Source organism: Trichomycterus rosablanca, chromosome 13 (genome assembly GCF_030014385.1).
Source record: "Trichomycterus rosablanca isolate fTriRos1 chromosome 13, fTriRos1.hap1, whole genome shotgun sequence".
Lineage (NCBI taxonomy): Eukaryota > Metazoa > Chordata > Actinopteri > Siluriformes > Trichomycteridae > Trichomycterus > Trichomycterus rosablanca.
The window spans coordinates 1,590,735-1,732,489 of record NC_086000.1 but is presented as its reverse complement, the minus strand read 5'-3'; the positions used below and the strand labels follow the sequence as shown (position 1 = coordinate 1,732,489).

The 141,755-nt window shown below is 42.5% G+C and overlaps 13 protein-coding genes across 17 annotated transcripts; 7 read left to right on the top strand and 6 right to left on the bottom strand.

Moving 5' to 3' along the window:
• Positions 1 to 48: 48 nt before the first annotated feature.
• Positions 49 to 4,079, bottom strand: trmt61b (tRNA methyltransferase 61B). 2 transcript variants are annotated; one of them, XM_063007759.1, is made up of 7 exons: positions 3,082 to 4,073; positions 2,889 to 2,991; positions 2,606 to 2,796; positions 2,181 to 2,272; positions 1,628 to 1,830; positions 1,189 to 1,272; positions 49 to 137 (listed from the first exon to the last, which is right to left on the bottom strand). In XM_063007759.1, the coding sequence occupies exons 1-7, from the start codon at positions 3,862 to 3,864 to the stop codon at positions 103 to 105; spliced, it is 1,491 nt and encodes a 496-aa protein (XP_062863829.1). In that variant the 5' UTR covers positions 3,865 to 4,073; the 3' UTR covers positions 49 to 102. The 2 variants fall into 2 exon arrangements, with proteins under 2 accessions (XP_062863829.1, XP_062863830.1); XM_063007760.1 differs by lacking the exon at positions 1,628 to 1,830 and having other exon boundaries at positions 3,082 to 4,079.
• Positions 4,080 to 5,348: 1,269 nt separating this feature from the next.
• Positions 5,349 to 17,303, top strand: wdr43 (WD repeat domain 43). Its single transcript, XM_063007583.1, has 18 exons — positions 5,349 to 5,569; positions 8,368 to 8,505; positions 9,362 to 9,483; positions 9,701 to 9,821; positions 10,283 to 10,401; positions 10,488 to 10,590; positions 11,269 to 11,333; positions 11,836 to 12,007; positions 12,140 to 12,226; positions 12,317 to 12,445; positions 12,538 to 12,687; positions 14,061 to 14,147; positions 14,256 to 14,287; positions 14,395 to 14,458; positions 14,539 to 14,652; positions 15,423 to 15,492; positions 15,663 to 15,721; positions 15,848 to 17,303. The coding sequence occupies exons 1-18, from the start codon at positions 5,366 to 5,368 to the stop codon at positions 16,004 to 16,006; spliced, it is 1,995 nt and encodes a 664-aa protein (XP_062863653.1). The 5' UTR covers positions 5,349 to 5,365; the 3' UTR covers positions 16,007 to 17,303.
• A 3,210-nt stretch (positions 17,304 to 20,513) lies between these two features.
• gjb10 (gap junction protein beta 10) lies at positions 20,514 to 21,392 on the top strand. The gene has a single exon (XM_063007168.1). The coding sequence runs from the start codon at positions 20,514 to 20,516 to the stop codon at positions 21,360 to 21,362; it is 849 nt and encodes a 282-aa protein (XP_062863238.1). The 3' UTR covers positions 21,363 to 21,392.
• Positions 21,393 to 34,282: 12,890 nt separating this feature from the next.
• gjb3 (gap junction protein beta 3) lies at positions 34,283 to 41,525 on the top strand. The gene is made up of 2 exons (XM_063006965.1): positions 34,283 to 34,352; positions 39,429 to 41,525. Exon 2 carries the CDS (start codon positions 39,554 to 39,556, stop codon positions 40,397 to 40,399), a length of 846 nt encoding a protein of 281 aa, XP_062863035.1. The 5' UTR covers positions 34,283 to 34,352; positions 39,429 to 39,553; the 3' UTR covers positions 40,400 to 41,525.
• A 5,303-nt stretch (positions 41,526 to 46,828) lies between these two features.
• hmgcl (3-hydroxy-3-methylglutaryl-CoA lyase) lies at positions 46,829 to 56,593 on the bottom strand. Its single transcript, XM_063007730.1, has 8 exons — positions 56,485 to 56,593; positions 53,348 to 53,428; positions 52,616 to 52,723; positions 52,120 to 52,215; positions 51,155 to 51,303; positions 50,543 to 50,795; positions 49,484 to 49,609; positions 46,829 to 48,676 (listed from the first exon to the last, which is right to left on the bottom strand). The coding sequence occupies exons 1-8, from the start codon at positions 56,569 to 56,571 to the stop codon at positions 48,575 to 48,577; spliced, it is 1,002 nt and encodes a 333-aa protein (XP_062863800.1). The 5' UTR covers positions 56,572 to 56,593; the 3' UTR covers positions 46,829 to 48,574.
• A 3,273-nt stretch (positions 56,594 to 59,866) lies between these two features.
• zbtb8a (zinc finger and BTB domain containing 8A) lies at positions 59,867 to 64,398 on the bottom strand. Its single transcript, XM_063007751.1, has 4 exons — positions 64,284 to 64,398; positions 61,163 to 61,908; positions 60,634 to 60,803; positions 59,867 to 60,385 (listed from the first exon to the last, which is right to left on the bottom strand). The coding sequence occupies exons 1-4, from the start codon at positions 64,346 to 64,348 to the stop codon at positions 60,047 to 60,049; spliced, it is 1,320 nt and encodes a 439-aa protein (XP_062863821.1). The 5' UTR covers positions 64,349 to 64,398; the 3' UTR covers positions 59,867 to 60,046.
• A 1,008-nt stretch (positions 64,399 to 65,406) lies between these two features.
• gale (UDP-galactose-4-epimerase) lies at positions 65,407 to 72,290 on the bottom strand. Of its 3 annotated transcripts, none has more exons than XM_063007393.1 (11): positions 72,203 to 72,290; positions 70,421 to 70,556; positions 70,201 to 70,316; positions 69,480 to 69,593; positions 68,831 to 69,007; positions 68,254 to 68,367; positions 68,096 to 68,162; positions 67,284 to 67,369; positions 67,120 to 67,197; positions 66,913 to 67,027; positions 65,407 to 66,146 (listed from the first exon to the last, which is right to left on the bottom strand). In XM_063007393.1, exons 2-11 carry the CDS (start codon positions 70,539 to 70,541, stop codon positions 66,082 to 66,084), a joined length of 1,053 nt encoding a protein of 350 aa, XP_062863463.1. In that variant the 5' UTR covers positions 70,542 to 70,556; positions 72,203 to 72,290; the 3' UTR covers positions 65,407 to 66,081. The 3 variants fall into 3 exon arrangements, with proteins under 3 accessions (XP_062863463.1, XP_062863465.1, XP_062863464.1); XM_063007395.1 differs by having other exon boundaries at positions 70,201 to 70,313; XM_063007394.1 differs by lacking the exon at positions 72,203 to 72,290 and having other exon boundaries at positions 70,421 to 70,604.
• Positions 72,291 to 75,498: 3,208 nt separating this feature from the next.
• On the bottom strand, positions 75,499 to 87,951 carry si:ch211-195o20.7 (cytospin-A). Its single transcript, XM_063007867.1, has 12 exons — positions 87,879 to 87,951; positions 84,632 to 84,695; positions 84,130 to 84,534; positions 83,656 to 83,729; positions 79,695 to 80,044; positions 79,509 to 79,584; positions 79,353 to 79,419; positions 78,738 to 78,801; positions 78,414 to 78,510; positions 78,098 to 78,214; positions 77,327 to 77,386; positions 75,499 to 76,385 (listed from the first exon to the last, which is right to left on the bottom strand). Exons 2-12 carry the CDS (start codon positions 84,669 to 84,671, stop codon positions 76,290 to 76,292), a joined length of 1,446 nt encoding a protein of 481 aa, XP_062863937.1. The 5' UTR covers positions 84,672 to 84,695; positions 87,879 to 87,951; the 3' UTR covers positions 75,499 to 76,289.
• A 1,085-nt stretch (positions 87,952 to 89,036) lies between these two features.
• Positions 89,037 to 94,750, bottom strand: rragd (ras-related GTP binding D). The gene is made up of 7 exons (XM_063007628.1): positions 94,473 to 94,750; positions 92,506 to 92,801; positions 92,229 to 92,428; positions 91,855 to 91,969; positions 90,974 to 91,116; positions 90,411 to 90,556; positions 89,037 to 90,118 (listed from the first exon to the last, which is right to left on the bottom strand). The coding sequence occupies exons 1-7, from the start codon at positions 94,645 to 94,647 to the stop codon at positions 89,967 to 89,969; spliced, it is 1,227 nt and encodes a 408-aa protein (XP_062863698.1). The 5' UTR covers positions 94,648 to 94,750; the 3' UTR covers positions 89,037 to 89,966.
• Positions 94,751 to 99,802: 5,052 nt separating this feature from the next.
• gja10a (gap junction protein alpha 10 a) lies at positions 99,803 to 101,143 on the top strand. Its single transcript, XM_063006851.1, has one exon. It carries the CDS (start codon positions 99,803 to 99,805, stop codon positions 101,141 to 101,143), a length of 1,341 nt encoding a protein of 446 aa, XP_062862921.1.
• A 3,539-nt stretch (positions 101,144 to 104,682) lies between these two features.
• On the top strand, positions 104,683 to 109,559 carry manea (mannosidase, endo-alpha). Its single transcript, XM_063006852.1, has 5 exons — positions 104,683 to 104,769; positions 105,545 to 106,150; positions 107,039 to 107,148; positions 107,475 to 107,551; positions 108,440 to 109,559. Exons 2-5 carry the CDS (start codon positions 105,637 to 105,639, stop codon positions 109,074 to 109,076), a joined length of 1,338 nt encoding a protein of 445 aa, XP_062862922.1. The 5' UTR covers positions 104,683 to 104,769; positions 105,545 to 105,636; the 3' UTR covers positions 109,077 to 109,559.
• Positions 109,560 to 119,194: 9,635 nt separating this feature from the next.
• Positions 119,195 to 121,488, top strand: fut9a (fucosyltransferase 9a). The gene is made up of 2 exons (XM_063007321.1): positions 119,195 to 119,271; positions 120,184 to 121,488. The coding sequence occupies exons 1-2, from the start codon at positions 119,253 to 119,255 to the stop codon at positions 121,269 to 121,271; spliced, it is 1,107 nt and encodes a 368-aa protein (XP_062863391.1). The 5' UTR covers positions 119,195 to 119,252; the 3' UTR covers positions 121,272 to 121,488.
• A 9,843-nt stretch (positions 121,489 to 131,331) lies between these two features.
• fhl5 (four and a half LIM domains 5) lies at positions 131,332 to 138,378 on the top strand. Of its 2 annotated transcripts, XM_063006970.1 has the most exons (5): positions 131,332 to 131,490; positions 132,912 to 133,086; positions 134,236 to 134,405; positions 136,994 to 137,180; positions 137,974 to 138,378. In XM_063006970.1, the coding sequence occupies exons 1-5, from the start codon at positions 131,332 to 131,334 to the stop codon at positions 138,123 to 138,125; spliced, it is 843 nt and encodes a 280-aa protein (XP_062863040.1). In that variant the 3' UTR covers positions 138,126 to 138,378. The 2 variants fall into 2 exon arrangements, with proteins under 2 accessions (XP_062863040.1, XP_062863041.1); XM_063006971.1 differs by lacking the exons at positions 131,332 to 131,490; positions 132,912 to 133,086 and adding an exon at positions 133,672 to 133,693.
• The last annotated feature ends 3,377 nt before the right edge of the window (positions 138,379 to 141,755 follow it).

Here is a 141,755-nt window from a genome sequence, read left to right as displayed (position 1 = left end):
TTTCCTGTCAAACGACAAAAAGAAAACGATAATTTCACACACGTAAGCCTTTCACCCGCCTTCATATCGGGTCTGCATGCTATGGACGGGATGAAGCCGAAGCTACCTGGAGATCTTCCGTAACTTCACGAGGAATGCTGAAAATAAAAATAAACAAATAAAAACAGTGTTAACATTGGTGTAATGCTAGGATATTAGGGTTTATCCACCAAAACATCAAAACCTAATGTAAGCAGCATTTAAATAGCCTGATCAACACTCCCTGGGAATCTCGGGCAGGTCGAAGACGAGCAATTCCAGCTGTGATGACGCAGGCTTGAGTGTTTTCTTGCTTTTATAGTGGATAAAACAGCTGCATTTAGTCGTGATTCCCTCCAGCGGGGGCTGTTCTTTACAGAACATGGATCGGGGAAACAATTCTGGCTGTACTTTAGCATTTCTGATTAAATTAATTAATAGTATAGTCATTTATGGTGCTCAGTTCAGGCACTGAGATCCAGGGTTCAAATTCTAGCTGTGCTATCAGCCGGCCTGTACATACACACTGATGCCCTGCAACAGATAGGCAACCAGACTTATGCAGTGACAGTTCCAGGAAAACAGGACTTGACCATCATTATCCCTTGGACAGTGGCCAGTTATGTCTGTGTAGATGCCCGGCTGGCCAATAGCACAGGTCAGATGTCTAAGGATTCATACCCAGATCTTAGTGGTGGTGAGCTAGTGTAATAGACCTCCCAAGATGGATTTTTAGTGTTGGTCATGTCGATCTCTGGTCTAATACTGCCCCCTGGTGGAAACCTTCCAGATTCGAACCTTTCAAAGTTTAACTGTAAATGTCACAATCCGGGAATTGGAAACGACTACATTGGATGGAAAATATAAGGGAAATGTGGACGCTGGGTTGATCATATTTGCTGCATGACACTGGATTCAATAAAAAACACTTGGACGCAGATTATGTTGGAGCGCTTCAACCTGGTCAAGGACGTGTGGGCTGCAAGACCTTAAACAGAGTGCTGAAATGTACAAACGACAGCAGCCAGTCCACCTTCTGCACTCTTTCGGATGCCTCTCGTGAGTGGTGCCTTTCTGCCGTTCAGGATCAGGATCGATCTGAAACTCGGACTGGAGGGTTCCAAAATTCCTCGAATGGAGTGGAAGCTCTGGGTTCGTGTAGCGACTCACCTGTGTGGCCGGTCTGTACCGGATGAGGGCGAGCGATGTACGGGACGCTTCCGAACGGGAAAGTCTTCGGATTGGCAGCTTCCTCTAAACAGGGGGGGACAAGAAGTAATTTTTGGGTTCATGGTTCTATTTGAACTGCAAGTTTCTATTTATTAAGGAACATATCAGCCAAAAATCCTTTCGACACTTAGGAATTGGATATGACTAGACTCGGACATAAAGGGGGAAATCCTGAAAAATGTATTCCAATTCTGTATACCCCCGGTCTGACCAAAGAGAGCCGGATCACCACACGCCCCCTCCGACACGTCTAATCTGCAGCCTCTTCTTTTTACCTGGCAGTGTTGGGTTCCCACAGAGAGCCGTATCACGTACTGAGAGCCACACCCACCCAGACCCACATGAATCTGACCTTGTTTATAAATAAAATCACTTTTACCGGCTGCTTCCGCTCTCGAGTCGTCGTCGTCCTCGCTCTCCTTGTTCCCGTCTCCCGGAGCTTTGCGCTGGTTGAAGGTTCCGTCCTTTCTGAGCGACGGCGCCAGCAGCCAGTCCCGGTACTGAACCTCCATGATGCGCTCACACACCAGAGGGAGATCAGAGCAGCGCAGCCCTTCCATCAGGTCAATGATCTGTGTGATACTAACACACATCGTACATTTCAATAACGCTGATTCTTTTACCCCCCCCCTACGTTACCCTGTGCACACTGGTGACCCCTGCTGGTTGCATGACACCCACGCGGGTCCAGGAGGGCCACAAACTAGCACACGCTTCCTTCAGCACATGTTTTATGAACTTAAATGTAAGTTATTTTATAAATAAAGGACTGTGAGAAAGTAAGCACCCCCTGTGCATTCATATATACAGTATTCTTAATACTTTTTAAGGAGAACCTGGGACCCTGGACACACAAGCTGTTTGTTAAAATGTGTATATATGTGTGTGTGTGTGTGTGTGTGTGTGTGTGTGTGTGTGTGTGAGTGACTTACTTGGCCTGATATACTGCACACACCCCACCGGTATGTAGGTGAGGGACCGCCGTGGGCAGCGCCAACTGGGGGTTGACCATATCCAGAGCAATCTGAAAGACACCAGTATCACTGTTACATACACTCATGAGCGCTTTATTACTATTATCTTATGAATTACACCTACCATCTGGATATACAACAACTGACTGTAGATATTTATTGCTCTGAATTTTGATGGAAAGGTTCAGCCGATCAACAGAAATGATTTGGGTGGCGGGTCATTGTCAGTACTGCGTCGACTGCATTGGATGGTAATAACAGTGTAGTTAGTGTTGGATGAGTGTAGCAGGTGCAGCAGTGTTGTTGGTATAATAATGGTATATGGTAGGCGTAGCTCATAAAATGGCCACAAGTCTATAGATCCTAAAACAGGTGCTTTTTACCGAATTGAATCCACGTCCAGCGAGCAGCGGGGCGGAGGTTATCAGATCTGCGTGGTGAAACTTCACGTTATCGGGCCACTCGCCGCCCGTGCGCAGCCTCCACGCGGAACGCCAGCGCTCGTAATTCAGCACGGCCCGTCTGTGGTGGTCCTGTCTTACTTCTGCGCTCAACACGCTCCCCTTAGAGCCCACTGAAGGAAAACAAAGGACACGCGTGTACAGGGTGTGGACAAAATACTGGAAACCTTGGAGACAGTCATCATATGGATCAAATTTCGTCCACCTGCTCTGGACAGAAAGAGACTCATGGCTCCTGATCCGGAGCCCGACTCCAGCACACTGTCTCCTTCGTTTACGTCCATCATCATCAGCATGGCACTGGCATCCTGCGGAAACGGGTACAATAGTGCAGGTGACCGGAGGGTTGTGAAATCAAACCCTATCAGCTGTACGATGAGACAATATGATGAGCTTACTTTCGGGTATGCGATAGCAGGCCCTCTCTTCATAAACAGCGTGAACTCTTCCAGACTTGGTCTGCGGATCAGTATGGGAAGCCCTAGGCTGGTACGGAGGACGGTCCCGGCGTGGCACCCTTCCACCGCCTCGTGACGGATAACGCCCCAGTTACTCATCAGCTTTGCTCCTTCCTCCAGCCGGAACATCTTCTGAAACTCCAGTCTGCGTTTGCGCCGATACTCGGCCAGCAGGATCTCTCCGAAACGCAGCGTCCGCTCCGTCGGTAGGGTGCGACTTGAGTGCATTCCTTCTTCTGCCCTACTTTGATGTCTGGACCCAGTGTCTACAAGATTCTGAGAGTCCAGGTCATCTGTAGAAGTCTGGTTTTGATATCTGGACCCGTCTACAACATCTCCATTCAGTTTTTGAGGGTCCAGGTCTTCCACATCATCTACAGAAGTCTGGTTCTGTGTTTCTCCACCGTCCCCTCTGAGATCCCAGATCTCCTTACTCAGAGATTCCTGGGGTAACATTTGACTCACCCTTTCCAAAGGAGACAAGGGTCGCCTGGCAAATCCAGGTGCCCGACTCGAGAATGAAGGAAGCCCTGGACCAGGTGCCGTCTGTGCTCCCGAACCCTCATCATCTCCATTTGGATTTGACCCAAATGTTCTTGATGGGACAACTCTCAGGTAATGATGTTTTCTTGAGGTGGGATGTGCCAGCCTTGCCAGTCTTGGGGTTATTACCATGTATGGCATTACAGAACCCAAACTGAAGCACAGCCCAAATGCTGACATTGTTTAATCCTCACCAGAGACACAGTAATATCTACCTGTTGTCAATAAAAACTATTTAATTATAAATATTTACTGTAATTATTCCATTTTGTTTCAAAACTATGAAGTCTAACAAGATGCCATGTCAATTTACCCCCAGATCTCTTCATTCCCACCAGATAAATGTTATAACCTGCACAAAAATAAACAAAACCTAAACGCAACGTGACTCCATAAGGGCAGCGCCATGTTTAACTTATGTACGTCACAAAGTTGTGTAGGTGCAATACCATTATTAACCACTAGATTTTGCCAAGTTACTTAAACCTGCTCATGCAATAAAAAGTATGTGAACCCTTCAGAATCGCATGGATAAATAATTCATTAAATGTATTAAACACACAGATTATCATTCACAATGTGGGCTGGACATCATGCCAGTAATACTGGTATCATACCAGTAATAATGTTTCCCGTAGCTCTTAATCAGACTTGCATTATTTTTAATAGAACAGCGTCTTCAGCATCTCATAGTTTATCTGGGTTCAGGTCTAGACTCTAAATATTTAGAGAAGAAGATCTTTCTTTGCATATCCCAGCTTGTTTGGAAGCTGGGGTCAGAGCGCAGGGTCAGCCATCGTATGGCGTCCCTGGAGCAGAGAGGGTTAAGGGCCTTGCTCAAGGACCCAACAGTGGCTGCATATCAGAGTCTGGATTTAAACCGCTAATCTCCCGGTTGATAGCCCAAAGCTCTACCCACTAGGCTACCACTGTGTTTTTTCGGACTTAGGATTATGGTTCTCATGGCTGTGCAACCACACACACACACACACACACACACACACACACACTCACTATGAACGATGCCAATCTTTGGCTGAAGTGGTATAAAGCACACCACTATTGGACATTTAAACAAGTAGTTTATGGTGGATGGTTACTCCACCTTGGACAGAGGGCTCATTTCTGACAGACACACACACTTTCCTTATTCAACGTGGTCATGCCCACATCCACAAAGTGAGCTATATGGAGTGGATGCTGTACAGCAACACCCATCCTGTGGACCACCATCCAAAAAGCCAATAAGTACCAGGTAAATGGGTGAGTACTGGATGCCCTACAATGTGTTGGCACCATGAAACGGGTGTGTTTCTGCCCTGTGCATGTTTCTAGTTTGCACCATGCCCATTGGCATGAAGTAAATAGTGAAAATGTTTAGTTTACTAGTTTATTATGATTTAAGGTGATGCTTTACACTTAACTGTATGTGGGACTGTGGAGGAAACCGGAGCTCCCGGAGGAAACCAGCACAGACACGTGGAGAACATGCAAACTCCACAAAGGTTTTGGATGTGGGGTACAAACGTGCCCCCCCCCAAAAAATGAGCATTATACAAAAAGGCTGCACGATGACGACTTCCTCCGTGTGGTGTGCGCATGCGCGGTCGTGCAGGAGGCGAACACGTGTTTGTCCCTCCTCTGGGTCTCAGTGAGCGGATCGCACAGCGCTGCGAGAATCATGGCGACCAGCGGAGGAGCTTCGTGTTCATCCTCGGTCCTACCGTGCGCGTTTTCCCGACACTACCTGGCCGTGTGTGCGCAGGACGGCCGCCTCCGCGTGTGGAACACCGACACACAGTCCCTGCACCGGGAATTTGTGCCCTCTGCCCATCTGAGTGCCACCTGTACGTGCATTGCCTGGGGACCATGCCGAGCCAGCAAGGTAAACGGGACAGGCTGTATCTCAAATTGCTCCTTATGCGCTGCACGTGCGCACTTTGTGTGCACTGACACAATGCCGCCTCACGCACCCTAAGTAGTATGACTTGTTGCTAATTGAGATACGACCCGTGTCTGCCTTCGTTTTCTCACTTACGGGCCTACTTTTATCCGCTTAACTTTTAACTTTGCGCGTTTTAATTGCTATACAGCATTCACGAAAGTGTTTTATTATCGACAGGAATGTCTAAAGTCTATTATTTAATCTTGTTCAGGTGTTAACAGTGCGTGTTTCTTCTTGAAATGTAGTCGAATAGCATGTTAGCTGTTAGCATCCCGCACATGTGTTTCTGGCGCACATGTTCAGCACCAGCACGGCACTAGTTTATTCCACGTTTAAATTCACACTTAACGTTAATGTAACTGTAAACATTTACTCCAGACTTGTTCTAATGGGCAGATCTGTGGTTGTTTTTGTATGCAAACTTGTTTTGGGATCAGAGTCGGTTGGTGACCGCAACTGAATATCCAACATTGTCCACATAATTATGCCACTTTTAAGCCTGGCATTTATGCATCACCACTTTATAAGGCATATTCATCATCAATAAGTTGCAATCAAGTGTTATTAAGATAATCAGATAGATCGGACTTGTTAAAAGTTATTAAAATGTGTATTTTGGGTGCTGTTGTTATTTAATGTAGAATTAATTACATTAGATTGTTGTGATGTACTTTATTCTCAGCTGGTGACATGGCTTCATAAAACAGTTCTAGCATGTAATAAATGCTTTGATCTGAACAGTGAAAAGTCCTTCAGCTTTGTTACAGAAAAACTGGGCTCTCCTGGTTCCTCTTTAATTTCAGAGTTAAAATACTTTTTAGCCTTAGAACCTGAAGTCTATATGTTTTTTTACTTACCAAAAAAAATAGCATCCAAAATGACCAGTGAAGCTGCTGTCTGTATGATCTGAAGCATGAGAAGAACCCACAAGAATTAATGTGGTGGCAAAATACTAGTGAAATTCTTCTGTTTAACACGACTCAGTGATTTCATTCTGCTCTGCGATTAAAACAGTCAAATGTGACACCATCCGAGCCACCAGAAGCAATAAACTATGTTAAATCTACACAATTCTGCTCTGCTTCTGTCTGAACAGTAGGTGTAGTTATGTTAGGTGTGTTTTTACTGATCATTATAAAAAGTGCTGCATGTTTCCAGTAAAAGTTTAATCAAATTTAAACCACCAAGGTCTCCTGTGTTAAACCTAAAATATAAACAAAGCAGGTATGAAAAGAGGCGATTCAGGAGCAGCTTACCTGTTATTGTTTAAACATCCAGTCAATTAATCTTATTGATGATGATATCTGGCACTTGGGTGTTGCAGCAGCCCCCTGCACCCAGTTTTTCCTGTGAGACCTGGTTGACAAAAATAAGATTTATTGAAAAAAATATATATTTATTGGTCTTAAGGATTTTGTTTTTATCATCTGAGAAATCACATGAAACCATCAAAAACAAACTGTGATGCTGCGAACATGGCAAATTCCTCCGATACACATGCAGTGTTTAATCAGAGCCGAGGCTTTACACACACACACACACACACACTGTTTAAATGTCCAGTTTTTATTTCTAAATAAACGTAAAGACACGTTCCTTACGGGGACCAAACTTCTTCCACTACTTTTAGAGCTTCCAGAATAAAATATCACAGCAATTTCGACTTTTGTATTCTACATATAGAATTGCTAAAACTTAACTGTGTGATTATAATTTTTTTATTTTAAAGTTTGTAACCCCCATCTTATAACAAAATACAAAAAAAAATCCTCATCAGCCACACAAAACACTGAAACTCGTTCTTTAAAAACAGTTTTAGAAATGTAAATTGTGAATATAATTATCTAAGTTTTACTGTGTGTTTTATGTATTTAGCTGCTTTATTTTTTCATACAGTATCATTATATTGTAAATATATTTCTTACAGGTGGTGTAGAGAGTTCTAAACAGTCTATAGTCAGACTCAGACTCAGACTCAGCTTTATTGTCATTCAAAACCATGTACATGATTAGAACGAAATGCAGTTACTCAGGTCTCGGTGTGTGTAAACATAATAAAATATAAAATATAAATAGCAAGAGAAACTATGTTTAGTAAAAATAAAACTTAAGACTTAAAAACTAGAAGAAATAACTAAGATATGAATTTTAAATATTTACATTTACATTCAAGTATTGCACAGGAACTACAGCAGCTTTATGCAGATCTAAAGTGCACGATTCAGTATAGCAGCAGATAAAAGGGCAGCACCAGTTCACAGGTGTTTAAGGTAACTGGTGAATAGACAGTACATGAGGGGTGGAGCAATTTAGCAGTCTGACTGCATCCGGAAAGAAGCTGTTTTTCAGTCTTGTTGTTTTTGCTCGGATGCAGCGCAGCCTCCTACCAGAGGGAAGGGGGGTGAAAAGTCCGTGTGCAGGGTTTGTCATTAGTCTGAATTAGGGATGTAAATGCCGATTTTTTTAAACCGATAACCGACTTTCTGACTTGCGTCGTATTCCAAACATATAGGGGTGATTAAATGATCTAGACAAGACAATTTGTGTTTTACGATTTTAAAACTGTCAGACACATTTACAAAACTAAATTTGATCAAACAGCATCAGAAGAGCGTCTCAGCTGCTCACTAGGTGTTTAATTCCCGTAACAGTATTATATGTGTTTGTGCTAATTATATGTATAAAATTCTAGGATTAATTACGTCCTGTCAGTATAATTAGTGTGTGTGTGTGTGTAGGAGGGCCCTCAGAGAAAGAAGAGGAAGTCAGAAGCGGGTCCGGCTCCGGATCAACAGCCGGATCTGTTGGCGTTGGGTACAGCGGCGGGCACCGTCCTCATCTACAGCACGGTGAAGGGAGATCTGCACTGCATACTGGTACGATCAGCTCCACCCGCTCACGTCCACAAATTTAACAACAGGAGGCGCAAACGTCAAATTCTGTTGGTCCTGTAATTAAATTTAAGCTGGATAATGATGCGTGATAGTTCTGAAATTGCCTGGAACCCGTTCCAGAAACCAGTCAGGGCCTGAACTGGTCCTGGTTTATGTACATGGTTGGTGTAGTCATACTCTGGTGTAAAACAATCCTCCAGAATGGACCCGGTTCTTTATTAGCTTGGACAGATCGAGGCGAGGCTCAGTACTTTATTGAATAATTCAGCTCTTTAATATTAATATTCCTCCATGACCCGATAATTTACCCTCTACTGTGCATGTCATTATTGAAAGATTTGGATTTTGAGAGATGTAAACAATTACTGCATGCATGTGACCTTTAATCTGTCAGACAGGACTATCTTGCAACATCGTCAGTTAGCGCTGTTCACACAGCGAAAAACAAACGTCGACAACGTCCATAAATGGCGCCAAAGTCCCTGGGCTCGAGCTTGGACTGAGACCCACTTGGTCCGGCAAGTCCATAGTTCAGATCACCCAAATAAAAATGGACTTAAAGCCAAAGAAAGGCGCCATCCAGGTCGTTAGCTGTGTGAACAGCATGTCTGTCGGCTGCTAGGCTGGCCTGCCTGCAGTCTTGACCTATTTCCTTTGAACTGTGAAAATATGACAGTAAAGTGTTTAAACAACCTACAGACCTCGGATCTAGATTATGTGTAAACATATACACAGTTCATACTGGCACCTCTTTTAACCCCTTTATTCAATATTTATATGTTTTATCTTGGCATAGCCGCTACTGCATGCTTTGATGGTTCTTGAATGTGTTTGGTAGGATGGAGGGCATAACGGCGGAGTCAACAGCGTCCAGTGGCACCCGGAACAATCTCTTCTGTACAGCGGCTCAGACGACACACACATCGTAGAGTGGGACTTACAGACGGGCAAAACACGCTGGTGAGTGACTTATTCAACCCTCGATTCTTCTCGACGGGTAGCGGGCGTGACCCGTTGATGACTGGTGTAGAGAGGGGTGATCGTGTACCCACACGGTCCATCTATAAGCTCGGTCTAGCTCATAAAACGTTTGCCAGATATGTGAGCCTAATATGGTACGTTTGATGCAGTTTAGCATATGGACTGACTTTTATTCCTGTGTGTGTGTTTCCGTTAGTAAATGGAAGGCCGACAGATCGGCCGTGACGAGTCTGTGTGTGAGTCCGGACGGGAAGCTCCTGCTTTCTGCTGGAATGACCATCAAAATGTGGGACCTGGAGACCAAGGAGGTGTACAGAGTAAGTGTGTTCCACTCCATCTGGTAATCGTGGTAAAGGTGTCGGAATGATGAAGCAGTTTGACCATTCATCTAATTCCTTTCAATCTAGTCATATCCAATTCCCTGAGTTCATTTTTCACCTCTTTATTACTGCTGCAGACCTCCAGTCCGACACGTGCACAGTACCGACCGCTTCATATAGAAGCAGGTGGGTTTGTATAGAGATCCGTATCGTGCACGGAGAGCCCGATCAACCAGCGGTCATGAGGAAACCCTGCGCCCCTCCCTCCCTCAGACAAGCCAGTCATTGTCCCGAACTCATAAACTCATGAAATCAGCACCAGTGGGCTAGTGTGCGGTCCACTGTCGGCCGGAATCACCACAGCTGGCCGTGAGCCGCCTGTGCTGATTGGTGCTGGTGGACGTTTTGGTTCATCTGTGGGTTGTGTTTAATTCCTCCTTTCTTTCCTCCGTCTGTAGAAGTTCACAGGTCACTCGACCACGGTGACGACCCTGTGCTTCGCCACCTCTCGTCCACCGGACAGCGACGGGCTGTACTTCCTGTCGGGAGCGGTGCACGACAGACTGCTCAGCGTCTGGTACGGAATCAGATCCTGTTTCCGCGTGTCGTCTCGCCGTTTTTGTGGCACGCTGTTTGAACGCTGAACATTTTTTGTGTTCGCAGGCAGGTGCGCTCGGATGGCAAAGACAAGAACTCGGTGGTGTCGTTCACGCTGACGGACGAACCCCAGTACATCGACCTCCAGACAGCCGACAGTAAAGACAAGGTGAGCGACAATAACCAAAGTATTTTAGTTATGCCATCAGAAACAAACGCCAAACCACCTGTGCCATATTCACACCCTTGGTTAGCTGGTAAATTGGAATGACTGGTTTATATCTGCTATACTGCTAAGTCAGTAATAGCCAGTGTTCCAGTGGTACCCTGTGGTATGGTGCAATTTGGAAATCGTGGTCCCACATTTAGTGAATGTACCATTGTCAGGTGACCCGTACTGTACCTAAGCTTCACAGGGAGTCGAACAGCAGCATGTTGTGTACAGCACAGATCAGTTAGCATTTTGGGTTTGGTATTGTTTTGTACTGTAGGGGGAGCGTACAGGGGGCTTAGGTGTAGTTCTCCGAATCATAGATGAATCGTTAGTGATGCTACTTAACACTGCAGCAGATCAGAGACCGAGACACGCCAGTACAGTTATTCAGGGTTAAGGAGGCCGTTTTCGTCTGGTCCATTTACTTCCTCGGACGCGGCCGGGCGCCTGCCTGGACCGATGAAGTCACTACTGATAAAATTTTGGGCAGCATGGTGGCATTTAGTCGCCAGTTCTGTGCGCAGAACTGAATCGGTTGGACCGTCTCGTCTGAGGAAGCGTTTTTAAACGGTACGTGTGTGTGTGTGTGTGTGTGTGTGTGTGTGTGTGTGTGTGTGTGTGTGTGTGTTTCAGGCGGTGCGGTTAGCGGTGGTGTGTAAGGACGGGCAGCTCCATCTCTTCGAGCACTTTCTGAACGGGTAAGTGTGTGTGGTATGTATTAAAGCTTTAAAGCTGTCCAACACCTATATCACCCTTGTGGAAAAGTAATCGCTCACTTGGTTAAGCTGAACTAATAGGCCAGCGGTCGCCAATCAAACACGATCTCGCTCGTCTTCATTTTCAAGTCTGGGTTTGGCACTCGGGTGACGTGGAGGTCTAATTTGCCCGCCCATTGCTGCCAGGATGAGGGTTCAAATCTCATCTATGTGTGAGGAGAGAGGTCAGATTCATTGCTGCCGTGCAATAGCGGCCTCTGCTGTCTGGTTGAGGTGCTTGCAGTGGCAATTGATCTGTGTGTCTCTCTAAAACGTTGTTGCCCGGGCAGAGGGGCACGTGATAGTCTCGGCCCTTCTGTATTGTGTTCGATGGAGGCGTGTGCTTGCCCCCTGGTTTTAGGGGGTGGATGGGGTGGTTCCAAGGGGTTTATGTGCTGCCTAAAATCTTTCTAAATTTGATGGACTCTCATTCTTTGTCCCTCAGGCCGTGTAAGAAGCCTCTGTCCCCGGTGTGTTCGGTTCAGGTGTCGAGCGTCGGCGCGGGTGAAGGTGCCACCCCGGCCCCGGTCACCCTGCTGGCGGCTGCACTGTGTCCAGACAGACAGAGTCTAATGCTGGCGTACGGGAACTACCTACAGCCCATCGTGGAAAAAACGGTGAGCGTGGTGCAACCTTCATACACTAATGGCCAAAAGTATTTGGACACCTGAGCATTACCTTTTTGGAAGAACAGAAGAACCAGCATGAATGCAGTGAAAAGCTAACTGGGTTTTCATTCTTTTCTAAAGCAAATCAACACGTCAGAGAGGCATGTGTGTCTGGTCCGGGACGTCCACACCACGCTCTCGCTTTCTGTGAATGCTGCCGTATCGAAGGTAAAACTTATTTATAAGATGTTTTTCTGAGAGTCTGACTTGCCGCGTTTTATTCTAGGTTTAAATCTCAACCTGAATCTGTGTGTGTAGGTAAAAACACCCATCGTGAATGAACAGAAGGGCAAAGTTTTAATACCCGGAGTTCCTGGTCATCAAGCGCCCATCAGAGCATCTTCCGGCGAATCAGACAAGAGGAAGAAAGGAGCCGGACCGACCGAGGTACCGCAACACCTACGAGTCGGAATATCGATGCTGATGAGGATGATTTGCGCTCGACCTCTCGTTTATTCTCCCTCTTACTCTCTCTGTAGATGTCGATAGAGGAGCGTTTGGAGCAGGTTGAACTGAGCACATTGGGGCGTAAAGGAGAAGATAAAGGAGCTTCAGCGTCTCTGCAGACCGACAGCTTCGCCGTGCTGCTCGTTCAGGGTCTCGAGAGCAAAGACAGCAAGATCCTCAACGTAAGTGTTCAGTTAATCAACGTACAGTCGCAATCATCACAAAATTATTCACAGAACATGTTAAAGATTCACCAGCATGGTTTCATTTGGTACAACACGCACATTATTAATAAACACTGACGTGATAAATTTCACTCATGTAGTCGGGTTTTGTTGAGCTTTATTTACACACGTAATGTTACTGGTGTTGTTTACTGAAGGCCATTTAGTAATCAGATAAGATAAGAGTCTTTTATTATTCCACAGGGGGAAATTGGCAACGTTACTGCAGCTTTCAAGAATATAGAGATATGAAATGTTTATTCATATATTAAAAAATATATAAATATCAAATATAAATAATTACAAAATACAGTAGATGGTTCATCTCAAACAGGTGGGTCATTTAAAATAATTAAATAAAAAAGGCAGTAATTAATAAACGATGTTTGCCACGTAGATTTGAAAGGACTTATTACAATTAAAGTCCTCATAAACTTCAGTGCCTTTATTTTCCATTTTTCCTGTAGCCAGCTTGCAGCTATCTAGCACACCTGGCTAACTTTGCTAAGTGAATAAAGACAACAAGTAAACAAACAACTAAAACACTATATGCAACATTAAACACTGAAATTACACTAAATATAAATAAAACAAAATATTAATAACACTAAATATAAATAACACAATGTAAATAAAACAAAATATAAATAACACTGAAGATAAACCACACTAAATATAAATAACACTGTATATGAATAAAGCAAAATATTCATAACATTAAATATTAATAACAAAATATAAATAAAACAAAATATAAACTCTATAAATAACACAATATAAATAAAACTAAATAAATAAAACTAAGTGTAAACAATTTAAATTATAAATAACACTAAATATAAATAACACTAAATATAAATAAAACTAAGTATAAACATTTCAAATTAGAATAACTAAATATAAATAATACTAAATATTAATAACACAAAAAATGAATAATACAAAAAATAAATAACACTAAACATAAATAAAACAAAATATTAATAAAATTAAATCAATAACAAACTAAATAAAACAAAATATAAACAACATTATAAATAACACTGAATATAAATAAAACTAAGTATAAACATTTCAAATTATAAATAACACTAAATATAAATAATACAAAATATAAATAACACTAAATATAAAATACATTGAACATAAAATACACTGAAATAAATAATATAAATAACCCTGTACAAAATTAATAGAAGCTACTGAAATTAAAAAGTAGATCAGATCTAGTAAACGTACGTGTCGTTCAGAAATCAGAAGTACGTCACGCCTCATTGTGTTTTACTTTTTTATCTCTTTGTAAAGCACCTCTTCGCTTTTCCCCCTTGCAGAAAATCTTCCAGACGAAGAAGGAGGCCCTGATCAGGAACACGGTGGCGCGGTTACCACCCCCGGCGGTCCTGCCGTTAGTGGAGGAGGTGAGAGAAGCAGAACATGAACACAGAGATCCGGATTCTTGTTTTGTTCATGCAGTGCAGAGTATTTTTACACTGTAATTATCTTTAATTCTTGTTTGTTTTTTGTAGCTTTCACGGAGACTCCAGGGACATCCGTTCTCGTAAGGAAAACTTTATTATTTCATGTGCTTTATTTCTTTATTTTTGCACATACTTGTGTATATGAGAAAAATGGCTCATTAATTAAATCTTGTGCTTGAAATTGCAGTGCGATACTCACGGTGCAGTGGCTGAAGGCCGTGCTGACGCAGCACACGTCGTATTTATCATCGGTAAGACTTGCTCTTCTGTTTCTCGTGTTGATGCTTTTGTTCTGGGTTTTACTCTGATCACATCTTTCTCTCCGCTTCAGCTCCCAGATCTGGTATCTCAGTTGGGGGTGCTGTACCACATGATCGAGAGCCGAGTGAAGCTGTACCAGCGGCTGACGAGACTCCACGGCAAACTTTACCTGCTCATGACCCAGGTAAACCTCTCTCTGAATTAAATAATAATAATAATAAACACCATTTCTACAATTGAAATCAAGTGGATGGGCAAAAAGCGAAATCTTTATTTACTGCATTACAATTTTCTGATCAAAACTACTCAGAAAGAAGGACGAAAAGGAATTAATTTTGGTTTTTTTTTTCATAATATAGGTCATAATGCCATGAATCTATAACTTTAGGGATTCTATCTGAAACAAGTAGCTTCTATTTGCCCATAAAATTCTGGATTTTTGGCCAATCCGTGGCCGCTTCTTATCACTTGCCAGTGTTGGGTCTTGTACGAAAAGCCACAATAAGCTCCGTTTGCCACCGAGTGGGGTCCCGGACCAGCCCGGACATCACAGTAGCTGTGGGAAGAGACCCTGTCCGACCCTCTCTCCCTCAAACACGGCCAGTTATGTTTGCGTGGACGTCTGGCCAGGTCTGATGTCTCTGCTGAGATTTGAACTCACGAGATCAATTAGACCGCTGTGCCATTTGAACCCCCATGCCAGACCAGGTTTTTGTACCATTTCTTACCAGTGTAACAGTCTGAAGTTCAAATGAACCGTCATTGTGCCTGGGGTTTTTGTGTTGTGTCCTCCATGTGGTGGAAATGGTGTGTTGAGTGTTGAGGACTTTGCTCAAGGGTCCAGCTTGGCACTTGTGGGGCTTGAACAAGCAACCTTGAGTACTAGTCCTGTGCCTTAACCCCTCAGATTTATCTGGCTTTGTTAAAAGACCTGTTGTTTTTTTTCTTGACTAGGTGGCGTCGAGCAACAGTTCACACAAAGTGAGCGACCTGGATCGCGAGGCCAAGCTTGTGTACGAGGAAGGTAATTCACACCCCCTTATTCTACCAGTTATAAAGATCGGTTTTAATTATACTGGGTATAAAAGAGATGAAGGTGCTTTGATTAGTATTTTGGTTTTGTAGTAAGCTATAGCAGTCTGTCATGTTTTCATTTGTGAATTGTAGATATCTCACCCATGTCTATTTTTACAGAATCCTCAGATGACGAGGAGGCTTCAGGAGATGAAGGGCGGCCCGAGGACGACTCCGATGTAAGTCTGATGTCTGAGATTAAAATAAATATATCACAAGACTGCCATGCCACATTTCCTGTTAAGTGTTTGTGAACTTGTGACGGCAGCTTTAAGAAAACAAATCTCTGTTTTTTTTTCTGTCAGAGCTGGGAGGAAGAGGAGGACAACGAGGAAGAAATGGACGTAACCGAGAACAAAGAAAATCACACGGAGGACGAGGAGGATGCCAACAAAGACGCGGAAGAGTCTAAAGCCAACGGCGATTCGGACATGGACCCTGAAAACGAGAGCGAAGAGGAGTGAGACTAAAAAAAAAAAAGCTGGGAAAGTTTATATATGAATAGAAATATATATAAAGTTTTGTTTTATTTTTTTCCGGTTTTCATTTTATTGTATTAAAAAAAAAAATCCCAAAAATCTGTTTTATGGTTCAAAACGTCGTGGACCGAAGGTGGTTGTTTGACACGATGGCCACCAGGGCGGCGACATACACAACCGAACGCAGCAGAAACTGAGGGTCTGAATGCTAGTCTGTTCTCTCTCCCTTTAACTCCAAACTGCTTTTGTATTTTTCCTTTTTGACCATTCTGGTGCTGTACTGGAATACAAGTCATAACCCTGAATAACCAGATTCAAGTGGTTATAATTTAAATATAATAATGATAAAACTGGATGGGAATAAGGGGTGGAGGTCATGAATTTAAAGTGACCAAACAGAATCCAAATTGTCGGTTTTTAATACAGCACTGATATCGAAGCTTGGAGTGTTTTAATACCAGTATTCATCCATCCTTCCATCATATTATCCCATTCTGCTTTTTGTATGATTGTTGCAAATTTAATTCAATAACCGTCAGTATTTCTGACTAATTTCAGCCTATAATATATTCAGCATCTGGTCAGGGCCTCTCGTTCACATGTACGTGTACACGTCAGTTGATTTAATATCATGTGTAGCACATCACTCGGGCTTAAACTGGCTAAGAAGCTATTTTTCATATCCAATAGGTGCATCCCTATAAATAATATGGCATTTATCACCCCCACAGTCCACATTAATCAAGTTAGGCAGACGGAGTGGGACGAAATTTACTCCAGAGCAAATTAAAACGCCTGCATCGCCTTCCCAAGTGAAACAGTACCTGTCACAATCTAATCTGATCAGTTTATTTAAAATCTGCTCTACATGACAGTAGATAGTTTTGCATATGCAGCCCTAAATCAGATCAAGCCAAATACTGTGACCTTTGTTTCTTTTTGCATTTTGGTAAGTGCCAAGTGGTTTCCCGATGTCATTACGTTAAGCACGTTTTGTTTCTGTTTCTAAACCACTTTTTACCACGTTTAATGATTTATTTTCCTGTTCTGTACTTTTTCTTCCTGCCTTGTCCGTCATGTCTGCTTTCTGTAATTACGGTTTCAGAATGGAGGACGATGTGAATGTTGCTTAATTTGATGTATAATGAACATCTTGGGCTGTTAATGCTCACAAAGTGTTGCTTTAGAAAACAATTTGTCAAGCTGAACCTTTTTCATGCAAGCAGTAAATATCAACGACTGTTGTACAGTTTAAATGAAATAAATTCCTTTTTGTTCTCAACTGGTGTGAGTGGATTTGTTACAGGATTTAATCAGCAGCATGTTATTTTACAGTAATAAATAGTACAATAAAGTGTTGCCAGTCTGCTAATTGTTTTTCCAAGGGTTTGGTGACAACTTCTCCTGATGAACTGCAGACGTTTCCAGTCTGAGCAAACGTCAGGGTCCAAAATAGGTCTAGGTTTTCAGCACAAGGGGGCAATATTATACAGATGGAGAGTAATCATCACAAACAACCGTAAATGACTGTAATATGGGATCTATATCCATAACTTGCTCAATAGTGATCAGTTTATTTCTTGAGTGCCTTCACTATGCATTGGATAACATTAATTTGACATAAATTGGTTTTGCTAATTACATAAATAGTCATTTTGTATGCTGAATGGTGTGTAAAATTAACATTAAAAGCAAAACGAATGCAGCATCATGAAGCTGTTGTGTATTCATACCAACCACCTTGTAAAAGCCATACATGTTTTTATAATATCTAGATAGATTTACATTTTCAGCATTTAGCAGTATATTGTGTAACCAATAGATGGTTAAGGGCCTTGCTTAAGGGCCCAACAGTGGCAGCATGGCAGTGCTGAGGCTTGAACTAGTGTAAATAGATAGATTAGATAGATAGATAGATAGATAGATAGATAGATAGATTAGATAGATAGATAGATAGATAGATAGATAAGCAGTGTCTGTTGGCAGAAGTTTATGGTTTATGTGAAGTGACATCCTTTGAAGTGTCTTGATAAACAGTTTTGGTAGAAGAACCAGACCTGTGGTGTTCCTGACTGCTGCCTCATCTGGACACTGTGCTAGGTGTTCTCACACTTAGTGCCTTTTTCCATTTTATTATCTTTACAATACAAACACTTTCCCGACTTAAATAAAAATCAATAAATAGTTTTTGATTATAATTATGCTTCATGTAGCTAATTTTGACACACTTGTTCTTCATAAGTGCCATTTTACGTGTGTTTTTCCCACTTCCCCCTGCATACACCAACTGTCACTGATTTACGTTGTAATGTTTGAAGGGTTTATTTCTTTCTAAATGATATTTAAACATGTATGCCCTATTGGTGTATGTTTGTATACATGTTTTCCGTTTAATTCAGTTAAAATCAGCGGAAACGAAACAAACTAAACAAGAATAAATGTTTAAAACTCGAGCTGTTTGTCGTTAAATCTCAGCCTGAGGGGTTTCAGCGGTTTATAGGCGAAAACTGGTTGCTAGGTGGCGCACCAGATGTCGGTCAGTCTGTTTTTTGATTGGTTACCAAACAAGCTGACCTGTGATCAGATCTCATCCGTTAAAGCGATCCGTGTAACATTAAACAAACTGCGAAGACTGATCCTGGATCAGCATTTTCACTGCAGCGTCGAGTTCAGGCACACCTTCTGAATGCCAGGTTGACTGGCGGAATCTGAATCAGTTAGCGTTGAGCTGGAGAGTGCGGAGTGTTTCTGCTTTCCTTTTACTTCAACCTAATGCGTAAGTAGTTTTATCATTTTATATCTTTATAAATGTTCTTGTTTAAACAGAACGTGTGATTATCGTCCGCTGAGTTACACTTTTAATCTTTGGTTAAACTTTATGTTGAGTTATTAGCTGTGTGTAAATAACATAACATTAGTTTAAAAGTGTTTTACTTTATTTATAAACTTCTTTCAAAAGTAAAACACTTGCTCTTTTAATTTTGCTCATTCTTTTATCAACCAGGTTTGAGTTAGAAATGCCTTTACTTTAATCACTGCTTCAGACGTGGTTGCACAATATATCGTTTGTAAATCTCTATCGCGATATCATAGAATATATCACAGATTATAATGATAAGCTAAAATATATAATATTAGGTTTCAATATGCACACCAACCTTATATTTAAGTGTTTTGTTTGTTGGTTGATTTGTTTAAATGTTTAACTTAAACAGTTAATAACAGATCTGTAGTAATTTAGATGATAAGATGTTATTTTTCTTTAATAATATATATTTTAAATTATTTGTTGAACCTTCTTTATCGTGAATAAACTTAAATCCCATTTTATGTGTTTGCTGACTATGAAATCAAATGTATTATTGCTTTTCTCAATATGTTAAATTTGACATATAATATTCACTAACTATATTAAAATATGCTTATTAGGTTTACATATTTTCATTAAGAATATTGGATCGAGGTGTTCAAACTTTTTATAGGAATTTTTTAATGGTAATAAATGTATTCGACCCCCTAAATGCCATCTGTAAACTGTGTACAGATGTTTATGCATTTGGATGAAATCTAGGGTTCCAACAGATGCAAACTGCAATTGCCGATTGATTTTACATAGATTTACGTTTCAGGTAAATCAATATACAATATATTGTATGTAAAACTATTTTGTGACAGTATCAGCCCTGGCGATTCAAATATGTGACAGAACCGAATGTATAGCTGTAATTTACATTTTCACCAGTTGAAATCAGATTATTTGAGGCAGAGTGGCAGAGATGCCCATCTCTGAAGGGACGTAGCTTTCCGCTGACATCTAGTCATATTAAAAGTGACGGAAGTGCTTACTGTTGCAGCGTACGGGCTGAGATTTGATACAGACTATTAAAAAAGAAAATTTTTTTAGATAGTCTTAAATTAGAGTTAGCTTAGTTGTTGAAATTGACTGATTGATTACTTCTTGAAGTGCATGCAGATCTAGTGCCCAAACCCTGGAGGGGGCAAGGATGCAACTCACCTGCAATAATGACTTTGCCCAGGCTAGTTTCCGCCCACCCTAAATGTTATGTATTTGCGTCTTTGCATTCATCTGTAAGGTGTTTCGCATATTTCTTTGATGTCACAGACCAACTAGACCGGTTTGGGTGTAGGGTTACTTTTAACCTAAAAACGTGCTGGAATATTCATCTGTAATCCAAAAATCTGTCAGTTGTACGTAGTATGTAGATACTACACTGTTGACGCCACTCAGACTGTTTATGATGATTTGTGGTGAGAATTTAAGTAAAATTTACATCACATTGTTTCTTTAAAGTGGGTAAAAGAACCACCAACAGCGTGGGCACTTTGTTAGTAGAAAAGAAGTACTGGCGTTCAGGCAGGATCTTTTAAAATCCTTCAGTGGTTTATGACCTTCTACCTTTGTCCTTTTACAGGTCATCATTCTGTATCCTCATCCAGTTCTCTGTAGGACCTTCCAAGATCCCTCGACACTATGAACTGGGCATTCCTGCAAGGCCTCCTCAGTGGGGTCAACAAGTATTCCACGGCGTTCGGCCGCATCTGGCTCTCCGTCGTCTTCCTGTTCCGCGTCATGGTCTTTGTGGTGGCCACTGAGAAGGTCTGGGGTGACGAGCAGAAGGACTTCACGTGCAACACGGCGCAGCCGGGCTGCCACAACGTGTGCTACGATTTCCTCTACCCCATCTCACACGTGCGTCTCTGGGCTCTGCAGCTCATTTTCGTGACCTGCCCGTCGCTCCTGGTGGTGCTGCACGTGGCGTACCGCGAGGAACGCGAGCGCAAGCACCGCGCCAAGTACGGCGACAATTGCGACCGGTTATACCAAAACACCGGCAAGAAACGCGGCGGCCTGTGGTGGACCTACGTTTCTTCGCTCATCTTCAAGATGGGAGTGGACGCCACGTTCGTGTACCTGCTTTACTATCTGTACGAAGGCTACGACTTCCAGCCGCTGATGAAGTGCCAAGAGAAGCCGTGCCCCAACGTCGTGGACTGCTTCATCTCCAGAGCCACCGAGAAGAGGATCTTCACAATTTTCATGGTGGTCTCAAGTCTGGTTTGCATCCTGCTGTCATTCATGGAGATCATGTACCTGATAGCCAAGCGATGCTTCGAGGGCATTCGAAAGATCAAGGAAACCAGGCAGATGGCACACGCCACTTCCATCCACAGCGTCAAGAACTCCAGGGAGATGGCACACGCCACCTCCAACCACAGCGTCAAGAACTCCAGGGAGATGGCACACGCCACTTCCATCCACAGCGCTAAGAACTCCAGTGCGATGCCAGCTAGGGCTGGGCGATATATCGAGATTTATTAAAATATCGATATATTTTCATATGCGATATAACATAAGACAATATCGCTTATATCGATATAGATGTTGCGTTCTGCATTCCAAACCCGGAAATGTGAAAAGGGCCTATTAAATCCGACAGTTCGTCTTTCTCTTCTCTCAGTTTGTCTCTGCACATCACGAGATATATATCGTATATCGCCATTCAGTTAAAAAATATCAAGATAATATTTTTTATTCATATCGCCCAGCCCTAGTGCCAACATACACAGTCACGGTTGCGTGAACACGGTGTTGATGCTGGAGAGAACTGGAGAGAAACCTATAGGATCATAAGAGGAACATTTGAGGGATACGTACAATGAGTAATCTCAAGAAGTTAACCAACGAGACCAATTTGCACTTGTCAACCAATCTCGCCTTTAAGGGCAGTGTAAAAATGACCATCAGATTGATTCTTTTCATACCAGGTAGCTCCAAGAACTAGAATGGCCTGGATCCCAACAAAGCACCATCATACAAGAGATACTACATCTCAAAAAGATCTCAGGTGGTCTTCAGGAGGAACTGAGAGCAAAATATATTGGACAGCGACGATCCTAGTTTGAAGCACAGTAAAAAAGTCTCCAGTGCATGTTGAAAAGGCTGATACTAGATCTGGAGAGAATGTTGAGGCACTTAAGCAGAACCCAAACATTTGAGGTGGCCTCAGACATAGATAATCACCACTAGTTTTCAGTTCCTCCAAAGGAACTTCGTGTCAACTAAGGATTTCCTGTTTGTAAACCACAGACTATCAGGAAAACCAACAAAGTGCCAATGTAAACCAGTGAGTGGGTGCAAGTTCTGACTGTTAATCAGAAGGTTGTGAGTTTAAATCTAAGCTCTGCCTTCACAGCTCAGCTGCCTTGAATGAACGTATCTGCTGATGCCCTCGATAAACTCCTACTGGAATGTGGGAGGAACCTGAGAAGAGCACAAGGAGGAGACGGTCATGGACTAAGTACATAGTACAAGGGGTTTTACCAAGACTGAGAGTACACTCAACGACGTCAACCAAAGAATCCCAATCAGTCTTGAATCTTAGAATCTCAGAGACAGTTCATAGCAGTTCAGAAAGACTTGGACCATGGACTTATGGACCAGTGTTCATTATAAATGGGACATACTAGTTTTGATATGTAAAACGAACTCGCACAGTTACTCACGAAATGTAGCTGATGAGCTAAATAGCTAAAGCTTTCGAGGTAGCTGTTAAGTCTTTTGTAAGGACTTGTAATTTTCAGTACATCTCAGTACTAACCTGAGACGTACATAGTAGTTGCCTTAAAGCCAGTATTGCTTGAGTTTAAGCAGCCCATACCTTGATCTGGCTGTTAAATATGTTCTTTTTGGTCCAGATCAAGTTTGACGTCCTATGTGAGGAAATATATATATTTTTATATCTGAATGTTTACTTTGAGTTGTCTGTATGCCGTAAAACAAAGACATTTCTTATCAAGCTTCTTGAGGAACCACAATGATTATGCGAAGCTTCTCCATACAGCCGTATTACAGTGCAGCACTTCTACACGTCTACATATGGGTTCCTTTAATGAACACAATAAAGGGCCCGGCTCTGTTAGGAAGCTGCCCAGAACTAGTCGAATCAATTTCTCTCGTTTAGATCAGAATGTTTGTGTCCGGGAATCAAACGGAATGAGGAATGAGGCTTTTATTTAATGCCAAAGCCTCTGATGAGCTCAGTCTTCCACCCTAAAGCAGGTTGAGGCAGTTCCAGAGCGGGCGATGGCTTTGTACTGACAGTGGTTGTCAATGCTTCATACAAAATGACTGAAGAAAAAAGTCGACGTGGCACCTTGACTCACGTCCTAGGCGGATCGTTTTGTACGCGCACAGGCATTCAGATCAATTTCTGTTGGAGGAACTGAATACCAAAATGAAAATAGAAATGAGCAAAAATAGCCGTGTAATAATCTTACGTTCGTTATTCAGGTTAGAATGGAATCCCTACAATCAACGTCCCCAAGTGTTGAGTAGAGAAAATTGTATGCATGCCAGTCTAAGAAAGAGAAACTTAAGAGTGACTCGGTATATTTCAGGAAGAAAATGTGTAAGAACAGGTTGTGTTATTAACACCACAGTCATTGTGTTAAAAAACGCAGTCAAGTTGAAAGATTGGCGCCAAAAAAGACTGACTTCAAGTCCTCAGACATTGTCAGATTGGTAAATTGCATCAAACCTTTCTAAACAAAGAAGCTGCTCCCAGATTCATCCTTATTTTGCCTTGTCTTGAACATGTCCTCCCTCCTGTTTTTGGGCTTGGTGGCTCCATCCTCTGCACCTATACCCGGGGTTATGAACCTGCGACTTGCAGACCATTTATGGCCCTTGATGCATGGAGGTGTGGCCCCTTAATGCTGCTAATGCCAACGGGCTACTCTTGCTGCCCACTGCCAATCAGCTGATAAAAGTCACTGGTCTTAGGGTGCAGGACACACGTCCTTGTCACATGACCCTCAGGCCATGTGTTGACGTCCTCGGTTCACTACTGTCAAACTTGTGGTTTGCACTTTAAGTTCAATTCAAATACATATACATTAAATTTAAATGTACATAACTATGCACAAGTCCCTCCACCACTGCATAACGGGACCATCAGACCCCATCTTTGTTAGAGTCAAGCGTTCAATGTAAGAGTCAGTGCTGTTCTCTTGGTGTACAATGAAACTCTTGAAACACTACATGGTTTAGCACTCTTCGTGACTGAAGGTCCTGCCGTCCGTAACGCAGAAATGAAGACACGTTCGCTCCTAATTAAAACGCAAACTGGAAGCTAGTCGTAATTAAAACCACATCTCTGCATTTGTACTAAACTCAGAGCTTCAGCAGAGGGAACAAAATTAGCCCCGATTATTCAGTGACTCATCTGTTCCACATCTGGTGTGGGTTTCTCTTCAGAGAAAACCAGAACCCCTCTGGCCCAGCGGTCGGTTCTTCTTCGTCACACTATTGTTTCATGTAATTCGGAATCAAATCGAAGCCGTTTGAGGGCGAAGGCAACCCGGCGAGTCTTCCATCCTGCTTACTGTTTACATACAAACTACTCTCGTTCTGCCAAGTCTGAATACTTTCGTGCACATATAGGACCACAAACATTTTACATATATTATTATTGTTATTATTTTATACATGATTCGAATCTATAATTTTGTTTACTTTTATATGTTTAAATCTTGAACAAACTAGCTGTTGGCACTCAGGAAACCATCTGCCTTGTAGAAAGTTATTTACAGGCCGTGTGTGTGTGTGTGTGTGTGTATAAGTGTGAGTTGTTTTGTAACAGGGACTCATTTCCATATCTGGAGGGCTTGAACCTTTTCTGAATCATCTCAAAGTCAGCACAACACTCCAAATGCAAACCCTCCAGATGTTTTAAGCTTTTTTTGGTGCATTTTCTGAATGTAAACTATCCATTTCTTTAGTGTTTCGCTCAACATCTGCCGCATGAACTGTTTACATTTGTATTAAAGCCAGTTTTTTACTTTCTTAATGATCTGTGTTTGCTTTGCTGTACGTTATGTAAGACGACTAAAAGAATGACTCAGATATTAAAAGTATGTGAAGCAATTCCACTAACAGATGCTCACACTCCTGTTAAGACATGTTCAGTGGCCAAAGTTGGATTCTTTAGTTCTGCACACGAGCAATCAGCATGTCAACATCCAGACAGAAATATGGATCACATGTCAAACCTCTAACAGTCAGTGACCAGATCCCACGGACTCCACCGTTCTGCGACCTGCTGTTCCCTAGTGCCCAGTACAATACTCCAGCCTGATATTTAGTCCCAGACTTTTGGAAAGGTGCTCCAGTTTCCCCTTGATTGGTGACCAGATTTGTTTCCAGGGCAAAAGTGTCACAGCACCACTTAGCAACCCAGTTTTTTTAGTGACGTCCCAGTGGCTAGTTGGAGGCCAGTGACTGCAGCCAGCCAATAATGCCCCAGATTTACTGGTTTATGCGCCAAACAAGTGCCTTGCATAAGTACCCCCCTCCAAAAAAACACATTTGACCAGTTGTCATTAGACATTGTACATTTTTTTAATGATGGTCCACCCTCATACACATAATGTTAGATTGGAAGATTGGAAGATTATGGTACATGGTGTGAGATTACATGTCATAAGAATGGAAGGTTATGGTACATAATCTCAATAGAACTCCACCTGCTACTGGAAGCCCACCTAAACAACATCATGAAGACCGAAGACCTGGAAGTCTGTAGCCAAATGCTGCCTCCACCATATTTCAATATGGTATTAAAAGGGCAGCATCCCATACTAAAAAGAGAAACTAATCAGGGTTGATGCCAACATGGATGAAGCTGAATACAAAGCAACTGTGGTATCTGGTCAGTATGTGAGCAGGTTATGAATGTATAATCTTTTGCGCTATTGATAGGAAGGTCGAGAGCTTGAATCCATGTAGTCACTGTTGGGCCCTTGGGGCACCGTACAAAGGCTGACCCTGCACTTTGATCTTAGTTTCCAAACACATGGGGATGTTTTTTTTTAATGATGGTCCCCCTTCGTGCACATAATGTTAGATTGGGAGATGATGGCACATGGTATGAGATTACGTGCCATAAGAATGGAAGGTTATGGTACATAATCTCAATACCAATCCACCTGCTACTGGAGGCCACCTAAACATCATCATAAAGACCAAAGACCTGGAAGTCTGGAGCCAAATTGATTGGCAACAACACGACTCGGCCCGGAAGAGGCCGTCCACACAAAGAAGAACAGTAGTCAGGAAAGCAACCAAGACCATCCAGAGGAGAAACGTACTGGATAATCACAGCTCAGACTCATCACAGTGTCAAGCTTTTGGAAGAGTAGCGAGAAGAGAGACACTATTGGAAAAAAGCCGTACCAATTCCTGTTTGCCTTCCATTTCCATCATCCTGGGAGAATCAAATATATGGTATTGAAATATGGTGGAGGCAGCATTCCATACTAAGAAGAGAAACTAATCAGGGTTGAAGCCAACATGGATGAAGCTGAACACAAAGCAACTGTGGTATCTGGTCAATATGTGAGCAGGTTATGAATGTATAATATAGACAGTGGTAGCCTAGTGGGTAAAGCTTTGGGCTATCAATTGGAAAGATTGAGATTTTGAATCCCAGTTCTGCCTTGCAGCCACTTTGGGGCACCGTACAAAGGCTGACCCTGCGCTCTGACCCCAGCTGTACACGTGTTTATGTATATATGACGAACTCTATACCTCCTGCTCTACAATTTACGCCAAACACACTCATCAATAGGACTCAGATTTGTGAGTATTATCTACCCTTAAGTTTTTCCAGATGCCCAGAACAAAGAATCTCATGTTAAGCAGGTAAGTGAGTCTGACAAATTATTTCCTTGTTAGCTACATCAGCCTTGTAGTTTCATTGCGAAATTAAAGAAGCTAGGCTAATTAACGTTTGTAGAAAGGTTCTAACTGTGTAATAAATGTAGGTAACTACACCAGGAGGAAAGTTTACAGCCTTTTAGACCTTGTAAGAATGATTAAGCAAATAGTTGAACGCAAACGTTCTGTCAAAACTTACTCAAGAATACCACAACAGTTCAAGAGGAATGACAGGTTTAGATGATAAAGATAAACGTAGATAAACTTAGCATGCAATGCATCACCCATTATCACTACTTTTGTTTTCTTCCTAGGTATTTTTTGTTACAGGAACATCCTGGTTTTGTAAAACTCACCCAGTTCGATTCATGAATACTTGAATACAATGGATCCTCGTCACGCAGGTACGACCGGCTGAATGCACCGCCATTACGTTTGTTGAGTAACATATTTAGAATACATTTTGGGAAGAAATGTCCCTTGATTCCTACAGCTAACAGGTTCCTGGAGACATTTTGGTCCTCACTCTCTGAAGATGTTAATAAGTTCTCCCAGTGTTTACAGGGGTCACCTCAGGGGACTCCAGTGTTCCTCCCACCTCTAAAAACTATGCAAACGATAATTCGCAAATTCTTTTTATTTGAGTTAGGGGCGTCTTCTTAACGGTTTGGGAACTAAGAACACAGCAGCTCAACAGTCCATGGTCGCCGTCGTCTGTTTCTTCTCATTATGCTGCATAAATTCTCAACAGGAGACACATGAAGCCACACTGTTGTAGCATGAGATGAATGAGGCTTGGCATCGTCTTGCTGAAATAAACATGGACTTCTTAGGAAGACGTCACCTTGTATGTAAGCACATGCTACCCATGCCGTGGGCACTGGTGCACCACAGTGCCATGACTGATGTTTGCTTTTGCTCCTTTCGAACTCGATGTCTGTTTTCCATGATAAATAGCAGAAATATGGACTCACCTGACTTCAGCACACGTTTCCACCGTCTTTTGGTCTAAGGTGAGCTCAGGCTCAGAGAACCCAGCTGTGTAGAACTGCATAGAATTGATGTCTGGACATCTCTTTTCATAATGAGTTGCATTTTTTTAAAGTAGTGGCGGACTGTCTTAATTGACAACGGTTTTCCAAAGTTCCAAAGTTTCACAGTAGCTTGAGGGTTTAAAGGTCATGCACATTTAACTGTGGTTTCTGGCCTTGCCATAGTTAGATTCCCAGAATCTTTTCACAATATTATGTACAGTAGATGGTAAAATACAACAATTGTTATGGTGATCCCTGACTCATCTTTGATGGATCTTCCTTTTATACCCAATTATGATTCCCTCACCTGTGGCCAGTTCACCTGCTTAATCATTGTAGAACGTTTCTTAAGGTGTAACTCTTATCTTTTAAATAAAGGTTCAACAGAATGAACATATCACACATTACAGGTTATGGAAATGGTGTTTGTACCTAATAAATGATATTAAATGACGTGGTCAGTACTTTAACCATCAAGCGTCCACCGCCCACCCATATAACACCTAACAAAATCTAAAACCTAAAACAAGCCCTTTATAACCCAGGTAACCTAAACCCTTGTTGTCAGTTGATTTGTTTAGTTTGCTTCCATACAGAAGTGAAAACATGAGCGTTGTGTTGCATAAACATGTACAGACTCGTTGGAAACACCTATAACTGCCAACCGGACCAGTTTTAACGGCTCAGAAATGTCTTTTCCTTCTATCTGTACTTGCTTTATCTCACGTATTCACCCAATCTGAGATAGAAATGTATATAATTAAATAAACACAGTTAATGATAAAGGCACTTTGTAGGCACAGTGGTAAATCAATCCAGGGTTTGAATCTTGAGCGATGCTATCATGCAGACGTGACTGAAGGTTGGGGAAGAAGGTTGAAGCCCTGTGATGGGTCGGTGTCCGGTTTAGTGTTTCCGCATTGGGTCTAGGGATTTGGGGGAAAACGGAGCCGCTGCAACCCTGACCAGGATAAATTGGTGGCAAAACTAAAACATTTTCGGCATTTAGCAGACGCCTTTATCCAAAGCGACTTACAGTACAGTGACAGTATACAGTCTGAGCAATCGAGGGTTAAGGGCCTTGCTCAAAGGCCCAAAAGTGGCAACCTGGCAGTGGTGGGGCTTGAACCAGCGACCTTTTGAATACTAGTCCAGTACCTTAACCGCTTGGCTATACAACGTCCCACAGGCATGACTAAATGTGTCTTAGGAAGGTTTGGGGGTAAGGTTGAAGCCCTGTGATGGGTTGGCGTCCGGTCCGGAGTTTGTTTCCGCATTGGGTCCGGGGATTTTGGGGGAAATGGAGCCGCCGTGACCCTGACCAGTATAAATAGGTGGCAAAACTGAAACATGACCAATAAATGAATTACAGACTTGTGTTACAGAAATGATTTTACATGACTTTTTTCGGCATTTAGCAGACGCCTTTATCTAAAGTGACTTACAGCACTGTGAGTGTATACAGTCTGAGCAATCGAGGGTTAACAGCAGCAACCGGGCAGTGATGGGGCTTAAACCAGCGACCTTTTGATTACTAGTCCAGTACCTTAACCACTAGGCTACAACTGCCCCTAAACTGGTGTGATGTCGTGAAAACAACTCCAAATTTTATATTTAATTATTTCAGAAGTTTGATTAATGGTTTGTAAAAACCTCCGGCAACCCCGTCTGCATCTTAGGATTCCACATGGGGTTTGAACCTGTCCCTTAAAATAAACAAACTAGGCACCCAGGTGGCACAGTGGGATATTCCGCTAGCACACCAGCACCGAGATTCTGAACTCATCGGTTCGAAGAATAGAGAGGCGCGTGTGCAGAAGGAGGCGTGAGCAGCAAAATACCCACCTCGACTGCAATCAGGGATCCCCCAGCAGCGGAAGACAAACTGACTACAATAAATTGGGAGAAAATGCATAAATGAAATAAGAAAACAAAATGAGCTCATTAACATTGGGATTCAAACTCACAACCCTTCAGTCACTAGTGCAGAATCTCTCCTAGCAAACTAGCACTTTAATTTATTTTTAACAATCACTCAGCTGTTATTTTTTCTGGCTGTTTACTGAATTTTAAGGTTCTTGGCGCATAAACATGGTGCACATACCTGCTGCTACACCCTATAGTCACAACAGACAGGTACAAACCTGCACAGATCAGTCACATCAGGACAGGCTGAACTTTTTCAGCAGGCGTGATTTATTTATCTCGATTTTTTCTCGGTACAAGGAAGAAATTACAAGCTGATACTTGTTATGTAGAAGATACTTTCTCTCTTAGAAAGTTTCAGGAAAAGGATGGTTCGGGACGTGCCCTGTGGTGGGTGGGTGGGTGTGTGGGGTACAGGTTTTAGTGGTGAGTCAGGCAGGAAACTGAGACGATTATGCCAGTGTTTTCATGGAGACGGATTTATTTCTGAGGTTTTTTCTCTTCGTTTTGGTTGGGAGGGAGAGCAGGCTTCAGTGTTCTAGCGCACAACTGCTGAGATCCAGGGTTCGAATCCCCAGCAGTGCTATCAGCCGGTCGGGCATTTAACTACCTAGCTACATGTTTTTTTTGGTTGGGAGGGAGAGCAGGCTGGGAATTTTGGGTAAGAAGAAATAGTTGAAGGAATTTACACACCGGGTGTTCAAAGCTTCAGTGTTCTGGAGTAAATCACTCTAGCACACTACTGTTAAGGGCCAGGGTTCGAATCCCCAGCAGTGCTATCAGCCGGTCGGGCATTTAACTACCTATTTACCTATTTTTTTGGGTGTGAGGGAGAGCAGGCTGGGAATTTTGGGTAAAAAGAAATAGTTTTACGCACAGAATGCTTAAAGCTTTAGTGTTCTGGAGAGCAGACACTAGCACAGAGGTAAATCACTGTAGCGCATTACTGCTGAGATCCAGGGTTCAGTCCCCAGCAGTGCTATCAGCTGATCGGGCATTTAACTACCTATCTATCTATTTTTTTGTTTGTTTTTTTTTTTGGTTGGGAGGGAGAGCAGGCTGGTCATTTGGGGTAAGAAGAAGTTGGGTAGAGTGTAAAGAAATGTACACAGCGAGTGTTCAAGGCTTCAGTGTTCTGGAGTAAATCACTCTAGTGCACTACTGCTAAGGTCCAGGGTTCGAATCTGAAGCAGTGCTATCGGCCGGTCGGGCATTTAACTACCTATCTACCTATATTTTTTCTTGGGGCGAGGGGCGGAGGTGTAGCCGAGGTCCAGTGATGAATTGGCGTCCTTTCTTGGGTGTGTTACTGCATTGCCCTAGTGATCCCGGGGGAGCTGGAACCACTGTGACCATGACCAGGATGAAGTGATGTTTCTTTTTTTTTTTTAATTCATCAACCAGTCATGGTTGTGGCACATGCACAAGGCTCAGGTAGATCCAGACTGACCGGTTGATAGCACCACTGTGGATTCACACCCTGGATCCCAGCAGCAGTGAAATAACATAATAGACCTCGGCGCCACCCAAGCTGTTATTATTCATTTATAGATTTTATACCAGCTTAAAATGTTTTATACCAGGTTGAACACTTCAGATTTCCAGCTTTGCATAATTCCCCAGAGTGAACGTTTCATTTCCTGAATTTCCTGAAGGTCCGGGACTGCCGTCACCTTTTGTTCTTCAGTTTTGTTCCTTCACAGTCATCAGATTTTAGTGGAATAAGGAAATCAGACTGAAAAAACTAACAAACTAAAATCAGAGTGGAATTTAGATTTCCTCATAATCTGGGAGGCATTTCTGTAACGAGGGCAGGTCAGCGGCACCGTGGGTAGAACGGCTGGGTTTCAGGTTGCATTCGGTCAGTGTGTGTGATGTTTGGGTGGAGTTTGGGTTGAGTTTGGGTGGAGTTCGTACCCTGTGGGTTACCCTGATAGATTAATGATTTCGTTCGAGGATTAATGCATGAATTGAAGTCACATGACTATTTATTTACCTTCCAGGGTTTGACAGGTTGTATAGTTACAGGTCTGATCAGCGTCTGGTCCTTCTGGAGTTAAAGGAACCAGTGATCGATAAATCGATCGATAAATGGATTTTATAAATGAAAATTACACTGATAAAGGTGTGTTAATGATTACATTAAAGCAGTGTGTTGATTCCAAACCCTGTTAGGCTGGCAGTTTAGCACAGGAGTCCAACATGTTTACGTTTGAGGACATTTCCTAAAAGGAGGAATAAAAACACAAAACAGATCTGTGTTTCCTCAGCACTTGGTACACTAGCGTTAATTATTTTACTATACAGATATTTTCCCCTCTTATCTTATGGTTTAGTAATTTCCAACCCCTGATCTGATGAAGGAGAGTCGGATAACCACGCGTTTCCTCAGACACATGTCTAATCTGTGGCCACTTCTTTTCACCTGTCAGTATTAGATTCCCAGATACAGATACAGAGCTGTATCGCATAGAGTCACACTAAGCTCCATGTGACCCCCCCGCCCCCCACCCCAAAAAAAAAAAAGACCAGTCCCGAAGTTTTCATATCACAGCAGCAGTAGGCACTGTCCGACCTTCCCTCCCTTGTTTGTGAGGACACCCGGCCCCAGGTCGATTATACTGTATTATTATTATTAATAAATGTTTGTAATAGTTTATTTATTCATTTATTTTTCCATCACCACCAGGAACACTTGGTGCAGTGCACTTGGCGACTCTCACAGGGCATCAACCCAAAAGAACCTCGAGGAAACCTCTGCAAACACAAAGGAACTCGGAACTTCTTACAGTGATTGGAGGGAAGGATTGAACCAGCTGAGCGACTAAAGAATAAAGAAGAGCATCGAGTAGCGGACCAGTAAGTAACCAGTAAGTCTTTTCTTTAACCCCGAACATTAGAACCCGAGACGTGGTTATGTGTAGGAACTTGATCTAACAGGCCTGTACTGACCTTCTCATCACAAAAACATCCAAACCAAAACCTTTCAGGATGCGTTTGTCCTCGCCGCCCACCACCCCCCTCCACCCCATCCCGCTCCTCCCGCTCCTAAGTTTACACCACAACAATATCGGGTCTCTACGTTCATAAAAGCTTTTTTCTTTCAACGGTTCTCATAACAAGGTGTGTTCTCAGCTTGCGTGCCACAGATCTGGGCAAGTTTGAACAGGTTTTGCTAAAAAGAGAGAGAGAGAGAGAGAGAGAACAGCCCATCTGCTAGAGGAACGTGCTGAACCTGAAAACATGGACGAGCTCACCGTGAGTCCAGTTCAACCAGAAATCCAGTTTATTCTGCTTCTGGTATCTCAGTCACGAGCGAATCAGATGTTTACTTAAAGCAAGAAGTTGCCTCACAGCAAGAAGGTCCTGGGTTCGATTCCCCAGCTTGGCAGCCTAGTGTCTGTGTGGGTTTCCTCCGGGTGCTCTGGTTTCCTGCCTTAAGTCCAAAGACGACCAGTCAAACCAACTGGACCTACTAAAATTTCCCTAAGTGTGTGTGTGTGTGTGTTCTGTGATGAACTGGCAACCTATCCAGGGTGTTTCCCATTTTTCCCTCAATGAAATGGACCCACCATGACCCTGACCAGGATAAAACGGTGGTAAAAACAGGCAAACAATGAATGATAAAGAGCTGATGTGCACCCAGTCAGTTATGAGAAGCCTTGTACCTTGAGGAAACCCGTGCAGACCTGGCGAGAACATGCTAAACCCCTCTTAGAAACACCATACATCCTGCACCATCAGTATGCATTACACTCTCACTTAGTAGCCAATCTAAGGTAGAAGGAATCCCAAATAACAAAAGGAATAAGTGAGGAGAACATACCAAACACATTACAGTCAGTGACCTAAGGTAAGGCTAGATCCCAGGTCTGCCGTGTGATACACTATGACAATCTTCCAGCTTTATCATGGTCAGGGTTGCAGTAGGTCAGGTGCATCACACACTCACTCAGACATTTACACGCACTAGCCACTCCACTTACCAGAATGATTCATGGTACCCAGAGGAAACCTGAGACAGGCGGTAACTGCAGACCTCCTGCTACAACAGTGTTGACACAGCATGAGTCACAATCGGGCAACCTTGGCTGAAATTTTACTTTAAAAGCATTTTTAATACCACATGCACTGGGTTGCCAAATCATTACAAACGTTTCCAGGAGCTGTGAGGTCCTGTGAGGATGGATTACTTGATGGAAGAAATAGACAAAAACACTCTTCTGTATTGAAGGTGCAGGTATAGTGTACATCACAAGGATGGTACAGGCCTGAATGCTGGATCTCGTAAATCTAATGGCTTTATTATACTGCTGGTGAAGTTTTGCTGATAGTTTGGGCCTACTTGTCCCCCTAGAGGTAAGGGACACTTACCAGGTTGACAATGCACCTTTTGGTACCTGAACTTTCAGTTACATTTGTCACCAGTCTGAGAAATATCATGTGGGAGTATAAATGTTTCATCTGGCAACCACAAAACAGTTCTCTGTTGTGATGCGTCCTGTTGAAACTTCTTTACTCCACCCTGAACAAGGTGCTGCCCTGAAGTTATCCAAGTTTTTACATCGAAACAGCTAGAAAATCGTAACAAATCTAATATAGGAGTGAACCTTCACATCTGGACTGCTGTTTGGTGAGTACTGGATCTGTTCGCGATTTATTCATGTAGAGAATTAATGCAGTTTCGGTGCTGAACCAAACCGAACGGGATCAGAAAGTTTGGCGCTTGTGAACGTGTCAAAAAGGCGCGCTTTATTAAAAATAGTATAAAACGAATAAAATACAAAACTTGTTTCTAATGAAATACACAATAAATGATTAATGTATGTTTTTTATATACTATTAGTGCATATAAACATTAATGAAGTGTTTATAGAGTCAGTGCAGCTCTGTACAAGCTGAAAAGTTGGATTTGATGATCGAATTATAGTTAAAAAAATCAATTTTAACATAAAAATATACAGTTTAAACTGAATATATTTGTAAGATATGTTTATTTAACGTTTACAAAGATAAATTCTTATAAACAACATTTTAAAAATAATAATAGTAGTAATAATGTACTGGTTTTGTGGGTAGCAGGCAGCTCCAGGGTCCGGAGAACTAGTACTCAAGCCCCTCATCCGTTCACAGTCTGTAAGGAAGTTGGTATGTTCTCCCCACATTCCACTTTCCAAAAACATGCAGATTGTAGATCAGATAAGTTAATTGATGGCAGTTGTGGTGCTGTATTCAAGATACAGGACTGTCTGGTGGAAAACGGAATATTTGAGAATCTCTTGGGCCCTTGGGTAGAGCGAGGCCCTTAACCCTTGCATACGAGGACTGGATATATGTGTAAATTGTCTCTAGATGTGAGTGAATGTATGAATAACGCGGGTTTGAGTTGCTTTGCAATGGATTGATGAAGCGAATATGAATAGGAATTAATAAATATATGTGATTAAACCCCATTTTTGGATAAATTTAAAACAGAGGCGAGTTTACCCCTGTGTTTCATCAGCATTACTATTAATGAGACTTTCGGGAACTGAGGACACTTATTTTTGCACTTTTGTGACTGATGCACTGATGCGCTTTACATTTTTAAAAGGAGACAGATCTGGACTGCAGGCAGGCCAGTCCAGCACACACACTCTGTGTGTTTAAAGCCAGACTGATGTAGCGTGTACAGAATGAGGTCTGGTATCCTCTTACTTAAATAAAAAATGTATGAACTGATGGCGGGATGTGTTCCTCTAAAATACTATAATAATATGGCACTTGAGAATTTGAGACTTGTCCGACCACAGCACATTTCCGCTGTCTTTCGGTCCATCTGAGATGAGCTGAATCTGTACAGAATTGATTTCTGACCTTTTTCTGTGTAACAGAGTCTCAGGTTGCATTTCTTGATGTAGCGGCGGACCGTGTTACGTAACAACGGTTTTTCAAAGTACTCCTGAGCCAGTTTTTTTACATTTAACACATGCAGTGCTGTTTGAGGGGTTAAATGTCACACACAGTCAACAGTCTTATCCAGATTCTGAATCTTTTTACAGTATTTTGTACGGTAGAAAGTGGAACACTGAATTATAACTCATATGAAGTCTGGAACAAAGTAGTGAGCCACGACCCAAGTCTTCAACCCCAAAGCTCAGCAAGTGTTCTTACACATTTAGATTTCAGCTGTTGATCAGACTTTTGTAAGCCTGCTCTGGAAGGGAGTGTCGGCACGATTTTGCAATGCAACAAAGGAGGTGAAGGTTCTACTAAACTGGTCTGGCAGCCTAATTCCAAACAACACCGACCACAGTGCAAACCTATAAAGAGCAAACACAAGTTCTCACATGTGAAGTGGGGGGAAGGAAGAATTCAACTTCTGTTCACTTTTGTTCTCATTTATTCTACTTCCAGTACAAACATCCACTTCACTTTTATACACACAATAGTATTTAAATATTAATGCATATGCTTATTTATTTACCAGCATAAACAGAGCTTTAATGAAAATAAATCCATGTAGGATTTGATGTATCAGACACCTGAGTGCTTGTGGGACGATTTTGAAGAATTGGAGGAAGTTTGATCCCATTGACTGATGTTTGACGAGAACGTCTGGCTTGCAATATCATACCAACAGATAGAAAATAAGACGCATGTCAGAAACCATGTCTTTGTAGACGTTGCTTTGTGCACCGGTGCACCATGCTGCAAAGTTTGAAGCTTTCAGTTTACTTATAATTAAGGATACACACCTGTAAGCAATAAGTGTGTTGAAAAACCTGAATCTAATAAGTAAAAGGCGTGTTCACATACTTATGGTCATGCGGTGTATTAATGCTGCAATGAAATATATATATATATATATATACAGTGTATCACAAAAGTGAGTACACCCCTCACATTTCTGCAAATATTTTATTATATCTTTTCATGGGACAACACTATAGACATGAAACTTGGATATAACTTAGAGTAGTCAGTGTACAGCTTGTATAGCAGTGTAGATTTACTGTCTTCTGAAAATAACTCAACACACAGCCATTAATGTCTAAATGGCTGGCAACATAAGTGAGTACACCCCACAGTGAACATGTCCAAATTGTGCCCAAAGTGTCAATATTTTGTGTGACCACCATTATTATCCAGCACTGCCCTAACCCTCCTGGGCATGGAATTCACCAGAGCTGCACAGGTTGCTACTGGAATCCTCTTCCACTCCTCCATGATGACATCACGGAGCTGGTGGATGTTAGACACCTTGAACTCCTCCACCTTCCACTTGAGGATGCGCCACAGGTGCTCAATTGGGTTTAGTCCATCACCTTGACCTTCAGCTTCCTCAGCAAGGCAGTTGTCATCTTTGGGGTCGTTATCCTGTTGGAAAACTGCCATGAGGCCCAGTTTTCGAAGGGAGGGGATCATGCTCTGTTTCAGAATGTCACAGTACATGTTGGAATTCATGTTTCCCTCAATGAACTGCAGCTCCCCAGTGCCAGCAACACTCATGCAGCCCAAGACCATGATGCTACCACCACCATGCTTGACTGTAGGCAAGATACAGTTGTCTTGGTACTTCTCACCAGGGCGCCGCCACACATGCTGGACACTATCTGAGCCAAACAAGTTTATCTTGGTCTCGTCAGACCACAGGGCATTCCAGTAATCCATGTTCTTGGACTGCTTGTCTTCAGCAAACTGTTTGCGGGCTTTCTTGTGCGTTAGCTTCCTTCTGGGATGACGACCATGCAGACCGAGTTGATGCAGTGTGCGGCGTATGGTCTGAGCACTGACAGGCTGACCTCCCACGTCTTCAACCTCTGCAGCAATGCTGGCAGCACTCATGTGTCTATTTTTTAAAGCCAACCTCTGGATATGACGCCGAACACGTGGACTCAACTTCTTTGGTCGACCCTGGCGAAGCCTGTTCCGAGTGGAACCTGTCCTGGAAAACCGCTGTATGACCTTGGCCACCATGCTGTAGCTCAGTTTCAGGGTGTTAGCAATCTTCTTATAGCCCAGGCCATCTTTGTGGAGAGCAACAATTCTATTTCTCACATCCTCAGAGAGTTCTTTGCCATGAGGTGCCATGTTGAACATCCAGTGGCCAGTATGAGAGAATTGTACCCAAAACACCAAATTTAACAGCCCTGCTCCCCATTTACACCTGGGACCTTGACACATGACACCAGGGAGGGACAACGACACATTTGGGCACAATTTGGACATGTTCACTGTGGGGTGTACTCACTTATGTTGCCAGCTATTTAGACATTAATGGCTGTGTGTTGAGTTATTTTCAGAAGACAGTAAATCTACACTGCTATACAAGCTGTACACTGACTACTCTAAGTTATATCCAAGTTTCATGTCTATAGTGTTGTACCATAAAAAGATATAATGAAATATTTGCAGAAATGTGAGGAGTGTACTCACTTTTGTGATACACTGTATATATATATATATATATATATATATATATATATATATATATATATATATATATGATATATATATGTACTCAAATGCATTTTGCACCAGGTCTCATAATAAATGAAGTTTTTTTTCTGTGAGTAGCCATCATGGTGAAGATGAGGGTAAAGATAAAGGTGACAGCTTCCTAAAGTTTGTGGACAGATTTCATTTAAAAAAAAGTTAGCAAGCCTGTCGGTTCCTGTCGGACAGAAGCACCACCCAAGATTTCATAACGTGCTTTCAAATCGATTTAACAAAGATGTGTGCTGATCACATGGACAAAAAAGAATCAGTCAATACTAACTGAGCAGTGGTGACCATGTGGTTCGGCTGCTGGACTGTCAATCAAAAGGTTAAGGGTTCAAACCCTTTCCAGACTCCACTATTGGGTTATTAAGTAAGGCCGTTGACTTGAATTGTGTTCTGCCCTAATTGTTGGTAGCTAAATGCGTTTACCATGTTTACACCATCCAGGTTAAATTTCGTTTTCATGTTTTACTGGTGCTTTATCCTCTTTAGGTTCACAGTGGGTCAAGTTACCCTGCAATCACTGGGCTCAATGCAGTAACATACCCCAGACAGGATTAAATACTTGGACATGTACGTGGTGTCACAGAACACAGAGCAGCGCTGCGTGGTCTTCTTACCTCAGGTTACCTAAAGGTTGACTCTGTCTACAGTCTGGGAACAAGACCATAGAAGGTGACTGTCTTGAATGAGAAAGTGAGATTAGACCAAATAAAACTGGTCCCCAAGTCAGGACTAAGCGGTCCGTCTACACCTAAAATACAAGGTGTAAAAAAACCATTAAAATAAACTATTAAAAAAAAAAACCATTCCTATTGAAAATAAAAAGCGGTTAAGGTGGAGCTGAAATTCCATTTCAGAAAGATGGTCGATTCCTTAGGTCACAACAATGGATTGGCAATCATGTCTGTGTTCGACTGGTTGATAGCTTAGCTGGATTCCAGCATTATTGGCCTAAACAAATCCTTCCAATGGTTCCAATTCAAGGCCCCTTCAACTCTGTAATCTGAAGCTCCACGTTCAGATGGGTTGAGTTGTTGAGTTTTAATCTAGCAGATTGTATCTGTTGTAAGTTTGAGCAGTCGAGTCCTCCATGCTGATGCAAGATACTCCACAGTATGAGTCACGTCCATAGTATTGTTTAGTTTGGGTAACTAAGAGCGAATCAGAACTTTTTATGTTTCTGCTTCCTTCCTTTACACCTTCCTTCTGTTTGTTTTTTCAGGTTGCCATCCTGAGACTCAACATCCGAAAAAAGGACAAAAAACAGAATTGAGTGTAAGTAGAACAAGAAAGAATAAAGGATTCAGGTTTTGATTTAAGTTTTATTTTTTTTGAGCGATCTAAACCATGGACTGGAAGACGTTGCAGGCCCTGCTCAGCGGGGTAAACAAGTACTCGACGGCGTTCGGCCGCATTTGGCTCTCGGTGGTGTTCGTTTTCCGTGTCATGGTGTACGTGGTGGCAGCCGAGCGAGTGTGGGGCGACGAGCAGAAGGACTTCGACTGCAACACCAAGCAGCCGGGCTGCGCCAACGTCTGCTACGACTTCTTCTTCCCCATGTCGCACATCCGTCTCTGGGCGCTGCAGCTCATCTTCGTGACGTGCCCGTCGCTCCTGGTGGTCATGCACGTCAAGTACAGGGAGGAGCGCGAGCGCAAGTACCGGACCAAGCACGGCGCCGACGCCAAGCTCTACAACAACACGGGTAAGAAACACGGCGGCCTCTGGTGGACCTACCTGCTCAGCCTTTTCGCCAAGACGGGCATCGAAATCGCCTTCCTGTATGTCCTGCACCACATTTACAACAGTTTCCATCTTCCACGACTGGTCAAGTGCGAGATCTTCCCCTGCCCCAACATAGTGGACTGCTACATTGGCCGGCCCACCGAAAAGAAGCTCTTCACCTACTTCATGGTGGGCGCCTCAGCGCTCTGCATCGTTCTAAGCATCTGCGAAATCATCTACCTGGTGGGCAAGCGCATCACAGCCACGGCCAGGAGAATGAAGGTGCGTCGGGAGATGCCGGTCCTGCAGTACCCGGACCAGGACAGCAACTGTACCTTAGCCCTGCAGGATCTAGAGCACAAACCACTGTACAAACCCAAGACCCCAACGAAGTCCAACCTTCACGCTGTAGACCAGAAGGCCAACGTTTTCATGAGGGCGTCCGCTCCGAACCTTAGTGTGGCCTAAGGTGGAGAATCACCTTCTCTTAGATTCAGAAAAATATATTCATAGACTCTTATTTTTTTATGTTTTGAGGCGTTGGATTTACAGAACAACTTATAATTAATCTAAGCTTCAAGTCTTGGTGTATAAACCGAGCAAAACAACCTCAGGCGGTCGGACCATGAGGTCCCACAAGACAGCAGGTCAAGTCAGCATCCTGAACTTGATTCAGTAGACCAGTGAAGGTGGTGTTTGTGCCAAACCGGATCAAACCATTGTTTATTAAATACTTGGACACTGGTGTAAAACACTTTTATGTGGTTCCTCAGGTCAGGATGTCTGTGGTCTTCTTACTATACTGTGTCCACAAAAAGAGAGCAAATAAGACTGGTCCTCAAGTCAGGACTAAGTGGTCCATCTACACCTAAAGTACAAGGTGTATAAAGCACGTCCTCCAGGACTACTGGGACCAACAAACCATTCCTATTAAAAATGAAAAGGCGTTAAGGTGGAGCTGAAATTCCTTTTTCTAAAAAAGATGGTCGTTTCTTTAGGTCACAACTACAGGACACACCTGCATCTAAACGACAATGCTGGCGATAAACCTTTATTCAAGAACAATAGAGTCACCACTCACTCGATGACTAAAGGACACCAGTGACATCAAGCAGGACGAGCAAAACCTTTTAATGCAAGTTGGGATTTGTTGAACAAGCCTTAAAAAGCCAGTTCACACCTTCCAGCTTCAATAGAACTTTAGTTCAGCTTAGTGAATGTTCATGACACCAACGATGATGAATACTGAGGAATTTGGACCTTGTACGTGTGGAGAAATGTCTTCAAGGTTTCACTACAAACTGACTTACTGCTGCTGGCCATAAAAAAAACCTGAAGACCGTTTATTTACACAGTTACTCAATTATTCCTATGAGGAACTGATTGATTGATTGATTGATTGAGGGAACATTTTCTCACAGATTTATAGAAAAATGAGTAATAGATTGGCCACTTATACCCAGCACGGCCCTAAAAAGGATAAATCTGTAGTAAACAGACAATAAATGAATAACTAAACCCACATTTAATATAGAACTATTATTAAAGCACTTAGAAAATGTCAAATAGGTTTAAATTAAAGCTGCAATATGTTTATGTTTGACATTTTTGGCTTTGGAGGCCTCACAGATAAAAGAAATAGGTGACTGCAAGAAATAACATGCAGTAAAGTGATGTGTATGTTGTGCTTCACTTTAAAGCAAATATTAATCGTTCATAGTCTCAACACTAAAGGTCAGGTCTGTTTGTGGTGCTTTGGGATGCGCCCATGTTCAGGCTAAATGAGTAGCATAGCAGAAAGGTTGGATAATTTATTGGATAGGGCGTCAGCACAGCAGACACAAATATTTAGGTCAGAGTTTTACAAATTAAAAGTTTGCACCATATTCTGCTGGTTTCGCCTGCCAATTTTCATTCATATTTATTTGAAATTGTATAGCTGCAAGTGCCCTAAGAATAACTGACCTGTAAAATTCAACCAGTGAGAGGAGTACGAGGAAGGCCGAGAGAAAATCGTCTGTCTAAATGTAGGCTAGCGCTTAATTATCTCTTAAGATCCTGAAAAAATGATCCCTTTACCTCAGGAAAACACATTTTATTACACAGTAATAACAAAGAGTAAACGTGTGGAAGACCTTCCACAGAGGACGTGCATAGCTCAATGGTTTGTGTACTCCAACATCTGATTCAGATCTGAAGATGAACCACCAGGATCAGTTCAAAATGCTTTGGCTTTTTTAAAGCACGTTTTTAATTCTTCATCACTAGACGGCTGAAAAAATGGTTGAATCTATTAATCAGATCTTCATACTGTCCCAGATTTTTATTATTTAAGACGGACCTGCGTTGCTACACATTAAAAACATGTCACAGGTAACAGGTGAGCACAGGAACATTATAGAGACACACCTTAGAGACATTCTTCATAAACACGGTAACATAAACACGGTTTCCATATATAAAAAAATACTTTATTTATAGAGTTTTATTTATTTTATTCATTTCTGTCTTACAGTAAAACACCAAACTGAGAAAAGTTAAAATATTAATATTAAAGAAAAGTGGAACATATGCAAAGCAAAACCAAATAAGCTTGATAGAAAGGCTCATTTAGCATGAACTCTTTAATAAGTACAACGAATGTAAACCTAAATTAAGGAGATTTTAAGGTAAATAACTACGTTTGCACATATATATTGACTTTTATACATTTAAATAATGAAACAAAACCCCACAAAAGTGGTCGTATGTAAGATTAAAGTAGATGTTAAAAACAGTTGAATTTAACATTCGAGTCAAATATGTTGTAAAAAGTACAAACTTAATGCACAATTCTTTCCATGTAGCTTCATTCTATTATAGTTTGTTAAAAACAGACTGAAAAAAGCCAAACAAATGAAATAATCAGGTAAAACAAAGCAAAGTAAATGTATACATATATGTAAAAACAACATAATAAAACAGTTATAAAACAATATTAATGCACCAATTATATTAAGCAGAAGAACCACGTTTTATATGAAAACTGATGCGTTATTTACATTTTATTTAAACAAATCCAGACTGTTTAAAATGTTTGTAAAGTAGGTTGGTGGTTGGTTTGAAAACAATGTATTAAAGCACCTTTAATAAAAGCTTAATGTACTTCACTGAAGATTTGTACATCAGGTTTTAAAAAAGAGGCAGAATTTTAACTTAAATGCTGTATATTCTAGCTAAACACTAAAACACAATGACAGAAATGAAATGCATTGAAACGTGCATCAGTAAAGCGGGCAAATACTTTAGTGCTGCTATTACTGCAGAATATTGAGAATATTTTTACGCTGCTGCCTTTAACCTTGAAAGAACGTCGGAGCTGTGGGGTGGAAAAAATGGACTGATGCCACCATGCCACGTCCTCAGAGACTATTCACATAGACTTTAAGTTACTCTCTATAACATATTTCTACCAGAGACACCTCCAAGTCCCCTAAATCCTCCTAAATTCAGGGCCAGTGATAGCTCAGTGGTTAAGGTACTGGACTAGTAAACAGAAGGTTGCCGGTTCAAGCCCCGCCACCACCAAGATGCCACTGTTGGGTCCCTGAGCAAGGCCCTTAACCCTCAATTGCTCATCGTGTTCCGCTCATTGTGTAAGTCGCTTTGGATAAAAGCGTCTGCTAAAATGCTGAAAATGAAAATGAAAAAATAAATTAATTAAAACAGGTTTAAAGTGTGTCTTTATATATTTTACATCGTGTCACACTAAAAGAGGTTTTTTAAAGCTCTTCTAAAGGAGAACAACAGTAGTGTGGTGGGTAAATGGAGGTCTGGGTGTGTCTTCCTCTGTTTTGTTCCAGAAGATCATTAAAGCTACAGATCAGCTCCTCATCTCACCACGTCTGCAGCCTGCAGGGTTTTAACATTCCAGTCCTGAACATAAACCAAAAGTATTTCAGCACTTCAGATCCTACAAAACAACAACAAGCTGTAAAAAAGAAAATCGGATTTGCTGAACGAACACAGCACGGAGCTCGGCGTGATTTAAACCACGTCCTGATGAAACAGATCCTGATCTGTTCCGTGGTTTAGGTTTATGATTTTTGTCTCTGAGTGAATCAGAACTTTTGAGCCAGTTTGCTGTGGAATGTGGGAGTTTGTCTCAGAAGTGATTCAGATTTAGTAAATGGAAACACGTGCTGGTCTTTGCTGCAGACTTTTAATTATGCACAGTAACTGTGGCCACGTCACAATATTTTCTGTGTTTTTGAAAAATATTTTTATACGTGTCTGATTTTAATGTGTATATTTTTATGTTAATAAAGTATTTTACAAAAGCAGACCATATTTGTGGCCTTCACTGTCAACCACACCCTGTAACCCACCAGTGTAAGTGCAGAACAATCTGTTAGACTTTTTATTTGCTTTTCTGTAAATATTTTATTTCCTATTTTATTCTTATAATCCTTGTTTTATTAGATTGTTTTATTAAATGGATAAATTTACATTGGACTCTCAGGTGCACTAGCTCACTACTGCTGGGATCCAGCTGTGGATCTCCAGCTGTGCTATCAACCAGTCAGGCACCTACATACAGACATGATTGGCTATATCTGCGATGGATTGGCTCCTGCATTGGAAACCGGACCCACCGCGACTGTGACCAGGATGAAGCAGCGGTAAAACATAAAAATGAAATGGTAAAAAACAGGATTGCAATACATATTTAATAATTCATTTGAAATTGACTTGATTTATGATTGTGATTTATATTTCTTTGAAGTGTTTGATAAAATCTGATATTTATTTAATAAAAAATCAGGATTTGAACCCATTTAAATCTTATTTTATTTATATATGTAACCAAATCTAAAGTTAGCTAAGGAATCTAATCTACTTAGTATTTAGTTTATTTAGCCAAAGTGTGTGATGTGTGGTTCTCCAGTGCATCATTAATCATTAATTCATCTGATCTATTTATTTTAAAATTCTAATTTAATCAGACCAGCCATTATCCAATACAAAAATATATTTAATCTAAAAAGTATATATATACAGTATATATAGGCAAATGCTCATCAAGCTAAAGCTCATCTCTATTAGTTTAATTGTATAATCTACATCTAATAAAATTAATCAGAATAAAGTTATCTAGTTACACTGATCTGATCATATTTGTCTTTTCTTAATTTCTTGTAAATATACACTAATACAATCAAACTGATCTTCATGGATCATTTATAACACCAAAACGCTAGCATTATGCTATAATAAATATCGGTGTTGTAGTTAGCATTTTGCTAATAAGATTATCATAGAAGTTTCCAAAACGCCAATATTGCTAATAATAATAAATAAAATGCCCTAGTAAACAGGTCAATAATAGATTTAGAACCTAATAAAGCAAAGCACTTTTAAAAAATGACATTTGTATGCAACTTTTTTAAAGACCGGGTTTGCAAATTGACCTTCTTATTGCAAGCTTATTGCAGATGCTAACCACTCAGAATAAATAAATAATTAACAAATACATTTTTGACTCAGTACCTTGCAAAACAAAAGGCTTTAATTAGCAAATAATAAGTTATTTAATATAAATTATTCGGATTATAGGTTAGCATAATTTATATTCATCAGATTTCGAGATAAAAACCAATTTAACTATGTTCTATTTGTATATTTTATATATATATTATCTAAAGATTCAGTTAGAACCCATTTTAGCATTTCCTCATAGTTCCTTTTATTTCCTCATTATTTTTTTAATCCTCATTACTCTTAACTGGTATCATTACAAAACAGAACAATACAAGCACAGATTTGGCACGATGACACATTTGCATGGCACACAGGTGAAAAACTGTGCCGTTTATGTCAGGTAGAGCCGGATTATCTGCTTTTTCCTGACAGAATGGGACTAATAATTCATTTCCTTGTGAGAAACAATTATTTGCGGGAAGGAATAACGATCTACAAAGAAATAATGTTGAGAAGACTTAGGTCGGTGCATGTCTTGTTTGTATTGGGGCGTATAAGAATTTAAAGTAATAGGACAGGGTTTGAGAAGAAGAATCTTGATGTGGGAGGAGATGGGATTAGAAAAGAGTGATACTGGAATTGGTCCTGGGACTGGGGTGATAGAATTGGGAATATCAGATGGGGATGGGCTGGGGGGTGTGATACAGGGATAAATCTGAGAGATGGAGTACAGAGGGACAGAATGGTGCTGGGTTGAAGATTATAGGCATGGGTGAAGGGCATCAGTAAGGACTGTTTTATTATTTTTATGAGGGAAAACATCATTTTAGCTGATGATGGGACCTTTAGGTTTTATTCCACCACCAAAAAAGTACAGACGTTGGATTGGCAGCAATGAATCACACTTAGATGTCAGTCATGGACTATATCATTGGTGACCTACGATGGATTAGCATGCTCTTCAGGGTGAATTCCTGTCCTGTGGTTTCTGGGTGGCACTCGATAAACATCAAGCTTTACCAGAATCAATTCTGATCGTAAAATTTTTGACTTTTTTTTCAGGCTCTAAAAGAGAAAGTAAAAGTTTGGAGGGAAAGTTGTATTTATTTTGTATGCAGATATTGGTATGCTGCTTTTTCTTGTTTAAGCCTTAAATAAATAATATAAATGTATATTTAATATAAATTAAATGAATACATAAAAAAAAACACTTGCTAACAGAAGTATTACATCAGTTATATAAAGGAAAAGTTTTGGAATAAACCAGAACATCAACTGAGGCTTTCTTGACCGATATCAATGCCACAGATCAGGCACAAATTCCCACACACACTTCAAAGTCTTGTGAGAAGCTTCTCAGAAGAGCGGCTGTTGCTCTAGCTGAAAAGATCACTCATCCAGCAAGATCACGGTCAGGAAGAAAGCCAAGCAGACGTATTTATTAAGGATCTACATTTTATTTAAAATTAATCTCTCTGATTTACATTAGTCGTTCCAACACAAAAAATATGACAGAAAACATCATTAAACACAAATCTGTAAATCTGACGAACCGAAGACGCTGTTGCTGGTAAAATTCACCTCGTGGTTGCATCTGCAGCACAGAGTCTGTTTTTCATCAGTCCAGTAACGTCACTAAAATTAAACCATGACAAACAAACCAAACCCGCACAACAAAACATCGTCCCACCGTCTACATCGGAACAGAAAAGCAGGAGGATCCACATTTATTTCATATCAATTATTATACATTCACTTGTACATTCATCTTTTCTTTTATAGAAATAAAAACAACAGAAGCTTCTCGTTCCTTTGATCCTTTGAAGTTTTGTACAAGAATCCTTTGATGTGTTCCAGAATAGTAACTCATCTCCAAAATAGCTGGTGCATTTCGGTAAGACGAAGCTGTGCATTATGGGTAATGATTCTCACTTTAGATTGGCACAGCAGGGACATTATGAGGTCAAATATTTATATACACACAATTTTAGGGGTTATTTACTGATTTGCTAGTGTAGAATGTTCTATAGTCACTTAACGTTGGAGACTTCTCTGTGCCAATATAATCTGAGCTAGTTTTACAGCACCCAATACAAAAATTGACCAGTTGTCACTTGCCAAGGTTGAGAAAAATAAATGAAACCCAAATCTTGTCCCCCTGTGCTGAGAGGACATTTATCAGGACCGATAACTCTACTTCATCTACTACAAGAGAGCATCATCGATTACCCCAATACAGTACTGGCACAAATTAAAATCTGCTGGAAGATGCAGGACACTGTCCACAGCCAAGCAGGCCTCACATCATAATAAGATTAGACGTTTCTTAGGTAGATCTGAACCCATTTCTCCAATTTTGCTCCCAATTGAGTCGTACCCATTTACAAGATCAAAATTCCCTACTGCTCCAGACCTCATGTTAGTTTACTATAGGTTCATATGGAGATAGCAGATTCTGCATCTTGACAAAAACTTCAGGAACCACTGAAATACAGATTTCTAGAACCTTTATGTGTCTGTTTTGTTAAAATGCTGGTTAAATGATGCAGAGCTGAATCCGAAAATCCAAAAATACGCCCACAGGATGAATCTGGTGTGAGTATAAAGGAACCGAACGTTCCCACGTATTTGCTTCCATATATTTATACCAGGTCTGAAGAGTTTGGATGAGAAGCAGCCACCGTATACACACCACCTTATAAACAGAGCTTGTGTGTGTATGTGTGTGAGAGAGAGAGAGGCACACTACAAAACCAACTACACAAAGTCCTCCAGTGCTGCAGCGTCTCCCCGTCTGATTCATGATTCACGCCGCCTCCTATAATCTGAGAGTGAACGGAAAGTGTGACCTGGTAGGGAAGTGTGTGTGGTACACTTCACCGTCGGAACAATGCCGTGAACGCTCATCGATCCCTACAGGGTCGTCGGCAGCTCCCGTTCTTTCCAAAGAAACAGAAGAGGTTCGGAAAGACAAACACGTCCAGATTGAAATCAGTAAATCCAGGAGGAACCCTCCCGGACTTCAAAACACAGGAAGCACTTTCTATTGTTGTTGTTATGGGGCTCGGGTCGCTCATTACAGACATGTAAAGTGTCTCTCACACACACACACACACACACACACACACACACACACACACACACACACACACACACACACACACACACACTAAATCAGTGAGATCAGAGTTTACACGACGCCTGGGCCACTTTGGAACTGGTTCTTCTGTTTAAGGAGCGGCAGATGAACGAACCAGCATCCATCAGTTTGGGCAGGTCCACCCCCTGCCACACACACACACCAAAATAAAACAGTTACAAATAAGGGTTTTAAATATTAAACCAATAATTCATGGCCAAAAGTATGTGCCGCCCCATCCACAGACGAACACAGTGACTTCTGTAAGTCAGCTGATCCCACTTTTTTTCCTCTGAGCCATCAAGAGCTCAGAGAGCAGGAAGACAGCAACTAGGGCATGAAAATATTTTGGTTTGGGGCACCCGGGTGATGCAGCAGTCTGATCAAGATCTGCTTGGATGGGCACAATTTGCTGTGTCTCAGGAAGGAAATGCCAGAGGCTGCAGGATGGACTGCTGAGGAATACAGAGAGAACAGTGCGCTCCTCTGAACGGGTGAAGATCTGGCGTGCCCCTGTGCTGCATAGGGGAAATTACTCTATATATTAATCTATCTAATTGAAAAAAAAAAGGGTTCAAAGTGTCATTGGCAGCAACGCTCACTACTGAGTTCCAAACTGAATATGTCATTTCATTACAAGAACTGTTCTTGTTCAGTTTCCACTGTGTCGTGCTCTGACTTGAGTGATATAAAGCACATCACTAGTGGACTCTAATTCACACTTCAGAATCTAGAAGAACACCACCTGCACCAAAACCTTCAAACTTTTAGATTTAAGGCAACAGTTTGGGGAATGCCTTGTCCTGTTTTAACATGGCTGTGTCCAGTTTAATATGTAATGACTGTAGTTTTGAGTAGGATTTCTGGGTGTCCACATACTTTTTGCCATCTTGAAAATTCACTTCTGTTCATTATTACATTATTACTGTAGAGGAAAATAAGTTTCTGCTGACCGTATGGATGCCGAGTCCGTGCAGCATGTACACCACGTCCTCTGTAGCCACGTTTCCAGAAGCCCCCTGAGCATACGGGCATCCACCCAGCCCGGCTACTGAAGAGTCCACCACGCTAACGCCGCTCTGCAGAACCCAAAACGTGACCAGTGTTAAAGCTGCACGGCTCCATTTTATACTGTCCTATTCTTATTCAAATAAATATCATACACAAAACGATTGTGACCATGTGTTTACTAAAACCCTGATGAAGATGCCTTGGCAGGAGGTTAAAACTGTGAAGCTGCACTCAGAAAAACCCTTGTATAAAGAAAAGTGGGTCAGAATTCCATCACACCAGTGTGAGCAAATAATCTCCAGTCATCTAGAGTTTGGTTGCAGTTGTTGCTGCTAAACGTGACACGACAGTTATTCAATTTAGGGGAGGAAATATGTGGTCGATTAGAAATTATATTAATTAATTTAACTAATTAAACTACAAAAAACAGAACTTAACTATGCAATGATGCAAAAGGGAAAAAAATTTAAAAAACAACAGCAACAACAATAGTTGTTACAATAATATAATATAAAAATATAATAATTAAGATAGAAAAATAATAGTATCTTTATTAGTATCATTACTATTGTTATTACTTTATCTGTAATATTGCATTACTGTTATTATATATTATAAAGATAAAATAATAATATAATCTCACAATAATAATAATAATAATAATAAAATACTACTATTAGTAATAAAATAATAATAAACAAAGTAATATAATAATAAGTAATTTAACCTGACAGGCGTGTGGCCAGGATCGCTGTGGTCACTCGGTGTTATTTGTGACCTCTAGTGTTCAAACAGCGCAAGTGCATCAAACAGAATTAATAATGGGACCTAAAATCTAACACACCCGATTTCACGAAGCCCTACAATGGACTTTCCTGCCTTCTAGCCAGTGTTACCTAATGAAACTAGACCCACCGTGACCCTGACCAGGAAAAAGCGGATGGTAAGAATAAACAGAAAATGGAACGTGAGTGCATTTGTAGTTTATTCTTATTCCAGACCTGCAAAGCGACCAGGATGTTGGCGAGCGCCTGGCCGTAAGTGTCATGGCAGTGCACCGCCAGGGCGTCGACCGGAACCTCCTTCATCACCGCCTCCAGCATCTGGGCCATGCCACCCGGCGTGCCCACTCCGATCGTGTCGCCCAGCGAGATCTCGTAGCAGCCCATGGCGTATAGGCGCTTCGCCACGTCTGCCACCTTGGACGGGGATACTCTGCCTTCGTACGGGCATCCCAGAACACACGATACGTACCTGTACGAGAGGAACCAGTTGTTCTTCATTTAATTATATTTAATTGCATTTCTGATAGAAGTAATTTTTGATTGTAATAAATCTACACCCCAGGGTGGCATGCACTGACAGGTCAGGTGATCACCAGGTAGCCCAAGCAGCCGGTTGTTTATAATGAATAATTAGTTAATTATTTAGTAAAAAACACAGCTCTGTGTGAGTGTTTTGGAACTGGATGTGTAACAACCTTACGGTCAGGTGTCCACATACTTTTGGCCACATACTGTATATTCTAGCATAAAATACCTGATTTTACCCAGAATCATTCATTTAATGTTAATTTAGCACGTGTAGAAGTCGGGTCAGATCTTTAACCTCACCCTCGTACAGGAACTCCTTCCTCCTTGGCGGCCTTCATCACCTCCTCGAAGCGCTGCAGACTCTCCTCCACCGAGCAGTTGATGTTCTTCTTACTGAAGAGCTCCGACGCGGCACCGAATATCGCCACCTCCTTCGCCCCGGCCTTCACCTGAGGAAAAAAAAGTAAGCACAGTCAGAGTCACATAGAAACTGTTCAGAAACTGTTCACAGTCGAGCAAGCTTTATAACATCATGGGCTGTCAGGCATGAACCAGACTGGGTTATTTGGTCACTATTCAAACCCGAGTGCTGGGGTTGCGCCGTGGTCTATCATGCTAGCCCACATCCTCCAAGATCCGGGTTCGAACTCTCAATGGTGCTGTCAGCTGGCTGGGTGTCTAGACAGGCATGTGATGGACTTGTGTGATTACCAGTAAAACCGGACCCACTGAGATCCTGACCAGAATGATGAAAATGGAACAAAGGAAAATTAAATCCAAACCCTGTACCAGTGTACCCACTGTGCCAGGCATAGCAGCGGTAATGTTGTCCTCTGTAGCTGTTCTGCTGCCAGTGTAGATGGTGCATTGCGGAAAGTGGACTAATAACGAAGCACAACAACCTCAAGGCAGCAGGTTTAATTTTAGGTGTTCCAGTAAGACCGTGACTGGTTTTGGAACATATGTGGACTGTATAATGTTTGAAGGGTGAATCGAGCTCAGGGACACAAGCAAATATTCAATGTGCTGTCCATATATTGTTGGACGAACACACCCCTGGCTTCTCCATGTACGTGACACACTAATCATCATCATGCACAATTACCAGAGTTACCAGTTTATCAGGAACACTCTGCTTATAGCTACAATGAATGGCCAGTTTATTAAGAACATTTAACTTGTATGTATACAGTTACTGACTGGTCAGAACCCTAAACCCCATCCAGGATCAAAAACACAGAACTGTAGTTGACTAGGGTACTCACGGCGGCTCTGTAGCCTTTAAGATTGGGCGTCAGTACCGGGTAGTTCACGCCAGGCTTTCTCTGGATGCCACGCATCACTTCCTCCTGATCGGCCATCTAGAAAAGAAACAAGGCGACATTATACAGTATTCATGAGGAAAATGTTCCCTACTTATAACACTTTCTACAAACCAGGATACATCATGACAACAAGAATCCATTTATTGGCAATTCTGCTCCGGTTGTTCTTTGGTCGCTTTCATCATCCGAGCTGGTTGAGGAGAGCTGAGACTATCATGTGCACCCTCCAGCAAGAAACACTTTCACCATGAACCGCAGAGGTCGCAATTGTACAGTGGTGACAAAACCCGAATCGGACTCAGAAAAACACAAGTTCCAGTATTCGGCACTACTTAATGTAAAAACTAAGCACACACAGGCCAGATGTACTTTGTTTTAGTTTCAGCTCATTTTACACTGTTCGAGAGCAAATCCAAGATACGATCGTCAGCCTCACCTGAGGAACCCACTTGGGTGAGACGAAACTCGTGGCCTCGATGACAGGAAGCCCGGCCTCTGACAGCATGTCGATCAGCTGGATCTTCACCTCGGCTGGGACGACGGTCTAACGAAGCGGAGAGGGAATAATAAAAAGGGGATTAGGTGAGCACGTTCTCATGTTCTATGTATATGTTTTTTTTCCTGAATGTATGGTTGTATCACCTTGTTACAAAACTCAATAAAAAGAAAGAAACTAAAAATGTACTCTCTGCACTTTACCCCTTAGGACTTGTCAGGCAGGTCAAAATTTGCCATTAGAAACGATCATCTGATGATCACGTCTTACCTTTCTGTTATTCCAGTAGTTTGAATAAGAATTTCGTTCTGCAGATTGATGCATAATTTTTTTGCTTTCTTTTTTCACATAGGCTGTCAGCTAAGTAATTAAAGCACTAAAATGTGTTAAAAAATATATTAAAGCACTACAAACTCTGTTTTCCCACATCACCCTTTGATTCACTTTGTTGTGTAAGTAAATAGCCTTAAAATGAGTTATCTTGCTATCTCATCTTCCATGTAAACTGAGGATTAAGACAGCGGACAGATGAGACAGAATTAGACCCAGTAAAAAGTAAGTCTGTTGGACAGTAAGATCCCTTACATAAATGTTTTCTTTTTTTAACCAGACTTTGCCTAATGAACACTGTAAATGATAATTCACTGGCATGTGTGATGAAAAAGAAGACACCTTCTCGTTCTGCAGTCCATCTCTGGGTCCCACTTCTACTATTTTCACTTTGTCGGGAAGTGATCTGGTGAATGCAATAACCTGTGAAAACACACACACACACACACACACACACAAACACACAAACACACACACACACACACACACACACACACACACACACACACACACACACACACACACACAGCAGTACTGATTATGTTGGGGCGGTTGAGTGGGACAGCGGTTGTGCTGGCCGACCACCGCTGGGATCCAGGTTCAAATCTCAACTGTACTATCGACCAGCCGGGCGCCTACACAGACATGATTGGCTGTGTCTGATTTGCCCAAAGCCCTGTGATGGGTTGCCACCCAGTCCGAGCTGTATTCCTGCCTATATTGTGCCCAGTGTTTTGAACTCACCACGACTCTAATAAACAAAAGAATAAAGGTTTATGATTTTGTTCCAGTATACTGTATATGAAATATATTTTGCTATTTTACTGAATACAGATAAACTGAATTATTATGCTACAAAGAAACAGACAGTAAAAGTAAAACTCGTAGTAAAAGGCACATGTACAGTGTATCACAAAAGTGAGTACACCCCTCACATTTCTGCAAATATTTCATTATATCTTTTCATGGGACAACACTATAGACATGAAACTTGGATATAACTTAGAGTAGTCAGTGTACAGCTTGTATAACAGTGTAGATTTACTGTCTTCTGAAAATAACTCAACACACAGCCATTAATGTCTAAATAGCTGCAACATAAGTGAGTACACCCCACAGTGAACATGTCCAAATTGTGCCCAAATGTGTCGTTGTCCCTCCCTGGTGTCATGTGTCAAGGTCCCAGGTGTAAATGGGGAGCAGGGCTGTTAAATTTGGTGTTTTGGGTACAATTCTCTCATGCTGGCCACTGGATATTCAACATGGCACCTCATGGCAAAGAACTCTCTGAGGATGTGAGAAATAGAATTGTTGCTCTTCACAAAGATGGCCTGGGCTATAAGAAGATTGCTAACACCCTGAAACTGAGCTACAGCATGGTGGCCAAGGTCATACAGCGGTTTTCCAGGACAGGTTCCACTCGGAACAGGCTTCGCCAGGGTCGACCAAAGAAGTTGAGTCCACGTGTTCGGCGTCATATCCAGAGGTTGGCTTTAAAACATAGACACATGAGTGCTGCCAGCATTGCTGCAGAGGTTGAAGACGTGGGAGGTCAGCCTGTCAGTGCTCAGACCATACGCCGCACACTGCATCAACTCGGTCTGCATGGTCGTCATCCCAGAAGGAAGCTGACGCACAAGAAAGCCCGCAAACAGTTTGCTGAAGACAAGCAGTCCAAGAACATGGATTACTGGAATGCCCTGTGGTCTGACGAGACCAAGATAAACTTGTTTGGCTCAGATGGTGTCCAGCATGTGTGGCGGTGCCCTGGTGAGAAGTACCAAGACAACTGTATCTTGCCTACAGTCAAGCATGGTGGTGGTAGCATCATGGTCTTGGGCTGCATGAGTGTTGCTGGCACTGGGGAGCTGCAGTTCATTGAGGGAAACATGAATTCCAACATGTACTGTGACATTCTGAAACAGAGCATGATCCCCTCCCTTCGAAAACTGGGCCTCATGGCAGTTTTCCAACAGGATAACGACCCCAAACACAACCTCCAAGATGACAACTGCCTTGCTGAGGAAGCTGAAGGTAAAGGTGATGGACTAAACCCAATTGAGCACCTGTGGCGCATCCTCAAGTGGAAGGTGGAGGAGTTCAAGGTGTCTAACATCCACCAGCTCCGTGATGTCATCATGGAGGAGTGGAAGAGGATTCCAGTAGCAACCTGTGCAGCTCTGGTGAATTCCATGCCCAGGAGGGTTAAGGCAGTGCTGGATAATAATGGTGGTCACACAAAATATTGACACTTTGGGCACAATTTGGACATGTTCACTGTGGGGTGTACTCACTTATGTTGCCAGCCATTTAGACATTAATGGCTGTGTGTTGAGTTATTTTCAGAAGACAGTAAATCTACACTGCTATACAAGTTGTACACTGACTACTCTAACTTATATCCAAGTTTTATTTCTATAGTGTTGTCCCATGAAAAGATATAATGAAATATTTGCAGAAATGTGAGGGGTGTACTCACTTTTGTGATACACTGTATGTATAAAAAGATGTAGGGAAAGAGCCACCTGCATCCTCCGTGACCCCACCCACCCCGCACATGGACTTTTCACCCCCCTTCTCTCCGGAAGGAGGCTGCGCTGCATCCAGGTAAAAACATCTAGACTGAAAAACAGCTTCTACCCGGATGCAGTCAGACTGTTGAACTCTTCTACTCCCCATATACTGAACATCTTATCAACACAAACTACCATACTGGACACAACTGGCACACTGTCACTTTGACAATCTTGGGATTGTTGCTGCTAGTTTTTGCTGCTACACCTTTTGCAATCATGCACTTTAGTAAACATAAGCTGCTGCAGTTGTTGTGCAATACTTGTAAACTTTGTACTTGTACTCTTTTTAGTTTCTCAGTTTGTTCTACATTTGTATTGCTTATCTTAGTTTATTCTATATTTTATCCTATTTTATTTTCTTCATGTCACACACACCGAGACCTGGGAAACTGTATTTCGTTCTATCATGTACGTGGTTGAATGACAATAAAGCTGAGTCTGAGTCTGAAAAGCTGAACAAATAAAATAATTACATACAGAAATGTGAGACATACATTTAAAAAATAAAGATTTAACATACACGTTAGATTTATTCTCTGTATATGAAATGTGTCTAATAAAAATAATACATATATTAAATCTATTTACATTTTTGTTGTTCCTATAACATTGCAAGATTTCAGGGAACTATTTGTTTTGGCAGCAGGTATCAAGCAATTTGGCAGAAAATACAAGCAATTCAGCGGAGAAAAGAAGCACAAACGTGAGATTTTTACAAATCTACTACATGGAGAAATCGGATTTATGATCACACGTAAACCTGTATGTACAAGGTTCCGACGAACACCTGAACGCAGCATGTATAATGCAAACAGTCCTCGTCTCCGTTTCTGTGTTTAAACTGCTATAAATAAGTTAAAATCATGAACGTTTTTATTCACATTTTATTCAGAATAAACTTACAGATTTAGCAGAAGTGCTGAGAGAGAAACAGCGCTGATATGTGAACGGACTTTGTAGGATCCTCATCATTACAGCCGCCATGTTCATGTATTCAGTCAGTGTAGGTCAGAGCAGCTACACCGAGGATCAGTCAGTAAAAACAGCAGCACTGACGCCTACTGACACGGATCCACTGCGAACCAGACCAGTGCAGCAGTGTCCCATACAGTGAAGACTAACAAACGTTCCACCAGATTTCCTTTTATCATTATATCCACTTCTAGTGCGAATACCCACTATAACTATACCAGCCAAATACATTTAAACTTTGTATTAACAACAATGAATAATAAAAAAATCGAATTCTTCAAATTCTTGCATTAAATTTCCCACGGTAATAAGGATTCCTTGCCTTCAAACTATTCTATACCTTTTAATAAAATTGCTTCACCTTTTATTCTGTTCAGAAGCAAATGGAAGATCTTTGGCTTTATCTTTGGGCTCATTGGCTTTTGTGAAACATCCAGATTCAGTTTATTTGGCCAATTATATTATTTTCTATTTTTTCACTTGTCAGTTTCCTTCCATTAGGTGAAATGTCCCCGTACTGCTTGTGTTCCTGTGATCCCACATGCAAATTTGTGAACCAAGAACCTTTTTATATATATATATATATATATATATATATACTGTATATACTGTATATATACAGTATATATATATATATACAGGGGTTGGACAATGAAACTGAAACACCTGGTTTTACACCACAATAATTTATTAGTATGGTGTAGGGCCTCCTTTTGCGGCCAATACAGCGTCAATTCGTCTTGGAAATGACATATACAAGTCCTGCACAGTGGTCAGAGGGATTTTAAGCCATTCTTCTTGCAGGATAGTGGCCAGGTCACTACGTGATGGGAGATGTTCAACTTCACTTTCATGTTCATCAAACCAATCTTTCACCAGTCTTGCTGTGTGTATTGGTGCATTGTCATCCTGATACACGGCACCGCCTTCAGGATACAATGTTTGAACCATTGGATGCACATGGTCCTCCAGAATGGTTCGGTAGTCCTTGGCAGTGACGCGCCCATCTAGCACAAGTATTGGGCCAAGGGAATGCCATGATATGGCAGCCCAAACCATCACTGATCCACCACCATGCTTCACTCTGGGCATGCAACAGTCTGGGTGGTACGCTTCTTTGGGGCTTCTCCACACCGTAACTCTCCCGGATGTGGGGAAAACAGTAAAGGTGGACTCATCAGAGAACAATACATGTTTCACATTGTCCACAGCCCAAGATTTGCGCTCCTTGCACCATTGAAACCGACGTTTGGCATCGGCACGAGTGACCAAAGGTTTGGCTATAGCAGCCCGGCCGTGTATATTGACCCTGTGGAGCTCCCGACGGACAGTTTTGGTGGAAACAGGAAAGTTGAGGTGCACATTTAATTCTGCCGTGATTTGGGCAGCCGTGGTTTTATGTTTTTTGGATACAATCCGGGTTAGCACCAGAACATCCCTTTCAGACAGCTTCCTCTTGCGTCCACAGTTAATCCTGTTGGATGTGGTTTGTCCTTCTTGGTGGTATGCTGACATTACCCTGGATACCGTGGCTCTTGATACATCACAAAGACTTGCTGTCTTGGTCACAGATGCGCCAGCAAGACGTGCACCAATAATTTGTCCTCTTTTGAACTCTGGTATGTCACCCATAATGTTGTGTGCATTGCAATATTTTGAGCAAAACTGTGCTCTTACCCTGCTAATTGAACCTTCACACTCTGCTCTTACTGGTGCAATGTGCAATTAATGAAGATTGGCCACCAGACTGGTCCAATTTAGCCATGAAACCTCCCACACTAAAATGACAGGTGTTTCAGTTTCATTGTCCAACCCCTGTATATATATATATATATATATATATATATAACCTCAGACACGTGGGCAGCAGCTGTATGCATCTTTTCACCTACACTAGACAAGATCAGCTGCGGATAAGCTCTGTGTATGGAGAGACACACCCTGATCGCACTCTTTTCCCCACCTCTGTGCAGGCATCATCAATCAGCCAGCAGAGGTCGTAGTTGCATCAGTTATGAGAGAGTCCCTATCCGGCTTAATCCCACCCCTATATGAACAACAGGCCAATCGTTGTTCATGTGGTAGCTCAGCCCAGCCGGCAGGCAGAGCAGAGACTCCAACCTGAGCGGCTGGAACCAAGAACCTTCTTTATCAAACTTTTTCATTTTTACATTTACATTTTCTGCATTTAGCAAATGCTTTAATCCAAAAGCGACTTACAGTACTGTGACAGTATACAGTCTAAGCAATTGAGGGTTAAGGGCCTTGCTCAAGGGCCCAACAGTGGCACCCTAGCAGTGCAGGGGATTGAACAAGTGACCTTTCGATCACTAGTCCAGTACCTTAACCACTAGGCTACAACTGCCTTTCCCTTTTATAATTAAACCATAATAAGACACAAATAAGGGTGATTTTATGTATTTGCAACAAGATAGCACAACAGTTTAGGTTGTAACTGTTTAATTTAGGTTTATAATAAAGGTAATAACAAATGCATATTTTTATTATAAAAAAGTATAAACAAGATAAATTAACACATTTTTACAAAACAATCATAAAAAGAATATTATTGATAGTGTTCAAAAATCATTACTTCACATTCACACACGTCTTTTAATTGTGTACCTATAAAGATAAATAAAAAGATGTTTTAACAATGAAATTACAGGGGAAAATGATTGTGAGAACGAAGATTAACAACAATAGAACTTTGTTGCTAAGACGTAGACGTATATTTGGCCCATTTCTTCTGGCAAACTGCCTTTAATTCCCCAAAGTTTCAAAAGTTCCTTTGACATGATGTAAAATGCCCCAGTACCCAAGTTTGCATTAAAACAGCCACAAAAACAACAATACTCTTACTTCTGTTTCACTGTAGGTTTGGTGATCTTGAAATGACTCTGAAAGGGTGTTTTATGTGGATCTGCAGCTTTTTAAATGTTATTAAAGTGTTTCCTGAGAGTCGGGATACGTTTTCCACATCACCATTTTGTTTTATAAAAAAAGTGCAAAGTTTAAAAGGCGTGTGTGAGTGTAAATGTGAAGTATTGTGAATAAAAAAACCAATACTTGTTTTCCTTCATGAGAAAAAGATTCATTTTCTTAACAAGCAGTCAAGCAGTACAGAATAATTACACTTATTATGTGGGGAAAAAAGGAACTGACATAAAGTTTTGACACTAAAGACGTTCCTTTTTGATTTATCTGATGGGAATATTTGGAGAAACAGACAAAAAAAATTAAATAACATTAAATTAAAAAACAAAAAAAAATTATATTTTATATATTATCTAAAACTGCAAAATGGGGAAATATTTTGGAAGTATAATATTGCAAGATTATCTGTCTTAAATAAACAAAAGCAGTAATAAGAAGTACTATCGGAATAAACTATTTACATACTTTTATATTACATTTCTATATTTATAGGATTATTTTAGATCTTAGTAAAAAAATGTTTTACATTGACTGAAATACGTCCACACATTCACATTCATCCTTTTGTACTGGACTCTTCATCACTGTCCTCCACCTCCTGAATGATGAGGTCTGTTCCAGAATCCTCAGCCAGGTCTTCCTCTTCCTCCATTTCCCATGACGCGATGCGATTTTCCTCCACGTCCTCATCCACCCCTAGCAGAAGGTCCGGTTCTTCTGTGTTGCCATCGCTGACGTCATTGGCGTCAGTGCCAGTGTGTGCCAGCAGACCGGTTTCCTGAACACACACTACACAGAGACGGTATCGGCGTGTCCCCTCACATACCACCCGGCTGCTCTGCTCGGTCACGTGCCGCTTACACTTCCGACACACCAGCTTCCGCGCCTGGTGGATCTGCAAGGGCAAGAAGATATTTTTATGTAAGGTGTGAAGAAGTCTGAGATTAGAAAGCTAGAAGACCAAAAAAGGACCAAGAAACACAAGCAGACAGCTAGGAAATTTAAGGCTACATCACCGCTGAGCTTTAATCTTGAGAGCTCAATGGTATAGGAAGCAAAAAGCTAACACACATGTATAATAGCAACCCAGATAAAGGCCTGTGAGGTTACGAGGTAGAGAAAGCATAGAATGGTGATGCTCACCGTCTCGAAGTGACTGCGCAGATGCTCGAGCCGGGTGAAGCGCTTGCTGCACTCCTGGCATGGGTACGGCCTCTCGCCGGTGTGGCAGCGCAGATGCCTCTTCAGATCCGCCTTCCTCTTCACTGTGTGTGCGCAGAACGGGCACTTAAAGCGCATTGATGGGGTGGCATCTGATAAACAGAGAGAAATAAAGAGACAATAAATACAATATGTTGCCAAAGGTATGTGGACATCCCTAATTATTGGGTTCGGATGTTTGTCACACCCTTTTGCACAAATCCAGGTCTACAAAGGCGCAGCGGCACCTTTAGGATGAATTGGAATGTCAATTGCAAGCTAGGCCTTCTCGTCCACCAATGCGTTTAAAAAGGCTCCTACAATCTGTGCCATTTTTGTTCCCTCTTCCAAGGTTAGTAGTTTGATGCATCATCAATAACAATACAATCAGACTGTTGCGTACATACATTTAAGTACCGGTACCAGTAAGTCTGGAATGGAGATTAAATTGTTGACTGTTATTATAGCTTACCTTTATTGAAAACCCCCACCACGCCCACAATAGGGGGCAGGGTGGCATAGAGTTCATCTGCTTTCTGTGCACCTGCTGTTGCCTTATGGATCTCAATCGGCGAGTTATCGTCTGGAGTGTACCGATGAGTGGCCGATCTCTTCCTGGTTCCTCGCCTCCTGGGCTCAGAAACGTCGTCAAACTGTCCTGTCGGCTCTTCCTTGATTCCTGCCTCCAGAACTGGCAGGCCTGATAGACTCTGTTCGCTTTCTGTATCTCCGTCATTTTCATCCTCATCCTTACAATCATCTCGTTGCTCCCACAGAGAGGTTTGAGTTGAAATTGCATTCTCTGACGCCTCCTTGGCGCTGATGTCCAGCGAGGACTGGATGAAGGCTTTGCAGTAAGCAATAACGTCGTCCATTTGCAGGTAGCTGGCAGCTGACATCACCTCGATCACGGTAGTGCTGCTCAGTGCCAGCTGACCCGAGTACATGAAGTCCAGGATGGTTGAGAAGGTGTCAGCTGAGAAGGCATCAAACGAGGCACTTGCTGGCTCCAGGCTGCCCCTCGCACCTTGTGACAGCAACATGCGAAAGTAGCCACTGCTGGCGTACAGGACGTTGCGGTGTGCCCGGAAAAGCTGTCCCATAACGAGAATGTTACAATCGCAGAAAAGTTCTTTACGCCGCTGCTGGTTCAGCTGCTTTAGAAGGCAACTGTGATGACTGGTCAACATGTCGGTGCTCGTCCATCTGTGCATCGGTCTGAAATAACCATATAAATAAGTATTACAGATCTAGCTAGCTGTCGATGTCATTCTATCAAGAACTATGTGAGCCAAAACACAATGTGATGATATTCCAGAAAATGCAGATTGTGGAAATGAGATGTCTCCCATATTTATGTGAAAACTAGTTTGGTGGGACACTTCATGTGCAGATACAGTTTAAGTCAAAAGTTGACAGACTTTTAAGGGAATTCACACTGTTTTTTCCCCTCAGAACTAATGATTTGTATGCAAAGTTAAGACTTGACTATATTTTTCATTTTCTTAAGATCCCAAAACCAAACTATTAAAGATTATAAGCATTCCAAAAACTAAAGCTGTTCACTGAGTAAATGGTGACTCCACTTCCAAGCAGCTCATCAATTTTAATAAATATTTAAGCTTTTTAATATTTTGTCCACCCTCTGTTTATGTTCCATAGCATAATGCTAACTGGGGTGATTATGTGGAGCTGCATTAGCCTTAACAGCTAAAAAACTAAAAATTGGTTCCTAAACATGTTGTGCTTAAATACATTTGCCAAAATGCTTCTTTAAATTATTTGACTAACTAATTTTCGTACATTTTCATGTATTTAGCTCGCTATGCTAGCGATAAACCGTTCACGAACGAGTCGGCTCATTGAATCGGTTCTATGAACAGGTGGGAATAGATTCGGTGTCAGCTCTGGTATTAAAAATAAAATATATATTGAATAATAAACGTAATTAATCACCGACAAAAACAGCAAGCAAAAAACATGAGTTTAAAGTTGTAGAATTTCTCATTTTAATATGATGTGATGTGGAGGTGGTAGCTCAGTGGTTAAAATTCAAGCACTATTGTTTGAAAGGTCATGCCAACAAGTTATTACTGTTGGACCCTTGAGCAAGGCCCTTAACTCTAAAATGCATGCATTGTATTTATTCACAGTTGTAAGCTGCTTTGGATAATTCATCTTATGTCCTTCATCCTCCTAGACATAGCTAATCATGTCTGTATGGGTGCCTGGCTGGCTGACAACACAGCAGGGATTCAAACCTGGATCTTGGCTGTTGTGGAATAGAGTAATAGAGCACTGTGCCATTTTATATAAGACTTAAATTATATATTCTATATAAGACTTAAATACAATCTGTAATACTGTGGTAGAGCGAGGTGAAATGTTACCAAATGTTTACACTAGAAATAAACAAAAGAGATGCAGTAAGAAGCAGTACAGGATCGTTTAATACCTGCTGCTATGAGACTTCATAACTTTTCCATTACATGTCATATCAGTTTATAAGGACAATGTTAATTTCCATGACACATCAGTTTTACAATTTTGAATTCCAAGTCTGTCATATTTGCATCACTTGCATCATTTATCATAACCCTACTGACTTTTAGATTTAGATTATTCCCTAATCGCATCTTCATACACGAGGTTTATCTGGATAATATTTATTAATACCCTAATTTATTCTTGTTTACACATGCACTCAGCCACATGGGCCATTCATCCATCTGAGTCGATTCACTTTGGTGAACCGAGTCATTTGACTTGACAGAACGGGCTACACACGTCCTTTGTTCGGCTGAAACAGAAGGGCGGAGCCGAGTTTGCAGCGTGCACGCTGATTGGTCTGGTCGCCTGTCAGTCAATTCCTGGCACTCACCAAGGGGCGGGAGTTACACCCGACTCGGGTCGCGTTTTAAAACAAAAAGGACGAGGCAGAAAGTCGAGATTAAGGGCTTTTAATCTGCTGTATTCTGGTGCAGGAGGGCTGACTGGGTGTCAGGGAGGATCTTTATTCATTTAACTACAGCTGAGAGTCTCTAGATTTTGTAGAAACACAGAGGATATGAAGTCGGTCGGTGTTTGTAAATAGGATTAGGAAAGCCATGGCTGGATATGCGCCCGTGCGTCCATCAGATGCCCACATTAATAATTAAGGCAAAATAATTCTATTGAACATTAATGTCTGTGTTCTGGTGGCACACGTAGGTCAAAAGAAACGCCTTAATATGTGCAACGAGATCGCAATTTAATTAAAATCGGGCAAGCCCTGTTGTTATGCCCTGCCGGCCGCCGACCTCGCCCTATAGGAGAAATGCGCCACTGTGTGCCAGTGTAACCCATCTGCCATAGCACTAGCACATGCATTCATACACACACTCGCCTATTAGATAAGTCCCCACACCCGATTTAGTTCCAGAATCACACCCTTCTGTACCCCTTGGTGCACGGAGTGTGGGCTGCGCTCTGGTTTGCGCACGGCGGTGCGCCTTCCGTGCGCAAAACACGCTGCGCCTTTTGCCCACCCGCTTCCTCCTCTACCCACTCCTAACTAAATAAACTCAACTATATTGGTATACTAGTGTACTCACTGGCAGCCCGGATTGCTGGGGGTCCGGTACTGTCGGCGGGGCCCGTTCTCACACACCATCTCCATGTTTTCTGATTAATCCCGTTGTCTGCCCCACCGAGCGCTTCCTGCTCAGCCCGAAACACCGTAGCCCGCTTGTACGAGCAGGGGGGAGGGAGGGAGGAAAAAAACCCGGCTGTGCTGACGTGGGCGTCCGGTGAGCCCGTCGGGGCGGCACGAACCATTTAAAGTTACAGACTCGCCCAGGCGCGCAAAACAGTTCATGTCCCACAATTCAATTATTTAATTACAGACCGAAGTGAGAGTGAAGTGGATCTGGGTGTGATTTTCTTCAATAAGTAGTGAAATAATAATAATAATAGCAATAATAATAATAGCAATACTACTACTACTACTACTAATAATAATAATAATAACAAGTCATAATAATAATAATAATCATAATAATGATAGCAATACTACTACTACTAATAATACTAATAATAGTCATAATAATAATAGCAATACTACTACTTCTAATAATAAGTCATAATAATAATAATAGCAATACTACTACTACTAATAATAATACTAATCTTCATAATAATAATAATAATATTAATAATAGCAATACTACTACTAATACTACTACTAATAATAGTCATAATAATAATAATAATACTAATAATAGCAATACTACTACTAATAATAATACTAATAATAGTCATAATAATAATAATAGCAATACTACTACTACTAATAATAATACTAACAATAGTACATATTACTACTACTACTACTACTACTAATAATAATAATTAGTCATAATAATAATAATAGCAATAATAATAATAATAATAGCAATAATAATAATAATAATAATAATAGCAATAATAATAATACAGTATTTTGTAATTGGTCAACTTTACAAATGTTTTAGTGTAATAATTGTTATTAATATTTTATTATTATTATTAACAAAATAATACACTTATGCTATACAGTATAATGTAGTAATAATAATATAGTAATAAAATGTAAATATGCATTAATAATGTACTATATAGTTCCCTCCCCACCAGTACCAGTAACCACTTTATCCTGGTCAGATTGACAGTCGGTCTAAATCTAGTCCCAGAAACATGGACATATGACTTAAAAAGATGACAAATCAATTTATAATCGTCATTTAAATAATAATAGCTTGATTTTATTTTTCATTTAGTTGAGGTTGTTCTTTTACAGTCATTTACAGTATTTAGGAAACAGCAAAAAGAAAAGAAAAACAATTTTGAATCTCTGTGCATTATTATTAAATCAATAAAAAAGAACTTCATACTTCGACAATCCTTCAATAAACGAGTTACACATACACAAAGTTGCACGGCTCATTCACAATCCATTCATACACACACACACGTGTGCAGCATCAAATCAATCGTTCAGTCAGTCGAGTGTCTGATGTCCGTATCTTTAGTTCTGCACCTGAAGTGCTGATGAGTTTATATTGTTGCTGCTGATGCTGTTAAATAAATGAAATATTTTAAAGGAATGCCATGAAAAAAGCACCAGTTTTTCTCCTCTTTGTGTTGTGTTGTAGTACAACATGGTCCTCAGTAATAATATAAAGAATCAATGTAACATTTCTACTCAGATACAGAAAAGTAAAAACAGCAGTTTTCTAATAATTTAATGACAGACAGGAACAGAATCACTAAATCAGCCAGAAACTGAGATTCATCAGGTCACGAGGTTTCAAGTGTAATAAAGTTGTAGAAAAAGCGTTTAGTCACGTCGTCTTCATCTCCGGAGTTTCTGTTTTACGACACAGAGCCGTTACTGAAGCCCGTGGGATTCTGGGACTGCCAGCGCCACAAGTCCTCACCTAGAAAGTCACACAGAGAGGAAATGATATCATAAATTTTGCGTTTTGGTAGATATTAAGGAGCAGGACACAAAGAGGATTGCGAATCACGCTAAAATCAAAGAGTTTGAGTTTGATGTGTAAAAATCCTGTCTGCTGTGGCGACACCTGAATTCAGGAGCTAAATAAATAAAGATAAATAAATAAAAAGCACTACAATAAAACAAATATGTAACAGTAATTTGAAATATCCAGCATGATTAAACAAAACGCACATGTTTTTATAAATAAATAAATAAATTAATTAATAAATAAACGAGGGTGGCATACTGGTTATTATGAATGTCAGGGTCACGGCAGGTCCGGTTTCACCGGAAAACATTGGGCCCAAGGCCGAAATACCCTGAACAGGGTGTCAGTCCATCGCAGGGCTCGGTTCCTTCTTCATAGACAAAACCAATCATTTACATTTACCAAACCGACTTACAGTACTGTGACAGTATATTATCTGCACAAATGAGGGTTAAGGGCCTTGCTCAAGGGCCCAAGAGTGGCAACCTGTCAGTAAGGCTTGAACCAGCAACCTTTTGATTACTAGTCCAGTACCTTACCGTTAGGCAACAACTGTTCAATCATGTCTGTGTAGACGCCCAACTGGTCAATTCGCTGAGATTCGAACCCGGGTGTCAGCGGTAGTGTGCAGTGTACTAATTTGTATTTAAATTGTAGAAACATTTTGAAATGTCGGGTTTTTGTAACGTGAGTGAAACCGAGGGTTTGTACTCACACATCCTCTCCAGGTCGAAAGCGGCCTTCCAGCCGAGCTCCTTCTCCGCCAGACGAGGGTCCGCGTAACATGAGGCGATGTCTCCGCCCCTCCGGGGGGCGATTATATACGCAATCTGCACACACATTAATTCACAAACAAATCAGTCAAAACATCTGGATGTACAACCGGTGGACAAAATAACGGAAACCTTGTTCATTGTCGCACCTCTCTTCCTGACGCCTTCTCCATCGCTTTGACCATCTGTAACACCGAGTAGCCGGTTCCCGTTCCCAGATTATACACCTGCACACAGGAACATGGAGAAAATCTAATAAAATATGAGAAGGGTGATACGAAGGACTAGGGAAGAAGCAAAACACGCCTCAGACCTTGCAGCCGCAGTTGTCCTTTAGCTTCTTTAGAGCTGCGATGTGTCCCTTTGCCAGGTCTACCACATGAATGTAGTCTCTCACTCCTTAAAAAGAAAAAAAAAGAGTGGACATGGTGATGCTTGTGATGTTAAACGTCCGTTTATTAGGAGTGTAACGTAGGGCGGTTGTAGCCTAGCGATTAAGGTACTGAACTAGTAGTCAAATGGTTGCTGGTTCAAGCTCCACCACTGCCAGGTTGCCACTGTTGGGCCCTTGAGCAAGGCCCTTAATCCTCAATTGCTTAGACAATATACTGTCACAGTACTGTAAGTCGCTTTAGATAAAAGCGTCCGCCAAATGCTATAGAGGACATTTGTCTAGGCAGTCAGATGTAATCCATATGATGAATTAGAAACACCTGGGACAGAGGTGCCACTGTCCACAGTCAAGCAAGCTTATCATCTCTATAGACTAAAAGCAGAGGTGTCCAATTTTATCCCCAAAGGGCCGTTGTGGCAACGGGTGGGTTAGATCGGATAGCTTTAAGGTGCAGATGTAAGAGCAGGGGCTTCCTTTTTTTGGAGCCTGGAAGCCCATAGTGAAATTAAGCTTGCTTGACTGTGTACAGACGTCTACAGTCCTCTTGCAGAAAGGACTTCCATCCTTACTAGGACGGAACTATAGTAACATAACGGAGGCTTGGCTTTACTGACAAACACTGTAGTGAAAAACTATTAGAACAACTGTTCAAAAGTTTGGAGACAGAATCATGGTGTCAAATTCACTATTTAAGTCTTCAGGTTCTCCAAAGTGTGTTTGGATCCTCCTACCTGTCCCATCAGTCGTGTCGTAGTCGTCTCCGAACACGTTCAGGTGTTTTCGTCTCCCGACGGCAACCTGACACGAAGCGAAGCACCCGTTAATAAACCGGATGGTTCTAATAGTAAAATTCAACCCAAACAGGCTCTGATTGGTCAAACACGCTCACCTGAGCTACATAAGGTAGGAGGTTGTTAGGGATTCCCTGCGGATCTTCGCCGATCTGGCCCGAGACGTGAGCACCGATGGGGTTGAAGTACCTGAGCAGCACGGCATTCCAGTCCTGACCAAGACAAAGACCAAGACCCAGACAAAAACTGATTAGTGTCCAACAGTAATAATTTCCTTTTTAATGTCCACAAGGCAGACGTAGCTAACAGTAGTTAGTAGTTTTTGGAGCTCTCATACCCCCTCTAGGTCTTATATAATGTCACTAAGTATTGCTTTAATGCAGAGCTTCCCAAATCCAGTCCTGGAAACCCTCAGTGGAAGAAGGAGAAAGTAAAAATTCTACAGGGTGGTGCTCCTCCTGGGCTCCTGGTTTCGAATCTGATGCCATTACGCACACAAACATGCAGGCTATGCAGGAATCCTCAAGTTTTATCCCTGACAACGCCACAGCCATCTGTGGCCGGGAGCTGGAGAGATTATAATTAACCAGAATCTTAATGCAGAATCAGTTACAAGGCCGGTCATGTGTGGAAGCGTTTCAGCCCAGACCCCCGTCCTAGCCGCACATATCGAACCTTTTCCGCCTGGCACTGGTCCCGGATCATCTCCTCTATGAAGTATTTGGTCTTGCCGTACGGATTGGTGCAGCCTCCGGTCGGGTGTTCCTCGTCGATGGGGAGTTTCTGAGGGTCGCCGTACACCGTCGCCGAACTGCTGAAGACGATATTGCGCACGCCGCTGGCCTGCATTACCTAACACACGCAAAAACAGTGAATTTACTTAAAATATATAGACATATTAAGATCTATATATTAATGCTGGAAAAAGATGCTGTGACATTGAACGCTTGTGCAAATTACACCTGGTTTCAATATAAAATTCATTAACTGTGAAGTATGATGGTGGGGGCATCGTGATACATTAGAACCACCCGCCACTGTAGTGCCTGTTTACTCGTAGTTCATGTGTTGAATGCAGTAGGCTCATTGGCCAAGAAGCTAAATTTTAAAACTGTAAGTCCACCAGAGGACCTCTTATAACCCTAGGAATTAAAAATAGTTTGCCAAATTTGAACCACAAAGCTGCAAGGAGCAGCAGACAGCTTGTAGAAAGCACTAACGTTATCCATTTGAGGCGTCCGAATACTTTTCTCCCATATTAATTAAGCTGAAATGAAACAGGCTTGTTTGGGCACCCCTATCGCGGGTGTGGGGCTCCACCTACCTCCAGCAGGTTGATAGTACCCGTCAGGTTGACTCTGTAGTAGCGTAGCGGCTGTTCCACCGACTCTCCGACCGCCTTCAGACCAGCGAAGTGCATCACGGCGCAGAACGAGTGCTGCCGAAACATCAGAACCACAGTGATGATGTAGTTACACACGACCACCACTAGAGGCGCTCACGTTCATTCATACACTGGTTACAAAAAATATGTGGACACCACCTGATTATGAACTTATAAGGACTTGCTGGACCTTCCAAAAGTTTGTGCATAATTAAGAAATTGGTCCCTAATTGGCTAGAACTGATTCTTAAGTGTGGGAATTTGAACCTCTCCGCCCATTAAATGGTTATGTCACAGATTCGCTGGTATCAGACAGGCAAGGTTACGAGGCCGGAAGGAGACCAGTTTTTCTGGCTGAGAATCTGACGAAGCGTTTAGGATTTTGGAAACAGAACCAGCGCCGGACACAAGCTGGCGAATCGGAAGACGTGTCGGAGGAGGCCCTTACACGTTACCTCTGGCATTCATCAACCGGCAGTGGTGTTTGGTGGCAGGCAGAGGGCGCCAGAGCGCACAGGAAAATTGAGCATATATAAACATAGGTGAACCAGGAGGGTCCAAACTTGTGCTTGACTGTATTATTACACACTTATTAAGTCATTTAGGTCATAATCGAGGTGTTACGAGGTCGGTATAACACGAGGAACGTGTGTTTACTGACCTGTTTGAAGATTTTCTCCAGGCTGGGTTTGTCCAGCAGGTCCAGCTCGTGAAACTCGATCTTGGTGTCCGTAAACTTCTCTATCCTGCGCAGGCTCTCGGGAACATCGCCTTCTCCTCATGGGCACACGAGAGGGCACATGAGTGTGCACAGATTCCCACAGACATACTTCAAAATGCTGAAAGAAGCCTTCTCAAAAGATCGGATTGAAGACAGTTACCTCGAACCGCGTTGCTGAAGTTATCGATGACGACCGGTCGGTATCCGGCTTCGATCAGCTCCACCACACAGTGGCTGCCTATGTATCCTCCTCCGCCCGTCACGAGCACCTTCTGCGCCATGCTGCCGACCTACACCTACACACACACACACTCAGCCTGAGAATCATGTTGACCCAGGTGACGTGAGAGGAGCAGTAGGAGGATGTGAGGGTGGAGGTGCAGCAGATACGGAGGTGTGGCTGCTTCTTTTTACTACGTGGCCTCCTGACAAAGGAACGCATTCATTACAAACTCCTACAGCAGGAACAATGACATTCCTTCATATTTTTAGAACATCAATCACAAATGAAAACATGATGCGCTTGTTTTGCTTAATAGTTATTGTCTTACGATACTGTAATTGTTGGGGAAAACCTGCTGCTGCTGCTTAACTGAGAGCAGCAAGTCCACCAGCTGGCATGTTTTTGGAATGTGGGAGAAAAACCAAAGCCCCTTAAGATTTTTTTTTTTCTTTAATTCAAAGCAAATTACAGGGACCTTGCTCAAGGGTCCAACAGTAGCAGCTTGGTAATAGTGAGTCTTGAACTATTGTACAGTAAGTTCCAGTTCCTCAACTCCTAAGCTACCAACGCTATTAAACAGAGTTTAACAGACACTGGGAACACTGGGCGCAATCCCAGGGTTGCGAACCCTCCCCAGCACAGTCATTTAATCCCGATAGGGGTGAATTAGAGCAGCCAATCCACCACATGGCTCGTATTAGTTGGTGGAATGAAACTCAAAATCAGGACAAACTCCACAAACTGGAACCAGTCGCAAGAATCAAACCCAGGACTCAGGAGCTGTGTACAGTACAGTACAGTAAATCATTACTGAATCGTTTACTGACCACATGAGCAACTGGTGACGTGGTTCTAAGTTTACACATGTGAGTTTTCCATCCTTATTAGCCAGCGCCGAGGTCAAAAGTTGACATACAGCCGTGATTTAAGTCCTTTTAAGTCTTGGGATGTTCATTATTTCTGCAACCTTTTGTGGTCGATTAATTAAAACACATACAGACGCTTAAATCATTTAAAACTAAATCTACTGGATCAAAAATACACACACAGCAACACAGATTCAAATCTGTTAAACACTGTCGCCGTCTTTACTCTGTGGCTATATTAGGGTTAGTTTGACATGCACCTAAAAGTACATGGAACAGTGGTCTCTTACCAAGGTTATTATTCCTTATTAATGAGCATAATAAAAGACAACATGGAACAGGACCAAGGCCACGAAGAAAAACCCAAACTGTAACTGTACGCTGAGATAAAATATAACTGAGTGTTGGCACTAAACGTCATCTGAGAGCTTGCTTGACTGTGGACAGTGACACCAGTGTTTCAGAAGCAGACCTGAGCATTACATCTCACCATCAGGACAAATCTGAAGGTGCAAAGCAGGAGGCGACTATGGTTCCCAACCTTGACAAGAGACCACTGTTCCATGTTTCTTTAGGCGCATGTCACACTAACCCTATTTATAGCCACAGAGAAGTCATCATCATTAAAGATGACTCAACAGGCCATGACAAAAATGAAAACTGTTGCAAGAACAACCAAAATCCAAATTTATATGTACAAAATAAGTATATTTATTAATAAATTATGCTTAATTAGTAACAATTAGGAATACAGAACATATTTAATGATCACAGCAGGTAAAAATACTCATGACAGGTAACAATTCTGCACCTCGTCCAAAAATAACACAGCAAAAACAATAAAAACACTTACGATATTTTACAGCAAGAATGTCTTCCAAACTCTCAGCCCCCTGATACCCTGTACCAGCTTTAGATGCCCTGCAACAGCTTTAAATGTGCCAACTATCCAGAAACAGCTCACAGGTTGGCATATTTTTTCCCAATCGTTTTGAGACAAGCCCCGCCTCCTCAACAAAGCACGTCACTGATTGGATAATAAAAATAAAGCGCCCAGGGTACAGCATTTAACTGCAAAATTTATTTAAAAATAAACGTAAACAAAATCCATTTTTCTAAACTAAAACGTTCTGATTAATATTTGGATATCTTTTCTGTCTAAAATTTAAACTTACTCTAAGAAGGACGAGCCAATCGCAGCGCAGGAAGGCGGGACCTGTCTGAAAACGGGTGGGATTAATTACAAAGCGTTCATTCATTGTCTTCCTGTTTTTCTAGTGATACGTGGAGGTGTGTGAAGCAGCCACAACATCAGGAAAAGTCTGACACACTTCAAAATAAACAGCTAGGCCAGTATGAATAAATGTGTAGTCAGTATATACACTATTCAGGGTGTCCCTAAAGTCTGGACACATAAGAAACATCACTAACTATAACTAACTATATATTTACTGATAGATTTAGGCTTTTATGGAATATTCTCCACCAATTGATAGATTCCTCTTGGTTTCTTTACTGATCTCGGTCCCGTTGTTGAGCCCAGGAGAAGACGATGGCACAGAGACACAGACACGGGACTGAGCTCAGTAAAGAAACCAAGAGGAATCTATCAACTGGTGGAGAATATTCCATAAAAGCCTAAATCTATCAAATGGTGAAGAATGCAGGCAGCATGCAAACAGAATAGCCACACAAGAACGTGGAATCGTTGGGTTTGAAGCGTGAGCCATCCACAAACACTTTATCAGCTTCCCCAAGCGGTGTAGGGGACAGGTCTGCACGTATACTAGAGCTTGAATGAATAGATAACAAGCAATCATGTTCATCTTTCAAGTTGGATGGCACCAAGTCGCTGCTGGAATGCTGCGAGAGGTATTGAAGCAATCGAGCAGGAGAGTTGGCAGAAGAGAGAGGTTTAATGTTGAGATTTTCAGTAGAACAAAGGAGAGCTGTCATGTGTTGTGTCTGTATGTTCTGAAGAATGTGAATGACCTGGTGTGGTGTGTGTAAGACGAGTGGGTGAGAAAGTAGGATTTTCAGTGCATCCTGTACCGTAATGGCACAAGCAGCAGTGGCACGTAGGCAGGCCGGCATGGCCTGTACTACGCGATCCAAAGTCTTGGAGAGATAAGCCACAGGTCTCAGACCAGGTCCACCATGCTCTTGCAATAGCACAGCGGAGACGGTCGAGCCATTCTAAGAAACATACAGATGGAAGGGCAGATCATACTAAATCTATCTATGTATTTACTAAAATACAAACACATACATGTTGCATCACAAATAGTGGAAAACACATTGAAGATGTTATTGATTAATATTCTAATGAAATAAAATGTTGTTGGAAATTTTATTGAAATGTATTGAAGTGTCCAGACTACATCCTGTAGTTCTCACTATATGGCCAAAAGTATCCGGACACCTTACACTGGATACCCCAAGTCCTCTCTTCTAGAAAGGCTTTCTACACAGTTTTTGGGTGTTTCTGTGGGAATTTTATGCCTATTTAGTCAAAAGAACAACTCGTGAGGTCAGTTACCTATGTGGAACAATAAGGCCTTGCTTACAATAAGTGTTCTGAATCATCCTAGTGATTTTCTGTATAGTTTTTCCTCACCAAATCATGTCAAACCAAAATACATCTTTATATACCATAATTGTGCACATCGTACTGAAGGAATGGGAAACTGCATTTCCCAAAATTGTAAAAATGTATGACTGATTGAATGGCTTTAGCATTGCTGTTATTTTGCATTTTTATTATTATTATTTTAATGTTAATGAATCGTTTATGCAGTGTAGCGGTCCTGTGGGGCTATTATTTTGAAGTACTGATGTCAAAAAAAAGAAGCTAGACACGATAAAGAACTCAAAACAGGATCAGTCATGTGATTCACAAACTAGGATTCCCCCCCCCCCCCCCACACACACACACACACGAACAAATGTTGCATTCAAGTGCTGCTATGAAATGTGGTGCAAAATGATTCTTCAATTATTTTAGCGTTTCATCCAGAATGTTTACTTACAAATTATAAGGTTTTGAAACAGTCAATACGTTTATGAAAGTCCTAGACATTTAAAACAGAACTTGAAGGAGGGATTGGTTATTTTACATTTCAATAGTTGAGTAGAAAAAGCAAGTGCTAGGCAAACGTTCAACCGAATTTTGTGCTAACATGGTTGTGTTCTGCTTGGCTCTTCATTATGTTTGCATTAGTATTTGGTCCACACTGAGGCTCTATAAACATTATAAAACTGGACCTGTTGTGAGCAGACAATAAGCACAGACAAATATGTATAAACCCCTGTCTATATGGGCTCAGAAATGTGAGGGCTCAGCTAGGACTTAGCAAGTCCTGCCCAGGGGCCAGCGGGTTTTAAAAGGGCCCAAACAGGTTCAGTGCAGATTTGTGTGTTCGGTGGACTTTGGAGGGGACATCCATGGTGAATTTGATCAATTGTTGGCTTTTCACATTACAATACACCGATCAGATTATGACCATCTTCCTAATATTGTGTTGGTCCCCCTTTTGCAGCTCCATACACAACAAACTGTGCTGCTCTGTGTATTCTGAAACCTTTCTATCAGAACCAGCTTGAACTTCTTCAGCAGTTTGAGCAACAGTAGCTCGTCTGTTGGATCGCTTCCCAGCCTTCGCTCCTCACGGGCATCAGTGAGCCTTGGCTGCCCATGACCCTGTCGCTGGTTTACCACTGTTTCTAATAGATACTGACCACTGCTGACCGGGACACACCCCACAAGAGCTGCAGTTTTGGAGATGCTCTGACCCAGTCGTCTAGCCACCACAATTTTGCTCTTGACAAACTCGCTCAAATCCTCACGCTCACCCGTTTTTCCTGCTTCTAACATCAACTTTGAGGATAAAATGTTCACTTGCTGCCTAATATATCCTCCCCACTAACAGGTGCCGTGATGAAGAGATAATCAGTGTTATTCACTTCACCTGTCAGTGGTCATAATGTTATGCCTCGTTGGTATGTTGGGATGAATAAACAGTTCAGTCTAAACACACGTTTTTTAGTCTACATTTTTTTAACAAGAAAAAAGGTTTGTGAGTAAATAAATCAGCATGACACTTATTAAATAAAATACTTGTTTATTTATAATTATATTTACTTTGCAACAGATCTAACGTTTTAATATCTACATTAAATTAAAGGCACATTTACAGTTACTTTTTGGCACTTGTTAATACAGAATATTTTGGCATTTTTACACACTTATTCACCAGTAACAGAAGCGACTTTTCAAGCCCACAAAAAGTAAAACAACCGAACAGACAAAAAAAAAACCTTTATCAACACTTCATACATTGTAAACTCAAACATGTCGTAGTGCTTTTAGCTCCATATGCGCCTAATTAAACGTCGGTGTTAAAATCATGTTTGGCTGGTAAAGCGTTTTTACCCTTAAATCAATCAAGCAAGGCAACACCCACAGTCCTTCTACAGATGCAATACAAGACAAACAAAACAACATCACATGACAGTTTGATTTGCTGTCTGGACAGTCTTTACAGTACGAATAGACCTCAAAAAGAGATGTCCTGTTAGCACTATTGATTATTGTGAAGTGATTGGTAGGTGAACCACATGCTCACTCGTTCACTTCAATCACACATAAGAACGATTTAACCAATCCACCTTTTGCATGCGCAGCTGAAGAAAGCCATACAGACACAGGGAAAACACACAAGGACTGAACTGAGGACCCCCGGACACTTGTTTTACCTGGTTCCTCCAGGTTCCTCCTGGTTCCTCCAGGTTCCTAATCTCAAGACCTAAAGTTTAAATGAAAACACTGAATCTTCAAATGAGCTTCGTTGTGTGTTTCATCACTAGCAAGGGGGTTCATACATCACAGTTCATAAAAATGTGCATTAAAAAGTCCTGATTTGAACCCAGTCTGCGGAAGTTCATAAGTTCTTCTCAAAATGTTGGTATATACTCTGCACGTATCCCAGAACTCTTTGCCAGTCGGGTCCCTCAGTCTTTAGCATCTCCTCCACCGTCTGAAGACATTTTTATTTGATAAACAGACAGAATGTGAGAATGAGCTCTGAGCTAAATATAAATATATAAAATACACTGATCAGGCATAACATTATGACCACCTCCTTGTTTCAACACTCCCTGTCCATTTTATCAGCTCCAGTTACCATATAGAAGCACTTTGTACAATTACTGACTGTAGTCCATCTGTTTCTCTACATACTTTTTTAACCTGCTTTCACCCTGTTCTTCAATGGTCAGGACCCCCACAGAGCAGGTATTATTTAGATGGTGGATCATTCTCAGCACTGCAGTGACACTGACATGGTGGTGATGTGTTAGTGTGTGTTGTGCTGGTATGAGTGGATCAGACACAGCAGCGCTGCTGGAGTTTTTAAACACCTCAGTGTCCCTGCTGGACTGAGAATAGTCCACCAACCAAAAATATCCAGCCAACAGCGCCCCGTGGGCAGCGTCCTGTGACCACTGATGAAGGTCTAGAAGATGACCGACTCAAACAGCAGCAATAGATGAGCGATCGTCTCTGACTTTACATCTACAAGGTGGACCGACTAGGTAGGAGTGTCTAATAGAGTGGACAGTGAGAGTACACTGTATTTAAAAACTCCAGCAGTGCTGCTGTGTCTGATCCACTCGTACCAGCACAACACACACTAACACACCACCACCATGTCAGTGTCACTGCAGTGCTGAGAATCATCCACCACCTAAATAATACCTGCTCTGTGGGGGTCCTGTGGGGGTCCTGACCATTGAAGAACAGGGTGAAAGCAGGCTAAAAAAGCATGCAGAGAAACAGATGGACTACAGTCAGTAATTGTAGAACTACAAAGTGCTTCTATATGGTAAGTGGAAGTGGTTTTAATGTTATAGCTGATTGGTGTATTTACACCATATATCAGATGTGATGGAATATTGAAGAGCTGTAGGTGAGACTCACCAGTGTTGGTGTGATTCCGACATTCTGTCCAGTCTGAAACGCCAGTGAGAGATTTTCCTTCTGCGGACAAAACCAACATCATACCTGTTATCATCATCAATTACTGTATTAATAAAATAACTCAACAATTATACAGATTATTGATCATTTGATCGATACCTGATTGATGAAATTACCCAATCAGATCATTTACGCCACAGTACAACAATTTCTACCATTACCACGCTGTGGCGGGTTCGATTTCACCTGAACACAAGGCTCAAACACCCTGGACAGGGCACCAAGGGTGGCCAATCATGTCTGTGCAATTGCACCACTGAGTTAGCATAACAGACCACCATTACTATAAGCCACCTGAGCCTATTAATATGTGAAATCCAACACCAGCGCATTAATAATCTAATTTCAGAATGTAACCTCTGGCATTCTCACCCTCGGACAAACCAACCATCGCCCATTTAGGTGCCTGGCCTGCTGTTACCAGAGCTGAGATTCAACCACGTGAAGTGTGTAATGTATCCAAAAGTATGTGGACACCTGACCGCAAAACCACAGCCAGTAATACGGAAAAGTATTTGAAAGATTTTGGATTATATCTGTGAGAATTTGTGTCCATTTAATTAAAAGGGCATTTGTGAGGTCAGGTTCTGGTGTTGGGACGTGCAGGCCTGAGATTCGACCTCGTGAGGTGCGCTGGCGTGTTTTAATATTAAAAACGTGATTTATAATACAGGTTTATAAAATGCCAAAATCAACGCAGACTCGTGTTACCTTGTTCTCCGGCGTGAGTGTGGCGAACTCTACTTGTGAGGGAAGGTAGGAATGGTACACAGCACAGAAGGCGAGACCGTCCACCCAGCTACTTCTGAAATTCGTAATCTCGATATTCTGAAAGAGAAAGAAAAGAGATTAATTTATTAAGATTTGTTTACGTTCTTATGGCTCCTCATGTCGTTCCGTTCATTTGTCTTCATTATGCTGAACCCATTTATCTTATTTATTCATTATTTATCTCATTATTATCTTGATTATATGTGTGTTCAGCATCACTGATCTCAGTTAAGCTCGCCGGGCTGGGATTACGTACCTGGTACCCGGTGGTTTTGTTCTGGCACCAGCGCAGCATCGAGTTCCGTTTGGATCCACCGACCCACCGAAACAGTTTGTTGGAATCTTCCTGAGGCCTGAGACAAAACAGAGCGAAACAATAAATACACGAGGAGTCTTTAATAATATCTCCGATAGCAAAAATCCAAATACAGTCGACGTCAATCGACTCCTAAATCCTGCTGCGTTTATGATCGACTGTTTTTATGTCTTTGTCCCCGTATAAAACTCCCATCAGCCCAAACCACATCGAATCAAACAGGACGAGCTGAAGTGAGAACGAGATTCAATCATTTCTACTCACTTCACGTGGCTGGATTTTATCTGAGGAGTTTCTATAAGAGGAGAAGATCGTTCCTCCTTTTTATCTACCGAGAAAAAAGAGAAATACGATCAAACATATAACACAAATATATATCACAAATCTATGACACAAATATATAAAACAAATATATAACACAAACATATAACACAACACAAAACTATAACAAAACAGAAACATATAACACAAACAAAACAAACATAACAATTGTATAGCAAGTAGATAAAGCACAAACATATATAACACAAATCTAAAACTCAAACATATAACACATACATATGACAAAAACACATACCCATTACACAAATATATAACACAAACACAACACACACAACACATATAACACAATCATATACTTCTTACAAATATATAACAGATATATAAATCAAATGTAACAAATATAATATAGTGTATAAATATAACAAACATATATAACACAAATATAAAACATATAACACATACATATAACACAAACAAACATATAACACAAACATATAACACAAACATAACAAACATATAACAAAAACCTATGTAACACAAACATATAACACAAACATATAACTGTAAATCATCAGTATATATTATTAAATTGTTTACCTTTATTTAAATTGAGCAGATTGTCCTTTTGATCTGAACTGATTCTCTCTGATGTTTGATTATTATTCTGAAATCAAAGCACATCATATTTAACATCGACTCTACATCACGCTGTATAAGATTAAAGCATATAGTTTTAATGTTAAATATTCTTACTGTTTTGACAGGTTTTGCGGTCGTTACTGTAGAACTCTGGGATGAACCGTTCAGTATTTTGAAGGGTGACGGTTTTCTACAAAATAAAGTAAAATGCAATGTAATGCTATTACCACTGTGAAATATGGTGGTGGTAGCAGCATCATGTTTAAGAGATGCTTTTTAGCAATAGGGAACGGTACCTACTTTAACCTTTCTGCGGTACCGTTCTCCTTCTCCGTTTTCTGTTTTTGTTTCTCGTCCCTCTGGGTCTCCCCATTCTGGCTCACGATCTCCTCCGCCGCCCCCTGCTGGCCGTGAGTCTCGTTCGCCTCGCCCGGTCTCCGTCTGCTCCGCTCCAGCTCGACCTTCAGCCTTTCCATCTGACTCTCCATCTCCTGGCGCCCCCGCTGGGCGTCGGCCAGGCGCTTCTCCCAGTCCTGCCGCGCCTCTCTGAGCGTGCTCAGCTCTCCCTCCGCTTCGGCCCTCAGCCGGTCGGCCACCACCAGCGCCACCTGCAGGTCGGACTGGAACTGCAGCCACTCGTTGTGTTCTTTCTAGAAACACAGAGAACCAAACATAAAAAACTGGGGCACCAACTTATCCAGCTACTTAATCCACCACAATTTGCAATCCAAAAGCTCCTCCTACGATATCTGCACAGCTCAGCTGAAAGTAACCAGGGCAGTTCTCCCAGGTGTAATTAATAATGCTTAACAAGGCGCAGAAATACACTTAGCATTGACCAGCAGACCTGCGCATGGCATGCTGGGATGTTGCACTGAAATCATGAGCCCCATAGCCCTATAGCCCAAGTGTAAAATTTAGACACCAGTAATGCCCTGACTGACTGCATTTTGGGTAAACTGTGAGTTTTGGGAATCACATATGGCTCAGGGGTGGCAGCTGGGTGGTCAGGGTCCTTTCTATGTCCATGTGGGTTTCCTCTGGGTGCTCCGGTTTCCTCCAACAGGTCCAAAGACGTGCGGTCAGGCCGACTGGATCTACTAAATTGCCCTAAGTGTGTGTGTGTGTCCAGCTAAAAAGCGTTCACCCTCGAGTTTGAGCCCTGAAAATGCGGGGCACCTAGCGCCTCCTGCGTTCTTGCTTCGAAGGAAGCACGTGTTAGCCTCACCCTCCCAACTGGTTGCTGTCAGGTATGAAAGACGTTCTCTTAGCGGGTGGGAGTTGGTAATGTTTAAACTGAAGAAAGCGGGGGTAATGACATACATATGAATATAATTCTCCGTTTCCATGGAGAAGGAATCTGTATGTGTGTGTGTGTGTGTGTGTGTGGACATTTGGAGGTGAGGTTACTGACACACTGGGAAAACTCAGGAAACGCCGCGCCCAGTGTCACACAGATAAGCCGTCTCTCCTACACACACACACACAAATTTGCATGTAAATAGAGGGTCTCTTGTCGCAGCTATAACAGACTCCACTCCTTTGGCAAGCCATGTCTGTGGAAACTGAAGCCTATTCATACAATCCAGGTTCCAATTCATCCCAAAAGTGTGCATGGGATTTGAGGAGGACACTGAAGCTTCGACACACCAAACTGGATCCCAAACACAAACACACACACACACACACACACACACACACAGATCGAAGATGCAGGACTCATCTCTGACTTAAACCTTCCTGATCATAGAACTCCTTCTTGGAAAGCATCCATCCATCTGAAACTAATCCTTAATGTGTGTGTGTGTGTGTGTGTGTGTGTGTGACCACCCACGTAACACACCACAGACCCACAGACCCGGCTCTGCTGTAGTCAGAGAACTCTTTATCCCCGTTGTCACTGGGCACTGGACAGGATGCCAATCACACATTTATTAGCTCAGCACACTTAGAGCCAATTAAGCAGCCAATCCACCTTCTGCATGCTTTCTGGAAGTAATGAAAAACCGAGGCACAGCCATGCCACCGAGCCTCCCGCGTGTGTGTGTGTGCAAACAGAATATGCACATAAATATTCTCCTGCTGAACATTTCTAACCTCAGATCGAACATCCGTAATGATTTCCAGACGCCGGACCGCTCTCAGCCCAAATTTCACAACAGTTTTGGTATTTTAAGGCCGCTCCCCTCTCTCCTCGCCCCTCTCGCCCCCTCTCGCCCCTCTCCCGGTCATCTCCCCTCCCGCCTCATATCAGATGACCGCGAGAGGGGAGATTCTGCGCTCGCTGTGTTTTCAGTCTTCGATGGAATAGCAGCGCAGATGTTGGAGTGGGTGTTGCACAGCTATGTGGCGTCTGTAGACCTGGATTAGAGTTTGGTATGTTCTCTCATTTCCCTAGTGTCTCCATCGTGAGCGACACACCGAGCGGTGACTCTCTGTACGCACTACGGCTCACCATGAGAATCCGACGCTGACTGATGTCAATAAAGCACTCAGCGACTAAACATGTCAGGCAGCAGGTGCTAGTCTGTAGACTATTCGGCCTGCGTGAGGGTGGTGCAAGCGGCAAAATTTGGAAAGGACTACATTGGCCTCCAGTTTGAACCTCGGCGGTAAACGACCTGACCTAGGGAGGGAAGGATGGATGGATGGATGGAAATTCACAACATACCGGGTTTCACACACACACACACACACACACACACAGGAACACATGTAGTCAGTTGGTCACTTCCCCCTCACACAGAGCAAACAAAAAATGTTTTGTTCTGTCCAGCTGAAATGAATTCCTGTCTGCCCACACATTCTACATCTCTGTCTCTCTGTCTTTCTGTCTGTTGGTCTGTCTGTCTTTCTGTTGGTCAGTCTGTTTGTCTGTCTTGCTGCCTATCTCTTTGATGGTCAATATGTTTCACTGTCTGTCTCTATGTCAGTCTGTCCATCTGTCTGCCTGTCCATTTACCTACCTACCTGTCTGTCTGTCTATATCTGTTTGTATGTCTAGCTCTGTGTGTGTGTGTGTGTGTCTCTCTGTTGGTCTCACTGTCTTCTTGTCTGTCCATCTGTCTCTCTGTTGGTTGGTCTGTCTGTCTCTCTGTTGGTCTCCCTGTCTGTCTGTCGGTCTGTCTGTTGGTCAGTCTGTCACTTTGATGGTCTATCTGTTTTGTCTGTCTCTTTGTTAGGCTGTCTGTCCCTCTGTTAGTCTGTCTGTTTCACTGTCTGTTACTTTGATGGTCTGTCTGTCTTATTGTCTGTCTCTTTGTTGGTCTGTCACTTTGAGGGTCTGTCTCTCTCTGTTATGCTTTCTGTCTTTCTGTTGATCGGTCCGTTTGTCTGTCTTGCTGCCTTTCTCTTTGATTCTCAGTCTGCCTGTCTGTATCTCAGTTAGTTTCTCTGGTAGTCTGTTTATCTCTTTGTTAGTCTATCTGACTCTTTGATGGTCTGTCTGTCTCTCTCTCTCTGTTGGTCTCCCTGTCTCTTTGTTTTGCTGTCTGTCTCTCTTGGTCTGTCTTGCTGTCTGCATTTCCATCTCTGATCAGTCATGTCCTAAACCTCCTTTTTTCATCTTTGCCTCCATCATTTACATCCTGTATTTATTATTCCTTGATCCTGGATCGGGATGCCAGGCTGTCTGTATTTGCCCTCTTCCTAATTCACACATGAACCCCCCACCCCCACCCCCACCCCACTATCACTATCCATGTAAACAGGAAGCCTCTTATTTTGACAACAGAAGCTTATCGGCCGTCCTGAGCTGTGACTCCCGGAACGACGTAACGTCCTGCAGTTAGAAACCCTAGCTATTTAAAGACTGACTCCTGCTTATTTATTTGGATTTCTCTGGGCGGGTGTAAATTTTTTTTTGGATGGATACATTTTAATCTCGTCCACATTGTAAACAAACTGTGTTTTAACCAAATCAGGTACTAACAGTAACAATCAGGTACTGAGATCCGGTGCTATCGGCCGGTTGGGTGTCTGTCTGGGAAGAGCTTAAAGGACAATGCCTAAGGCGCTGAAATAGACTGGTGTACAATTTGGGGGTGTGTTAATAGAATTACGCCCAAGGGTTCAAAGGCAAGCAAACCTGTCGAACCCTGACCGTGATAAAACGGCAATAAAACATAAAAATAAATGAAAATATTTTGTTTGTCGCATTCAAGAACATCCAGCTTTTCCATACCAGTACCAGACAATTTATTGACGTATTGATCAAACTAAAGTGGAGATAAAGTGAAAAGAAAAATGATGTTCGTCTTACCTGCATTTTGTCCTTCAGGGTTTTCATTTCCTCCCTGATCACATCTCGTTCATTCAGGAAACCTCGTAAAACATCTAAGAACACAAGAACAGGGCGAAGTCCGTCACACTGCTCGTTCTCCAAGATAGGAAGGATGTTATTTCCTATGAACAGACGCCACCTGGTGGAGCGGCTGCTCTTTTTATAGTATTTTTTACCAAGTTCTAGTTGTCACACATTGGTGGATTGAGCAGCTGGCACATCTTTATACAGTGTACTGAAGCAGAATACACAGCCATCTTCTTCCACTCAGGTTCATTAAACCTACAGTTGCTTAAAACCCTCAAAACTGGGTGATTTTAGTCAAAGATGTAGCACGTTAAGATGTTTTTTATTTATTAGCTACATTAGCTTCATAGCTCTACTGCAAAAGAATAAAAATCAGACACCAGACGTTCCTGAATCAATATTTAGATTGAAGTTAAAGTCACTGACCTGTCAGCGAGTGCGACTTCTTATCTGCGACGCCGAACCCCAAGGAGACCAAACATTCCTGCAGCAGTCCCACATCCACCCAACCCTCACAACCCCGCCCACCCTCGGGCGACTCCGCCGGCGCAGTGGGCGCGGTCATCGAGCTCTGGCTCCGTCTGAAGAAGCTTAGCGGAGTGTCCGCGGCCTTCTTGGGCTGCGAAGACAGCGGAGAGGCGTCGGCGCGTTCACACTCGGCTCGGTCCGAGGACGGAGAGCCTCCCGGACCGGTCATGGTGGGGGAGGCCGTCGTTCTGTCGGGAACGGGATCGGGGACGGACCGGGCGGGGCTCGGAGGATGGGAGACTTCGGGTGAGAGGGAAACGGGAGAATTCGGAGACGTGGGAGGAGTCTGATCAACTGTAGTACCTGTAAACGGGAAATCACAGAACCTCAGTACCAGTCTGCCCAGTAAAGGAGCTGTTCTTTGCTGGTGTGTGTGTGTGTGTGTGTGTGTGTGTTGTACCTGCAGGTCCTTGCTGCTCCTTGCCAGAAGTGTTGCCCATACTGCAAAACGTCAACTCGCCTCCCTGCAAACCAGGATGATCATTTACATTTTTATTGATCGTTAAAATGGTGTGAGGTGACCTGATCTAGGCATTGTGGCTGTAGTTTTTCCTCTCCGCTTCTTAATGATGGACTGAACTGCACTCGGTATCAGATCTGCGCTACTTATATTAAATCCCTGACCTGCTTCGACCTGGTTTTCATTTGTTATGTGGACACCAACCCTACGGGACTGCACCACTGTGACCCTGACCAGGATAAAGTGGTGGTAAAGCATGCACTATAACATCTATAATTCAGACAGACCCTCTTGTCCAAGTGCTGACGGTCAACACAAGATAACGCAAGATATCAAAGCTGGACAACCATCACAAAGGGTTTTATATTTGGTGAACTGTTGTGCACAGTCGAGCGAGCTTTACACAGATGTAGAGACCGTCCCACTGGAGCAGGGGAATTCTTTTATGCATGGCAACCTGTAAACGCATGATGATGTTAAGCATGCTTGACAGTGGAAAGTGCCACGCCCGTTCTTTCTTTTCTCTAAGACAATTATTTAGCTGTCATTAAAATCTCAAGGTATTTTTGCCTTCAGCAGAACAAACAATGCTCGAGAACAATGATTTCTTTCCCCAGCGTGTCACTTCAGCGCGGCATCGCTGCAGGAATCCCCTCCTACCACGTGTCTGATCTCAAACACTCAAGCTGTCTGTGTACAAAATAAAAATGGAAACACGTCTCGGCTCACGCTGACGGATTTGAATAATCCAGACGACTGAGTTTGCATAAAAACACAAAATAAACCTGAGCTCATTCATTCCTACTCCGGGGTGATGCAGGGCTGAAGGACAAGGATAAACAGGAAGCTCGTGGTCTGTAATCTAACCGAATGGTTGGAGTCGTGCTGGGAGGGTGGAAGTCTAGTGGGTAGAGCTGTGGGCTATCAGTCAGAAGATTCAGGGTCTGATGCCCTCCTTTTTAGGGTCTGTGTGATGCCCTCCTTTATGGGGTCTGATGTTCTCCTTTTTTAAAGGTCTATTGTCCTCTTTTTTGGGATCTGATGTTCTCCTATTTGGCGTCTAATTCCCTCCTTTTTTGGAGGTCTATTGTCCTCCTTTTGGGGTCTGATGTTCTCCTTTTTGGGGTCTGTGTGATGTCCTCCTTTTTGAGGTTTGATGTCCTCCTTTTGGGGGTTTGATTCTCTCCTTTATAGGCTCTGATACCCTCCTTTATGGGGTGTGATGCCCTCCTTTATGGGGTGTGATGCCCTCCTTTTTGGGGTCAGATGTCTTTCTTTTTAGGGTCTGATCTCCTTTTGGGCTCTGATGTCGACAGTGTGAACATGTATATGTAAAATAATCAGCTATTAGCCTTGATGAGAAAACAATCAGAGCAGTCGGCCGATCGGAATCAAACCCGGAGTGGAAGAACAGGCCGAGCGTGTGATGACAGAGGAGGCAGATCATTTCATCTGAAGCGTGAAATACAGCAACATCGCTGAAATATCATTGGCAGAATGTCACCCGAGGTGTGGCGCGCTGCTAACTAAGCACGAGTGAATGAGGCTAACGACTCAGAATATTAGAGGACCTGTCGGACTCGTCCCGTAGGCATCTGGATGAATAGGAGTGATGAATAAATGAGCATTCCTGACCTGATCCTCCTCACTGGTACTTCTGAAAAACATTCATGACTCAAACGGTAACGAGCCGTGGGAATTATCGCTGGAACTGCTGGATTTTTAGGTGCCATAAATAAATAAATAGTATGAATCCTGAAGGTCATCACAAGGGCAATAACATCAGCTTAGATCAGAAGGGAAGTGGAGGATGGGATATTGGAATGTACCTATTTGAGAGGACCAGTGTAACAGGCTTGTATCTTCACTGATGTGGGTCTAGAGTCACAATTTTAATGATTTATTGACCTTTAATTCATGGCAGCTTTTCCAAAAGTCTGGTGAGCTCTGTGTATATTAAAATATACGTACATATATATTTTGGCCAAAACTTAAGACACTTAACAAAACTCTCTCTGACCTCAACCCCACTGCACATCTTTGGGATAAATTGGAATGACAGGTGCAAGCCAGGCTTTCTCATCCAACGTCAGTGCTAGATCTCAAAATTCTCCGAGACACCTTTTAAATCTCTGTGGAAAGCCTTAACAGCAGAGTGGATCCTGTTATAGCAGCAAAAGGGGAGCAACTCCAAGACAACGGTATTGGAATGTGATGCCCAACAAGCCTGTGTGGATTAACACCAGTATCAAAAAATGTGGAAACGTTGGAAAAAATGTGAATAAGCGGGATCATATGGAGATCATTGTCCATATAGAGATCCGATTTCATATATGACGCTTTTTAATGCTCCATGTGTATTAAATGAAAGACTTTGAAAGGTTTAGTATTATGGCATTAGGGGGGGCGTTAGTGCCCACAGCATGGGTGATTTGCATATGTGTTAAGGTACCATCGATACGAAGGAGTACATTTGGATTTTAGAGAGACGATAGAACAGTGTGGCTTCGTAGACACCGAGTGCGTGTGCTTGACTGGCCTGCCTGCAGTCCTGATCCGTCTGCTACTGAAAATGTACAGCGTGTCACAGTCTGTTGAGCAGCTGAAGTCTCGTATCAACAAATACCACAAATGTCTTGTCTAGGTGCTGATGGTCAACACAAGGTAAAGCATGATATCAATGCTGGACAACCATCACAAAGGGTCTCGTATTAGCAAGAACGGAGAAAAATGCCACTCCACAGAATCACAACAATGAGCGTCCTCAGTTCAAGACACATTAAAAAGTCTCATTAATAGTGAAAGTGATGGAACACAGGAGGAAACACGCCTCTGTCCCAACTTTTTTGGAGTGTGTTGGATGCATCAAATTCTACATTTGTTTATATTCACAAACTACAATTAATTTGATCATTCACGATTCACGATTGGAAATCGTTTCTTTCTCCTTTAACCAGTTAAATAAAGATTCAAGAAAAGGAACACATCCCAGATTCTTCTGTCTACTGTGGTTTAGAAAACGTCCCAACTTTTCTGGAAACGAGTTTGTAAAATATTGTAGAAAATAAATCGATGATTAAATGATGTCAGCGTTTCCACCAAAATATGGAAACGAGAATCACCATCACAATCACAGACATTTAAAGTTAAACATTCACATCATTCTCATCTGACTTCAGTCACTCACCTTCTCCCCAGTGGTTCCTCGGTTGGTTCTGGATTTAAACAGGATCTAAAAGTTCTCCATGGTTCTGGTCTGGTTCTCATCTCATGCTCCTGTGTTGCGCTCTGAAGAACTGAAGCGCACCGGAGACTCCGAGCGAGTGGGAGAGGAGCGCAGGGTTATGGAAAGCCAATTGGTGCAAAAACGGTGCAAATGTAGACACTGACAAACCCATTTCTTTTTTTGGTCATTCTTTTACCCCCCCCCCCCCCATATTTCCACCCAATTTAGTCGTATCCATACTGATCCTGACTTCCACCCCTGACCGAGGAGAGTTGTGACGAACCCGATCGCTTCTTTTCACCTGCATTATGCGGATCAGAGAGCCACGCACTGATCCCATCATCCCTCGTCTCCGTGCGGCACCATCGATCAGCCAGCAGAGGTCATAATTGCACCATATATGAGGAATCCCCTCCTGGACCCTCCCTACTAATAAGCCGATCATTGTCCCTGTAGGCGCCCAGCCTGTTGGTAGCAGAGCTGAGATTCGAACCCACGAGTTCGAGAAGTCAGCAGCAGGGGTCTGATTCCCTTCTTTTTTAGGGTCTGATGTTCTCCTTTTTGTGGTCTCATTCCCTCTTTTTGGGTTCTGATGTTCTCCTTTTTGGGGTCTGATGTCCTTTTTTAGAGGTCTCATTCCCTCCTTTCTGGGGTTTGATGTCCTTCTGTTTTGGACCTGATGTCCTTTTTTTTAATAATAAACTTTCCCCGTTTGTGGACACATTGGCCTTCCATAGTGATTCGAACTCCCACGTCCCATGACACCCTCATCAGGACAGGAGGATAAAAACAACAAACAACAAACCAGACTCGTGTGTAATTGAGTTAATTGTGTTGTGCTGTCCTGCACTCGGGGTCCTGATAAGAACCCCAGGAACCGTCCTTGGGGAGGGGACACATTTGGAAAGTAAACACACACTCTACACCACCCAAGATCAAAGCTACATCCCAAAATCTGTCCACAACTGAACTCGAAGGCTGTTGCACTAAAACAAGCGTTTTTGAAATCATTTGCCAAAAGTATGTGGACACCTAATAATGAGTTCCAAAACTACAGAAGCCTCCACTGTCCTGGACAAGAAAAGGCCTGGCTTGCAATCAACGTTCCGATTCATCCCAAAGTTTTAGCCACATTTGAAAGCATGTCATTTATTGTATATATTTGTGTACACTTGATCTTGTGTGGGTGACGTTAACAGGCCTAAAAGAGTCCGAGATTTAGCCTAAGATCTTCAGTCCACACGTTAAATGCGATTGGCTCAAAATAACATTTATGTTTTTTTTGTTGCTTTAAGTCTCGGGTTTAAACAGAAAAATGATTATTTTGCACTTTTATAATTAAGATGACCCTAAAGCATGAATCTAAGTAATCAGAATAAGAACTTTGAACAATTTAAAGTCGTTTTTAAGGAACTTTACGTTCATCTGAATGAACATGTTTTAGATGTGAAGTTCATTCTGACGCCAACAGGGGGCGACACTGCATTAGAATTCATTCGAGTGGCGGCATCAACATCAACATTATTATTTATTCATTCATCTAAGCAACCGATTTATTCTGATCTGGGATGCAGTGGGTCCGGTGGCACATGGAAATACCAGGTACGGCCTGGACTGAGTGTTAATTCATCTTAAAGCAACATACTCCAATTAATTCACTCACACCTAGTTGTTTTACACCATTAAGAAAAGGAAAGAAATTAAATGAACACAAACGTGTGGTGAACATACCAAACTCAGCACAGACAGCGAGCTGAAGCAAGGTTCAACATCCTTAAGATCCATGTTATTACATGTTTTGTTTAGCAGATCTAACGTCGCTGTTATTAGCGCTCATAATAAGATCTACACCTGAGCCGGCAGCACTGATTCCAAACTGTCTCGTTACAAGCACGTGCCAACCAGTCAGGTGCCAACCAATTTATTTTTACAAAAATTCAGTTTAACTCTAAGGCGTCTCTGAAGCTGGTGTAGAAGTTAGCCGGTAGTGTAGGCGGCGGTTCCTTCATGATCCTAGATGATGATGATGATGATGGTGATGATGAAGGTTCAGTGGTGCTGGGTATGTGCACCGTTGGCTGCGCTCTGCCGGCTCCACCTCCTCTGGTTGAGAAGTTTGCGGTTTCTCTGTATTTTCAGCCGCAGGTCGAACACCTCCTCTATGGCCTTCTTAAAACAGTGGAAGTTGTAGTCGATCAGTCCTGATGAGAGACAAAAGTGGACCCGATCAGAAGGGTTCAAATAGACAGAAAAGGTCCTGGGGACGTCCCTTCACACATAGTGAATATTATTTATTAATTTATTTTAATTGTCAATACATTTTCTTTCTCAATTTTCCTACCAATTCCCCCATCGTATTTCACCGTGACTAACACACGCCCCCTCAGACACGTCATTCTGAGATCTGTCGCGCACTTCTGTACATTCTTCCTCTCTGCAGTGCCATCGATCGGCCAGCAGAGGTCGTAACAGCAGCACTGATGAGGAACCCACCTTTCCTTTCGAAGCTCTCCTCTCTGAGGAAACAGACGAGGGCGAGGAACTTGGTGACCTCCTTCAGGTACATCACTGTGGTGTTGTTCAGGTGGATGATGGCCATCGATTCTTTATCATACGGGGAGCTCTCATCCTCTCGCAAACTGAGGAGAGAAAAAAGCATCAATCCTGCTCTTTTGAATGTTCTTAGTGGGCACAAATTCCCACATACATGTGTCAAAGTCTTGTAAGACTCAACCCCAGCATTGTGAGAACAATTCAGTTCCAGTTCCTGCTACATCACATGATGCCACATGAACACAGCACACACATCAGTGCCTGACCTCGAATATGTTTTTGTTTTTTTTACTAACTGGGCACAAATTCCCACATGCACAGTTCAAAATCTTTTGGAAAGCCTTGCCAAAAAAGTTCCAGATCGCTCCACACGTGACTGTGAGACTGTAAGGTGTAGAACAAGCTCACAATCTAGTCTAGTCGATCTTATAGCGCTTGTTTCTGTCGGCATGGTTACTGCGGGCTTTTGTCTTTGAAGTTTCGGCGGTGGCGCCGGCGCTCACCCGTAGATGCAGGAGATGTCGATGACCACGTCGATCATGTCGCAGCACAGCTCGTACGTCTGCATGTCCACCGGGCTGCTGTCTGTGGCGATGTAGATCTTGCTGACCACGTCGAACAGGAACGCCTTCTCAATGCCCGAATTCTGAACACACAAGGGCGACAGCGTATATATTAAATACTCTATATGAGCAAAAGTATTCGGACACCTGACCACGGGCTTGCTGGACGTCCCATTTGAAAGACAAATTGTATTAAAATAGAGATGTTGGATGAGAAGGCCTGACTTACAGTCGGCATTCCAATTCATCCCTTAGGTGTTAATTAGGGTTGAATTCAGGAATCTGAATTCATTAAACCAGGTCTTTATAGAGGCGTATAATTAATTTTTAATAATTTATACACCCTTAGCAATGGGGACCACATTAAATTTGACAAGTGGCGAAGGCGGGTGTTATGACTTGGAAGAGGAGGAAGACCAAGAATTAGCTGGATTAACAACATCACAACGTTAGGCGACATGATAGGTGATGCTATGACATAGCAAAGGGGGGGGCCACATACTTTCGGCAATAAATGTACATACGGCGCGGCACGCAAAGTCCGAATCTCAGTTTTGCCTATACAGACAATGATTGGCTCGTCCAAGGACGGGATTCCCAGACGGGGATTCCTCATGACTGCTGAATTACGACCTCTGCTGACCGATCCATGGCGCTGCACAGAGACGGGGGATGATGGAGGTCGGTGCGTGACTCTCCGTGCGCGATACGGATCTCCATATGAACACGCATTAAAATGAGTCCAAATGTACAATTTCTCAACGTAAAAAACAGTGCAGTGCAGAGTAGAGACGATACAAGTGGTACGTTCGAGCACTCACAGATATGAAGATGTTGAGCAGGTTCTCCAGGGTCGGGAGCTGAGGGATGAGCTTCTGCACGACCTTACTGAAGGCCTCGAAGATGGAGTGGTCGTAGATGCTAGTCAAGTAGAAGCTGAAATGAAAAATGTAGAAGTTTTTTTTAAATCCAGAAATGGGATGGTTAAGAGGCTGTGTATGGGAATTTGTGCCCATTCAGTTAAAAGACGACAGCATTTGTATGGCTGGGCGCTGACCTTGGTGTTTATTTCCTTTATATGATTGATTTATTACACCTGTTAGAATTATTGTGTCCAGAACACATTAAAAGGGGCGTCTTAATACTTTTGTCCACATAGTGTGAGCTGTATTTAAGGTGGTATACAGTAACCCACCTTAAATGGATCCTCTCCAGCCCGGCGTCTGCCAGGTCGTCGTTGGCGCGCTTGTGTATGTCGGTCTGTTTCTCGATCTTGTGGTCGTCGGACAGGCCGTCCACTTTATGGATGAACACCTCGAAGTTGATGTCGGGGTTCACTTTGTACGCCCGGGTCACGGTGAGGTGGAGTCTGCTCAGGGCCTCCACGTAATCATCCTACACACGCAGACGTGGGCGGCGTGACGTCATTCGAAGAGATGAAACACACAGGAGATAAAATACCGCCGTCCTACCTGCGAGTCGATGACGAAAATCAGCGCCCCCGTCCCCCGGAATATCATCTCGTAGTCGAAGGTGGGATCGAAGAAATCGATCTGACCAGGAAAATCCCAGATCTGGAAGTTGACGAAGGAGCTGTTGGACACGTCCTCTCTGCAGATCTTATTGGTGCTCTCCAGGAACAGAGTCTCGTTCGGGGACATCTTGTGGAAGACCACCTTCTGGATGGAGGACTTACCGCTGCGGCGTAAACCCATCAGCAGGATGCGAGGCTTCACCTCACTGCAGAACGGGTCCTGGAAACCCAGCACTACTCAAACGTACAGACGGACAAAATATAAACTGCTTTTATGAGTTATTCTGGACAACAGTAGCTCAGCATTTTACACAAGTGACCAAATGTTTTATATATTTACTCATTTTAAATCATTTTATTCCCATTATTCTCATTAATCTCAGATGAGCTATCAATTTGCCGGGTGTCTACACAGACAAGATTCGCTATGCCAAAGCCCTAAGGTGGATCGGTGCCCTGTGCCCAGCATTCCTGGTGGAACAGGACCAGCTGCAGCCCTGATCAATATAAAGTTGCATACTACCTTGCATAGTACACTTCTTACTACACTACATACTACACAGCATACTACACTCCATACTACATTCTATACTATACTACATACTACACTTCATATTAAACTACATACTACATTCTATACTATACTACACTTCATATTAAACTACATATTAAACTACATACTACACTCCATACTACACTCTATACTACACTACATACTACAAAGCATACTAGACTCTGTACTACCTTGCATACTACACTGTATAATAAACTACATACTACACTCCATAGTACCAAGCATACTAGACTTTATACTACATAGCAAACTACACTCTTTACTACACTCCATACTACATTCTATACTATACTATACACACACACACACACACACACACTCCCTATCACATGTTGGTGGTGATTCGGGTGGCGGGAGGTGAACAGCTCTCCACTGAGGAATGCGGACCACGTTCACACTCGCCACAGGGACTAAAATACTGCGGCTGCATTCCGGTCGTGTTTATCAGCCCCAGCACTTCTGAGAAATCCAGTCCAGTATAAAGTCTGTAAATAATCCAGTTTAATAACAGTGTAGTAAACAATTACACCAAAGGTAAATAAATACATGTCAATATTCTGTTTAAATGATTCTACATTAGTCTATTACACTTGCCCTCCAACCGGCTGGGGGTCTGAGGGGGGATAGCCAAAGCACTGTCCAGGGGATGCCTGCCCTGTGCCCAGTGCCATTAATATGGTTTTTTACAGCCTCCACTCTCCTGTATATGCTTTTCACAGGATCTAGGAGTCTGTATGTGAGAACTTGTGCCCACTGAGACAAATAAGAAACTGTTGCATCATGTCATGTGATTCCTTTCAAAACATTTTTTAAGCCTCTTTTATCAGCAAGGTGCCTCAGCCTGCAGAACTGCCGCTCACTGGATATTTCATGTGTGTTTTGTAGTATTTGGTGTAAACTTTAGAGACTGTTGTGTGTAAACCAGCCTGTCTGGCACCAACAACACTGACTAGTATGTGGATTCAACTCTTTATTAATAGAAAATTATTCGTTCATACAGTCACTGTCTGGTTTACCAGCACTTTATCCTGGTCAGGGTCGAGGTGGGTCCAGTTCACTGGAAAAAAATGAAGGAAACACGCCAACACACTCACACTTAGGGGTAGCTCCATTAAAACCTGCCTGCATGTCTTTGAACTGTGGAAGAAAAACCCACATGGACCACTCTACCTGGGAATCGAACCCAGGACCTTCTTACTATGAGGTGACAGTGCTACCCACCGCCCAGAACACATTTAATTTAATAAAACAATAAATAATATGACCTAAAAAGCAAACTCATTCGCATCTGCAGTCTCTAAACTTTTAATGTAAACAGTTTCAGTACTGACCCCCTTGCTCGCATGCGCACTCTCCATCTCCGTCTATAAACGCATCAAAATCATCATCATCTTCATCATAATATCCGAACACTAATCCCTCTTCATCCTCCTCCTCCTCCTCCGATCTGCCCCTGATCTGTTCCTCCTCGTTCATTCTGCCCCGATTTGTGCGACTTCTCCACATTTGTCACCTGATCCGACGGTGCCATGCTGACCTTTTACCTCCCCTGTCCGGCCCTCTTTCCATAACGGGTTACATTCACATCAACACCGGGCCGCCCTGCCCACAGCACACTGGCACCAATCAGCACTGAGACTTCCAGTCTGTGTTTCCACACCAAACACACCAACAGGAGCAAAAGAATCCCCAACACCGGGCATCCAAGTTAATGCGCGTCTGCTGGGAATCATGGGAAATGTAGTTCTGCTCTACAGCTGACAGAAGCGCATCAGAAAAATAGATAGATAGCTTATAGATTTATAAATAGAGTGTACATACATGATAGATATATAGAAAAATAGATAGATATATTATAGACAGACATATAGATATTTATTATAGCTATATAATATATATGTATATAAATAGATAGCTATATTATAGATAGATAGATATATACAGTGCCTTGCAAAAGTATTCAGCCCCCTTGAACTTTTCAACCTTTTGCCACATTTCAGGCTTCAAACATAACGATATGAAATTGTAATTTTTTGTGAAGAATCAACAACAAGTGGGACACAATCGTGAAGTAGAACGAAATTTATTGGATATTTTAAACTTTTTTTAGAAATAAAAAACTAAAAAGTGGGGCGTGCAATATTATTCAGCCCCTTTACTTTCAGTGCAGCAAACTCACTCCAGAAGTTCAGTGAGGATCTCTGAATGATCCAATGTTGACCTAAATGACTGATGGTGATAAATAGAATCCACCTGTGTGTAATCAAGTCTCCGTATAAATGCACCTGCTCTGTGACAGTCTCAGAGTTCTGTTTAAAGCGCAGAGAGCATCATGAAGACCAAGGAACACACCAGGCAGGTCCGAGATACTGTTGTGGAGAAGTTTAAAGCCGGATTTGGATACAAAAAGATTTCCCAAGCTTTAAACATCTCAAGGAGCACTGTGCAAGCGATTATATTGAAATGGAAGGAGTATCAGACCACTGCAAATCTACCAAGACCCGGCCGTCCCTCTAAACTTTCAGCTCAAACAAGGAGAAGACTGATCAGAGATGCAGCCAAGAGGCCCATGATCACTCTGAATGAACTGCAGAGATCTACAGCTGAGGTGGGAGACTCTGTCCATAGGACACAATCAGTCGTACACTGCACAAATCTGGCCTTTATGGAAGAGTGGCAAGAAGAAAGCCATTTCTCAAAGATATCCATAAAAAGTAACCTGGGAGACACACCAAACATGTGGAAGAAGGTGCTCTGGTCAGATGAAACCAAAATCGAACTTTTTGGCCACAATGCAAAACGTTATGTTTGGCGTAAAAGCAACACAGCTCATCACCCTGAACACACCATCCCCACTGTCAAACATGGTGGTGGCAGCATCATGGTTTGGGCCTGCTTTTCTTCAGCAGGGACAGGGAAGATGGTTAAAATTGATGGGAAGATGGATGGAGCCAAATACAGGACCATTCTGGAAGAAAACCTGTTGCAGTCTGCAAAAGACCTGAGACTGGGACGGAGATTTATCTTCCAACAAGACAATGATCCAAAACATAAAGCAAAATCTACAATGGAATGGTTCACAAATAAACGTATCCAGGTGTTAGAATGGCCAAGTCAAAGTCCAGACCTGAATCCCATCGAGAATCTGTGGAAAGAGCTGAAAACTGCTGTTCACAAACGCTCTCCATCCAACCTCACTGAGCTCGAGCTGTTTTGCAAGGAAGAATGGGCAAAAATTTCTGTCTCTCGATGTGCAAAACTGATAGAGACATACCCCAAGCGACTTGCAGCTGTAATCGCAGCAAAAGGTGGCGCTACAAAGTATTAACGCAAGGGGGCTGAATAATATTGCACGCCCCACTTTTCAGTTTTTTATTTCTAAAAAAAGTTTAAAATATCCAATAAATTTCGTTCCACTTCACGATTGTGTCCCACTTGTTGTTGATTCTTCACAAAAAATTACAATTTCATATCGTTATGTTTGAAGCCTGAAATGTGGCAAAAGGTTGAAAAGTTCAAGGGGGCTGAATACTTTTGCAAGGCACTGTAGATAGATTATAGATATATAATAGATATGTAGATAAATAGATATATTATAGACAGACATAGAAAGATTGATAGATCGATAGATTATAGATATATAGATATACAGTAGATATAGATATAGTATAGATAGATAGATAGACATACAGGCAAAAAGATAGTCAGACAGATAGATGGATAGATAATTAGGCAGACAGATAGATAGACAGACAGAAAACTAGGTAGATAGATAGATAGACAGACAAATAGCTCAAGCTATTGAAGTTATTATATGCTGAATACTTTAAATGCTATTAAAGTTATGAATAAAAATCTGTTTTTATTATGTAATAAAGGGTAAAAGTGTCAGTATAAGAGTTGTAGTATGTAATGTGGGTTACACTTGATAAAATACAACTTGTTTTGGAGCAATTTGATAAATATTGTAAAAGCTACTGAAGTTATTAATATGCTGAATATATTAAATGCTATTAAAGTTATGAATAAAAATCTGTTTTTATTATGTAATAAAGGGTAAAAGTGTCAGTATAAGAGTTGTAGTATGTAATGTGGGTTATACTTGACCAATTTGGAGCAATTTGATGAATACTTTAAAAGCTATTGAAGTTAATATGCTGAATACGAAATGCAGTTAGCATCTAGCAGAAGTGCAAATAGTAGTAAACAAATAAATAAACTATAACTTTAAAGTAAATAAATTTAATTAAAAAGTTATGTAAATTATTAACTGTCTCATATTATTAACACTTAATCTTAGTTTTATATAAAGAGAATCTTCTAAAGAGGTTTAATGTCTCGTTTTTACATTATGCTAAGCTACTTGTGTTCAATCGTGATTTTTGTTTGTATGTTCATATTTACTATATTTATATATACTGTATACAGATTCTTTAAAAATAAATGAATAACATTATAAAAAAAAAGAAACATTTTTAGTCGTGAGAACTATTAGAATCTGTTTTGGTCACGAAGTAGGACAAAAAGCTTTTCCTAACGTGTCATTCTCTACATGTCCACATGGCGGCGCTGTAAACACAGTACTGCAGCCGCACCAGTTCACCAGTGACTTACAGTGTTGTGGGAGATTTTTTTTGTAATTGGTGGGCAGTTGGGTTCTTATAATGGGTTTACTGAATTATTTCTGATTTGAAACACGATTAAAACCCAATCGTTCTGATCCGACATCCATCCACACAACAACAGAGACGCGGCTTTGTACATCATCTGAATGAGGGCGTTATGTAACGGGTCACCCAGCAGGACCTCTCTGTATTCTGCCAGGGAAAATCAAATCAATGCGCCATTGACTGTCAGAAAACAGCTAATTAAACGCCAGAGGCAGGGCTGGTCGTTTTATGAGGGCGTAGTGGGGCACATTCAGTGATCCAAAAACCCGACACAGGGCATATCAGTACAACACGCTCACGTGCAGTAACAGGACCTAGTCAAACAAAACAAAAACAATCGTCTTTAAAGATAAATGTTTTTACACAGACATGAAAATCTGTGTATCATTATGGTTACTTGAAGTCTTTACTGTATTTTTATACAAGCAAGACCGTTCATGGTTCCTCCACAACTACTTTCACACGAAAGTTCCCCAAAGAGGTTCCCCAAGGTTCAGTACTTGGTCCAGTACTTTTTATTATCTACATATCACCAATTGATCAAATTGTACGTCTTTTTGTGGACATCCTGTGTCCTTATAATTTTAGCCATGTAGTATAAGCTGGTTCATGGTTGTTATACTGTGTATAAACAGTCTTACAGTTTTACAGAATTTTTTCATAATCATAAAGAAACGTTTTTTATTTATTTAACATTAGGGAAACATCTCGAGCTCATGAGTTCGAATCTCAGCTTTACCCACCCAAACAATGATCGGCTCGCCTGAGAGAGGGAGGGACGTTGAGGTTCCACACAACTGCTGCAGTTACGACCTCTGCTGGCTGATCGATGCCGGTGCACTGAGACGGATACGGATCTCCATATGAACTCATCCGGTGCAGGTGAAAAGAAGCGGTCAGCTACTGGTCCTGATTGGATACGACTAGATTGGGAGGAAGATGCATTAAAACATGTCTGTAATCTAAAAGGAATGTCAATTTAACTGCGTTTGAAGGGAGGTAAGAAGAAAACGGTCGTGCAGTAATGTAAACAGTATACATCGCTCAGCGCTGACATTAAACAAATCTTTACGCCATTGATAAATCTGTTAAAACGCTCTGATGTAAAACTGGAACAGATTCAGCAGTGAGGGGGAAAATGATTTAAGAAAGTCATATTCAGTGTCCCTGTTTGATTTACAGGGGTGGCTTAATGAGTAGGTCCTGGGTTAGGTTCCTAGGTAGACCGTTACAGGTTCTTTCTGTGTCCATGTTTTCCTTCAGGTGTTCCAGTTTCCTCCAACAGTGTTTGTCCTGTGATGGACTGGCCCTTCCGCCCAGTGAACTGGACCCACTGTGACCCGGAATAAGGTAAAGAAGTGGTAAAACAGATAATGAACGAATGAATGTTCGATAGACAGATGCTGAGAGGAGATACAGATTATTCATTAGCTCAGATGTAATCAGATCGATTCAGATGTTTATGCCGATGTAAGTTTGTGTATCTTTTGTATCTGAGCCCCCAGACAGATGCAGACGAAACAAGTTTAGAAAACGATAGCAAATATTTTGTTACGTGTAACAGCAGGCCGGTGGTGCATGGGGGCACTATGGTTGGCACACGCCATGGGGCATTGTCCCGGCCGTGTCGGATCAATTTTTTGCATTCTGTGAACTCCAGCAACTGTTGGAAACATTCATTGTAGTCTGAGAGGAGCTCTGATTTTGTACTGGGACGGTTACTACAACTCGACGTGTGTACAATGGAACATCAGGAACATCGAGCTCTTTTTAGCTTTTTTTGAAATGCAGTCTGATCTAGAGGATCTGGAACCATCCTGCTCTGTAATGAAATAAAGAAATCATGGATTTAAACATGCTGACAGCCTTTATACCTGAGGGAAATACATTAAAAACACAGACGACTTTAAATCAAACATCGTTTTCCGTCGAGCTTTTTTACATCTAGACTTCATTTCCATACAGCCCAGTCCGGACATGTGGCAGTAAAAATGGGGGACTGGAACTTGTTGGGGGGCATCTTGGAGGAGGTGCACATCCATTCCACGATGGTAGGCAAAATCTGGCTCACCATCCTCTTCATCTTCCGGATGCTGGTGCTGGGCGTGGCGGCCGAGGACGTCTGGGTGGACGAGCAGAGCGAGTTCGTCTGCAACACGGAGCAGCCCGGCTGCAAGAACGTCTGCTATGACCAGGCGTTCCCCATCTCGCTCATCCGCTTCTGGGTGCTGCAGATCATCTTCGTCTCGTCGCCCTCGCTGGTGTACATGGGCCACGCCCTGTACCGTCTCCGAGCCCTGGAGAAGGAGAGGCACAGGAGGAGGGCTCAGATTCGGCTCGAGCTGGAGGAAACCGAGTTCCTGCTGGACGAGCACCGGCGACTGGAGCGAGAACTTCGCAAGCTGGAGGAGCAGAAGAAGGTCAAGAAGGCTCCTCTGAGAGGCGCCCTGCTGCGCACGTATATCATCCATATCCTCACCAGGTCCTTGCTGGAGGTGTGCTTCATCGTGGGCCAGTATATCTTGTACGGCATGGGGCTGGACTCTTTGTACAAGTGCGAGAGGATGCCTTGTCCTAACACTGTAGACTGCTATGTCTCCAGACCAACAGAAAAGACCATCTTTATGGTCTTCATGCTGGTCATCGGTGGGGTTTCTTTGTCCCTGAACCTTTTGGAGATTTCTCATTTAGGGGTGCGGAAAATTAAACAAGTGCTGTCTGGCTCGCAGCTCATCGAGGATGACAGCCTCGTCAAAAATCCTCTGGATTCGTCCCCGCGGAGAACAGTAAAAACGTGTCCTCCTCACAGGCAATCCGACCCTCCCTACCTCCCCAGGCACAGCGTCTTCTCACATGCCACCCTTCCTTCCTCTTGCATGATCCAGACCCGTCAGCCGAGCAAGGAACTCCACGACGAGCACCACTTCCAGGCGCCTGTGGAACTCACGGAGGATGACCAAACTCAAGATGAGCGTCCAGACAGCAGCAGCGCGTCATGCCGGGACAGAAGTCAGGAAGGTCAGCGCTCTCAGAGGCCGAGCCACGCTGACATGCCGGGCTGCTTTCGGAACACTTTGCACGCCCCGGAGCCACCCAGTGACGACGCGGACTCCGCCAACAGCGACTTATACCCCAGCCCCAGGAAGGCCAGCTTCATGGCCCGGATGCCGTCGGACAGCGGCTCGTCCAGCCCGTCCTGTCCCAGCACGAGGAGCTCGGAGTCCGAGCTCGGCTCGCTCAACGAGCTCCCCATGAACCCGCCAGTGGGAGGACGGAGGATGTCAATGGCAAGTAGAGCCAAAAGGCATACAGCAACTGACCTGCTTGTTTAGAGGCTCGAGTCCTCGAGGTTTGAGTTTAGAGCTCTGTGAGTAACTCAAGACCTCTATAAGATCAGCCTTTGGGGTGTATTTATAAATTTTTTTAATTATTGGAATTCCTGGCATTCCTGGTCACTCTTGCCTTCTTGTAAGGTAGAGGATGGGAATCATATCATCATATTAAATAGCCTAAATTGGCTGGGGGGGCCAAAAAATCTTACTGAATCTGTCCAAACAGTCACAGTAACAATGCACATTTTTTATGTTTATTATTTATTATTAGTTTGCAACTAATAATAAATGGGGGATCCAGGGTGGGATCCAGGGTCCTTTGCTTAGTTTGTCCATATCAGCTCAGTCTTTTGGAGCCATGGCATAAATATATTTAAAAAAAAATACCCTTAAAAGCTGGTGTCCAGTTATTTTTTCAGATGATTTATTAATTCTGTAGAAATGTTTGATTGCACACTAGACAAATCTGCATGTTTTCCTTCAATGGAGTTCCTGGAGGAGTTTCCTTCCACCTCCTAAATCATGCTAAAGATGGATTGGCTGCTTTTACTTGTGAATAAATATGGGTTTAGAAGTATTGCTTTTCATTTTGGCTCCAAGATCCAGGATTTTGACCTAACCAAGTACTAAAATTTGCATTTATTAGTGAGGCTAACAATCTATCAATCTGCTCTGATAATGGATTTGTCTCTTTCCTTGTTCTGTCAGATCTATTAGATTGGATTGACCATGTACTGCTTCTTTATTCTGGTCAGGGTTGCAGCAGCTCCAGCCCCACTGGAAAACACAGCCTAGATCACATTTATTTGTCCACATCACATTTGTTTGATGAACCGTGTTGGTACCAAAGCAAAGCTCTCATTAATCGCAGCTCTTGGAAAGTGAGAAGTGCCGAGTCGAGAGGTGTGACACTGAACGTACGTCTTTTTCTTTCCTTTATCTTTCAGAGTGTCTTCCTGGATATCTCTTCTATTATGAAGAAATGAGAACCGGAGCACAAAGAGGCCAAATATGAGAAGAACTGAACAAACTGGGATATCAGCAGCTTTGAGATCGAGGTCGTTCTGCCGTTCTGATGAGAAGCTCTGGCTTTAAGAAGGCTTTGCTGCCGGGATGACGCGTGGTTAGCTTTTATATACACTAGCTGCGTCCGGAATCGCATACTTAGAGAGTATGTACTAGATTGGAGGAAGTATGCACTACTCTGCCGGTAAAAAAGTACATACTTCCAGTACAGAAGTACGCAAGTGTGCATCGCTTGCATACTCAAACATGGCTGCCCAATAAGTAGGTCATCCGGGTACTTCTCGCGTACCTCTTTGTGTATACTATGTATTCGGACATACTAACCGCTCTCGCATACTCATTTCGCGTACTATTGAGTATGGAAGTATGCGATTCCGGACGCAGCCACTGTGTTGGGTTTTAGTATTGCAAGTACGTTCGAATACCAGGTCCTGAAGGTTCAGAGGACATAAAGTGAACGTTCCTGGTGTTTTTGATGAAGCTCACCACTGTGATATGATGCACTGTGATCTGATGCACTGTGATCTCATGCTGTTGTAAAGTGAATAAATTTTTCATTATAGTTTCCGTAATTTTGATTTTATTTTTCATGGTTGGATTTTACAATTCATCCACAGTGGAACAGTAGATTCGGCAGACTTATAACCTGCAAGATAATGTTGGGACGTAAGTAAATGTATGCACTATAACAGCCTCTAGTCTTTTGCAAATGCTTTTCACAACAGCTTGGACTGTGTCTGTTGGAATTTAAGAATTGACATGAGTTTTAGAGACCTCTACATCATCAGTAGGTAATTTGTTTTCCTAAAAAACTTGATGTGTAAATTTTTTAATGACCCACCTGTTGTTTTGCATGGATGTTTTTACCAATTTTGTGAAATATAGGGTTAAAAAACACTCAAATCTTTACTGATCCTTCATTAGAAATATTTAGTGGATTAATTCAACTTATTAGCACTTAAAATTTCATAATTTATTTTAAAAGTTTTAAATGACTTGAGTCCAAACAACTAAAGAATAGTGAAAGAAGTTAAAAATTATGTTCTGTACATTTTTGTTTGTTAAAAAATGCAGTAAACAATAAATTAAAAAAACTTAACACATTAAATTCTGATGTATCAAATATGATACAAAACAAAACTCATATATGCAAACTCTTATTTAATTTTTTTTTTTCAAAGGTCAAATAAGCACTCCAGTTCTAAAAAATTTCTGGGCAGTGTTTTGAAGCTTTAGGCTTTAAACTCTTCGAACTGTGTCAACGTGGACCTTTAATTGTGACACAAAGCTGAAAGCGAATCATTTATTGAATATACGTGATTTTATACACGTTAGCAACGTAGCTGAAGCATTAAGAAGAAGTCTGTTTCATAATAGAAACTTTAAAACGTATTTTTATGTTTTTAGGTCAATTTGAGGTTAGTTTTAATGATTAATAAAAGGGGCAGTGTTTAGTTAAAACCGTGTTTGGAAGCAAAAAACGTAAACACACTTTAATAGGTGTATTTATGGACTTTTTGGAAGTTAGCAGTGTATTGTATGCCATTTAATGTATGCCATGTCTGTATAAATGTAGTATTACAACTAATATTTATACAAATCTTTCTTGTGTTGGAGTGTCTACACATTTCGGATCCTTCTGTATTATATTATAATAGAGAAATTAGCATCACTTCATATATAAAAATATGTAGTATCACAAGCCACGTGTTTATGTGAGCAAAGAGCTCCACATAGTGGCAGAACTAAGAACTGCAGTTGTTGCACAATAAATATAATAAATATAAAGCCATATTCTAGAGATTTGGGTAAATAAATAAATAGACTACAAATGCAGAAGAACTACAATTCCCAAAACCACACGTCAGTTAATGTAGTCACGTGATAAAACGTTTTTTTTTTTCGGTAGCTGTTTATTCTTTTGCATTTTGGTGAAAATAATAATCGAAACAAACAGTAATAAAGTTGCAAATAAAATAAAAATTATACACATTTATTTCCTTTGTGTATACATTCGTTTAACACTGATGGTGCATTCATGTATAAATGTGGACCTCTGTTTACTCTCCGATCTTCGAAGGTAATCTTCGATAAACATTATATTACACGAACGAACATCTAATCAATTAATCAATCTAATTATTGTTGCTATTTTAAAATACAATAGTAGCATAATGTGGGCTCATTTTTAATATAATGGTATTAGACATGCGTTGTAAATCAGGCGAACACCACAGATGCTAACGGGACCTTCATTCTGGTTGTGTCCCAAATAGCTTTATTGTCCATTCGCAAGTGCACTACACGGTGAATAGAATAACGGAATATTTACACTACATAGTGCACTCTACAGCAGTTATACGCTTGTTTACCAGGAAATGTTGGGTTTTATCCCAAACGAATATCTAGTCAAAAATAAGGTGCACTACATTCAGAATTATGTTATAGCTCGTGTACACTATGTAGGGCACATTTGTGTTCATTATGGTCAGGATTTTAGACACAACCCAGCCTTCCGGGTTAATGTACCATACTGTTAAAGATGAATCACAACAAGAATATCAGAGCAGCTTTTACTTACAATGTGACCGAATGTAAAGGTGGTGTCTTTATTTTTATTACTTAGTATTTATTACACATTACACATTCATACTAAGTGTTTATTTAAACTGAATATCTTTATTTTGGTCACCCAGTTTTGTATTATTGTATTTTTTAAGTATTTTTTTCAGGCACTTGGTACATTTTGTAAAATACATGTTAATTTTGTGTTCATTTTCTTGAACCTTTATCTAACTGACATGTAAACTGATTTATAATCTGATTCATACAACACACCCCAGAAAAGGTGGCACAGGGGCGTGTTTACCCCAGTGTTCCTATTATTAAGACTTTCTGTTAATGGTTTGGGAACTGAAGACACTAACTGTGGAATCTGTGCCCATTTTCGCCTGATTCGAGACTTCAGCTGCCGTACATAGATGTTTATTTTAATAATAGACAGATATGGACTGCAGGCAGGCCAGTCAAGCACACGCACTCTGTCTACGAAGCAACACTGCTGTTGCACATGCTTGCTCCGTCTCACCCATGCCGTTGATAGCCCAAAGCTCTACCCACTAGGCTATCGCTGTCCACTGTTATACAGTACAGTAAGGGTGACCAGACTTTCTTTTTTCTGGACGTCCTCGTGTGTACACGATATAGAGAGCAACAGATAGACTACAGTCAGTAATTGTTTGCCTGCAAAGTTCATCTCTATGGTATGAGTAGCTTAATAATAATAATGATCTAATATACCAGGTAGGTGTACCTAATAAAGTGCTCTGTAATTATGGTAGCTTTCTGACCTTGGCTGTCGCTCTTGTTTTTCAGTAAACAAGCGATGATCCAAACGAGACCTGAAATCGCAGGGAACGGAATAAGCATCCGGCTGCTCACTGTGGAATGGGCGTGCTTCCAAAAGAATGGCACGGTTTAGGCGTAACACATGTGCCATCCTGACCGCCCTGGCACTGACCCTCTTTATAATATCGGCCCTCCTGAAAAACCTGATCCGTGATGACCAGGGCTCAGCAGATGGATTCGGACCGGAATTTGTAGCCCAGAAGGGGCAGGACGATGACCGCGTGCGGGCAGATGGTGCTGCTGAGATTCACCACATGCCAGCGAAGATGCCCGAGATAAAGGCTGCGGCTCTGAAGAGTGAAGCTGCACAAGAGTTTCCTCCTCCTAATTATAACATGCACGTTTTCTACTACACGTGGTACGGAAACCCAGAGTTCGATGGAAAGTTTATACACTGGAATCACCCGCTTCTGCCACACTGGGACCCCAAAGTAGCGGTGGGCTTCCCGACGGGAGTGCATGAACCTCCGGATGATATCGGTGCCAGTTTTTATCCTGCGCTGGGGGCGTACAGCTCGCGGGACCCTGCTGTCATAGACGCTCACATGCAGCAGCTACGAACAGCGGCCGTAGGTATGATGCCAACTTGTTAACAATAATAATAATAATAAATTAAAACAACACGGGTGGCATGTTGGCACAGCCTTAAGGCAACATCAATCACCGCTTTCAGTCATTCTTTATCCTGGTCAGGGTTGTGGTGGGTCCGGCCTCCGTGGAATCACTGGGCGTAATGCCGTAACTTCCCCTGGACAGGACGCCTGCCCCCCCTCAGACACAGGCGATCCTGTCTGTATGTAGATGCCCGACTGGTCGATAGGAATTCCTGCTGGGGATTCGAACCCTGGATCGCAGCGCCCCCCCTTCAGCCATCCTCCGTTGGTCACTTAATTATATGGTCAGCCGATTTAGCTAATTAAAGGCAGCCGGGTTTCATTTTAAATCTGTATATTAAAAATACCCTGCAAATTCATGCGGCCACCTTAAAGTATTTATAGGGACACTATGCACAAAAAAGCAATTTAAAAGTAATTGTTAAAATACAAACCGTATTCAGTAAATATAAACAAGTTTTAAATTTGATAAACCCAATGATCAGTTTAACAAGGACATTTCACATTAGAAGATGATCTGTCATTGCTGGACCGTCTACCGTACATAATATTGTGGAAAGATTCAGGGAATCCAGAAAATAACTGTTAAATGTGTGACCTTTTGAGTCCTTAGATGCATTAGTGTGAAAAACCATCGTGCTGCTGTAACAACTACAGCCACATAGACTCAGGATGACTTCGGAAAGGCATTGTAACTTAACACAGCCCGCCGCTGCATCACAAATACAACCTGAGACATCAATTATGTGCATGTGTGTGTTACCTGTGTTAAACCGGGCAGGGGGCACCCACATGACTCCGACCATGATACCAAGCACCAAGTAAACAAACCTTTCTGCACATCCAGGGGTTCTTGCGGTATCCTGGTACCCTCCTGGCATGAAGGATGAGAACGGAGAGCCCACCGAAGACATCGTGCCGCTGATCCTGCAAGCCGCTGATAGATACCAACTAAAGGTGGGAATGTAAAGTCAGATATTTTGTTTTTCTGTATTTTGTTGTATTTAATGATGATAAAACAGACACGTACCAACATTTTACTTTTATAATGAAGTCTGGAGTCTGGGGTTAATGAATTACTACAGAATGAAAATAATAATAATCTATAATAAATAAACAGAATTACACTAGTCTCTCGTGTTTAATGCCTGAGTCTGATCATCCAGAGATCTTAAGAACACTGTATAATTTTCATACCTTGACATTTCTGCACTTTTAAATCCCCTAGATCTGTGTCTTAATGATTAGTGTTCGTATATGATTCCTTGTTTGTCATTTTTTAGGTGGCGTTTCATATCGAGCCCTATAAAGATAGAGATGACACGAGTATGCTTGAAAATATCAAATACATTATTGACAAGTAAGTACAAATAAATTGTATTGACACCATTTGTTTTTCTCTGTTTCCACATGTTCCGCTTTCCCTCCCCATCTAGTCATATCCAGTTCCCTGATTTGTCTCACAGAGGCCTCACAGAGAGAGGACCATGTATAGAGAGTCACGCACTGCTATCCGTGATTCGACCATCTATCGTGCAGGCGCCTCTAGTATCCAGCAGAGGTCGCAATTTCCTCCTCGGTCAAAGACTGTCGTGCCTGTGCGGCCACCCGGCAGGTCGATAGCGCGGCTGAGATTCGAATCCGAGAGCTCGAGATGTGTTTATGGCTTAGATTTGTGACTATTTTCCCCAAATTTAGTCGTATCCAATGACCTGATTGCATTCCGCTTCCTCTCTACTACTGCAGACCTCCACTACTGACAGAGAAAAGCTGTGGCTAACACACGCCCCCTTTGACAAGTGTGCGGTAGCCGACCACTTCTATTTACCTGGACAAGGCGGGTTCATATGGAGATCCGTATCGTGCACTGATCACTATTATCCCCCGTCTCTGTGCAGCACCATTGATCAGCAAGCAGCAGCAGTTATAAGGAATCCCTGCGCAATCCAACCCAACAGACGAGCCAATCAATGAGTTGTTTTATCGCTGCGCCACCTGAGCGCCCGTCCTCTGATTTCTTTATGGTAAAATAAATGCGCCCTGTTAGTGCCAGTGTGTCAAATTAAGGTCCTAAAATGCCACATTGCTCACAGAGATTGACACTTTTGCCTAAATTTAGCTCGTGCGCATGTAAGGAACGTGAGCAGCTCCTTCTCCGTACATTATAATACACACGTTTATGATTTCGTGACTGAATGACCGGTAGCTGCCCCACCCAGACGTTTAATTCTCCTATTTCCCCTCACAGGTACGGCGGGCATCCGGCTTTTTACAGGTACAAATCCCACAGCGGGAAGATCCTTCCCTTATTGTACATATACGACTCGTATCTACAGAGGTCGGACGTGTGGGCGCGGCTCCTGAAGAGCGACGGAGAGAGGAGCGTCAGGAACACGCCGTACGACGGCGTCTTCGTGGCTCTGCTCGTCGAGGACAAGCACAAAAACGAAATCCTGGCGTCCGGCTTCGACGGCGTCTACACGTACTTCGCCACCAACGGCTTCTCCTACGGGTCGTCCTATCGCAACTGGGGGGCCCTCAAGAGCTTCTGCGACGCCAACGGGTTGATCTTCATACCCAGCGTGGGCCCGGGCTACGTGGACACCAGCGTGAGGCCCTGGAACGGCCCGAACACCAGGAACCGCCTGAACGGGCGGTACTACGAGACGGCTCTGAGCGCCGCCGTGGACTCCAGGCCGGAGATCATTTCGGTGACGTCGTTCAACGAGTGGCACGAGGGGACTCAGATCGAGAGCGCCGTTCCCAAAACGAGGGGCAGGACCGCTTACCTGAATTACCTGCCCCACAGACCCTCGGCGTATCTGGAAATCACACGCAAGTGGGCGGAGACGTTCAGAGAGCAACGGCGGAAATGGCTAGAATAGTGCGGACGGGGTCAGGTCGCGAAGACGCCAGCGTATAGCACATTATTTTAATGAAACTGTTCATCCTGGTCAGGGTCGTGGTGGGTCCTGTTCCACCGGGAAACGCTGGCCGTATGGCAGGAATACCCTTGACAAGGCTTTGCTCCCCCCTTCTTCCTTCCTAAGACATAACCAATTAATCTGTATGGACATTAACTATTAACATGTGTAATAAATCAGTAATATAAAGGGAATTCTATGCTTCCAACTTTGCAGCAACACTTTAGGGAAGGACCATTCCTGTTCCAGCATGACTGTGCCCAAAGCAAGTTCTACTGTCTTTGCATTATTTGAGATCTAAAGCACCGTGTTCTTGTTATTATTTTACTATATTGTTGTTGTTTTTGCAGATAAACGCTATAAATTATAATATTTATGTTCTGAATTTGGGGGGAAATATTGTCTGTAGTTTACAGAGTAAATAAAAACAGAGAATCTGATTAATTTGCCGTGTTTTTAATATGTTTTTTAATGGTGCAGCAGTAAATATTACACTAGCTCACATACAGACATGATTGGCTGGGTGGTTTCTCAGAACCATGCGCACCCTGTGGTGCAAATGCTCATTTGTAATAATTTTACCAGATTCCAGGATGTTCATGCCCTCACAGATAAAGAGAAGTGTTTGATAAACACTGGGAGGGTGTCTGGTTTTAGGCCGACAGACCGGTTTTTTATCTGCCTGTCCGCAAACCGACGTGACGCCTGGATGGACACATTCGTCTTCCTTTGGCAGCGAACTGGACGCTTGTAACGATCATAATTAATTACGTATATCATTAGATTAAAGCCACCACTTTATTATGAAATGTCCGGCCCTGAAACGCTTCTTAATTACTAAGTTTTAATTTACACTGTCAACACGCCAAAACGATAAACAGCGTCCAGCTCTGATTGGTCGCTCAGCATCGACTCATTTAGAAGATTCAGGAAAGATGAATTTCAGGATTTTTGTACTAAAGTATCACAAGTCAAGTCTAAATGTGGTGAGAAGAACCTTCATTAATGTGCTGATTTTATCATTGATGTTCTTTTTGGAGTCTAATCTCCTTTTTGTGGTCTGAGGTCCTCCTATTTGGGGTCTGATGTCCTCTTTTTTGAGGTCTGATGTCCTTTTTGGGGTCTGATGTTCTCCTATTTGGGGTCTGATGCCTTAGTTTTGGGGTCTGATGCCTCCTATTTGGGGCCTGATGTCCATCTTTTTGGGGTCTGACATCCTTCTTTCTGGGGTCTGATGTCCTTTTTTTCTTTCTGGGGTCTGACATCCTCCTTTTTGGAGTCTAATCTCCTTTTGGGGTCTGATGTTCCCTTTTTTTTGGGGTCTGATGTCCTTCTTGGGGTCTGATGTTCTCCTTTTTGCAGTTTTATGTCCTCCTTTTAGGTGTCTGATGCCCTCCTTTTAGGGGTCTGATGCCCTCCTTTTTGGGGGTCTGATGTTCTCCTTTTAGGGGTCTGATGTCCTCCAATTTGGGATTTGATTCCCTTCATTTTGGGGCCTGAAGCCTTCCTTTTTGTGACATGACATCCTTCTTTTTGAGGTCCGATGTCCTCCTTTTTTTTGTGGTCTGATGTCCTTTTCTGTTTGGGGTCTGATGTCCTTCCTTGATGTCTAGTGTCCTCCTTTTTGAGGTCACGGTAGTGGCCACCTTGCCTGGAATTACCAGATGATTGAAATGATTGAAAAAAATGATTGAACCGTTTTTAGGACTTTCTGCAGTTTATTTACATTTCTACTGTTCCAGCTTTTGGATTGAGATTGTATATCATTGTTCTTTGGGATGGTTGTAATTAAACCCCAGTGTGTCCTCTCGAAGACATTGAGTTAGAATTAAGACAATGAAGCAGATCTAAGATTTTCAAATCTGAATCAATTTATTGTGAATAAATACGATGCATGATAGGTGTTGATGGCCTCGTGCAAAGGCTCATCAGGGGCAACTTGGCTGTGATGGAGCTCGAACCTGCGACCTTCAGATCAATAGTTTATGAGCTTCACCCCTGATTACAACTGCCAGAATTATTTATGTTTACAGAATGACCATTACTGCCTGCACACCTAGTTTACAGTATTGACAAAACAACCCCGCTCTCATATTTATTGCAAATTATCGGTGCTTGGGGTGCATGCACGGCTGCATGCACCCGCTTCGCTTTGTTGCAGTGCTGCACGGGAGCGCGAGCGGTCGGTGCCTCGCAGAGCCGCAGTGAAGGTAACGCGCGCGCAAACGCGCACGCGCCAAGGACGCATCTCTAAATACACGCCGACGGCGACCCCCGACATTTCTGCTGTGCACCGATCGGGCTTGTATGGGCAGCGAAGAGAGCATGGCACGGTGCTGGCCGCGTGTTTTGCCCACCTTTGCTGGGAGGCTGTGGGATTTACACCCATGCGCGGGCTGTGCGGGGGAGACGCAGCGATGCACATGAAAGAACGACGCCGCTCTGCCTTCTCTAGGCTCTAGCAGACAACGCGATGGTGAGTGATTCGTGCTGATTTCACCCCCTTTTTTTGGGATGGACACCGTGCACAAGACGAAATGAAAATAAATGCAAGGATGTGAAGATGCTGCGCGATTATTCTTAATACCGAAATGCACCGTGCACCAATAAACTCGCGTATTCACGTGCATGCAGCTATTTCTATTATTATTCATAAATCGCAGATATAGATTTACTCAATATAAATGGACTGTTTGTGCGTGCATTTGCATTGTCATGAATGCAAATAAAAAAATAAAAAAACGAGGGTGCAGATGTCCTTCAGTAGCACCGCCTGTCCCAATATTAAAAATGCGCATCTTATAGACTCTATAGAACGCTGCATATTTCATGTATAATTACGAGCTGTAATGAAATGGCACCACTGCCGGGCACTCGTGATAATGAAAAGCATTAGCTGGCATGCTTTCCTATTTCTGGTGCGTCCTTTCTTTTATTTAATTCTAACATAACGAGTCCACTGCATGACTCAAATACAACCCAACACAACACAGAGCACATTATTCAGCTGTACATTCATATACATTCAAATAAATGCATAGAATTGAGCAGAATGTGATGGACACAGAATAGAACAAAAGAGAGAAAATAGAACAATAGAGAAGAAGCTATAAAATAACATGTCCTAAAATAAATTAGGACAACAACACAGTAGGAGGATCGATTAAAATGGGATGGAAGGGCATTTAATAGAAAATAAAACAATGAATCAGAATGAGGTTTATCAATATGTTACAGGGTCGCGGTGGGTCCGAATCACTGGACGAGAGGTACAAAACACGCCGTACAGGTCGCCAGTACATCACACCTGACTGCACGTCTTTGGACTGTGGGAGGAAACCGGAGCACCCGGAGGAAACCCACACAGACACAAAGAGAACATGCAAACTCCACACAGAAAGGACCCGGACCACCCTACCTTGGGAATCGAAGCCAGGACCTTCTTGCTGTGAGGCAGCAGTGCTACCCACCAAGCCACCGTACCGTCCCCCTCTTTACAGATCAACTAGAATAAAAATAACTCAAGAAATCTTAATGCTTTCTAAGCAGACATACATTTCTATAATGTAATGTTACAGAGAACTCCCAGAATTACAGAAACAAATATTAAGTTATGAGAAATGAATCTACGATGCTTAAACAAACAAATAAACAAATAAACAAAAACAAATAAAATAAAAAATAAGTACATCAGTTTAATGACGTTAAACATTTTGCTGCTTTTCTTAGCAGAGGTAAAACATATACAATTCCCTAATCATATTTTACCTTTACTTTTGACCAAGGAGGGCCGTGACTAACACACACCCCCTCCGTTTGCAGTAGTGACCGCTTCTTTACCTACATCAGGCGGGTTCCGATAGTGGACCGAATGACCCGTTGTTTGAGGGTGTGACCCTCAGGCTGGTAGTCAGTTGGGTCCAAACTAGTCCTGTAACCACTGAGCTACCACTGTCCATCTTGCCTTGCACTCAGTGTTTACAGGCGAACCGGATCCTCTGCGACCCTGACCGGGATGAAATGTTGATGAAAATGAATAAATATGTGAAGGTTGTTGGTTCTTACCTGAGATCGGTTTGTTCAGTGTGGAAACAATCACTGGAGAAGCAGCATTCAAGTGTCAAAAGTGTCTTTTGGTGAAATAAAAAATATATGTTTTATTTGATTTTTATTTGTTTATGAGTGTTTTAACTTTGTACTGAGTTGCCTAATCATAAACTGGAGAATCGACTGGTTTGTGTGATATGATGTTGTCATTCAAACTATGTCTTAATCAGTGGCGGCTGCTGGTCTTTCAAAGAGGAGAAGCTCATTGTCGGCTTACATCATAAAATTTGTCAATTTATTTACACATAAATTCTGCCCTCCGTTCCTTTTCAAGAAAATGGCCTGAAATGGGTTGCAGTTTGTCTTTCGACTTCACTCGCAAAATCCGCGATGGGACTGAAGCTCCTAGTGATTAAGTGATGGTGTAGATCTCAAAATAGCTGTCAATCAAAACGGGATTCAGCCCTTTGACTGATCCTCCAATCATCTTGCAGAAGCTCAGCGTCCAGACCCGCCCACAGCTCCATTCACCCCCAGAGACGCTCAGCGTCCAGGAGCGGGACAAAATCGTGGCATTTATCCAATGACCAGCGAGTTTCGAAGAAATGAAAAAAACCCTTCCATGCAGTCCCATAGAAGTGAAGAGACGCTCAGCTTCTACGGGCAAATGCATTGATGCTGCGGGAATGTATGAGAAGTTAACAAAATCGAGTCAGTCGATTTGTGATAAGTAGCTGATTCTGAACGAACTCGTCTTCGAGATGAACGTGTTTGTAGTCAATGAAATGTTAACACAACTGTACATATTTGACCATTTAATTTTTGACATTTTAGGGGAAGCTGAGCTTCTCTTGCAGTCTTAGAGAAATCGCCACTGGTCTTAATGAATGACATAAATATGAATTTATATTAATAACACATTTATAGCTTTAATATTAGTACTTAATATTTGTAATATAAATAAAATAAAAGCTTAAATGACTGATGATAAAGATTCTGTATGAGGTGTCTGTATGTGATACACTCACACTTGTTACTGAATGCAATCCAGGCGAATGAGGGTTAAGGGCCTTGCTCAGGGGCCAACAGTGGCAGCTTGGTAGTTGTGGAGCTTAAACTAGCAACCTTCTGACTTTCACTAGGTCTGTACTTTACCCACTGAGCTACCCATGAGGTTGAGACGCTTCCAACTATATGTGGGTGTTAATACAGAATATTGAAGTATAACAGATACATTTGTAGGGCGGCACGGTGGCTCGGTGGGTAGCACTGTCGCCTTACAGCAAGAAGGTCCTGTGTTCGATCCCCAGGCGGGGCGGTCCAGGTCCTTTCTGTGCGGAGTTTGCATGCTCTCCCTGTGTCTGCGTGGGTTTCCTCCCACAGTCCAAAAACGTGCAATCAGGTTAAGTGGAGACACTGAATTGCCCTATAGGTGAATGTGTGTGTGTGTGTGTGTGGGTCTGCCCTGCGATGGACTGGCACCCCGTCCAGGATGTTACTGTGTGCCTTGCGCCCATCAAAAAGCTGGGATAGGCTGCAGCACCCCCTGCGACCCTGATTGGATAAGCGATTAAGACAGTGAGTGAGAGTGAGGTGCATTTGTTAGATAATAATACATAAAGCATAAATGCAGCCACTTTATTTATTTATTTATTTATTTGTTATTTTTAGTGAACGTTACACGCTGTATTTGTGGTGGATTTATTGGTGGTTTGTGGTGTGACATCAGTGATCAGTGATCGTTAGGCCTAATTAGCCTATAATGATGTGGAACCTGTAATCATTTGCACTCGAGGTGTGAAATCCTACACGACACGTTCACATTTACACATACGATGCCAGTCTGAATTTATGTGCTTCAGCCACCAGAGTTGCTAACACGTGAAATCAGTTATATAAAGGAAATTACATGCAGCAAGAGTTTAGGGAAGGACCTTTCTGTTTCAGCATGACTGGTCTATAAAGGAAGACGTGAGGAGAAGCTCGGTTTGAATAAAAGACCTGACCTCAGCTTTACTCAACAGCTCTTTTGACTGAATGGGCACAAATTCCCACACACAGACACACTTTAAAGTCTTGTGAGAAGCTTCTCAGAAAGTGTTTACATAGAGGTTGCTCTATTTAAATACTATTTTGTGAAACAAGCTCATGGTCAGGCGTCCGAATACTTTTGGCCCTATAGTGTATGACAAATATGCTGGATAAAAAATATAAATACAGCAACTTCTATTAATATTTTGTTTGTGTGAATTAGGGTGGGCGGCACAAGGCTCGGTGGGTAGCACCGTCACCTCACAGCAAGAAGCTTCTGGGTTCGATCCCCAGACGGGGCGGTCTGGAGTTTGCATGTTCTCCCGTGTCCGCGTGGGTTTCCTCCGGGATGAATGGGTGTGTGTATGTGTATGTGTCTGCCCTGCGATGGACTGGCGTCCCATCCAGGGTGTTACTGTGTGCCTTGCGCCCATTGAAAAGCTGGGATAGGCTCCAGCACCCCCTGCGACCCTAAATGGATAAGCGGTTAAGACAGTAAGTGAGTGAGTGAGTGAATTAGGGTGGCACAATGCTCAATGGGTAGCACTGTTGCTTCCCAGATGGAGCGGTCCGAGTCCTTTCTGCGTGCAGTTTGCATGTTCTCCCCATGTCTGTGGGTTTCCTCTGGTCCAAAAATGTGCAGTCAGGTTAACTGGAGATGCAAAATTGCCCTGTGTGTGTGTCTGGTGACCTGTCCAGGGTTTTTCCTGTCTTTCGCCCACTGAATCAGACCCACCGTGACCCTGAATCAGACAGAGAGCGACATGTCTGCGAGTAGAAACTACACAGAACAGCGGCCTTTCCGCTAATGCTAAAAGGAAATTCTTCCAGATCTTGTGTGAGAACTCTAAAGAATGGGTGTGTTGTGAACCAGAAGCTGACGGATCACACAGATGCGTGGGTTTTACAAAGAAGCCGCTGTTTCATGGTCGAAAAATCTGACCCCGATACAATGCGCTCACATTTTTAAAAAATATTTTAGACAGGGACGTGTGTGTTCCAGCTCTTCAGTCACAGAGATGGAACAGGACTGCAGTGATGTGCCCATAACGAGCGTGTGTACATGTGACCTCGAGCATGTCTCATATTGTGTTTGATTGATGACTGCAGCCAAAGGTCTGGGTTCGAATCCCATTTCTGTGTGGAGTTTAGATGTTCTCTGGTTTCCTTCCACAGTCCAAAGACGTGCAGTCAGGACAACTGGAGCTATTAAAATAGTGTGTGTGTGTGTGTGTGTGTGTGTGTGTGAACTGGCGACCTGTCCTGCATGTTTCCTGCCGTTCGCCCAATTAATTACATTTACATTTACAATACGCTTTTATCCAAAGCGACTTACACAATGAGCAGAACACGATGAGCAATTGAGGGTTAAGGGCCTTGCTCAGGGACCCAACAGTGGCAACTTGGTGGTGGCGGGGCTTGAACCGGCAACCTTCTGTTTACTAGTCCAGTACCTTAACCACTGAGCTATCACTGTTAATTACATAACAGACAATGAATGAATGAATGAGCACCAGAGCAGAGCATAAATGGCACAGAGGAGCCATTCAGAGCAACCAATCCACCCTCTGCATATCCCTGGGAGCTGGAGCATTCCAATTTGTCAGGAATTGAATCTAGACTCTTGTGCACCAGTGTGCCACACCACCTCCAGATTTATTTATTATTCAAGTTTCTCTCATCGCAGGGGTCAGGGGTGCCAATCTATCCACGAAGGCCATGTAGGCTAATGAAAGGACCTCTTAGAAACATGTAGATGGTGGATTGGCCTCGTTAGATCGGTGGTCTGGCTGCCATGCCTTCAGGTGGCACCGGAACGCACCATGACTGAAACGTAGGAAACACACCAGACAGGTCGGCAGTAAATCACAGGTCAAACACACACACACACCCTTAGGGCGCTTTAGTAGCTCCGATTATCCTGACTGCATGTTTTGGACTGTGGGAGGAAACTGGAGCACCCGGAGGAAACCCACAGGGAGAACATGCCAACTCCAAACAGAAATGACTTGAATCTGAAAAACATTGTCACATATTTATGACTCAGGCGTGGCACGGGTCCGTGTTTGGGCAGCCGGAGACGTTGGTTATAACCCAGACTCTGGTTCATGAGATTCGTCCCTTCCTCCCGTTATGGCCCGGCGCGCCGGGGAACGGACGCTGCAGACTGACCTGAGGTTAATCATGACAAAAACAAAGTAGGACATGAAGAACCATGATGAGGAGCAGCTCATGGTCCAGGTTCCTGTCGGGATGTACTGCTCAAAACGTCCTGAAGATGGCAGTGTTTACATGTTCTGCCCTGTCATGGCAGCGCCGTTATCTTCACATAAACAATCACATACACGATTTCAACGATTCACCAAGTTAAATTAGTATCTTTTAACTCAAAAATGATTATTAAATACATCAGATATTTCATATAATAGAGTTTGCTTATATAGATTTGAGTTTTCGTATTGAATGCAGTTCAGGATGCACTATTTTCATTATTTAAAAAACTGAGACGTACCAAGTACTAACAAAATAAACTGAATTAAGAATTTTTTACTATTTGAGATGCACAAGCATGAATTAGTGCCTTTAACACACACGCACACGTTATTGAAGGATGAAAACCTTAGCTTAGCTTAAGGCCCTAACAATCAGTTTTTTTTCGGCTGCTCCCGTATTTATATTTACGATTCGCCACAGCAAAGTCCACATACCAGACCTGGCATAGTTTAAAACCAGACAAAACCCCTTACTTCTATCCGGGTTTGGGACCGGCACTGAGAACGCACTGACAAGTGCACCTCCCGATGGCCAGGCTTTTTCGGCCACAGACGTTAGCCACTCATGTTCATGCAGACGTCTATGGCATTGCTGAGATTCGAACCCTGGATCCTTAATTTATCACTGCGCCACCCGAGCACCCAGCTTAATACCTGCGCAAAATCGTATTACGAAGGAACCACAATTTAACAGAATAAAAGGGGGGGAGCACTGGTCCGTAAAATGTGAATGTCCAAAACAGTGAGGTTTTTTTTTTCCAGGGGGTGTAAAAATATCTGAAAACACAACACTGAGGTCCATAAAAGTGCTAAACATGCACATATGATCAACAGTAAAATGAACACTGTTAATAAATATAGAAATATGTCATGTAAAATCTGTAAATAAATATTCAAATTGGTGTACTGCACTACTGGGGATAAATTTCATTTACCTGGTGTGGTGGAGGAGATTTTTTTCCCTGTGATCGTATAGTGAGGACACAGAGTTTCTATTATTCTGACTCCGAAGCTCTGCTGGTGAGACTAGAACTTTTAAAAATGAAGCATAAAACACAGATAAAAAGGCGAGAACAAAGCGAGCCTCCCGACAAAACAAAGCCTCTCACTCATGTAAACAGAGAGACATGCGCCGGCTAGTGGACATTTACTGAACTACTGGTCTCGTTATGCTTCTCGAGGGAACTTTAAACAATCGGACCGGACATTCGGCTTTCCAGATTTTGTCCGTTAAATGAATTTCAAACTGTATTTTGGTATAACTTTAAATGCTTGTATTGTGACCATACGTCCTTTTTACTGGACGTGCCCTCTTTTTCGGGGCTTAAATATCCCCAAAATGTCCAGGATTTGGGTTTGCTTGATATTTCAGGTACAAAAACATCCATAAGAAATATGAATAAACACTGAGCTGCAGAGGATTAAATGCAGCGTAAGGAATCATTTCTCTGTTCAGTCACGGAGGGGCTGAAAATACAGTCAAATACATCTTACTAATACTTATTTATTTATTTATTTATTTATTTATTGCTATTTTCCTCCCTCTGATGTGTACGATCGCCTTGCATAATCCTAACGTCCAAGTGCGCGTGCTCATAAACTTCAAACTTTGTGATGATACAAAAACGAGCTTAAAATGTTTTAATTATTCTTATTTTTTTCTGCAGGGCCTCCAACTGAGAAAACCTGCGTTTCTAAGTCTGGACCATGAGGAGATTCGAATCAGTTCTCTTCATAACTACAGTTAGTTTTTTTTATTTAAAAAAAGGACCAGTTCTCTTTCTACATGACAGCTAAACTACCAGGTGAACGTTTACTAAAGTTACCATCACACGTGTGAATACATGATACAACTAAAAGTATGTAGACACCCCTTATAATTCAATTTTGTGGCAACAGTTCCCGTTCCTGCATGGCTGTGCCAACAAGCTAACGATTGGGTGTCCACATAGTTTTGGCCAGGCCAAGTGTACGCCATGGCAGTTTTGGGATTTTAAGGATTTTTGCAGCAGTTTCAGCAGACCATAAGATTTTCCTCAAGAAGGACTTGATCAGACTTGTAAAGCAATGTAAAGCCTGCTTGATCGTGGACACTGACCCCTGTTCGGGTTCTCTTTCCAGCCTCAAAGACAAACTGCACCATGCACTTTATATTTATGCACAAGCGTATGCGCACAGGCACAGTCAGCTGTGTCTGAGGGAGGGCCGCCTACACCGCTCTCTGTGAGACCTAGTCACTGGCAGGTAAAAGGAAGCACTCGGCGGCCGAGTGTGCCAGAGGGGGGCGTGATAGACTGTGGCTGTCCTTGGTTAGGGTGGGGGTGTGTAGAGGAACTTATATTCTGGGAATTGGAAATGACTACATAGGGAGAAAGGGGGTGCAAACTTATGAAATTCCTTTGTGATGGTTGGCTGCAAAGAGGGGTCAGCTTTCTCCAATGCCCTCTGTCTCGTGTTGCTTGTAGCAGACAAACTCCACCTTTAATGTTGCCATTGGGGCGCCCATTACATGCCCAAATTGCGGGACTTAATGCGGTTCAGCGGCTTCTTCTCTGTTCTGGCCGTCTCGTACGCTCGCTCAGTGGTGATCATCTTCCTTTATAAGATGTGACAAACAAGAACAGTTACAAAAGTCTTTAAAATCCCAACACCACCCCGACGTACGCGTGCATTTCGGCGCAAATGTAAACTTTGAACTCTCTTTTTGTTCCCTCCAGGACAGAGCATGCCATCTTCACCAACACACAGAATCCTGCGACCCCTCCTGCTCGGCACGTTCCTGCTGGGCTGCTTCGTGACCTTGTTCCTCATGTACATCAAGCCATCCACCAGCTGGCTGTCGGGCCCCGTGGAGTCCGAGACGTCGACGGCCCGCGTGAAGAGCCTGCTCTCCAACAGGAGCGAGCAGAACCAGACCACGGTGCTCGTCTGGCTCTGGCCCTTCGGCGAGACCTACGACCTGAACGTGTGCGGCTCGCTGTTCAGCATCGACAACTGCTTCATCACCGCCGACCGCAACCTCTACAACAAGTCAGACGTGGTGGTGATCCACCACAGGGACATCAGCTCCGACCTGTCAAACATGCCGCCGGCGTATCGGCCCCCGCTGCAGAAATGGATCTGGATGAACCTGGAGTCGCCGTCGCATTCGGCCCAGCTGCCCGGCATCGAGAACCTGTTCAACCTGACCCTGAATTATCGCCAGGACGCCGACATCGAGGTGCCCTACGGCGCCATCGTGCCCTCTCAAACAGACGAGGCGTTCGTCCCGCCCAGCAAGACCAAGCTCATCTGCTGGATCGTGAGCAACTGGAATCCGGATCACGTCCGGGTCAAGTACTACAACGAGCTGTACAAGCACGTGGAGATCCACGCTTACGGTCAGGCGTTCGGAGAGTACGTCTCCGACCAGGACTACTTCCCAACCATCGCCAGCTGCAAGTTCTACCTGGCCTTCGAGAACTCCATTCACAAGGACTACATCACAGAAAAACTGTACAACCCGCTCTCGGTTGGCACCGTACCCGTGGTTTTGGGGCCGGCCAGGGAGAACTATCAGAACTACGTCGAAGGAGGCGCCTTCATCCACGTGGATGACTTCTCCTCTCCCAAAGAGCTGGCCGAGTATCTTTTATTCCTGGATAAGAACGAGGAGCTCTACCTGAGGTACTTCGACTGGCGTAAACACTTTAAAGTGAAGAAGGCCTATTTTTGGGCGGAGCACACCTGCCTGGCGTGTGACTACGCCAGAAGACACAATGAGTACCGGGCGTTTCATAATCTCGACAAGTGGTACTGGGGTTGATCTGGGTGTCTGTGGACGTCTGGATGTAAGGGGATTGTTTACATGGTGCCCGATGATGGAGAGAATTGATTTACTGTCTTTTCTGGACCCTTGAAGAGATTTTTTGACATACGCAGGTCTTAAATTAATTTGGTTAGATTCCGTTAACTGCTAACCAGTCGCGATTAGTCGATGGGCACACAGACACGACCAAAAATAATAGACAACAAATAAAAGCAAAACATTAAGAGCACCTACAATTCGCAAAAATAACCTTAACGTACGAGCACTTAACATGAGTGCTCATTTACACTGATCAGCCATAACATTAAAACCACCTCCTTGTTTCTACACTCACTGTCCATGTTATCAGCTCCACTAACCATATAGAAGCACATTGTAGTTCTACAATTACTGACTGTTGTCCATCTGTTTCTCTGCATGCTTTGTTAGCCCCCTTTCATGCTGTTCTTCAATGGTCAGGACCCCCACAGGACCACCACAGAGCAGATATTATTTAGGTGGTGGATGATTCTCAGCACTGCAGTGACACTGACATGGTGGTGGTGTGTTAGTGTGTGTTGTGCTGGTATGAGTGGATCAGACACAGCAGCGCTGCTGGAGTTTTTAAACACCTCACTGTCACTGCTGGACTGAGAATAGTCCACCAACCAAAAATATCCAGCCAACAGCGCCCCGTGGGCAGCGTCCTGTGACCACTGATGAAGGTCTAGAAGATGACCGACTCAAACAGCAGCAGTACACGTCTCCCTCCGTGTACTGAAAACGGATAAACTGTCCCTGACGCCCCAATTTACAAATAAACGACACTTGTGTAGTTACACCTTTATACAGATTAAACATCAAATCAATAGGAGGAGGCGTCGGACGCTCCCTCGTCAATCAGTCAGAATTAAGTCGCCTCAGTAGGAGCATTTTAAGGGAGCTAAGAATTTAGACACGCCCTCTTCTCAGGAGAGAGAGAGTGTAAAGAGATCATGAGGTTTTCAGACACAGTCCAGAGAAGACAGTAGATCCGTTTGAGGCCCTACGGAGCGTCGGAGCGCTTGCTTTTATTTTTGTAAACGATGTGAATATTAATTTATTTTGATAATCACGCTGCACCTTCATATTTATTCACTCGAATGCAAACAAAAATGTTATTTTGCTACTTTATTGTTGTTTTTGTTTCTTCTTGTGGGAAGTGAATCAGATTGACGTTCCATGTGCACACGCGGTCGGACTGAACGCTAACGGAGGATCCGATATAATTGAGTAGAATTAATTTTATTCTGATATCGTGTAGGTGTCGTCGTGTGGCTCGTCGCTCATCTACGGAACTGAGAAATGTGCGCGTCGTTCATCGGGAGTCGTTTGTGTAGCGTAGCGCCGCTCAGACTTTTCGATATTTTTCTACGAGTTTTATCGCGCGGACGTGAATCCACGTGTGTTCAAGTTTCGAATCAGTTCTCATCACCAGCATTATGAGTTACGTTATTTTTACTGATACAGAAACGTAATGTGAGCAGTTTTTCAAGATATTTAAATTAGGAGTGAAGAGCACGACAAACGTACGATAAATTATATGAGAATAATTTTTTAAGCTGCTCCCCGTAGGGGGCGCCACCGTGGATCATTCATCCACATAATGAAGTAATAAAGTACGCTTAGACCTGATCATTCTAGAAGATTCTACAGACCTGATCATTCTAGAAGATTCTACAGACCTGATCATAGGCCAAAACTAATAAAAAACACAGACATCACTGCATCTGTATCACCAAGGGTCAGAACCTAAATCGTGCACCTCTTATATTCTGTGACCCCTCGATTTTTGGGAGTTACAGCCACCCTGGCATCGTCCAGTTTTCTTGCTTTCACTCCTTATTTAAATGTTTTATTTTTGTTAAATGTGAACTAAAAAGCACAATGAAAGTTTGACGTGTGTAGCCGCTGTGCAGGATTCCACACCTCATCACAGAAGGGGGTTGAACCGAAGGGGGTCTGATTTTTATTTTGTTTTTTTGGGGTTTGTTTATCTGCTCATGTACGGAATGGAAAAAAATGCGTAGTGCCAAATGTGTCCTCTACGTTTCCTGTGATGAACTGTTTTTTTTAAAAATTAGAAACCCTATATGGCCAAAAGTATGTGGACACCTGTCAACAACAACTATTACTAACAGGTATGAATGGTTATATTATATGAGTGCAGGCCACGCCTTCAACCGTAGAGGATGAAGAAGGGTTATGAGACTGGGGGTTAAGGGATGGCAGGGGACTCTGACTGTGATGTTGGGCTGGAGTTTAGGCCTGTCGTGTCCTTCCAGTCGTGTCCTTTTCTCCCAAACCCTTTCCTGTTCCTGTGTTTGGTGTGGTGGAACCCCGGCGACCTGCGTACAGCCCAGACCTCGACCCCGCTAACTAACTTTGGGATGAACTTGAACCGGAACGGTCGGTTGTGTTTGCCTGGACGAACGCTCTTTTATCTGAATGGGAACAAATTCCCACAGAGACGCTCCAAAATCCTGTGGAAAGGTGGAGCAACTCCAAGCATGTCTAGCAAACTCACAGTCAGGTGTCCACATACTTTTGGCCATATAGTGTAAGTACAGTATGATGAAATATCCTGTGCTATCGGTCGACCGGGGCGCCTAATCAGACACGAATTCTCTCCTCCGAGGGTGGGAATGCCTGATGAGGTTCCTTATAACTAATGCAATTTCGACCTCTGGTGGCTAATCGATGGTACTGCACAGAGACAAGGGATAATAAAGATCAGTGCGTGACTCTCAGTACACGATACGGATCTCCGTATGAACCCGCCCGGTGCCTGGTGCACACGTGTTGGAGAGGGGTTGGTTTGATTGAAATCCTCTTTCTGTTTTTTATTCGGCTGTAAATCAGAAGCCGATTCTGTTTTATCGTCTGTGTGGAATCATGAAACGTGTCACGATGAAATGAACATTCAACACAAACCGAATCTTTTTATATATATAAAAAAATAATAATTCACTATTTAATGCAAATGTACACAGTTTTTCATCCCTCTGTAACGTCTGTGCACACGTGATGACTCTGTATGTGCTGTAAATATCACCCTGAAGAACCTGAAGCTTTTGGATACTGTGAGAAAAATAATAATAATAATAATAATAATAATAATAATAATAATAATGATGCACTGACGTCAACGAGAAAGAAAAAAAACCCAACAGAGCTACAGAACTACAGAAACATTCCCAAGAAAAATGTGAACCGATCGGGAAAAATCCCGATGATTTTGAGCCGGATTTTATTTGTGTGGTGCTTCGATGCATCGTTGTTGGTCTGAATGTGAATCGAGAAGAAAAAAAACGTTTGGTTTATGGTTCTGTGTTTAAATATATAAAGTTTTTTTTGGTGAACAATTCTGGATCATCCTGCTTGGTCTTTTTCTCTCTGCACACACACACACACACACACACACAAGCTCCTGTTTCCCTAATACGAAGCATCGTGGGATGGAGGGTGAATGTGTTGTGTGCCGCCGACTCGCCGTCTGTGCTGGACGAGTGTGTTTACCATCCATCTGAAACGTGCTGACCAGAAGATTCTACTGACCTGATCATTCTAGAACATTCTATAGGTCTGATCATTCTAGAACATTCTATACATCTGATCATTCTAGATCATTCTACAGACCTGATAATTCCAGATCATTTTAGAACATTCTACAGATCTGATTGTTGTAGAAGAATCTACAAATGTAATCATTCTAGAACATTCTATAGATTTGATCATTCTAGAACATTCTATAGATTTGATCGTTCTAGAACATTCTATAGATTTGATCATTCTAGAACATTCTATAGATTTGATCGTTCTAGAACATTCTATAGATCTGATCATTCTAGAACATTCTATAGATCTGATCATTCTAGAACATTCTATAGATCTGATCGTTCTAGAAAATTCTATAGATCTGATCGAACATTCCACAGACCTGATCATTCTAGAAGATTCCACACACCTGATCGTTCTAGAACATTCTGTAGATATGATCATTCTACAAGATTTCACAGACCTGATCGTTCTAGAAGATTCCACAGACCTGATCGTTCTAGAAGATTCTACAGACCTGATCATTCTAGAATATTCTAGAAAATTCTATAGATCTGATCGTTCCAGAACATTGTAAAAGATTCTAGAAAATTCTAAAAATCTGATAATTCTAGAAGATTCTATAACAACAGACGCTCTTCTGTCTGTGGGAATTTGTGTCCATTCAGTCAAAAGATGACAGCACGGTGTTCCATATTATTTATTTTTGGAACGGGATGTTTCAAAAGTTTATGGACAGTATTTAAAACCCTCATTACGGGGGTTTAATGCTCTCCCAGAATAACCCAGAGCTCTTTATGTGATGGGATGACCGGGAGCATCTACTCTCACACTTTGATCCCCACCATGAGCCATGTGTATAAATAACCTGACGTTACCAAGGGAACAAAATCGCCCACAAATCCTCCGGCTGTTGTCGGGGCCCCCGGGGGCCCGGTGATACTCTGGTATTTAAAGAAAACCTCCTGACATTTTAACTTCTGAATCTCCCACTGCGTCTCACTGTTTAAAGAAAAATATCGGGACGCCCCTTTTATTTTTGGAATTCTGGTGTAATAACAGGTGTAATAAATATGTTATATAAAAGCTTCCAACTTTGCAGAAACAGTTTAGGGAAGAACCTTTCCTGTTCCAGCATGGCTGTTCCCCCGTGCACAAAGAAACTCCAGTTTCACCCCCAGTACATTCGATGTAAAACTGACCCCATTCCACTCTAACACCATCTTGCCACCAGTGAAACTACTGTATAATGAAATATCCTGTGCTATCAGCCACCCGGGGCGCCTAAACAGACACGAATTCTCTTGTCCGAGGGTGCGAATGCTGAATAAAGTTCATTCTAATTGATGCAATTAATGTCTTTGCTGCACACATGTCTTCTGGAGAGGGTCTCGTTACATTGGGTGTAAAGCTAACCCCATTTCACCTTAACATTTTACCACCTGTGAAGCATGGTGGAGGTAGTGCAATGGTCTGGAACCAATTTGCTTCCACAGGACCTGGACGACTTGTGATAGATTATGATTACGACCTCTGCCGGCTGATTGATGGTGGTGCACAGAGACGGGGGATAATGGAGATGGGTGCGTGACTCTCCGTGTGTGATACAGATCTCCGTATGAACTGGTGCATGGTACAGGTGAAAAAAAGCGGTCTGTACTGCACACATGTCTGTTTTGGGCAGAGGGTCCTGTTACATTTGGCGTAAAGCTAACCTCGTTCCACCTTAACAGCATCTTACCACCTGTGAAGCATGGTGGAGGTAGTGCAGGACCTGGATGCAATTATGTCCTCTGCTGGTGATCTATGGTGCTGCACAGGAATGAGGGGTAACAGGGATCGGTGTGTGACTCTCCGTGTGGAGATAGTCACGACCCTCCTCAGACAGTAGTGGAGGAATCAAGGTATGATCGGGTAATTGGATATGACTAAATTCTAAGCAAATATTGAAGAAATTAGGAAGGGGGCAAATACTTTTTTACAGCTCTGTACACACGACGTGTTTTATGGAATAATTTTTTGCTCTTTTTCCCAGCGTTTATTCCCAGATTTGATATAAAACCGTGACCGAATTACAAACCCGGACCTCTTTTTATCACCCGAGAGGTCAGGGACTCACCGGAGGAGCCGTATCATTTCAGCCGAACAAACCGAACCCGTATTAAACCTGCCAGACAAACGTTTCACTCATGAATCAGCTTCTTCTGCCGCTTGGATCCCACACTCGGCGTGTGAGCCGCTCGGAGGGGGTCCGGGCGACACCTACACGTCCCCGAGTCTCTGAAGGGGTTTAAGGTTTAGCGGGACGATGAGCTGTAGCGACCGGGCCTCCTTGTCCTCGTCTCTCGTGAGCGTATCCTGTTCCAGTTGACCGGCCGGAGCCGTGAATCGTGTGGGTCGAGTCGTTACCGCCGGGGGCCACCCGCGTCCGTCCCCGGGGGGGCGGGTCCACTTATCCCGTCAGCACCCGTTCAGGCGACTGTCGGGCCGTGGGACGGGGGCATGAAATCAGAACGGGAAGGAAGAAGCATCGAAAAACAACAAATTCATCTGATATCCCATAATCCAGTCATATCCAGTTCCCCTGGTTGTATCTGTCCACTGCTGCAGACCACCGACCCTGATTGATGGGGGACGTACCCAAAACACGACCCCTACAGCACATGTGCAATTGCCAACCGCTTCTTTTCACCTGCAAGAGGTGGGTTCATCCGGTCGGCACAATCGACATTGCAGACGATGCAGCAGACAAAATCATCCACTAGTCTGCTGTGTGGGAAAAGACAGGACTAAAAAGTGGGCGGGGTCACAACGCAGTGTAAGGACCCTGGTTAGTAGCCCTTAGTAGCTTTAACAGCATCCAGTCCTCTGGGTGGCCCTTCTACAAGACTTTGGAGGGAACGTGTCTGTGGGAATTTGTGCCCATTCAGTCAATAGAGTCAGAGAGGTTGGGCACTGATGTTGGAGGAGAGAAGAAGGCCTGGCTCACAGTCTGAGTGTAATTCATCCCAACTCATCCCGACTCTGAGTGTTGTACCCAGGGGTGTAACCATGCTGAGAGAGAAAAGGGACTTCCCCAAACTGTTGGCACCATGTTAAAAGCTTATCATGTACCCTGGGTGTGATCATTAGAAGGGGCGTCCACATACTTTTGGTGATATATACTTATGGTCATGCATTCCTCTCAACAATCAGACTGGCATCAGTGATATTTTTAGTCTCGTTTGAACACACACACACACACACACACACACACACACACACTCAGTGATGGACAGTGTTGATCAGTAGCTTTAGTAACTCCACTGTTTACACTTGTTTATTGTGACAGTCGCCGTGCGCCAGTTTCATCCAGTGCCAACTGCACGACTGGCAGGAATCAAAAGCCTGATGACAGAGGCCGTGTAAACATTCCTACACTGTACGGCCAAAAGTATCTGGACCCCCGACCGTGAGCCTGTTTCATTTAACGGCTCATTTAAAAAACAAGCGGTATTAAAATAGAGTGACCTCTGTGCAGGCCACACGTTTTTAGGGAGTTAAAGGGCATGCTTTGTGCACAGGGGCAGGAAAGAGCCTTCCCTAAACTGTTGCTGCAAATCATACACTTTCCTTTATATGATTGATTTATTACATATTAGAAGGGGTGTCCCAATACTTTTGTCCACATAGTGTATGTTCGACCGGATAACAGGAAAACTATTCAACCTTCCCTCCCTCAGACATGGTCAGACATGTGGGGTCAGTGGAGAGCCCGGCCAGGTCGGTAGCACAGCCGAGACCTGAAATGAGCCCTGACCCCAACCCTAAATAAAACATTTGGGATGAATTGGAATGTCAACTACTACCAAGGCCATCTCATTCAACATATTCAACAAATTACATCAAAGTACCCACACAGAGATGTAAAGAACATACTAAACTCCAAACTAGAGGACGCTGGTGCTGTAGGGGAACAACACTAACCTCTGCAGCACCACGCTACCTTTGATCTCTGGAGCTCCTTATACACTTTATGTATTCGTTAATCACCCGGAAGTGCTTTCTACTGATCAGGGTCTTGGTGAGTCAGGCGCTACCTGGAAACACTAGGGGGAACATGCCAAATATTTCACAGAGCACAACCCAGGCCTACGCTGTGCCACCCCTGTTAAATACATACATTCTTTATCCAGGGGCGCTCGGGTGGCGCGGTGGTCTGATGCGTTCGCCCACCACAGTCAGGACCAGTCGGGCGCCTACACAGACACGATTGGCTGCTACGCTAGCCTATGACTGCTGTGATCCAGGGTTTGAATCCCCGACTATTTTCCAGGGGACCCAAGGATCACCAAACCAGCAGTGAAGTATGGCGGTGGATGCATTAAACCTAATAGAGGAAAATCCAGATGTTTTAAGGTGAAGGTACCTGGTCTGGCTCCTTATCAAGGATTTTGAAGAAACTGATCCAGGAACCGGCCAAATCGAACCTAAAAGATGCAGAAAGTGAATCATTTCTGACCCTCGACGTCGTAAAACTGGAACTGAAACATCAGCTCTATCACAGAGAACGTGTGATGATTATTATTAGAAGATAAACTAAAGGGTTTGAAGACTCGTTTCCCATCACTGGAACCCGGATGGTTCCTTTATTTATCCTCCGTTTATTTACGCCCGTCTGCTCGTCTGGTCGTCTCGGGAACACAGAGGGTTTTTTTGTTTGTTTTTTGGGGGGATTTTTATTTTAAATTCAGCCTCATTACCATGTTGTTCCGTCTGATCTATTTCTTCTCTACGTTTGAGGTTTTGGTGTCCTCGGTGTTCTCGGTGAAAGTCGTTGCTGTTTTGACAAGCCGTGGCTTTGCTCAGAGACGCTCGAGTCCGATGTTTTGATGGCTTTTTTTGGGGGTTTGGAGGGTTTCTCATGTCATGTTCTCCAAGTTTGGCTTTGAGTGCATGCTGGGAAACTTGAAAACAAGCCACATAAAAAAATAAAACCATAAAAACACAGTGATGTTATGATGTCATTTAGTCTTGCACAAAAGACGCTGTAAGACGAGCTACAAACAGACCACTGGTCCTCATTCATTTATTCAGTCATTGTTTGTTTTACCAGCGCTTTATCCTGGTCAGGGTCGCGGTGGGTCTGATTCTCTGGACGGACGGCAGGAAACACCCCGGACAGGTCGCCAGTCCATCACAGGGGACACACACACACTCATATCTAGGGAGGGCCCGAACCGTTCCATGGGGAATCGAACCCAGGACCTTCTCTTTTTTTACATTTATTTATGCATTTTCTCCCCTTTTTCTTCTTTTTAACGCGTGCGATTGCCCGATTGGGTCGTGCTTCCTCTCCACCAATCCCTGCTCTGAATGAGGAGAAGGAAGCTAACCCATGCCCCTCCGACACGTGGGCAGCAGCCGTATGCATCTTATCCCCTACACTTTGACGAGTGCAGTGCAGCTCAGCGTTGTGTACGAAGAGACACACCCTGACAGCACTCTTTTCCGTCTCTGTGCAGGCACCATCAGTCAGCCAGCAGAGGTCGTAATTGCACCAGTCATGAGAGAGAGAGACCCCATCCGGCTTAGTCCCGCCCATCTGAACAAAGGCCAATTGTTGTTCATGTGGCTGCTCAGCCTTAGCTGGCAGGCAGAGCTGAGATTCGATACGATGTATTCGAGATCCCAGCTCTGGTTCCAGCGTGTGTTTTTACCGTTTCGACACCTGAACGGCCGAACCCAGGACCTTCTTGCTGTGAGACGACAGTGCTACCCACTGACCCACCGTGCCACCATGGTTCCTTATTTGAACTTGCAGTCGATGGTTATTTCAGCAGGGCGTGGCGACGTGGCTTCATAGACAAAGGATGCGTGTGCTTGACCGGCCTGCCTGCAGTCCAGATCCGTCTCCTACTGTAGTTCGCAAACCTTCAACAATTAGTCCTCAGTTCCAAAACTATTAAAAAGTCTCATTAATAATAAAGGTGATGAAACACGAGAGTAAACACCATCCCAACCCCGTCCCAACTTCACAGATTCTTAGTTCTATATTTTAGGTTCATGAGACATTTAAATCATCATAATTTTACTTTTGTGTACTCAGAGATCTCAGATCCGTCATCTTGAAGGCCATCAGAAGCTTAATCTCTTGTCATCTTGGGCGTGGCCCTTTACTACATGCAACTCTAGACCTATAAAGACCCTGAAGTGAACGCAGCTGGACAGACTCCCTTAAAAGGTGCAGGTATGTGCGGCACCATGATTCTCCCCTGTAATTTTAGCTAATAATGGGACGGTATTTATAGCCGGACTTTTCGATGCAACCCGTTAATCCGTCACTATCCCACCGTACGCCCGGACATCACACGCTGCCCCGAGAGCTGCTCCGAACTGCACCAGACCGACCCCAAGGTACCTCGGCTTTATTTCAGAAAGATTTTCGCTTGTTCGATCGTTCTGATTTTTCTGATCTTCCTGATTTTCTTCGCAGGCCGAGATGTCAGCCGAACGATTTAACTGCCATTACTGCAAAGATCCTCTGCTGGGGAAGAAATACATCCTGAAAGAGGACACGCAGTACTGCGCCAAGTGCTACGAGAACCTGTTTTCCAACTGCTGCGAGGGCTGCGCTCTGCCCATCGGCTGCAACAACAAGGTAAAGACGCGAAGTAGTGGATTCTCGGCAAAATTCTATATCTCGGTTACATTTACGACACTGAGCAGACAATTCTATCCAAAGTGAATTAGAGTTACGATTGAATAACATGCTGAGGACTGGGGGCCTTGCTCAGGGGCCCAATAGTGCTAACTTGGCTGTAGTGGGGACTTAACCACAGAGCTCCCACTGCCCCAATTTACAAACAAACGTTCCCTTAAAAGAAGCCAAAAAATCCCACTAATTCCCTCCTGGACCCAAAGTTGGTTCCTGCCTCACACCCAGAGATTCCAGGTAGTCCCTGGACCCACCAGAACCCTGACCATGAGCGGGTAAAATAAAATAAATTAAATAAATGTTGAATGAACCTTTTTGCATGGAAGATTTTCAGTGCTCTTAGTATGCCCACTGTGTTTTCTATACATGATCTACACATGCAGCAGGTAGATTGGCCACTATAAGCTGCAGCCAGGTACGTATAAGGTGTGAGTGAGTAAACAGGCACATACTGTAGTAATGGTAAATTAGCAGGTGCTGGACTAGTAATCAAAAGGTCGCTGGTTCAAGACCCACCTCTGCCAGGTTGTCACTATTGGACCCTTGAGCGAGGCCCTTAACCCTCAATTGCTTAAAAACTGTATACAGTAAGTCACTCTGGATAAAAGCGTCTGCTAAATGCTGAAAATGTAATTACAATCAGATTGCTGCTAGTTCTAGCCCCACCACTGCCAAGTGGCCACTGTTGGGCCCCTAAGTGAGGCCCCTAATCCTCAATTGTTTAAGACAGTATACTGTCACAGTACTGTAAGTCACTTTGGATCTGCGTCTGCTAAATGCTGAAAATGTCAGTGTAAATACAATCACATTGCTGCTAGTTCTAGCCCAACCACTGCCGGATGGCCACTATTGGGCCCCTGAGTAAGGCCCCTAACACTTAAATGTTTAAGACAGTATACTGTCACAGTACTGTAAGTCACTTTGGATAAAAGTGTCTGCTAAATGCTGAAAATGTCAATGTAAATACAAATCAGATTGCTGTTAGTTCTAGCCCCACCACAGCCAAGTGGCCACTGTTGAGCCCTTGAGCAAGGCCCCTAACCCTCAATTGTTTAAGACAGTATACTGTCACAGTACTGTAAGTCACTTTGGATAAAAGCGTCTGCTAAATGCTGGAAATGGAAATCTAATCAGATTGCTGCTAGTTCTAGCCCAACCACAGCCAAGTGGCCACTGTTGGGCCCCTGAGTGAGGCCCTTTATGCTCATTCGGTTGGACTGTATTTGGTCACAAGTGTAAGTTATTTCAGATAAAAGTAACAGAGTGATTTTTGGGCCATGATCAGTTTTTACTTGATTTTATTATGTGATTACACAAGACGTGGCACATGTACCCGCTCATAACACCTCGTGTGCGCGCCGCAGGATCTCTCCTATAAGGACCGGCACTGGCACGAGAACTGCTTCAAGTGTGGCAAATGTGGGCGCTCGCTAGCAGAGAAAGCATTCGCCGCGAAAGACGAGCTGCTCCTCTGCACCGAATGCTACTCCAGCGAGTACTCTGCCAAGTGCGCCAGCTGCACCAAAACCATCATGCCGGGTAAGACGATACAGCGGGGCTGTGGAACTTCAGTGGAATGAACTGGAAACACATGGTCATGGTGTCCACATACTTTTGGCCACAGTGAACCATTATCTAACATCTCAACTGAACAGCCAGCTAAGTGACTAGAACCAGCTGCAATTCAGCCCTAGATCCTAGCATTAGCTCGTCGTTAGCTATAAGCTAACTGCTGCATTTCCAAGTCCTAGGTTTGCTTTATTTTAGCTTAAGTTAGCGACTAGCAATACAGCTAAAATGCAAACAAGTCAGCCAAGAGGTACAGCTGCATGCACCGTCTACATTAGCTAAAGTTAGCAACAAGCTACTCTCTCACAAAGCACTTAAGCTAACAACTGCATTTTTGTTAGTTATATGTTCTATGTTTACTTTATTTAAGCTAAAGTTAGTGACTAGCAATACAGCTAAAATGCAAACAAGTCAGCCAAGAACTACATTAGCTAAAGTTAGCAACAAGCTACTCTCTCAAAAAGCACATAAGCTAACAGCTGCATTTTCATTAGCTGCATAAGTCCAAGGTTTGATTTATTTCAGCTAACGTTAGCGACTAGCAGTACAGCTAAAATGCAAACAAGTCAGCCAAGAGGTACAGCTGCATGCACCGTCTACATAGCTAAAGTTAGCAATAAGCTACTCTCTCAAAAAGCACATAAGCTAACAGCTGCATTTTCATTAGCTATATAAGTATATAGGTCCTAGGTTTACTTTATTTTAGCTAAAGTTAGCAATTAGCAATACAGCTAAAATGCACCCTGCTGTGAGCTGGCAAACAATTCAGCCAAGAATTACAGCTGCTAAAGTTAGCAATAAGCTAGTCTCTCAAAAAGCACATTGGCTAACAGCTGCATTTTCGTTAGCTTTATAAGTCCAAGGTTTGATTTGTTTCAGCTAAAGTGCAAACAATTCAGCCAAGAAGTACAGCTGCTAAAGTTAGCAATAAGCTACTCTTTTAAAAAAACACTTTAGCTAACTGGTGCACGTGCTAGCTCCAGATGTACCATGTTTGCTAAGTTTTATCTAACAGCTGCTAACAGCTGCATGTGCTAGCTATAAATGTAAACAAACTCCTACTGCGGCGCAACATGGCAAACCGCCACGTTTGCTAATCGACTTGTTTGACCGTTTCAGGATCCCGGAAAATGGAGTACAAGGGGAGCAGCTGGCATGAAACCTGCTTCCTGTGCCAGCGCTGCCAACAGCCAATAGGAACCAAGTCCTTCATCCCTAAAGAAAACAGCTTCTACTGCGTTGCGTGTTTCGAGAAGCAGTTCGCTCACCAGTGCTGCGCTTGTAAGAAAGTGAGTGATGCTAGCTTAGGTCGCAATAGTAGCAATAAGCTACTCTCTCAAAAAGCACATAAGCTAACAGCTGCCAAGTCCTATGTTTATTTTAGCTAAAGTTAGCGACTAGCAGTACAGCTAAAATGCACCATGCTGTGAGCTGGCAAACAATTCAGCCAAAAAACACAGCTGTGTGCACCGTCTACATTAGCAACAAGCTACTCTCTCAATAATCACTTAAGCTAACAGCCGCATGTGCTAGCTATAAATATAAACAAACTTCTGACATGGAGATGTTTCATTCCACCATGTTTGCTAATCAACCTTTTTGCCTGCATGCGCTAGTTAGCTATAAACGTTTGTAAGGAATTAACTGTCGTCTCGTTAAACCTGGCGAACATTTTCGTCTGCGTATTATAATTAAAAATAAATAAAAAGGTGATTTAACTTCTGATTGAACGTTGGATGAAATGCAGTGTTAGCATCTTCCGTTTTGTTTATGTTTTCTGCTTCTGCTCGTTACTCTTGTTTAGGTGTCCACTGTTTTGTATTAATTATGCTAACTCTAGCAAGCCAGCCAATATCATATCTAATAGCAATTAGCTTCCAGAAGCACTTTGTGTTTATAAATTCACTGCTAACACTTGCTAACCAGCTAATATAATTGAACATGCTATAACTTCGGAGGTGATTTTAGACAGGATAAATACTGGAAAGCGTTAGCATGTTTATGTCACTGTAAACAACATTACAACAACAAAGAAAATGAGTATTTCTTTATAGATGTAAATTAGCACTTTGATAAAGTAAACGAGTCGTTTTAAGGTGACACTGAGCACTAAATATTTATTTATATTTTAAGTTAATGGTGCTAGCAGTGTTCCCAGTGTGGTAAGCTAAATGCTATTTGGTTCAACTTTGTGTCTGCTAGCTGAGCCCCGGAAACCAAACTTTCTTTAAAAACCACCAGTGCACAAAGCTCACTGAAAAAGATGCTAATGCTTCATTTTCTCCACTTTATTATGATATAATTCTTGTTTTTAATATAAATTATTATTGTCATTAAGATAACAAACAAACAAACAAACAAACAAACAAACAGGATCAGATTTCTGAGATGATCTTAATCCTGACTTGTTTGTTTATAATCTTCTATGCTAACACCAGCTAGCTTGCAAATATAATCTAACTAAATAAAAATATGCTCATATAACATGAACCAAAGCTTTAACAGGCACTGAATGAACTGGTCAGGACCTGGAAAAGCAAACAATGACTGACTGATGGAATAAATAGTTTGAGGTAATTAGACGGTAACAGGGAACAGGTGGAGAACGTTTGTGCTAACGGTGGTTTAGCATTACTGTGGTAATGGCGAACTCTGGTGGTCGTGGTTTAAATGATCAGATTTGCCCTAAATAATTCCAAACCCCCTCCTTCATTCTCCTAATACTATTATTCATGTAAATAATTAGTAAATGTAAATAGATTTTGTTAGATTCTTTATTAATTTGAATTATTTATGTATTTACTTACTGCTAATACTAACAAGCTACTATAATTTAGCCTGATATAAATCTGGATATTCTGTCTTTTACTGGTACGCTGCTTTGGGAAACACTGTTTACTGTTACTGTTAACATCACTAGAAAATAATTAAAAACACTAATTTGCACCAAACATGATCATTTCTTTATTGAAGGGAGTTTATTTCCTAATCTCAAGGTCAAAATCTTAAAAAAAACAAAACAAGTTTATATGCAAAGAGAGACGTGAAAAACAAAGAAAGAAAAACCCCTAAATAAATATTCACTTACAGTAACAACCTTAAAACTGGCCACCATAAGAATAACAATTAAAATAATACATAAACAATAAAATAATATTTAAATAGTAATTAAAAATAAAAATAATATTTAAATAATAATTAAAAATAAATAATAATATTTAAATAATAATTAAATATATATATATATATATATATATATATATATATATATATATATATATATATATATATATATATATATTTAAATAATAATTAAAAAGTATAGTATAATCAGCTTCAAATTTAAATTTGAACACAGTGTGCTGTAGTTTTAAATGTTTTCACATTTTCATCAGCTGCTATTTCCTGGTCAGGGTTGCGGTAGGTCCAGATTCACCTGGAAAGACTAGACAAGACTTCGGCCATCTCTCCCCCAGACACAGCCAATCGTGTGTATAGACGCCCGGCCAAACCAGGATCTCAGCGGTGACGGGTTAGCGAATAAACCGCTGTGCCACCCGAGCGCCTGATTTTATATTTGTTTTAAATATTATAACCGTTTAAAAATATTTTTTTGTAGGACCGAGGCGACCTAAATAAAAATAACAACAAAATACAGTCTGTACGGTCATTTATTTATTCTAGGTATAAAATCTGTCCAGTACTGATTGGAGCCATGTGGAGAAAGTATGGTTAATAAAAGCTTCAGTAATAAGTTAATATGCAATCACTGAGGACGCATCATCATTTATTTATTTACAGTAGTTTAATTTTACAACCTTGATTCTGTATAAAAGCTGTATTTAATAATTTAATTATATCCACTTGTTTTCTAAAGGCCATCACTACGGGAGGGGTCACGTACCAGGAGAAGCCCTGGCACCGCGAGTGTTTCACATGTATCGGGTGTAAGAAACAGCTAGCGGGCCAGCGCTTCACCTCCAGGGAGGATTACCCATACTGCCTGAAGTGTTTCAGCAACCTGTACGCCAAGAAATGCGTCGGCTGCACCAAACCCATCACCAGTAAGTCTTCATTCTCCTAACTAAGCAACGTTCTGTTCCGTCAGGGGTCGAATGTAAAGGTTAGTAGATTTCTGACAGTGTTGCACCATTATGCACAGATTGGTTGTAACGTTCCTTTTGGAAGCTTCATCAAAGTAGAACGTCAGATTGCAGGTAGGAATGGAGATCAGTCATTTAGCAGCCCAAACTTCAAACATCAAGCCTAGTAGAAGAGGTTCCACTTAGCTCAACTTCTTTTTTTTATAAGCTTCATAAGCTTTAGATAGAAAAACTTAATAAAAAATAAAAAATAATTAACTAAATAAATATTTAATAACAGTAACAACCTTAAAACTGACCACCATAAGAATAACAATGAAAATAATAAATAAATAATACATAGACATAAATAAATATTAATTAAAAATAAATAAACATATTTAAATATAATTAAAAATAAATAATAATATTTAAATAATAATTAAAAATAAATAATGATGTTTAAATACTTAGTAAAAATAAATAATAATATTTAAATATGAATTAAAATATATAATAATAATAATAAAATAATAATAAAACATATTACACTTCACAAGTGTGGATGATTGATTGATTAATTAATTGATTGAATAATTACTATTGATCCCCCAAAGCAAATTGTAATGTAGATATAAAGTATAAAAAATATATAAGAATATAAAGTTGGGCATTGTGCATGTCAAGGTCTAACAGTGGTGTGTCTACATAGTGGGTGTCATGCTCCATGCTGTGGGGTTTTCTAAAACACTGTGTGTGTGTGTGTGTGTTGCAGGTTTATCAGGAGCTAAGTACATCTCGTTTGAGGAGCGTCAGTGGCACAGCGACTGCTTCATCTGCATGCAGTGCTCCATCTCGTTGGTGGGCCGTGGTTTTCTCACCCAGCGGGACGGCGTGCTGTGCACCGACTGCGGCCGTGAGAAGTGACCTCACGCCTCTCTGATCAGCGGTGTGCACCGATATGGTTTTGAAGATCTTCATTAACACCAGCCTGGTTATTTTAGTTCTCGGTCTACAGGTCTTAATCTTTAGGAAGGGTCTAGGTAGTACCACGGTACAAAAATCAGCTCAAATAAAGTGGTAATTAATGTTTGTGTGGTTAATTAGCTGAATCTTACACTGATGTTTTAAAGCTCACCTGTGATTGAAGTGAATTATTACAATAAAAGCTTTAATGAATGTTTTTTATCTAAATTTTATAACTACACACATTCAGACAGTCGAGACGTTATAAATATAAAGCACATGTTCAGCAAGGTCCTGGGTTCGATCCCCAGGTGGAGCGGTCTGGGTTTTTTCTGTGTGGTAAAATTGTGTGTGTGCCCTGTGATGGACTGGCAACCTGTTTGGGGTGTTTCCTCCCTTTCGCCCAGTTAATCAGACAGGGCGGAGTCCGGGGAGGAGGGCAGGGCAGAGGGCGGGGTAGAGGCAAGGACTGGGCAGGGGACAAGGACGTTAATCCTTTTACCTTGTTCTTCTAGGACATGAGAGTCGGTCTTAATCCACTGTAACGCACCTCTTCCACAATTCCTCCTTCATGAGCTTAGATTCGGTTTAATTATGAGAGAAAAGTTGGCGCCCAGGTGGCGCAGCGGGATATTCCGCTGACGCACCAGCACCGAGTTTCTGAACCTCCCGGTTCGAGGCTCGGTGTTGCCACCGGTCGGCTGGGCGCCATCTGGCGGGCATAATTGGCAGTGCCTGCAGGGTGGGGGACCGGACTATATGTGGGTGGGTGGGTCTTCATGCGCTGTGTAAGGACCCTGATTTGCAGAAGAGACGCCCGTGCAGAATGCACGGACGAGAAGAGGAGGGCTGTACACGTGTAAAGAAGGCGTGGGGCAGCGGCGTGCTCTCCTTGGATGCAGGTCTGGTGTGCCTGTTAGCAGCGGAAGACAGATTGGAAGCGCTAAAAAAATTGGGAGAAAACTTGGGGAGAAAATTAAAACAAAAAAAATAATAAATTATGAGAGAAAAACGTCTTTAATCTCCAGAGTTTTTACATTTCATTTTTAATATAGAAATAAATTAAATAAAGACGTATAAATGAGCCCCGAAGTTCTGGTTTAAACTGAGATCCGCGACCTCACATGACATTTTGCTAACATCGCCCAGCAGCACCGAGAGCTGGAGGGAATTTAAGGATTAGCAAATATTTTCATGTTGAATATTTGCTAAATGTAATGGACATGATGGGACGCAGAGGGAGCAGCTCAGGATTCTGAGCTGATTACAAACCCTGCACACGATTTAATTCCATCCTCTACAGGTCTGACCTGACATTTCAGGACAACATTAAATGTTTTACCTCTGTAGGGGTCTGTAGGTGCTGTAGGGGTCTGTAGAGGTGTGTAGGGGTCTATATGGGTCTGTAGGGGTCTGTAGTTGTATGTAGGGGTCTGTAGATGTCTGGAGATGTTGTAGGTGCTGTAGGGGTGTGTAGGTGTCTCCAGGGTTGTCTGTAGATGTCTCTAGGGGTCTGTAGGTGTCTTTTGGGATGTCTAGGTTTCCTCTAGGGGTGTGTAAGTGTCTCTAGAGGTGTCTGTAGATGTCTTAAATAAAGGTGACTTGACACTAGGAATGTCTATAGATGTCTCTAGGGGTCTGTACATGTCTCAAATAAAGGTGACTTGACTTGACTCTAGGGGTCTGTAGGTGTCTCTATGTGTGTGTAGGTGTCTTCAGGGGTGTCCAGGTTTCTCTAGAGGTGTGTAGGTGTCTCTGTGTGTGTGTAGGTGTCTCTATGTGTGTGTAGGTGTCTCTATGTGTGTGTAGGTGTCTTCAGGGGTGTCCAGGTTTCTCTAGAGGTGTGTAGGTGTCTCTGTGTGTGTAGGTGTCTTTAAGTCATTTTGTGACTTTCCACTGACCGGCCACATTCTATAATTCCTCATCCGGCCGCGTCCACACAAATATAAACAAAAACAGGCTGTTTTATTCTGAGCTTGGTGCTTCTGTTTAATTGCGCCCCGTCCACAGCAGCACAGAGGGCCTAAATAAACCAAAACACGGGTCTGTTTTGCCAGTTGGAACAACAGATGTCGGTTCATTTACTGCATTTATTTCTGCCACCGGTCCGCAACCGAGGCCAATTACAAGCGTCGAGGATTTCTGCTCCTTATCGCTCCGATCCTGTCGGAATTTGGAGCAGATTCTGTTTATCTTGGGTACGAATATAAAAATATCTATATCTGTATAAAAAGATTGAGACTTGAACCTGCTGGTCGGTTCCACTGGTTTCACTTTATCCAGTCTGTGTCGAGCTGAAATGATTAAAAAATAATCGAAGTTTACGGATGGATCTTAAGGTGGGATTTTAAAACTACGTTTATTTAAGGCTAATTTATTTTAATATGCTCATAATTCTGGGTTATTTAACGGTCATTTAGAAGCTTCTGGAACATTTCTGGTCAATGTGGACCTTAAAAGTATTGGGACGCCACTTCGGAGCAACATCAGTGCCCATCCATGCAAATGCTTTTTTAAAAGCTCTGAATGGGCACAAATTCCCACAGACAAACTTCAAAATATTTTAATAGCATTGTTGAAGACAAGCTCATGGTCCAGCAGCCTGACTGACCACAGCCCCACCGAACAGCTCTGGGATTAATTGGAACACCAACACCCGCTCTTTTGAATGCTGTAAATGGTCACAAATTCCCACAGATGTACTTCAAAATGTCAGTGAACCATTAATAACTCCCGGCGGTACGATCCCGAGTCCGAAGCCGCCTGTGAGGACGAGCTGTGGCAGACGAGCAGACGCGGGTCGCTTTTTATAAACGTCCACACCACAGACAGCGAGAGGAGACAGAAAAACAGCAGGTTTTTATTCGTCTCTAAATATAAAAGGCAGACAAACTGCGACGTGTTTACTCCGAATGCGCTTCCAAATCGTCCGAACATGTCAAAAACACGAGCGAGCGGCCGAAAGGACGCGGTCAGCAAACACACGGAGACCGCAGAGAGGTGCAGGACAAACATCTGCAGATAAATCCGGATCAAAGCTCCTGCTTTAGGACACAGAGACGTCTCTTCATGCGCTTGTCGGACGTCCAGTTTAAAAAACAAACGCTATTAAAATAGACCGACCTCTATGTGAGGCTTCTTACAAGACTTCAAAGTGTGTATGTGTATGGGAATTTGTGTTCCCTAAACTGTTGCTGCAAAGTCGGAAGCGGGATATTCCGCTGATCTCTGCTGCCGGATGGCTATGGGTGTCTGTAAGGGTCTGTAGGTGCTGTAGGGGTCTGTAGGTGGTGTAGGTGCTGTAAGCGCCTGTAGGTGCTGTAGGGGTCTGTGGGTGTCTATAGGGGTCTGTAGGTGCTGTAGGGGTCTGTGGGTGTCTATAGGGGTCTGTAGGTGCTGTAGGGGTCTGTAGATGCTGTAAGGGCCTGTAGGTGTCTGTAGGGGTCTGTGGGTGTCTGTAGGGGTCTGTGGGTGTCTGTAGGGGTCTGTGGGTGTCTATAGGTGTCTGTAGGGGTCTGTGGGTGTCTGTAGGGGCCTGTGGGTGTCTATTGGTGTCTGTAGGGGTCTGTGGGTGTCTATAGGTGTCTGTAG

Coding starts and splice junctions, on each gene's coding strand:
- gjb10 (XM_063007168.1), top strand. CDS start 20,514: ATGAACTGGGCATTCCTGCAAGGCCTCCTCAGTGGGGTCAACAAGTAT.
- si:ch211-195o20.7 (XM_063007867.1), bottom strand. CDS start 84,671: ATGGGCAACACTTCTGGCAAGGAGCAGCAAGGACCTGCAG. Junction 79,420..79,508: donor CCGCAAAACCTGTCAAAACA/GTAAGAATATTT, acceptor CTTTGATTTCAG/AATAATAATCAAACATCAGA. Junction 77,387..78,097: donor CACTCACGCCGGAGAACAAG/GTAACACGAGTC, acceptor TTTTGTCCGCAG/AAGGAAAATCTCTCACTGGC.
- gale (XM_063007393.1), bottom strand. CDS start 70,541: ATGGCGCAGAAGGTGCTCGTGACGGGCGGAGGAGGATACATAGGCAGC. Junction 67,028..67,119: donor AGAAGGCGTCAGGAAGAGAG/GTGCGACAATGA, acceptor ATGTGTGTGCAG/ATTGCGTATATAATCGCCCC. Junction 66,147..66,912: donor TTTCGACCTGGAGAGGATGT/GTGAGTACAAAC, acceptor GTGACTTTCTAG/GTGAGGACTTGTGGCGCTGG.
- fhl5 (XM_063006970.1), top strand. CDS start 131,332: ATGTCAGCCGAACGATTTAACTGCCATTACTGCAAAGATCCTCTGCTG. Junction 131,491..132,911: donor CCATCGGCTGCAACAACAAG/GTAAAGACGCGA, acceptor TGCGCGCCGCAG/GATCTCTCCTATAAGGACCG. Junction 137,181..137,973: donor CTGCACCAAACCCATCACCA/GTAAGTCTTCAT, acceptor TGTGTGTTGCAG/GTTTATCAGGAGCTAAGTAC.
- hmgcl (XM_063007730.1), bottom strand. CDS start 56,571: ATGAACATGGCGGCTGTAATGATGAGGATCCTACAAAGTCCGTTCACA. Junction 53,429..56,484: donor TCAGCACTTCTGCTAAATCT/GTAAGTTTATTC, acceptor GTGTTTTCACAG/GTTATTGCATTCACCAGATC. Junction 52,216..52,615: donor CACCCAAGTGGGTTCCTCAG/GTGAGGCTGACG, acceptor TTTCTTTTCTAG/ATGGCCGATCAGGAGGAAGT.
- trmt61b (XM_063007759.1), bottom strand. CDS start 3,864: ATGTCAGCATTTGGGCTGTGCTTCAGTTTGGGTTCTGTAATGCCATAC. Junction 2,992..3,081: donor CTGCTATCGCATACCCGAAA/GTAAGCTCATCA, acceptor CCGTTTCCGCAG/GATGCCAGTGCCATGCTGAT. Junction 138..1,188: donor GGTACAGACCGGCCACACAG/GTGAGTCGCTAC, acceptor TTTTATTTTCAG/CATTCCTCGTGAAGTTACGG.
- rragd (XM_063007628.1), bottom strand. CDS start 94,647: ATGTGGAGAAGTCGCACAAATCGGGGCAGAATGAACGAGGAGGAACAG. Junction 92,802..94,472: donor GTGCGCATGCGAGCAAGGGG/GTCAGTACTGAA, acceptor ACGTTTGAGTAG/TGCTGGGTTTCCAGGACCCG. Junction 91,117..91,854: donor TGCTCAACATCTTCATATCT/GTGAGTGCTCGA, acceptor TTGTGTGTTCAG/AATTCGGGCATTGAGAAGGC.
- wdr43 (XM_063007583.1), top strand. CDS start 5,366: ATGGCGACCAGCGGAGGAGCTTCGTGTTCATCCTCGGTCCTACCGTGC. Junction 10,402..10,487: donor GACAGACTGCTCAGCGTCTG/GTACGGAATCAG, acceptor TTGTGTTCGCAG/GCAGGTGCGCTCGGATGGCA. Junction 14,459..14,538: donor ACACGTCGTATTTATCATCG/GTAAGACTTGCT, acceptor TCTCCGCTTCAG/CTCCCAGATCTGGTATCTCA.
- gja10a (XM_063006851.1), top strand. CDS start 99,803: ATGGGGGACTGGAACTTGTTGGGGGGCATCTTGGAGGAGGTGCACATC.
- manea (XM_063006852.1), top strand. CDS start 105,637: ATGGCACGGTTTAGGCGTAACACATGTGCCATCCTGACCGCCCTGGCA. Junction 107,149..107,474: donor CTGATAGATACCAACTAAAG/GTGGGAATGTAA, acceptor GTCATTTTTTAG/GTGGCGTTTCATATCGAGCC. Junction 107,552..108,439: donor ATCAAATACATTATTGACAA/GTAAGTACAAAT, acceptor TTCCCCTCACAG/GTACGGCGGGCATCCGGCTT.
- zbtb8a (XM_063007751.1), bottom strand. CDS start 64,348: ATGGAGATGGTGTGTGAGAACGGGCCCCGCCGACAGTACCGGACCCCC. Junction 61,909..64,283: donor CCCAGCAATCCGGGCTGCCA/GTGAGTACACTA, acceptor TGGTTATTTCAG/ACCGATGCACAGATGGACGA. Junction 60,804..61,162: donor GGTGGGGGTTTTCAATAAAG/GTAAGCTATAAT, acceptor TCTGTTTATCAG/ATGCCACCCCATCAATGCGC.
- gjb3 (XM_063006965.1), top strand. CDS start 39,554: ATGGACTGGAAGACGTTGCAGGCCCTGCTCAGCGGGGTAAACAAGTAC.